At 39.4% G+C, this 144,179-nt stretch overlaps 1 protein-coding gene across 7 annotated transcripts; it reads left to right on the top strand.

Moving 5' to 3' along the window:
* The first annotated feature begins 64,298 nt into the window (after positions 1 to 64,298).
* CYRIA (CYFIP related Rac1 interactor A) lies at positions 64,299 to 126,271 on the top strand. 7 transcript variants are annotated; one of them, XM_054195439.1, is made up of 13 exons: positions 64,299 to 64,445; positions 82,438 to 82,488; positions 84,330 to 84,394; positions 104,246 to 104,325; positions 115,081 to 115,202; positions 116,130 to 116,235; positions 117,296 to 117,432; positions 117,518 to 117,595; positions 117,869 to 117,985; positions 118,081 to 118,160; positions 119,994 to 120,120; positions 122,753 to 122,823; positions 124,213 to 126,271. In XM_054195439.1, exons 4-13 carry the CDS (start codon positions 104,253 to 104,255, stop codon positions 124,274 to 124,276), a joined length of 975 nt encoding a protein of 324 aa, XP_054051414.1. In that variant the 5' UTR covers positions 64,299 to 64,445; positions 82,438 to 82,488; positions 84,330 to 84,394; positions 104,246 to 104,252; the 3' UTR covers positions 124,277 to 126,271. The 7 variants fall into 7 exon arrangements, with proteins under 7 accessions (XP_054051414.1, XP_054051417.1, XP_054051413.1 ...); XM_054195442.1 differs by lacking the exon at positions 104,246 to 104,325 and adding an exon at positions 103,980 to 104,059; XM_054195438.1 differs by having other exon boundaries at positions 84,326 to 84,394.
* Positions 126,272 to 144,179: the final 17,908 nt, after the last annotated feature.

Genomic DNA, 144,179 nt, shown 5'->3' with positions numbered 1-144,179 from the left:
CTTGGGTAAATAAATGCTTAGTCCAGGAAGCTGGATTATTGAAAGCAGGTCTTTGAAAACTAATATGCTGGGGTTTGAAATGCAAATAATTTTTCACATTTGAGATTTAAATTATTTGAGTCTGGTTTTGTACCTTTCTGATTGCTTCTATGAGAAACAGATGGCATTAGTCTAACAATAACATACAGGACATGGTCTCCCTTGGTAAGTCATTTCAAAAAATTCCACTTACAGAATCCAAAAATTAGCAAATGTTGCCTCAAAATGTTTCTTCATGCTGCTCCACAGTACAGGAAGCATTCTTCACCCAGATGTCTGATCTTAAGGCGTCTTTTAGCTAAGGACATAAGAATTGCCTTCCTGGCTCAGATCAGTAGCTCATGCTGTCTGCCAGGGAGCAGTGTTAGATCCATAACATTGCATATGACAAACCAATGCAAAAACCATGCAGATTTTGCCTAGATAGCAATATGTGTAAAACAGTGTTCTTCTTGGTGTTTAAAATCCTTGAGATATGAAGTTTCATATTGCTTTTATGCATAGTCTTATACATGTTTCAATTTTAATTGTCCACTTTATAAAATATAAGTCAAAATTCCCCGAGCAAAATAGCATCCTCCCCAGAATCAGCTTTCTGTCTGCAAGATGCTGTAATCACCTCTTCACTGCAAAAATGACTGCGTGAAACGCTGCGGCCATTGAAAACCTGGAGATCAGAATAGATCAGAACACCACAACTGTGGTGTTTTCTGTCTTAAAAACTATTGTATACAATACCATAAACATGCATTGTATAATCCTAAACTACCTGAAATCCATGCGGATTTAGCTAAATGAATACACAGGCTTTACACTGTGTGTTGCCTTCCGTTTTGCAAAGTTCAGCTGGCAAAATATAACAGGATGAGCGTAAGACTTTATTAGGCGTATCTGAATGGAGAGAACATTCCATTTTTGAAGTAGAATGTGGAGCTTTAGCCACCTGCCTCCAATTATACTCAGTGTGACTGCAAGATTAAAATGCCATCTAGCTCACTGGGAAAATATGTCCTGTAGCACCTCCTTTTAGCTCAGAAGCACTAATGCCAATAACAGCCCAACGGAGAATCAATTTTATTTTGATACTTCCGATCACTAAATATTTTATACAGAGCTCTGGCAACATTGTTAAAAACTCTCAAACACAAAATTGGGGTTGAAAACTTGTACTGGCACTGCGAAAAACTGCGTGTGAAACAGTATGTGCTAATTTAATAACCAGCACAAATGGCAACAAAAAGAACTACGTTTGCCTGACAAATTCATATGAAGCAGAATGTGAAATCAAAGAGGCTGTGAAATAACTATGCTGATAAATATTGAAACGAAGTTAAATTAGCAGACTGCAGTTTTATTTTATTTTTATTACTATTTTGAATGTATGGCATGTTTTAAACATCTTTTGATCTTTAAAAAAAATCTATGCAAAACCAGCCAGCAATTTGGTAAATACTGTACATAAACTTTTGTAAATGGTATGATGTCAGACATATTTTCTAGACTTTCTCCATTCTTTTTCCGAGTTACAAGGCTTCAAAGCTGTATCACACTAAATAAATCAAGTGCAAGTCATAACCAAAGTTATGCACAGTTTTTCCATTTGATAGTTAAGTGTTTTTTCTGCAAACTCACACCTTGAAAGTAGAAAGATCAGCAAAATTGGACCGTCTTGATGCAAACGTTAGCTAAGGAGATCTACTGAAGGTGTCATTATTATAAGTGTTTGAATATGTGTTTAAATATCATTAAGTGTGTTTAAATATAATTATTTAGTGTTTAAATATGAATTCCCATTTTAAGTTCCAGGTGTTTTATTCCAATGTAGAAACAGGTCCTTTTTCATTAAATGTAGCTGACTAAGATTTCCTGTGCTGTTTCACAAGTGCTCCTCTTTAAATTCCTTTCTAGAACAAAAGGCCTACATAGTCTCTGAAAGAGGAATAATTGGTCTGTAGAGAAGTGGCCATTGGGTCAGACTCAGGAATTTTTACGCTGCATTTTTCATGTAGGATTCTGATGCTAAATAGGGCAGAGTTAGGACTGTCTTTATTGTCTCATACAGTAATACACTTTAGAGAAGTTAATTCTGTGGAATGTTAACAAGACAGGAATTAGACTTTTTCATAGCAGGGATCTTTGAATTATCTTTACATCAATGCCCGTTTTTCTAAATAATAATAATTAACAATAAATGCAAGGAAGAAATCTACAGGTCTACATTTGGTATACCAAACATTAGAGGTATTAATTGTATAGAAGCATCTATATTAGAAAAATGTTGTTGTAATTTGTTGCTTGTCATTCTGTTCCTTAATGTTTAAGCATTTAATCGGTTATTGCCTTTGGAAAAGTCATATCTCCTATTTTCAAATGGGGAAAACGAGACAAGCACAGCTGAATTTCTGAATGTTTTTAAAGTACAAATTCATCTTCAGATCTTTTAGATACCCTGTTCCAGTTCTGGAAACAGCAAAGAAGACCATAAATTACATGATATTTTGTTGTTGATAATTTTAATATGTCACCTCCCTGGGTGGTGCAGAAAGATTGTGACTGAGATAGAAATAGACCTCACGTCTCTTCTATACCTTTACATCATGCTTCATCCTTCAGCACTATACTCCGAATAAAATAAATTTCACTAAGAAAGGAGATGAATGGTCTATTTGCATTACCATCATTTTGCAGAATGACACAACCCTGATGCCATCCCCTGTTAAAAAGAAAGGCTGTCATCTATGCCAGCACCTTATTCAAACAAATGGATCCAAAAGATCATGTGTATAAAATATAATTAAATGTAGCAGAGTTTAAGCCATTGAAAACATCAACATGTAGAGGACTCTGTACAGACATCTAGCTGAAGTAAGGGGCTTTGTCATATCTTCTAATTGCTAATGGGGCTGTAGAATTGCTCTGAGTGCATGCCTCAGCACTTCCTTTTAATCCGCCTTTGTGCTTTTTGGACTTGTACTGCTAATCCACTGCCATCACTCAGCCAGCTTTGCTCTTATCACTCCTCACCTGAATTTTGTGCAGAATCATCAGTGCTGGAGAGTTTCTGAGATTGCTGTTGAGACACAGCAAAGGCACTTTTTCTTCTTGTGCATCTGCTGCACGTTTCCTTGCCTTTCTTTACAGGAGTTTTATATTAACTTGGGGGGATACTGACACACTCCAGTTAAACTACATAACTTTTTTTTTTTCATAAAATATTCCACTGTTGTGATGGATTGCGGGTTTTTATCATTATTATCTTTTCAATACCAAGTGCTCAAGCAACAGAGGAAAAACTCTTACGGTCGTCTTCTCTCTTATGTTCTTTAACGTTGCACCATTATACGGTTTGTGAGAAAAAGATTGCCCTCACGTCTATACAACTTTTGTACTTGAATACTCAGATAATAATCCTGACTCTGGGCTAATGTAGTGTGGCCATGCCCAAGTCACTTCACTTCTGCTTCTCCTCCTGCAAAACTTGGAGGAGAACATATTTCTCTGTTAATTGTTTTGATATACAAGAGTACAGTAGAGTATCTCTGTGCCACAGATGCTGAACAACATTTACGCCACTACTCTCAAACTGGAATTAAAACAGCAAATGTTATTTAGTACATATTTCATTCTGACTGAGCAGTAGTGTAAAAAGAGCAATCTGACTATTTTTAACCTTAGATCAGGGGAAATCACAGAGCCACATTTTTTATTTTCTTCAATATTATACAGTGTCACAGCCCTCTTATTTTAATAAAAAAAAATAGCTCCCTATTGCTACCATCTATGACCTGTCATTCAGAGTATTTTCACTAGAAAACAGGTTAAAAAAAAAAGCAACCTCTTCAGTAACAGAGATGGCACTCTCACTCCGGTTATTTTTCGTAATACCATAACCCTAACGGATTTAAATCTCATTTAGACATAAATATGAAATCAAATAGAAGATAGTTCAGTGTCTGGAGAATGTCTCAGATGTCCAATGGATATTTATAAAATAGATAGGCAATGAATGTCGAAATCTCTGCCAATTTATGTTTTTCTAAATTTCTGGGCTTTTAGCCATTTGCTGCTTGCTGCTTTCCTTGCTTCCTGCTGTGAAGTTGTATGTGCCTCACAGTCAGGAAGGGCTGGAAGGCGTGCTTACAAGTACTGCGTCTGCTGGTTTTGAACCTGTAGTTAAAATAACATTATTTTTTTCTTCCTCAGTAAGTGAAACACTAGTAACGATAGAACTGTCTTGTCAAATCTAAAGGTAAGAAAGAAAAATGTCAAAGCCTACTGTTGTAAGTCTTAGTGAGGATAAAACCCCATCTAATAAAGAGGAAACCTCGCTGCTGCAGAGGTCAGCATTAATAACTGACAAGTAAATTCGCATAAAAAAGGAAACTGTCAGGTCAGGGCTGGCCGCTGTGTGTGTGCAGCATCACTGGATGTGCTGACAATAGAACAAAACCAGTTCTTTTTTTATCTTTAGTTCAACCTGACTTATATCAACATCTTCAGGTGTATTGATAAGACTTAGTGTCCCTATGCTTCAAAACAAAATAAATATTTTGCTTCATGAAACATTTCTGTATATTGTTATGTCTAGAGATTTACCTATTTTCTAGGCTGTCACCAGACCCAGGCCAGAATTACAAAATGGATTATATCATCTGTACGTCAAGGGGTCAGCAACATCAAAATGTGTGTCACTTACTCACTTTGTTTTTCTCTGAAGATGAAAGATACAAAATAATAAAAAATTCCTAGACAAAATGAGGTGAAAATAGCCACTATAAGCAAACATATTTCATAATAAAATACACAAAATGAACTGAGTTAAATACAGAGATAGAGGACTCGAACACCTTGTAGATGGACAGCCACTCCAGCCCCTGTTGGATGCTGTTCTTGGTCTGACGCTCACATGTGGAGAAAGAATCACCGCCTCCTTTACTTTTGCCTAGGCGTTTTCTGATTTGCGTATAGGCTCTTCTTCCGTGTTTAGCAGGTGATCTGCACTGCTACCTCGTCAAATAAAACCTTCTATTGTACTACTTTATATTCTTTACTCGAGATGATTTGTAAGATTATTTAGTTTTTTGAAAACACAATGTAATTCAGTAATTAAGTGAAAATAGTTTTAACATGTATACATGGGACTTAAACACTGATTCTGAAATACCAATAATTCTCACAGTGACTAAATTGCTATCTACACTGAAGATTTTGAAAAAGGAAGTTTAAATAGAAAAATAAGGGACAATTTTGTGAAAGCACAAACAGTAACAAATGCAAAAGTCTGCTGGGGCATGGTACCTTGTGTACTGGAGCTAGCTCTGTAGACACATTAGAGTCCACAGTCACAGAATATTCAGCCTCTTCCGAAAAATCAGTACGTTTTGCTACATCACATTTTCAAGTTCTCTAGTTTGCAAACATGAGGAAGACCTTTGGATATGGAACTGAAAATTAACGTTGTTGAATGAACTGGGTAACACAGCACCTCATCAAGGAGACACTTGTAATAATGGTTAATACTCCAATGGAAAAAGCTACAATAAAATCTAACATTTGAAAAATGAAGCTGAAGGAATTCAGATTAATATTGAAACATAAAAGTTTAATCAAGGATAATTAATTGCAAAAACTAGCCTTATGCCATTTGTTGTAGTTTTAAACCAAGACTGAACGTCTTTCAAAAGTCTATGATGTAGAACCTGTTGAAATTACATGTCTGAGATTGATATTCATCACAATTTTGCCTTAAGAAATCTAAGAACCAACCACTAGTACTTACATTGTTTTATAATTTAAGTAATAAAAACTGACGTCAATATTTTGATTTATGGGGCAGCGAAAACTCCATTAATAAAGTAACATAGTTACAAATGCAAGTACTCAAAGTTACAAAATGTCAAAACCCCGTTTGCCGATACAGAGATTTATAAATTGGGCAAATCCAGCTATACTTTTCTGTTATCAGTCACTGACACATACCTAATGTTAACCAAGATAGCAGAATATTACATGGCTTTTCCTAAAGAAGGCAAGGCAATGGACATTTATTAAAAAATATATTTATTTTAATATAGAGAATGCAATATGATTTTGTAAATTTCATTTTAGACATGTCAAAAATTTTTGTGTTGAAACTTCAAAAATATTAAAGGAAAGTTTCAGTTCACATCATTAAGGTGGGCAAAGGTAGAAACAGTTGAAAATGCTTTCTTACAGTAGATCTTGATCAGTCTTATCTTCAGATAACCTCAGCTGCAAGTTTTTCTTATTTTGCACCTATAGAAATTTTCCTTAATAAATACTAAAAAACGACTATGCGTATTTTAGCCCTCTGTGTTTCCCCATTTAGAGAGGGATTAATCTTACCCACCTTCAGCTCTCAAATAGTTAGGCATCTATTCTAAGGAAGTCATACAGGCTCCTTCAACAGTCAGTGATAAGATGTAGGTGTCTCCAGTGAGTGATTTTTCCCATCGAAGTCTAGTGCTCAGGATGGCATGTATATAGCTTCTAGAAGTGCTTCTTCCCGGCTGACTGTAAAAACAGCATTGGTGATGAGCTTAATTTAAACTTCTGGCTTTTAAATTGCTAAAGTGAGATGTGAAACTCCAACAGTTTATGATCTCTCTTAACAAACCATTCATAAGAAATATCTCGCAGATCATAACCCAGTCCTTCAACATGTGTTTGTGTGAATAAATCCTAATTCATGCAAATGCTTGTGTACATGGGCATTGGCAATGGATCTGGTTCCTTCAGTAGTGGAATGACACCCGTGGATGGCAGAGCTGAGATGACAGCACCAACCCACGCTAACCTGTCTTCTCAGTAAACAGACCCAACTGCAAGTCCTCTGACGAGATCAGTGTCTTCTTATATTAACGACTTGACATTTTATGTGCATGCTTCTCTGTGAAATAAAGTGGTAATACAGCACCGAGTCTGTTTTATAGCAAGTCCAATAATAATTACCAACATCAGTTATGCAGTTGGTTCGTTAGTTTTCTTGTAGCATATTGAGCCAGACACCCCTCTGAAGTCCAAGTAATTCATTCTACAGTGTTTTTAATCTACCTGTGCTGTTTTGAGTTATCCTGCAATTTTGTTGATAAAAGAAGTATTTGTGTTCCCTGATTATATTGGAAAATTAATTAACCGAGTCCTTGGTTTATTATACTAGCAGCTGCACATACAACTGTGCATTTGTGTAAGATGTCCTCCAAACTTGCTATAGCACTAAATATATCCTAAATGTCACCTAAATTCCCCCTTGACAGCTGCTTTATAGTGCCAGTTTACCTATTAGTATCCTCCATTATGCATAAACAGAATAACAGATGTAACACTGTAAATGTTAATTTAGGATGTTTCTAACATGTTTTGTAAAATGGCAAACACTGTTATGCTGGAATCTACTTGTTGATTAGATAATGAGGGAAAAGGTGAGAGGCATGTTAGCTTTGGTACTGCAAAAGTAATATTTCCCTTACTGAAGGTGAGTCCAAGATATATATAAAAACCTGTCCCCACTGAAAGCAATGGCAAAGCTGTCACATTCTAAAGGGAACATGAATTTACTTTATTTGTATGAAATGTCTGTCTGTAAATCAACTAAAAATGATAATTCAAATCAATCAGCAAAGTGCAGAAAAGTAAAGGAGTAAGGCACAAATTTTTCAATAAGATTAGAACAGGAATCACCACATTGAAATTTAGCCACCTACAAATTCAGGATTTAATTCAGTCATCCTGTATTTCTCTCTAATCAATGGAAGGAAATATACATTTGCAAAGAAAAAGTCACCTACCTGAGTAGGAGTGAAGAGATACTTCTCTCCCTACACTGACTATAAGAGCCTAACTCAAACTCAACACGTGTCTTTGAGACAGTTACTTCAATTCCTTGGCATCAGGACTTACTCCTGCTGATGGGACAGGATCTGTCAACCGTATATAACAGATGGTCTGAATTTCTTATCGCTCTCTTGAATTTAGGTCTCGTCATAACTACCAAAGTTTTAGGTGCCCCAAGGAGTATGGTCTAACTTCTGGTTGGGGTCAGTGCTCTGAAGGAAAATTCAGCCCAGCCTGACGTGCAGAGAAGGTGTTTGCCGTGATTAACCTGCTGGAGGATTGGCTCTGGTAGGCAGTCTCAAGGCTTGCCATACCACACCAAAACACAGAGGAAGACAGTCCCTGCTCTTACCCTCCAGATACTGCCTTTTCTCTGTGCCAAATGACAGATAAACTTGTGATGCCTCAAGAAGCAATGGGAATAACTGTGGGGTTTTGTTTGTGAATAAGTGCTGTGCTTTTTCTTGTATGTGTGTGAGAGCATTGCTCAGCTCTAAAATAAATAAAGTATCAACCGATATTCCTAGAAGCTCTAAAAATGAGATGTCACTACCTTTTCCTTCCTCTGCTGGTACATTTTGGAAGCTACTAAATGAAGCTTAATTTTTCACTTAGACATTAACTTTAAAGTTTACTCTGTAACTGTGTTTTGCTGTCATAAGTTTCAAAAGCCTGAGAATCCACCCACCTCAAAAACTCAAAGTATGTGCTGTCTTGACAGCATCAGCTGGAAATAAGATACATCATCTGTGGTCATTCCTGGGCCCTTGTCGTTAGGCTGTAGGTCCGGCAGGCTTCTGTGTAAGGTTCACTTTTCTGATATTCCCCCAAGGAAGACCAAAGAATATGCTATTTCCTTGTCATCTGTGTTAAACTTAGTGAAAAAGATTTATACTGCAAATGCATCTGCAGTTCATGTAGGTGTTTACAATATACCTGTACCAGATAGCTTTTTTTTTTCCCCTGAAGATAATTGTTGTCATTTATTGCCGCAAAAATTTATTTCTTCTGTATGAAATGAGGTGAGATGATGCATGAGTGATCACACAGAGGGAGATACTGAGATTTTAAGTAGCAAGTGCATCTTTGGCAACAAAATAATTCAGAATAAAAAAGATTTACTGCATCCTGTGTTGTTGTGAGTGAGGGACTTACAGAAGCGGATTCAGGGGATGAAAAAAGAAGGAAGTGATTGATTTGTATTTATTTATGTGGGATGATGAAAGGGATAATGTGCATTACCTTGATGGACTGGCAGTCGTCTTAGCAGGTCTGATGAGTCATCTATGTGGTACCACGTTGAGTCACCATGTATTTGTTAGCCACCACCGCAATCACAGAAAGACTTATTGAAAAGAAGTAGATTATGTAAGAAAAGCAACTAAATCCCCATCAGAATTCTGCCTGAGACAGAGTAAATTCAGCCTGCGTGCTCACCGTTTGGAGAAGTCATGAGTAATTGGCAGCCTAGGCATATAATGCAATGTTCGGGGTGCCTCTGGGCTCCCCTGTTGGGGATAAAACTCTTGTAAAAAGCTCAGCTGCTCTGTGTCACATAGTGTGAAACGCAAGTTGGCTCTCGCTGTCGGAGCAGTGAAAGCTGCCCCTTTGTAAATCCACTCTGCTCTATACTCAGCACAGCAGTGTCACAAGCAGGAGCGATGTTCACCTGTAACAGGGAGCGCACAAAATACAGCAAGCAGGACAATTTATGGCATGTGTTTAATGCAACTTAATGCACTACTAAATTGTCTACTGAAAAAAAGCAAGCACGATTTTTCTTTTGTTTATCATTAAAGGTGGTTTATTGGCTAACTGAGATGTTGGCATGGAGTCCGGTGGCTGAATTTAGACTAATTTTCAGTGGGAACAGAGTCAGAGAGGAAAACAAGTTGTATGAAAACTGTAAGCATACCTGCTGCCTTTTATTCCAGGAAATCAATTATTCCTGTTGAATTCAAATGTTTTTATTGTTATCCCTTGAGCAAAGACTTGGTACACGATTAAGTAGATTTGTAGGTGATGACTCATTGTCTATGAGGGCAAATTTGCGTTTTGACAGTGAATTCAATAGAGTCAAGATAATTTACCTGATCTCAGGACAACATCCCCAGTCAATACTAAATTCCAGACACCCAGACAATATTAAATTCAGGACCCTGCATAAAGCAATACATGACTTCAGTGGAAGAAGCACCTGATTCTTTAATGAAACTTCAGGCCAACAATATCAGGCTTTTCTGTTCTTTGTTTCCAAAATAACTTTACAAAGGCTCTCAGAATAAAATTTTTAAAATCCAGCATAACTCAGTGAGATTAGAAATCAGAAGGAGTTTTGTCTGAGTCAGAAATTAGGATACTGGCTTTAACATACATGTTTATGCCCTATATTATTTTAGTTTCATTCTTTTTTAGGTATTGACTCAATGTCACCTGACTGTTGAACAAAACTACCCTAAAGGTTTTGCACATTGGGAAAAATTAATTAGATTATTCTGGGTTCTCCACTCAGTGAGCTCGGTTGTTATGACAACCAAACTTTTACCACTTTCTTAACCTCAGTCCTTCTATTTTTCTGCAGTTGTAAAAAAAAAAAAAAAAAAAAATCATCTAAACTGAAAAAAAAATCTATAATTTGCAATATTTTGAGCCATACAGTTCACCTTCGACAATAATGACCCTGGTTAGTAACTTTCTTAAAGTCTTCTAAGAGCCCAAGTGTTCTTCCAAGGTCCATTGAAAACTCAGTGTAAAAAGTACCTGCAACTCTCCACTGGTCCCACGTGCTCATTGATGAGGGCATCCTTTAGAGATTACAGACAAAATAAATGTAATTACTGCAGTTCTGAGGTCTGATCGGAAGATGGCTTGCAGGAGAACCCAGTTTGGCAAACAGGGGTTTTTATTACTATTATTTTGATTGAACTCAGGAAATGAGGCAGTTTTGTGTCAGGGGGTGACGTGATGCTTGTGTTTACATGTATAGCTTTTCCTGACAGAAACTTTCAGTTTGCTTCCAGCTTTTTCATTTTCTTGACATTACTGAAAAAAGCAATTTCACTTGCTAAGTATTTGAAGCATCCGTCTTTTAGAAATAATATGCTGTATGATTTTTCATTGATAGAGGTTAAAAACATTTGTGTGACAAAGGCTACAAGACTGGCTAGAAGACAGAGGAGTGTATTGTTCAGTGAAGTTTTGTGTAAGTTTTTGTAGAGTCTTTAGGTCCAGATAAAGTAAAAAACTTAGACGGGGCATACTTCCACTCACCTCCGGCATCCCCATGGAGTGTAAACCAAAGTTTGATGATTCCATACCTGCATCCCCTGAACACGGTCTGGGGAGAATTAGATGCTTCAAAGAACAGCTGCATTGAAGCACGTGGAATGAGCTGACAAAAATGGTCAACACAAAGGTATTTCTGAGAATCCCATCCCTGTGAACTTTTGTAATAAAATGGATGGGAAACTAAGGAATATCTGCCTGGTTCACTTTCTGGAGGAGAAGGAAGCATTTCAGAAGGAACTTCATACAAGAAGCTCCTATAATTTTTTAGTTGTATTGCACTAGATTGGATTCCAGTCTGGATTTACACAAAATGAAGCAAGGGCACAGGCCCAAGCAGTGACATGTGATTGTCCACATTGCTTAATTTTCACCCAGTTCCTGTTGTGGTTTTGGCTCATGGCTGCTGCCGCTCATACTCAGTTGTACCCATTTGTGAAGCCATCAGAAGCTGATGGGTGTGAAATGACTGAATGTACATTGCTGTATTGTAATGAGTATGGGGTTTTAAAGGCTTAAAAATATATTGACCTTTATTGCTGATTAATCAATAATCAATCCAATTTTTAAGCTATTAACTGCCGGTATAACAGCACAGTATATATAGATATATGCAGGAACTCTGCGTTGACCATTGGTGAGAGGCAGGAATGAGCCGCTTTCATGTTTTTTAGTGAAGATGTCTTTATAATAATGTGAAAGTAATACATTTTAAAACTTGCCTTCATTTTTAAGCCTCACAAAACACACAAGTCAAGGTTGAACAAGACAATTTCAGTAACTTAAAGTCAGCCATGTGAACTTCTGTATTAGTTTGTTTCAATACAAACTCAGAGAAATTTATTGTTTGTATAGAGACAAGAAAAAGGTATAGCAAAAAAGATGTGATTCAACAAGTATAATGAAGACACATGGAAAGCCTGCTGAAAATGATAGACATCCAAATAACAATCGGTCCCTCTGTAGTTTCAGTGTTTCTGTTTCTTCTTGATTAGCTTATCATACAAGACTTTGAATAACAAAGAAGATCAGCAAAAAAATGGAACTTAAGTGAAAGAACTGTCAGAAGCCACAATTTCTCATAAGCACTTCTTTAGGGGTAGTGAGGGCCAGGTCGTGCATGAAAAGACCATGAGACCACACCTGGAAAGGGGATGACACATGTGAATTCTGCTGCACGTCACTCCCTGCCCAGAAAGTATGAGCATGCTAAGAACACACGCAAGACTTACATAGGTGGGGATAGACAAGGGGGATGGGGCCAGGAGAAAGCACAACAGAAAAATGTCCAGTCTGACTTCTGCTGTTCATGTTTACTGGGATTCCACCTGTCTATTCCCCAAACCCTTCCTGTCTAAAGTCGTAAATTCCTTTGCCTAATAAATAGGAAATCACTGTGGAAAAAGGATGCCATCCACAGGGAACTGCAGGATTCACCCATACTTTTACCATCGGATTTACATCATGGTTTGCGTCAATATGTTCTAGGTCATGATCAATAAATTGAAAGACAGTTACAGAGAGGGCACTGAGTAGATGCCTGTTAAAAACGTTTGCTGTTAACTGTTTGAGAACTGAAAACTGTACTTAGTGTCCAGCTCTTAGGAGAGAGTATCCTGTGTGCACTGGTTGACGGGGACTTTTCATTCTCATTGGAGACCTCTTGAGGGCTCACGACCCTGTACCTAGTACAGCCCATCTCTGTCTAGTAACAATGAAAAATCTCATGAGTAGAGGATGCATTGTTATTACAAGGAAATTGGACCCAAAATGTAGTTTTCTCACACAACAGCCGTTGTCTGTGAGCAGCACCACTGTATTTGCATGTTTACATGCTCAAGGAAAAACCTTCTTCAGCTTTCTTTTCCTCATCCTCTATCATGCATATTTAAGTCTATCACATACCATCAGTCTCATACTGCCTGCCACTCTCTGCCTCGGCTGTGTTCTTTCATCCTGAGAAAATGTGGATCTCAGACCTGGATGGATTGCTTCATTAGGTGCCGCAGGCAGAGCACGCAAGGAAGTCAGGAAGCAGGGAGCTACGCCAGTTGTCTGATCAACTGTAAGTGCCTGTTCAATGCCTTCCTCAGGGCTGGTAGCTGCGTCCAGTCCCTGGCACAGTTAATTGTCCGTGTATAAGAACGTGGATAACTCTGAAAAGGTTCTCAAGTCTCACTTTAGGTGCCTGTGAATTTATCCTTCCTGTTTGGGAGCCTGGTTCAGTTCCCAAATTATCCAGTGAATATGTTACAGTTTCTCATTAACTGTTTGTTTTCTGTATTCCTTCATGTTCCTGTGTATGGACAAGGAGTAACACCCTAAAGAGGCGTTTGAGGGACAAAATATTGCTTTGTACTCAATGACATCAGTCATTCCATTTTTAATTTGCTGTCAGATGCATCCCAGGGCACAAGAAGAGCAATGAAGGAATCCCATAGAACCATCCTCTGAGTTACAGATTTCCTGCTACAGTGTGGTCAGCACATTGCAACACTGGCCTATTACCTCTGGAAGTTTTCCAAGTCATGTACGAATGTTCAGCTGCGTGACTTATATAGGGGATCAAATCCATTTTTTCAGCACAAGCCCAGTGGGTGCTAAAGGATGAAGATATGACCAGATGATTTTGCAGTCATTATAGGCACTTGCATATCTTATCCTCTGTTTTTTTATATGGGAAAAGATAAAGATTTTTTAAAAAAACATTAACATATTAAAGATGGGATGAAGTAATTGAAAAAAAGAGTAAGATAGAATATGCAGAATATGTATATTTTGTATACAGGTTGGAAACAGTAAGGCTTTTTAACAGTTTCTAAACGTGCTAAGAAATTCCTCTTAGCAGGATTCTGCTGCCAGTTTGATGACTACAACCACTTGGCCAAACATACAGACAAATGGATAGGCTTTGTAATACCTTCAAGAAACATTTCATGATGGTTTCCACCAAGAATAGGAAAAAGAATCATATTTGAAATAGTTTACCACTTTATGTTTTCATTCTGCTTCTCACAGTCCTGACAGCATCAGGATGAAGGAAAAAACCTTCCTGACTGTGCCCTTGTCTATCAGTCTTGAGTCTCTTGTCTATCCATTGAACTTTGCATGGCTTCCTCTATAGTGTTTTAATCAGAGCATGCACAGATAACGTAGTTGCTTCTTTTCTTCACTCATCCTTCATGTTATCTTCTTTTTGCCTCCTGTATATGGTTTCTTAAGCTGAAGGCTGTGATATTTAGTGAACAAGCTCACTCTTTTGCTGACAGTCAGATGAGATTGGCTGCAATCTTTCCAAAAGCACTGCTTCTTCATTCGTATGCACCGCAGCCACCCCTTTCTCTGCAGGCTAGATCAATCTCAGTATTAGGGAGATTATATTGCTGTCAGAAAGCCTTCAGCTTTTTCCTCACATTGCTGTAGCACAAGGCTACATAGTGAAGCCTGGATGAGCCTGACGTTTCATTTCACCCATTCAATATACCAAAAAGGAATTTTGCTTGAAGAAAAAGTGATTCCAATAGAACATTATGTAGTTTATAGGGAACAGCCCCTCTTCTTTGTGATCAAGTTAGAGACAAAGGTTCTCCTTAAGTATACATGTCCTTTCCCAAGATGTTTAGCCAAAACCAGCCTGCAAATACCATAAAGTCCTGTGGGCACCATTTGGTAGAGTAATGAAAAAATGGGGAAATAGAGTCAAGTTTTCTGAGTTCTGGTCCTAGCTATGACTCACTCTATGAATGTGGCTTAATCTGTCACAAAATATTTCTTTCTCTTCACCTCTAAAACTGGTGAGAACCTTGTAAGCCTTTTATTGATTTTTAATGAAAGCTTGCCAAATATTTTGAGATCAATGATGTTTTAAAAAATAAGAAGCTATATAAACTTACCTAATGTGTGTTCCCAGCAAAGCTGCATAAGCACGTCCAGCCTTGAGTATTCTGCTGCATAAGATTTGGAATATACAAACTATAAATTTTAAAAGAAACTTTCAGATTTAAAAAACCTCACATTTATTCAAGAGCTTCATATTAGATAGTAGCGTAGCTCAGTTACTTAACAATGGCTTAGTGGTTGCTGTATTTTTGTTTTGTTTTGTTTTGTTTTCTCTAATGTAAAACTTCCACCCTTGGGGAAAAAAAAAATCTAAACATCAGTAGTCTCAGCTATGTATTTAGATTAAAAAAAAAAATAAAAATCAGGAAAATAGAGGAAGAGTAATAAGGAGATTTTCCCAAGGTAATATATGGGCTGGATGATTTCCATTAAGGTCAAAAAAGATGTGATCAGAAGTGAGAGCAGCACTTAATTTACAGATAGCCACTCTCTAAGGCAAGATTCTTCCATCTTTCACTTTCTCACAGAATGGATAAGGCCTTAATTTGCTCAATTGGCTTTATGTTCTTTTTTTTTCTTTGAAAAGTAGAAGTTAGACAGAAAAAGTGGTGCGTTTACAGTCTCTCAGAGCATTTCTGGCTGCATCTCTTGAAATTGTATGTAATCTCTGTTTATGCGAGTGGCACAATTGCTGCTTTCAATGTGCCCATTTGGCTGTGTGAGAATCGCCAAAGTGGATTGCAGATCCAGGATCGGGCACTAAATTCTGCTTGCTCACTTACTTTGGGTGACTGTGCATGGATATGAAAGAAATTCAGGAACGTGGGGCAAATCACGGTGGCCTGTGGACTAGCGAGAGTAAACACACAGTTAGAGTTGTCCTAAAAGTCAGAGGATGTCAACGTGACGTTAATGAAAGATTGTGATGGACGGAGTCCTAGCCATACGTTGCTGTTTGGCAGCTTGCTTCTTTGTATTGTGATTAGCGTTATTAAACATCCACGCATTTCTCACCAGGTGTGTTACTAGGCAGAAGGAGCATGTATCTCCATTCAGAGTCCTGTCAAGGAACATTATCTTTTGTTTTGCAGTGGATTGGGTTTGCGGTGGGTTTTTTTCCTTCTCTCTTTCTTTTTTATTCTCTGTTTCTCAACTTCTGTTAGTCCTGTCCCCACCCACCCACACCCCCCCACACACCCCCCCAGCACTTCCTTCTCTAAAACATATTCCAGTCCTTTGGATATTCCACCTATTTCTTGTTGATTTGTGTAAGGGCAACATCTTTGTAATGGTCAGTGGTGAAATTCATTGCCCAATGTTATAACTGAGGCCACAGAAATATGTGGGCCAGATGTCTGGCCTCTAGAACACCTGTCATGTGAAGCGTTTGGGGTTTTATTGCTTTGTTTTGCAGCAGTAGAACGATTCCAGTTTGTGAGGAAAGTGCTGAAAGAAATGGGAAAATTTAATCCTGTCTTCTCCGCTGGAACTGCTGGCACATATATATGAGAGTAGAGACCTATGATAACAAGAAAATTACTACCTTTCTGTAATTCTGTTCTCATCTGAGCAGGAAATATGCAATGAAGCAGAGCAGTAACCACTAAGGAGGTTCAGGGACAGCCCTGGGAAGGTTGTTTTAGCACATGAAGACAAAGTGGAGGCTGTTCCTTTTGGCACAGCTGCGGGCCAAAGTGGTCACAGTGGCAAACCCCAAACCATATGTACGGGAACAAAGCAAGAAGTGTGTTAGTGGAGACCGGGATGGGTCACCAGAAAGATGAGCTTTCTTCCCACGCACTTGGTCTTACCTGCTGGATCATCCTAGGTAAGGCACCGCACTGCCTTGAGCTCTCTTCCTGTTGGCTGCAGGTAATAAGATTATCTTTAGAAATATTTGCAGAATTATGTGATTTCTAATTATGGAAAGTTGCATATTTATTATTATTTGTGAAATTATCTTTAGTTTACAAATGCAAAAAACTTTCTACACTCTTCCATGATTTTTTCCTCAAGGTTTACAACGTACGAATAGATTAAATACTCCAGTCAGCTAATGAAAGAGGGAAAAAACATGCAAAACTGAAGCTGTAGACATTAGGAAATGCAGTTTGTGAGAAAATTTTGGAAAAGTTTGGTTTCTGTGCCAGTCTTTTTGCTTGTTTTTATAGATTAAAATTTCATCTAAGAACAGCTGACTGGGGACTAGGTATTTATTTTTTAATTACAAACACCTATTTCGTTTAAGACAGAACAGCTCATTCAAGAGCTTACACTTGCTATTTCTCATTTTTCCCAGCAAGAGATCCACAAAAGTATTCAACACAGTCATATTTCTTCCAAACCTGCAGCACTTTGCAAGAGCCCAGCTTGACTGTCAGGAATTTGAGACGAATTCTCCATTTTCAGCCCTGAGCTGGAATGTCAGAGATTCTAAACTGGATTTGCTCTTTAGGTTGATGATTATGACTGGCTGGAGGAAGCTGGGGAAATCTGACCAGCCATTGTCTGAATTTAATTACTTCCATGTGTGCTAAACTCTGACAGTTAAAGGAGAATTTTTTTATTGCAGTGTTTTGTTTGGTTGTTGGGTTTTTTTTATATTGACATTATGACCCATGATAATAAAGCTACTTTTAGCAGATAGAAAGAGATGTCAGAAAGAAAGCAAAAAAATTAATTTAAAGGAACAATAGCAAGTTAAGAAGACCTTTGAATTAATGTATTGCATAGGTCTGACAGCCTGAATAATGGGAAAACTTTAGCTATGTTCCACAGTGCACAGTTGCAACAATGATGTGAAAATAGAGGAAGATCAGTCTGTGGAACTGTCACTCACATTTGTGACTTCTTATTAGTGTGAGAGTTCCCATACAAATGAACAGGAAACATCCTGAGTTCCCTGTTGCCAGTATTTAATAACAGTGCTTGAAATTTGAGCTGAGCTTCATAGAACCATAGAACAACAGAATCATAGGATGGTTTGGGTTGGAAGGGACCTTAAAGATCATCTAGTTCCAACCCCCCTGCCATGGGCAGGGACACCTCCCACTGGACCAGGTTGCTCAAAGCCCCATCAAGCCTGGCCTCGAACACCTCCAGGGATGGGGCATCCACAACTTCCCTGGGCAACCTGTGCCAGTGCCTCACCACCCTCACTTTTCCTTCCTTCCACAAGCATTCAACTCTTACTTGGATTTTGCTCAGAGCATGATCCTTTGAAAATAGTGATGTTGAATGCCTTCTCCCGTTCCCCTTTTAAACCAGGGCTACTGGGTACACAAGTATTTGCCGAAGCTATTACACAAATAGAACTAGGACATTTTCAGTTTAAGTGTACATAATACATTTGGCTTATACGAGCCATTTCAAACAAACCGGAAGAATTGATGGAGCCCCAATTGTCAATAAAGCCATTAGCTTCAGGGGAATTACTCACTGAAGCGGGATGTGTTTTGGATTCCACTGAGGTTTTTAAAGGGAAAATGTGAGCAGCTTGTCTTTCACTGAAAGAGCCCTCCTGACTTCAGCCAGTCCCTAAACTGCACGTATTAATCTTGTGTTTTAAAGTACTTCAAAGCCTCAGGACTACTTTAAGAAAAGCACACACTGGGTATCAATAAGTTATGCTATAGTAATTAATGTGGTTTAAGTTTTGAACATATACCAGAGCTATGAAATCATAAAAAATCTTCTAAAAAATTACAGACTGTGCTCCCACAGCTATGCAGAGCAGTCCTTGCCTTTTGTCCAGATGTAGTTGATTTCTTTAATTTCTTCAACGTAAGTAAGCGTCATAGTCAGTGTAAGAAACATTTGCAGTTTGAGTCTGATGGTTTTGGAGGAGGACAAAATCATGAAGACTACTTTACTTGCAAATGAAAGAGGATTTATATCCACATGACCATCCAATTCCCTTCTTCACCTTTGGTTTTTTTATTTATATATTAACTTACAGGTCATCCCTAAGTGGGTTTGTAATCTGAGTAGCTATTGCAAATCCTGTTCCTCTATTGTATTTTACCCTGTGCTGAGGGAGCTGACTGCCACACGAGAAATTGTGGTCTGACCATGGACCATGTTATGTCTATTCATTAAATACTACATAGGTCAAGGCTGAGAACATTATTATTCTCATGTCATACCATCACAGTTCACATCTGTAGATGTGAAAGAATGGAAAATTGACTTACCTGCATAAAATAGAGCTTTCAAATACATGTAAGCTGAAGATATTTTTTACTTTTAGAATATGTATTCTCTCTTCACCCAAAAAGCATTTTAATTGAATGACACACGGGGCTCATTTGAGCTGGTTAAACGCAGGTAACTGAAGCACTAGAGTTCACAAGTCTCCTATACAGCCATTTCAAGGTGGATGTCCCACATGCCTGACGGCATTTCAAATGGAAGTCAATACCTATGCTTTGTGAATTTGAAACAAGCTGCAAATATCATCTGTTCCCTAGGAATTAAAAATTTGAAACGGATAAAGAATTACTAAAAGGGATGTGACATTTTTTACACAGATCAACTCAGAAGCTGGCTGCTGCACTTCAATTATACCTGGATAAGTCAGGGAGTCATAACATTTAAAGATTTATGATTGTCTTCCTACATTGGAAAACAAATTATTTCAGACTCCTAGTTTTTGCATCTTGTCTGTAAAATATGGAAAAAACTTTCTATAAGAAAACTGCAAAACGTGAACAAAGGCTAGCCAAAGAGGAGACATATAGAATCACAGAATCATAGAACAGTTTGGGTTGGAAGGGACCTTTAAAGGTCATTTAGTTCAACCCCCCTGCAAGGGACATCTTCAGCTAGACCAGCTTGCCCAGAGCCCTGTCCAGCCTGACCTTGAATGCTTCCAAGGATGGGGCATCTACCACCTCTCTGGGCAACCTGTGCCAGTGTTTCACCACCCTCGTCTAAGGAAAAATAAGGTAGATTATAAGGTCCCTTCCAACCCCTACCATGCTGTGATTCTGTGATCTGTGATAATTATCCAACCTGTTTCTTGGATATCCTGAGCATACTGGGAGATCACAGTGTGTTTAGTCCATTCATAGAAAGAGGAGTTCTTCCAGATCCAGTGCCGAGCAGAGCTCAGGAGGGGTGACATCCATTACCTTTCTCCATAGCAAGTGGACTTCTTTTCTGGGGAAAACGTTCTCCAGCTCTACCTCCCCCACCCTGGAGGAAGCAGGTTCAGCACAGCAGTGGCATGTTTCCCCACTTGCTGTGCTCCTTTCCTTTCACAGTTCACGAACCTTCTTTCCTTCACTTTTCAGAGGGATACACAAATTGGCAACTTCTCCTGCCCAAGGCCCCTCTGAGAAGAATTTATTCAATGACCAGCGGCACTTCAGTGTAACCCCCAGGAGAGGGTAAAACAGAGCTGCTTCATTAAGAATCAGATCAAGAAACAAAGTGTGCGTTCGATCACTGTTTGATTCCTGATTAATTTTTTGGGATTATTTTTTTTTTTTATGGAAGTCTGGACGTAGGATGTGGCTCACCTCAGACCTCCATGTGGAACAGGACTGATGCTGATGAGTACTGGCCATGCTCTGTAGAAGTCAGACTGAGCACAATGCTGCTGTTATTTGGGATTTATCAGATAGTATTTTGGGAATGGCTGTAAAGCTGTATAGTCTCATTAAACTTCTTCCTGTGATACAACATGAGGCAACAATGCTTCTTCCTTGATGAAGGGAGAAAAGGAAACTGGAACATTAGTTAGTGTCCAGGAGAAGTATGCTTGCACCGTAATAGTTTCAGAAGTAGTATCATTTTATTTTGTATGGTAAACTTCATGTCACAACACAAGACCATTATGATGCAACGACAAATTCTCAAGCATATGCCTATAAATGCTCAAACAATATTGGCTGCAACGCAGCTCCTCCTAGGCAGGAGCAGAGCAATTGTATGGTCAGGGGCAGATGGGTTACAATCCCCAGAAACTTCCAGTATTGTGAAGGGAAAAGGGAAGTTTGTAAAGATTAAAAAAAAAAACAAAAACAAACAAAACCACCAAGCTGTTATTATTGCTGCTATGGAAACTGAACAAAGGACAATAACCACTTGCCAATTTCTTTGGCTCCTACAGTGAATAAGCCTAAAATGCTGAGATTTCAAGGCCAAGAATTGCTGTCAATAACTAAATATTTTGCTATTCTGGGATTTACGAGCACATTAAGAAACGTCTAGATTTGGCACTTCAGGGCATGCTCTAGTGGCAGAGATTGTAGGTTGTTTGAACTCGATGATCTCAAAGGTCCCTTCCAACCCTGAAGATTCTATAATTATTCTATGATTACCTTGGAGTTGTTTAGTTTCTAAACCTTTGTGAATTGTTTTTTTTTTCTGAAGGGCAATGCATTATAAGTACAGGAAGCATGCTGTTATGAAAAGGCAATTAATTTTACATGGAGAAATCAATTAAAGAGTTGATCTGGTCCTGAAATTAGGGATGTATTCACCGCATTTTATTTATATCTATGAAGGACAATGCTTTTATAAAACGAAGAATCATGTTAAATTTAAAGGTGTGCCTAGTCCTGCACAGCACCTGGGAACTTGTAAGGGATGGAACATCATTGTTCAGATGTTTATTGTCACGCAGTTATAACATGCTCATTGCAGTTGTATCCGTGTAAGAGGCTACGGCTGAGACACCCTTGCTTCTTACTCACACGTATTTCATCTCTGAAAGGGAGAAGCAGCCCATAATAACTTAAGTCATGAAATATTTTTTTAATAACCAGCACTTTTGACTTCATCTGGAAGTGAAGATGCAGCTAATTTAGGACATGGAGTATGAATTTCAGTATGGTTTCATCATGTTTTCCCACTCTGAAAACAGTAACTGAATCCTGAAGTTACTGGTATGAAATGGCAGCGTTCGTCACTCAGTTGGGAACAATGTATTAGTTGTTTATTAATTTAGAACAGTGCAGGCAAAGTTAACCACGGGAAGATTGCATCTGTGGGGAAAAAAACTATCTAGAGTCTTCTGGCAACTAAAATGTAAGGGAAGTCCCTTCTGTTCTCTTTTGCCTGGATTTTCAGTGGTTGTTCTTGTTGAAAAATATCTCTCAGTAAGAGATGGACATCTTCCCTTATTCAAGTTCCTCAAAATGCTCTCTACTGTCAGTCAGCATCATCTTCATCTTACCCAGTCTGTGTTTAAGGCATATGGTATTCTTCCAAGTAATTCTCTTTGCCAGATGTTAACTTGACTATCCTTCTATGGGAAAGAAAAAGAGATATAGTTTAAATATCACTCAGCTGTAATTTATCTTACAACATCTCGGTGACATGAATATTCTCGCTGTGGGAGTGCAGAGGAAAAGAAAAATGGTGGGGTAGAATGGGTGCTGAAGGTCTTTTAAACATGAAGGACCCCTTAATTATGATCTCTAAGAAATATTAAATAGTTGTCCAACACCATTTTTTAAGGATATCTTCAAGCAGAATAGATAAAAATATTCAAGGTCTGAATTCTGAAAGACTTTGAATAAAAAATAGTCATGGAAATCACAGATGGTAGAGGAGGCAACTCACCACCAGCAATGTTCCCTAGAAAGAGTTGGTGATTTTCCTGCAGTATCATTTCTAACTTGCCTTGCAAGTGCACCTCAGCCATAGCGAGTGTGATAATGCGGAGGAGGAGATGCTATCATTCAAAATAGTAGCAGCTATAAATCCCAAACCCCTCAAAATTAACACCTAAATTCCCAAGGATTTCCAATCCTATTAGGGACTCTCCTACTAAAGAGTTCCATAAATTCATTTTCAGCCAGTCATTTGCAGGAGCCTCTGCACTTTCTAATACAACCTTTAATGCAAAGGTTTCCTGAATATAATATAAATGCAATATGGTAGCACCAGTTGTTACCTTGTGCTTTTATTACATACTTATTTTTAAGATAGACAACTCTAAGGTGTTTTCCTGTCAAGAGTGCACAATTCTGGAAATCCCTTGCTATTATGCATATAACGTCCAAAGGCTGTGCTTTGAATTAGAAGGAGTTTCCAAATGTAGATTTCCTCATCGTTTTCCCAGTATAGCAGTGAATGCAAATGACACATCTGGCTGGGTTTTTCCACCTTACAATCCAGTTATGACACAAATCTGCCCCTGGTTTGCCATTCTAAGTCCACAGACAGTAGTCATTCAGTCAAATGTCGACATTTAAATTATGTACAAAACCCTAAAATTGCACCATTGCAGAACTGCTGGAGTAGGTGGATACAACCATGAATTTGAAATTCAACAACAGGCTAATTACCGTATTATTTTACTGTACCCGCAAAGCCCATACAGTACTTCTCTGCCATATATAAAGCTATATTTTAAACAAAGTTACTTGGATATCTTGTCTTTTCTTTGCTTTCTATTTTGTAGTAAATTCAGTTCCTTCTATATTGATATAACAGCAAAAGAACAGAGTAATATCGTATCTATAATTGATGACAGATATAGGTAAATTGTGGGGTGAGGCCAAATAAACAGTATTTTTTACTGATGCACTAAATGAAGATTCTTTCTTGTCTGTACTTGAATAAGTAGGGCTACTCTTAAAATACCCAACCTTTTATTTGGAAGTAAGTAAGGAGAGTGACGGGGGGAACCTCTGTGTTCACAGAGATATTTGCAACCCAAATCAGCTTAGTTTTGCCATGCTGGGAAAGGGAGGGGAACTGGTAATCTCTGCAGTCCTAAACATAGCTCCACTAAATTTGTCTACGATTCTGTCAAGACTAATCATAATTTTGTCTACTACAGAACGTGTTCTTCGCATGGCAGCAGCTCATTCTGACACTTAGAAAATTGCAGGTGGATTTTTGGCTGTGTGAAGCTGAAGAGTAAAATTCTTGCTATTTTTAGAGAAGTCAAAATTACACCCTGCATTTTTAGATGTTTGCGGAATAAAGGCTTCAGGACTGTTGGTCCAAAGGAAGTTATTTCCCTTAGGCCATATTTTCAGGTAAGTGTTAAATAATTAGTTTAAATGTCACCTCCATTTGCTGGATGACCCATCCTTTCCTCTGTAACAGATATAGTGGAACCATGGAGGAAAACATTGATGAAGAGTTCTTAAAAGGGTTAATAAAATTTTAGCCAAATTATTTTCAATGCAAAATTGGAGCTTTTACGTAAATGTTTCTATTTTGGTTATATCTTCTACAGAGAACAGGCAGTACAAATCATTCTAGTTTTGTTCTGACATATTTGACCTTGTTGCTTTTTCTTGACTTTTCCATTTTGACATTTCAAACTTCTTTTGAATGAAATGTTTGATAAATGTGAATCACTTTTTTTCCATTTTTCTTGTCCTAACAAAGTTAGATGCTTTAAATTTTTCTTCCCTTGAAGGATAAAAACTTTAAAATTCTGGTGCTTCCTACAGAAAGAGGATTCCACTTAAAAAAAAAATTCTTTCAATCTGTGGACCCGATGTCCAACAGTACCAAAACCTGTGTGGAACTGTCTTTGCAAAATAGTATGCTGTTTTGTGTACTCCATGACGTCTGGTTCCCTGGCACTCCTAACTCTTCTCCATGTCTATGTCTATGCTGGTAAACTGAACAGGGAATGGGCCTGAGCTCTGCCATGGAATCATCCATACTCATAACTTGCTATGGTCTATGGCATGGTTTTGGCTCCAGCTTCCTACCGCTCCCTCAGCCATTGCCTGGGCAGGCTTCAGGGTTTGCACCTGCCAGGAGCATGAGCAACAGAAAGTTTGGGTTTGAACCCTCTGTTTTACGGGAATAAGGAAGACCAGCTGTAAGGACACGGACTGCGTCATGGTCAAGAATGTGCATGATCTGTATTATCTGTGCAGATACAGCAAAGGAGAAGAGGGAAGACCTACTCTTTGAAATGTCTTTGTGGAAGAAAAATGTTCACTGGATAAAAATCATACTTCTGTTACAAGACATTCATTAACAGCAGTCTAATTTTTTATAAGATGAAATTGAATAGCACTATAGCAGCTTCTGCTCTCATGCCACACTCCCTCCCTGGGGCCTGAAAGAACTGGAGAATATTTGAGCTACTTGTTAGTGGGATCAGAAGACAACATTTGTTCTTCGGAGTGTATGCGAAGCCAAAAACCCAGAATGGCACAAGGGGTATGTGTGCGGTTAGAGGATTGAGGATTGATTTGTCACATCAAACAGGTAAGAAAAAAAGGGGAACCAAGAGAACAAAAGGATATTGTTGTGGTTTAAGTATTTATTTCTTGTATTGTTTTTTTTCTTTCAGTTCTTCCTAGGTACTAATCCTTCAGCTATATTCCTAATTTTTTGTTTCTCCTACCTGTTGATTTGGTCTTTATCTTTTGGAGGGAAGTTATGCAATAGTTGGTCTCTTATTGGGAAGCACGAAAACTCAGTATTTTATCATCAGTATTCACTGCACTATTCAGATAAGAATTCATTCTGAATATAGCTCTGTGAGAGGAGATTTACTGCAAACTACTGGTCTCTGCACAAGGCTACAAATGCCAATAAGATACTGGGGGCTCAAAGATAATGCTCGGTGCTCTGCAGCCAACATGCAAGGGTCAGCTAGATAAGTGAAAGGCAGATTGTTTTACATCATACTGGTAATTTCCATTTCATTTGGCATTTTGTTCCTGCTGAATTATATACTTCATCTAAATCATGTAGAATCTGAGAAACTTTTTCATTACCTTTTTTGCATCTAAATAAAAAATAATTAAAATAATTTCTAGGCAAAGGAGTGGAAAAATTTTAATTTCTATTGAACAGATCATGCCAATGCAAATAGCAACAGTGAAAAGATTTCTTTAAATTGTCTGTTCTTTCCCTCAAAGTGCAAGCAGTCATGCTGTCAGCACATTTTACTTGCACTTTCTTCGCTCAGATCTTAGTGCTGTTCAATAGTATTCAGCTCCAAAATGGATCAAAGTAATGCATCACCATCCAGTTCATTTCACTAGATTACTCAAGATTGTCAGTGTATAAGACCTGCTTGCCCTGACTCCCCTTTGTCTCCGTAAGTCCAAACTACATATGTCATACATAAAATCAAATGACAGTGTGGAGGGTAAATAGATTTGCATACTAAAGAACTTCAATCACAGATATATGCAATTTTATTGATTACATGACTTCCCTCTGCTGCGGTAGAGATGGTGCTTGGAGGGAGAGGAGCCAGATGGGTTGACATAGAGGGACCTACATGACCTCATTCCACGCAAGACACAGTGCAGGCCTGCAGGAAGGCTTGGTGGTGAGCGTAGTGGTTCCTCCTGTGTTATGCATAGTCCTGGTGCAGGCTTGTGGGGCTTCCCTGGGCTCTACTCTGCTCCATGCGTTCCCCAAAGGATGAAGAAATGGTCCTGAATCCTGGTGCATGGCTGCAGGACTCCCATCTCTGGAGCAGGTTTTCAGCCATCTTTGGTTATTCCAGGACTCTTCAGTGTTCTTAGCTGTAGAATTGACTAAAGAACACCTTGCTGATGATCAAACCAACTCCTTTCTGATTTGCTGTTAGTTTCTGATTTGCTTCACTATTGTTTGTGCTTACAATCTGCTTGTTCTGGACACTTCTGGACACTTTGGGTAGGAATTCTTGGTGTTCTACAAGTTTTCCTAATTTGGCTATTTCCTTGATCACACCACACCAACTATTTTGTTGTCTGAAACAGAAGGTTGATCATGTTTTCATCTACTTCTGCTACAGCAAGAAGTTGATTAAAGTTCACATGGAACAATGGTATTACAAGTTGGACCCATTGGGAGCAGTCGTGACTCCTAGATGTCAAGGAAAGAACATCTGAAAACATGCAGATCATCCAAAAAGGCAGAAAACCTTGGCAGCTCCATTTCTATATTCTCTGACGTTAATCTTAATGAAAAGGCTTAGACCCCTGATTTGGGAAGAACGAGGATCTCACTGACTGGGTTTCAACACAGCAATATATTTTACACTGTTCTAGAAGGAAATTCAGAAATTTAGCCTGGACTATATTAAACTGTATGTTTTTACTCTGTGCTTGAATTTCAATTTCTAAAGCCTTAAGTAGAGAGATTTGTAACCAAGGAAACAAGAAGTGGTATTTCTCTTATTATTCAGTAAATTTGACACAAACTACAGAAAGCATCTATCCATTAGCACTCTAAAGCTAGAATGTTGTCCTACTTCCTTTCCTATAATTTCTCTCTGCCTCTGATAAATGACTTATAGCTTCAGTGTCAGATATCACAGATATACAAACCACGGTAGGAGAAATAAAAAAAAAAAAGCAATTATTCTCCTTGGCATATATAAAGAAAGATTTATGATTTCTGTTCCCTCCGTAGATGAAATGCTTCTTGCAGAGCTGTAGTATATTACCCAGCAGTTCCCTCGGCAAAGGGTCATAAGGGGGGGTCAAAGATTCCAGAATGTTATCATTATCTCTGTTTTCAATTATTAACAGTTTTGACAGCTTTCAGTCATAGTTAATTCTAAGAAAGTGCTTCTAAGAATAGTGATGATGTTCTGATTAATACACATAATCAGGACTGAGGAGACGAAAGTTAATCCTATAAGCTGGTTAGAGAATTCTCTATTTTGTTTAAAGCAGTGTTCAAGATTTCTTATGGTTATTTAGACCCCAGCCAGGCTAAGTATTGAAAAGAGTATGAACATGGTTTTTTAGTGAAGCAGAGAAGATGGTTTGGACTAACTAATTAATGCCAAATGAACTCTTTGGCTTCCACTGCAGAAGTGAAAATAACATCCTCCATGACTTACAAATGTACCACGGAATTTTCCATTGTTTGGGGTTATGTTTTGTTTTCTTCTTTCTCTGTCCACAGCAGTCGGAAGTGTACCAGGTAAACTATTCTGCCCAAACTAGAAGGGTTATCCATGTTGCTGTCAACGATGTGTATGCAGTTTGGGTTGCAGACACAAGTCATCCACCTGCCACTTGCGATGAAGGTTTTGAATTGTGAAGGTGCAAGCAGCAATCAAGTTATTCAGTGCCTTTTACTACGAGTATGTGATTTATTATATCTGTCATAGTACCAAAGCAATTGGTGATTAGTGGAAATAGGAGGAAGCTAGACTTGGTGCACATAGAAATTCAGATTAGATTAAAGTCTTCTGCAATAGCTATACCAGATTGGCAATATGATATGATTTATGAACTGTTAATTAAATCTACCTTCTCTGTGTCAGATTAAATATACGTCCATAAATATCTTTATCTAAATTGACAGCAGATAGCCAAGCTATAGCTTATATGATGACTGTGCATGGCATACTGATTAAAAACTAGACTCAAACAACTAAACAGTTTGTAAATATGACCATAAAAGACAATCACAAGCAGAATAAATTCCCACTTGTCAGCTACTCTTAAATAAAATTGAGCATAAGATCAATATATAGTTCTTGCATTTTCTGTAATCACGTAATGAAAATACTTTTATAAATACATTCAACATATTTTATTAAGGTAGAAACACCTATGGTAATTGCTAGAATAATATGAATTCCTTGATTCTAGTAGGCTGCTAAAGTTACCAAAGGGAATTTTGTTATTTGCTAATAATTTAAAAAAATATAAAATACCTGATTTTTATTATTGTATTATGATTAATTTTATGGCTATGATGTGTGAAATATGGGAAATAGCTTTGCCCGGCAAATAAAAGTCACACCTGTGACATTCAATTCTATATATTGTAATCTAAGCAATCTATTTTGTAAAATGAGTTGCACAAGGATGCATTTTTCATCACTTAATCCATTAAAGAAAACAACTTTCACCATGTGTTGTAATCTTTGTGCTTTGAGCTCTAGCAGCTTCAGATAGAAACTCAGTACTGTTACAGCAAATTCTATATTTTCTTCTACATAATCTCATCAACTGGTTCATAACTTCTAGTACACATATCATTAGACTCAATTACAAGAAGGAGGAAAATGGTGCAGTAGAATATTTTAACAGTTAATATGCAGAAGTTAGGGTTTTGTGCCTCTCGATGCACTTTAAATCTTGATTTTCTTATTCACTTGAGTAATTCCATTTTCATCTTTATGATGGTTCAGATAGCTAATGTGACTTCTTTTTGATGTAGTATTATGTATTTGCATAGCACCTCTCCTCTAAAAGGGTGACTACATGTGATAGTCTTGGTCTGTGTTTCTTGTTGCCTGCTATGTTACATCCTATTCAGAATTATTGAAGGCGTAATGCTGATGGCATTGCAATTGTGCTATTTACCAACAGACAATAATAGTGAAAAGGGAAATGATTATTAATGAATGTCAGAAAAGGGGACAGGTGAAATTTAGAAAGCATTCCATATTTCCAAGATTACTGATACCATATTTCTGGGAAGGAAACTCAAAATATTGTACTTCACAATATTGGCTGGTTGCAGTGCTATCACAATTTCTTTTGCAATAAAGGAAAAGTTATCACCTCAAAGTAATCAGATAATTAATTCTGGAAAAAGAATACAGGACAAAACGGAGGGTTCTTGTCCATGTTACAAAACTTTTACCACATCTGCACAACGTTGCTATCCATCACATCAATGTCATTTGATTCTGTGTGCTTTAGATTGGATTTATTTTGCCTGACTTGAATCTCTCAGTCTCTATCCAAAACAGAGAGACAACAGACTTAATTCAGTTGTCTGAACATAAGCATTCATGTCTATTTGAGATAGCCCAGAGAAGCCTTCAGCTGCTGCTACAGAAGGATGCAAGCCTCTGCCAAGTCGTGTGTTGCATTTATCAACCCCATGCAGATGTTTGGACAGAGCAGGACACCCCAAATGATGCTAGACAGCCTGTGTTTAGGTATCTGAATTGAGACCACACGTGGACATATTTTCAGAATATAAATCATCCCATTTGTTTGAGCCATGTAACTCACAACGATGAAACACAATGCGAGAAGGTACCCTTTCTCTGCATTTAGTAGAGGCAGTCTAGGGACTTCATTCAGTTCACTTCTGTGGTTATGTTTCCACTAAATATGTGTTCATCATAACAGATAAAAATGGAAAAAAATAATTCAGACAGTAATATTTCATAATATGGACTTTGAAAACTGAACGTTCTGCTTTATAAGAGCTGAAGTACAGCATAGGCTCCACTGACTGTATTTGTCTTGATCTCCATCGGGTATAATAGGAAGTCAGACATCTCTAGCTCAATCCAACAGCACATGCATAGATGTCTAGGGCATGCGAGGTGTCTTAGGAAGACCACAAGACATCTACAAGGGGCTAATAGATATGACACAGGACCTGTAGAAGACACATGCCTTTCCTTCTAGAATTGCAGCTACAGACCTTAAAGGATGGCCCTAGCCATCTGAAATGGTACTAGATAACTGTACAGGTAACTGAATTCCACTTACAGTGTTCACCCAACAAATGCAGTGATACTTTCCCTTCCCTTCTCTTACTATAGCAACTCAAGAGTTAGAAAATTAACTAGAGTTTAATTTCTACCTCTGGTTTAGGACCTTTTTTAAAAATTTGCAATAACGTATTGGCCACTAGGATACTACATCCTCTTACTCTTTCCAGACTGATCTGTTCATGTTTGTATAAATATGATTTAATAGGCTTTGGAGCATGGATTAGAAAGCCGGTGTTTGACTTCTCAGGGGACTGTCATAACCTCCAGCCTCCAGAGTCAGTTCAATGCCGCATCTCAGACCATGGCTGGCTTCCACGGCAGCCCCAGAATAAGGCAAGGCTCCAGTACAGTCACTGCAGGTAAATGCTATAATAACTCATCTTTTAGGCAGTATGAGAGGAACCCAAATACTTTTTGCTGGGGTTGGCAGGAAGATTCTGTCTATTAACATTAAATCCTATGAATCCTGGTTTACGTTACTAAAGAAAGCTTGTTTCAGTACAAAACACATTTTTTTAAAAGCGCACACGCTCACAGAAGTGCTGCATCTTTTCAAGATATTTTCCCCCTTAACTTTCCTTGCACAGGCATTTGCTATGGTCTTTGTATGGAAAATCAAACACAAAGCAATAGGTCCTGAATTGGATGTGTGATTTCTGTAGAAATACCTGTTATTTCTTCCTTATATCTAGATTCTCCAATGTTGGTATTGGACAATAAATTTAAAATGCATTACCTTAAATTTTATAATGTGCTGTTACGTATTTATAATAAGGAGTATTCATGAAAAAATGCAAAAGATTTTTGAAAACTCATCATATCAGAGAGGATAATTTTTCTAAATCCAAAGCAATTACTCAAACAGCTAATAATCCGTTGCTTATTAGTACAACATGTTTTTTTCAAGCATCTGGATGTGGGTGTTAATCCCTAACAGCTGTTAGTGATTCCCTGCTGTATTCCTGTATTTTTATTATTGTAATCCATGTATCTCTTGAATATTAGAAGCATTTTAATATGTAGAGTTACCAGGCAACTGCTCAAGACAGCTTTATTTTACGTTTCTTGCATGCTTCATGATACTGCTCTATGAACAGAATTATCAAAGCGAGAGAATAGAAAAGTAAACTGGAGAAGGAGATCAGCTAAAGGAGACAGCAACTTTAGAGGACTAATTCTACAAAATTCACTCTAATAAACCTCAAAGACTCAAAGGGTGTAGATGCTGGTAGCTTTCTACAGCTCCAGCCTTCACACTTGGCCGTGTGAGGTTGGCTGCAAGCTTCTTACCACAAATAAGTTTTTCAAGGACTTAAGTCCTTCCGTCTTGGCCCTGAAACTGTACCTGTGTGGAGCATGTTCTCAAACATACAACCTTAAACACAAATCTAATGACCTCAGCATGAAAAAACAGCTTAAAATGACAGAATTTGTATGTGGTGGTTGTACTCATAAAACAAGGTGTGTGTATCCCTCATTTTATTTACAATCTAGTTTTTGCACCTTTTAGGTGCATCTCAGCATATTTTTAGGCCCTTTCCCAATAACAAGGGAGCTCAAAGCTTACATCTTTTAGATAAATCTGATATTTCCTATAATCACGTGATTTCTTAAAGCTGCCATGTTTGGAAGGAAGCAACTACATATATTTGACATACACTAGTCAGTGTACTTTGGTTACGGTTAGACTGCCTATGGTTAGATACTAAGGAACTAGCATACCATGATGTTTTTGGAAAACTGCTATTTATCTACATGCTAAAGCTGGAACTTTAACAAAAATACAATTTAATAAGAGATACGAGGAGAAAGTGGCAAATAATATCCCCTTCTGGAAGACAAAGTATTTCTGAGAATGATGATACAAAACAGGACTACAGCACAAACAAATGAATATATGAAATATTGTTCATTGAAAGGGTTTTTGTTTTAAGGCTACGTACTTGTTAAGGCAACATGATTTGGTTCAGTCTAGAAAATAGAAACCGTGTTTCTTTGCTTCTGTACTTCTAACTCCACGTGTGGTATAGCATTGTAGCATGAATTTTCTGTAATATTTTTTTTTCTAGAAATAACACCCACAAGAGGCACTGCAGAGCTTGTGTTCGGGCAAAATTAATAAATCTTTCTGGATAAGAGCTGACATGCAATAAAGCCACGTGTCTTTTCCCTGCAAGCTCTAGAACTCCAGCTCCAGGTACTCAGCTTACTGCCACGATAACAGGGCTGTTACCCACAGGCAGTCGCCTTGGGCTTTGCAAAGTGGTTATGCTGCCGGCATCAGAAGCAATATAAATGCATTTACATGCTACTATGCTTGGACTCATAATTAATAGTCCAAGCAGAATAAGCTCCAGCATCTAATTTGCAAGCTGCATAAACCGTTTCTGCATAAATGAGAGTTTGTCATTGATAAATGCAACGGTATGCTTTCATGTAGTTAATCATATAGGATCTAAACATGCTGAAATGCAGTAACATCCATATTTCCCATTAAAAGGATGCTCACCTTACAGTTACAGTGAAAAGCCCTATATGATAGCTCGAAAAAAATAGCTGTGTGGTATTAGCAGGAGAAATCTGATAGTTTTTCCAAACTACAATTCAGGGTCAAATTGATTTCAGATTATCTGGATTGTGAATTCACATCAAAAACTGCAGCAATCCTTTCTTGAGCAACTCAGATCTGAGAGCTGCGCTAGTGGTTGCCATAAATTGCCACTGGGGAGAAAGAGGACTGAAGAAAAGACAGGATGACTTTCTCCGCCCCATCTAAAACCATTGCGGGAATCGGAGCAACAGCTGCACATGAGAATACAGCATGTCTCATACGGCATAAAGAACAAAATGGACCAGGTGGACTCACACTGGGAGCTTTTAATTTCTAAGTGTTTTATCACAACATGCAAAGCTTAGTTTTATGTTGCAAGGACACAAAGAAGATTTGCTTATAGGGGTGGCTTATTTGATCCGTTAGTAACTGGCCACACAATTTCAGACTTTAACATCCTGCTTTTCTACTGACAAGCAGCTGTGGAGTTCTACCTGCACCTGTGGGTCATAAACCATTAACCCTTCAGGCATTACCTGAAAGACTCGTCCACTGATTTTTGAAGATAGGCCAGCAAAACTTAGCACTAGAAGGGCACAAAGCATTATGATGATCATGCTGTTGCAGACGTCGTCTTCTCTGGAATTACACTCACCGGCCTTCCCCCAGTCCCCTGAGGAATTCTACAGGATAATAAAGATGATCTGGGCTTCATTTCTTAAGGCTACTCCATTTTAGCTGGAGACGGAACACGGCACTGTAGATAGAATATGCTTCTACTAAACTGTTTTTTGTGCAACATCTAGAAAAAGAAACCAGCTTTGTGTTTTCTTTTGCATAATACATTAACACCCTGTCACCTATAAATACTCAGACTCAACCTCCTGTCAGATTCCATTTGTATTTCTATTTAACGTTTTCTCCCCCTCCTTTCAGCACACTGGTACTCTGTTTTTTACTGGCTTCTTGAGAGCTTGTTTGCACATGAAATTAATTCAGCAACTCCTTCTGAATATTCCTGTTTTGAAATAAAAGTATCTTATTCTCATTTAGGTTGATCTGATTTCTGGACTAATCTGAATAAGTGATAAAATACTCTAGTCAAGGTTTCTAAATATATTGGTATTAAGGAATGACTACTGCAGATTAGTTTCATTCTCTACCTTAATCCAAAGTAACTTTTAACATTACTCTTAAAATAAAGTCTATTGCTATTAAGACTCATCCTGGTGAAATGAGACTATCCTTGATGATGAAATTATAATTAAATGAATAATATAATATAATATTATATTATATTATATTATATTATATTATATTATGTTATATTATGTTATGTTATGTTATGTTATATTATGTTATATATATAATATAATGTAATTAATATAATGTAATATATAAGTGCTAACATAGTCCTACCATAGTGAACTTTTTTAATTATACTTTAATCATATTTGATATAATTCTCAGAAGCTATGAATGATCCTGGGAACAGAAGACTTCTCATCTGATAGAGTTCCTACTTTTTGCATGGATGGAATGAACATTGCAATATGGAAGTGTCCAAAGAACTTCTACAATGAATACTTCTAATTTGATTAATATGATCTATTTAATTAATTTTGTTTCATCTATTCATTGCACCTCTGGTCACTTTGAGCCACTTTCAGCATGAGGGTCATAGAATCATAGAATCATAGAATCGCTGAGGTTGGAAGGGACCTTTAAGATCATCAAGTCCAACCTTTAACCTACCCTGACAAAAGCCACTTCTAAACCATGTCCCTAAGTGCCCCATCTACCCTTTTTTTAAACACCTCCAGGGATGGTGAATCCACCACCTCCCTGGGCAGCCTATTCCAATGTTTAATAACCCTTTCAGTGAAAAAACGTTTCCTAATATCCAATCTAAACCTCCCCTGACATAACTTGAACCCGTTTCCTCTCATCCTACCACTTGTCACCAGGGAGAAGAGGTCAGCCCCCATCTCTCTACATCTCCTTTCAGGTAGTTGTAGAGGGTGATAAGGTCTCCCCTCAGCCTCCTCTTCTCCAGGCTAAACAACCCCAGCTCCCTCAGTCGTTCTTCATAAGGTTTGTCCTCCAGACCCCTCACCAGCTTTGTAGCCCTTCTCTGGACACGCTCCAACACCTCAATGTCCCTCTTGTAGCGAGGGGCCCAAAACTGAACGCAGTACCCGAGGTGGGGCCTCACCAGTGCCAAGTACAGGGGGATCATCACTTCCCTAGTCCGGCTCACCACACTATTCCTGATACAGGCGAGGATGCTGTTGGCCTTCTTGGCCACCTGGCCACACTGCTGGCTCATATTCAGCCGGCTGTCAACCAACACCCCCAGGTCCTTTTCTGCCGGGCTGCTTTCGAGCCACTCTGCCCCAATCCTGTAGCGCTGCATGGGGTTGTTGTGACCCAAGTGCAGGACCCGGCACTTGGCCTTGTGGAACCTCATACCATTGGTCTCAGCCCATCGGTCCAGCCTGTCCAGATCCCTCTGCAGAGCCAACCTACCCTCAAGCAGATCAACACGCCCGCCCAGTTTAGTGTCATCTGAGAACTTACTGAGGGTGCATTCGATCCCTTCATCCAGATCATTGATAAAGATATTAAAGAGAACCGGCCCCAGCACCGAGCCCTGGGGGACACCACTTGTGACCAGACACCAAATGGATTTAACTCCATTTACCACCACTCTCTGGGCACAGCCATCCAGACAGTTTTTTACCCAGCGAAGAGTACACCTGTCCAGGCCATGAGCAGCCAGTTTCTCCAGGAGAATGCTGTGGGAAACAGTGTCAAAAGCCTTGCAAAAATCCAAGTAGATAACATCCACAGCTTTTCCCTCATCCACTAAGTGGGTCGCCTTATCATAGAAGGATATTAGGTTTGATAGGCATGACCTGCCCTTCACAAACCCATGCTGACTGGGCCTGATCACCCTGTTCTCCTGCATGTGCCATGTAACGTAATGTAATGGGTCCCCACACCATTGCATTGACTACGGATGAAGTCTGGAGGGTTTGACTCAGGAGAACTTGTTTCTCAATCTCTGCCCTTTTTTATGATGCAGACTGCTGTACCCATACACCTTCTCAGCTCTGGTGGATTGCCCTCATTTTTGGGATATTCAATCCACAGCTTCCTCCTCCTCCTCCACAGTGTCTTTCTGTGTCTGCACTGCAGAATGAGGCATGTCCTGGGAAGAACGCTGAGCACTGGGACCCTTTTTCCACGCTGCAGCACTGACCAATTCCCTTCCTTTTCCTGGAAAACTCCAACAACATCTCTTCAAGACGAATCCTAGGATGAGCTTGGGGGCAGTTTGCCCCCTAGAAGGCAATATCATTAAGTCTACCCCAAGTTTGGTTCCCTCTGCCCCACCCATTTCCCCATACCCAAGCACCCCTTGCTCATTCTGGGGCAGTGGGCAGGCTGCTCCGTACCTGCTTTTCCTCCTGGCCATGCTGCAGGCAGCCTGAACCAGGAGAAAAACTCTCTAAAAATGTTGTCTCTGGGCCACAGAGCCATCAAATGAGAACACATGGCCTACTGAGATGCTTTATGCTCTTGTGCAGTCTGTCGTGGAGGGAGCTAGGTCAGGACTGTGGGGTTTTGCTAAATAAATGAGTTTAATTTACTCTTTATTCTTACTCCTTCACCATCACCTCCCTAAAAAAAAAAAGAAAAAGGCTGTTATTATTATTATCTACTCCTACCAGTGAAACATTGCTTAGAACTGGCCTTAAAGAGACAGGAAATTACCTCAGTGCAATATTATATCAATTGTTGATGGCACTCCTGAAAATCTTAACATATCTTTTTGTTTGAAAAGTACATCTGTGTACGTATACGTGTATTACACCTGAGAAAAGCTACTGCTTAGTGAATAAAAGCATATCGTCAATGACAAATTTGTCAAAATCCCAATTTTCTACAGGCTTTTATGATGGTACATTTTTCTACCAGGTTTTATATGCCACCAGTGCAATTGCTGAGAGTAAACAGATTTTGGGGGTTCACACAGGTTAATTTACCTCATGACATTGTATGATTGCTTTGGAACACAGCAATATATCTGCTATACCCACTGCTTAGGTCCTAGGCGCTAGCAACATTATTTAAGGCAAGGACGTGTCATAGGGATTCTGCCCTCACTCTTAGTCCTGTATCAGGCAGGAAGAGCAAGGTCTCTGACTTCAGAAGATTTTTATTTAGCAAAAAAAAAGAAAGAGAAATCACTTTTTTATTCTACACTTTTTTTTTTCTCTTTCTGTTATTTCCACATCAATCTTTGAGCTAGGATACAGACCAGAATTAAGATTTCTTACATTTTAAATGTAGCGAGATCCGAGATTAACCTGATTTCTGAAGGGAGAGGATTCAGTATCTGTTGTTTTATTACCAGTAACTTCAAGCATCTGCCTCTGATCTCGCCCTGGGCCTGGGATTATAACAGTTATTTTCTGCGTTGATGGAGGGAGAAAAGAAAATAGGAGCAAATGTCAACACAGCAATGTCTTTGAAAGGTCAAAATGAAACACGACGTTAGATCCTCCACAGGAGAGGAGAGCAGTGCACAAGAAAGGGAATGGCCATCCCTGAGGAAGTGTCCTGGTATTCCTTGCCAACAGCAAGGAATTTTTACTGTGTTGCCAGCAAGGACACAGCTTCCAACATGGTGTCTTCAGAGACAAGGAAAAGCCAGTCTGTGACCTCTACATGGACTCCACAGCACTGCCCGACTGCTGGTGCCTCTGCACTGTTCCTTAGGCATGGAGATGTGACAGGTTCAGCCTCCTAAAAACCTTCTAGGCAGTTTCCAAGTCATTGTCAGCTCCCATTGACAACAGACCTCAAGGCTCTTTTTTCTTGTACAAAGGCAAAACAAATATCTGAGATTCATCTGGCTTTGCTTTACAATATCTAATTTGACTGGGAAGCAAGTCACTTGTAAATATAAACAATATTTGACTTATTTTTACTATTTTTTTCTAGTCAATATCCCAAGGAATATTCTAAGGATTTTTTTTTAATACTGACTTCAAGCATTTAAAAGATGTGAGTCTTACGACAAATATTATTTAATGTAGTGTAGTGAGCAGTTTGTACCAGCGCTAGATCTCTAAAGGATGTGCAGAATTTCTCTTTTAAAATCTGGTGCTTTTCCACAGCAATTAACTGTCATTTCTACTCACATTGTGATGGAGTCTGGTTTACAGGAATCTCAAAGCAGCCCGAATCCCGCAGGCTGCCATTAAGGAGCTTGCAGAAGATCTGTCAACAGCTAATCAACACCACTTCACCTATCCACCACCTAAAGCTCATTATGATCACTTGTGAACGACATTGTAATATTAGCCGCAGGGTGAAAAAGCACAAAAAAAAATGGCACCAAAATAGCTGTTAAGTCACAGGAAAATAGAAACAAAATTAAAAAAAAGCTTTCCCTGATTCTTCTTTTTTTTTTTTAATTTCTTTTTGTTAGTACTGAGCACCATCTGCTGGATGGTGCCAGCTTGCACTAATACCCATCCCGAGGGTGAAGAACAGATTATTCACGCACACACAAGCTGAGTGAGGCAGGTCTTGCCACCACATACAAAAGCAACACGTGTTTTATACAAATATCCTCCCAATCCTCATAAAACGTAGGCGACTGATGTATGTTTTATCATTTATTTCTAAACGCATGAGAGCCTGAGTATGTCAACAGATTGCATACTGTGGTTGAAGTGCTAAAATAAATCAGTGGTCAGTGGCACGGCTGTGGAAGGACAAGCTGTAATCCTAATTATTAGCCTCGTGTTTACTTGGCGCTAGAAGATACAGATGTAAACCAAGGGTTTTAACCTTCCACACTCATTTTAGGCTTATTACCCTGCCTTGTAACGTAGCAGCCATACTCTGGCATATTTGCTTCTTAGGAAATCCCAACCGAATTTCTCCAAAACATCTGGTTTCACTGACTCCGGTATTTCCCCATTAGAGACTGTTAGACTGGTATGAGTAAAACACAATCCCAACGATGCCTTACCAACTACATACATGTAAACTGCAACATTAAAGAAGTGTTACCGCTGGCTTTTATTAGTTGCTTCTTAAACATATATTTTTACATGCATTTTGTAAAGGTTAGTTTTATGTCAGGCATTTCATGCAAATCATTAGGGAAAAATGGCAATATATTTTTATTACCTGTTCTGAGTCACTAATGTACAATTATTGCCTGTGTGGAGCTGAGTACAGTTATGCAGAGAACTGTACCAAATATTTTTGAGCACAAAAGTAGCCTTGACCGAGTTATACCTTGAAGAGAAAATAAGATAAAGAAGGAAGGCTCTCTTCCAGAACTGCCCTTTTTTTTTGTCACAAACCCCCTAATTTCTCCCTGAAAATTGAGGCAACGTGGAGGTGTTGCTGAGGGCAAAGGCAATACTAAGTTATGCAGAGGGATGGAGCAAAATAGAGCCTGTCTAGAACCCCACTCGAGAGTGGTTCTATCCACATGCCCCAAAATTCAAGCTATTTACTCCATGAAAGACACGTGTCAAACAGAAATTGCCTTAGGAAAATTTCTATTTTTTTTATTTTTTCCCTTAGTAGCATAGGATATGTAGGCCAAATGCAATATACAATCTACAATGCTTACAGTAAATAAATTCCTTCTACTTTGGATTTTATTGCGACTATATCAAGAACATAAGACTCTAGATAATAGTATATACCTGCAAAGGGTAGAGCAAAAGCAATCATTAGGAATGCCAAAAATATTTTCATCCTAAAACATCCTCTTAATTTCCTTAGAGGCTTTGCTTTCTGGAATGAAAAATTGTTTGCCTTTTTTTTTTTTCTCTTTGTCCCAGTGTGACTGTTCCAGCAATCTGTATGATAATACTAAGAGTTTTATAAAGAAAGAAACACACTGCTGGGGGACAGAATAAAAAAGTGGGACATTATCTTATGCCATTGATATTCAAAAAAACAAAATCAGCAGCACTAGAGTTATTAGTGTGTTCCAGATGGCACAGTGCAATTGTCATTGTGCTCCAATAGAAGTGGAAACAAAAATACTAAGATTTACGGAAAGACGAAGGAGCCAATGCTCTTACTGCCTGAGAAGAATGTTCTTAACATTAAGACATGTTTACTGAGACCAAATCAGAATGTCATGGGATAATTTAGGTTGAAATGGAACTTTGGAAGTCGTGTGATGCAACTCCCCACTGAAAGTAGAGTCAATCTCATTGTTGAATCCAACTTTGAAACCATGAGGCTGCTCAGGGCCTTGCCAGGCCAAATTCTGTGTCTCTTTAAAGGTGGAGATTCCAGAGGTTTTCTGAGACACCCATTCCAGTATTTCATCACCTTCATTATGGCAATTGGTTTTGTCCTACTACTCAATTAGAATTTTAACTGTCTGCAATTTGTGTCCATTGCCCCTAGTGATGTAGGCTGTGCACCTCCAAGAGGAATCTGGCTCCATTTTCTCTATAAACACTCACTAAACAGTTGAAAAAAAGCAATTACATCCTCCTTGCCTACTCTTCTTCGGGCTAGATGAACACCTTTCTCTACAACTGTCTTCATGTCATGTCGGCCCCCTTATTGTCTTGCCGGCCCTCTGCTGCACTCATTTCATTTGATCTTTCTCTTATTTGTACTGAGGAGCACAAAATTGGACATAGTACTATAGATGCAGTCTGACAAGTGATACACTGAATAGAAAGCAGCAATCATGTCCCTCTTCCTGCTGGCTGTGGTCTTACTAATGCAGTCTGGTATTTTCTTAGGCTTCACTGCAATACATACACATTGGTTGCATATAAACTGAACACAGGTGGGTACTTTGTTGCTGTAATATAATTGTAATGTTGTTGTGGTGCATTGTAAGTGATTTTCCAGAGAAAAACCATAGTTAACTGCAGTTATTATTTAATTAATGATTATTTCATGTAAGCCATGGTATTTATTCTTGAGATAACGTCTTAGTGAAACTCTCAAAGCTGGAGAATCCCTCCTGTGGGCTGTACAGCAAAATATCATGCAGGCAGAAGCGCAGCAAATGTAACTGCAGTAGAAGCGCACACCGCTTTGCACTTCTGTAGTTAGTTTTATCCAACGCTAATGAAGCTTTGTAGAACTCCTACAGAGCAGGTAATTATTACATCCATTATGCCGAGGGGAGGAATTGAAGCATAAATAAGCAAGAGAACTAATTTTAAAGTCTGCAGTGATGGTCTAAATGACCTCTTACTGAGTGGGAGTTTCAGGAATGATTTAATTAGAGGAGAACTAGGTCAAAGCCAAGTGTTTTTGAAAATCTCACACTACCTTTTCCAACTCAAGGTCAAGCAAAGAACAGAAGTCAAGAGAAGGCCCTCCTAATCCTTTAACTTATTTTGAGTGCATATCATACTCATAAACAGTGAATCACATTCCTCCTCCTCAGGTGCTAACGTTCCCATCAGGAGCAACACAGAATAAAAAAAGGGAAAATTGGTTAGTTCCACAGTTGTGGGAGGGAAAAATAGACATCTAGCCAGACAGAAGTTAGAGTAGATAGCTTCTTGAAACCATTTGTGTAATTCAGATATTCAGTGCTTTCTCTGCAGTACGTTGGTGTCCAGAACACTCTTCACTCATTTCAAAGGGACTATTTTCCATGAACCCCATTTTTATAAGGGCAACCTGTCAAGCTACCCTTTTAACAACGTGTTTTCATAGCATGATTAGGCAGTTTGCTTACTTTCAAATCTTGAAATGTCTTTTAGAAAAGGTAGGGGTTTTTTTCTTTTTATTTAACAATATGAAAAATTTTGTCAAAAGCGAAATAAAAGATCTCAAAAATGTTCCTGGGTGAACAGGGAAATTTTTTTTTAATTGTTTCCTTGGAAAAAATTTCAGGAATAATCTTGAAGGTCTTAAAATTAGGGGTACTTGTTATATCACGACAAACATTAGCACTCTCGAAAATGTTGAAGTAATAACTGAAAAATCAGGAAATGGCTACACAACTGGTGATTGCCACTAGATGGCACTGGTTTATGGCACCTGATTTATTCTAAGTGTCCTAAAGCAATAAAAAGATTAACAAAGATTATAAAAACAGCAAAGGATGCATATACAGGCTTATAAAAATAAAATGAATAGTAATAAATGAGCAGGAAATATAAAAAAAAGTTAACTAAATAGCAGATACAGTAGAAATAGGGTAGAGTTCCTTCAGCAGTGACACCTCTGCCCCTTTGTTGTCAGGAGGTGGACAGGAGCTGGAAGTAAAGACAGCTGGTCTGGTTCAGATTAAGCAAGAACACATCAATATGATTACCTAGAATTTAAATTTTCATTGTAAGCCTTCAGGTTCAGGAAATAATACTCAACTGTCACCCCAGCGTTTCTCAACCTTTTCCTTTCTTTGAAAGTTAAAATTTATCCACGCTGATTATTATGGTCAGAAAAAAAGATATTTGACAAGAAAGGAGCGTGGCCACTTGCGCAGAATGTGTATTATTCGCAGCCCTAAAAACGATTTTACCCAGGCTTCCCAGAACAACAGCATGACACAAAGTACCGTGTTTTGATCCTGAGGAACAAGAATTTGTTTCACGTTGGGAGAAAGGAGGATCAAAAGAGCTTCTCGGGCACACCCAATGCACTCAGTTTGGTATTTCTGGTTGAAACAATGCTTATTCAGACCTAAAAAGTTGTGGCTCTTCTATTAGTGGATTGCTCCATAAACTTCAGGTAGCTTTCTTCTCCACATTCCTGCATGAATGTCAAGATCAATTCTACCTGGGAGGGCATGTCCTACACCACCTCTGCATTCCTCAGGGAACAGCTTGTTCCCAAAAGCATATGAAAGAAGGCATTCATTCCCACTGACCTGAGTGGGAAAATGTAAGTCATTAAATCTTTGATCAGCAATCTTAAATTCAACATACAAGTGCTGCTGGGGATCATGTCACACAATTAATATACAGCCTGTCTTTATATCAATGCAGGTGAGGGGAAACTTTTTTACTTTTTGGAAAATGTCTAACGGCAGTATTTTTTTAGGCATATCTTTGAAAGACAGGCCCAGGATATTTGTGTCTGAGTTTTCTGTTGCCACTCATCAGAAGTAGATCTGTGTCTTCACATGAAGCCAAAGATAATAGCAAAGTCCCTAAGGAATTTCAAGAAATCACTGCAATTTGTTCCTTTTTGGATTATGTAAATAGAACCATTATTTTTTCTATTTCTGTATTTGGAACATGCAAGAAAAGAAAATGCCTAAATACAACATAACATTGCATGTACAGCAATATTACCTCAACAAAGAAACATCAACCTTACAAGCACTGCAAGAGGCCTTTCTAAAAAGTATTCATTTGTTCATTTAAAACATTTTTCATCCTCTTCTTAATGGATTCATAGAATCGTAGAATCATTTAGGCTGGAAAAGACCTTTAAAGGTCTTTAAGATCTAAAGATCATCAAGTCCAACTGTTAACCTAACACTGACAAGTCCACCACTAAACCATGTCCCTCCGCACCACATCTACACATCTTTTAAATACCTCCAGGGATGGTGACTCCACCACTTCCCTGGACGGCCTATTCCAATGTTTGATAACGCTTTCAGTGAAGAAATTTTTCCTAATATCTAGTCTAAACTTCCCCTGGCACAACTTGAGGCTGTTTTGTCTCATCCAATCACCTGTCACTTGGGAAAACAAATTAACGCTCCCACCACCAACAACCATAGCGAAGTGCACTGCGATAGTCAGTCCTAAAAACTATGACTCCATTAATCCAAGGTCCACTCACCCCTAATATAGGAAACAAGCTTTGCAGCCATTATTTTAGCAGCCTTCATGGAAGAGGAAAGCAGAAAAAAAGGCGAGTAGGACGAGGGATTTGGGGTATATTTCAATCTATTCAAGTCAGGAAATGAATAATAAAGGAGAATCTTGGCAAAGGGTTTATCAGCTCGGATCTTTATGTGTTTGCTGGGAAGGGAGGAGAGACAGGAGGGGGTAACAAATGGACATAGTATTTGGAAGATTGTCTCAGAACCCTTGAATATTCTGCAGATAGTTCAGTCTTGTCATGTCTCTAAGCAACAAGATCTATAATATGCACTTGCACTAGCATAGAGTAAATTGCCTCAAATGCAAATAAATTTTAAGCCAGAACTGAATCTTTAGTGATTGCTTTATTATCGCAGTAAGTAGGGGAATAAATATTGTCATGGGTTTAAGACCCTCATAAAGCTTATTATTTTTCAGTATTCATAAGAGAATAATATCTAGAAATTATTTCTATTCAGAGTTCTGACTAATGCTCAAAATTACTCTGTGGGCAAGAGTCTTCACCCATAATATTCACCTCTCAATATTTTTCAGAGGTCAGTGATGGCAGAATGTAGAAATCTATGGACTACGTGTTATTCGGTTATGTTATACTTTTTTGTAAAAAAATGTATTTTTTCCAAAGCTTGTGATGTATATGACACTGAAGGTTATAAAAAAAATAAACTATATCTAGAAATAACTTGGGTCGAATTATGCAAAAAGTTATTTTGTCATTCTGTTAGAAGCAGGCTTCTAAATATCCACATGAAACATGAAGTATGTACATGGAACATGAAGTATGTTCATGGAAAGATGATGGAACAGCTTGTTCTGGGTGTCATCTCAAGGCATGTGGAGGGAAAGAAAGCTATCAGAAGTACTCAACATGGATTCACCAAGGGGAAATCATGTCTGACTAATATGATAGCCTCCTGTGATGGTATGACTGGATGGATAGATGAGGGGAGGGCGGTAGATGTGGTCTACCTTGACTTCATCAAGGCATTCGACACGGTCTCCCACAGCATCCTCATAGGGAAGCTTAGGAAGAGTGGGCTTGATGAATGGACAGTAAGGTGGATAGATAACTGGTTGAAAGACAGAGCTCAGAGGGTCGTGATTAGGGGCACAGAGTCTAGTTGGAGGTCAGTGAAGAGTGATGTTCCCCAGGGGTCAGTACTGGGTCCAGTCCTCTTCCATATAGTCATCAATGACCTGGATGAGGGGATAGAGTGCACCCTCAGCAAGTTCGCTGATGACACAAAGCTGGGGGGGTGGCTGACACACTGGAAGGCTGTGCCGCCATACAGAGAGACCTGGACAGGCTGGAGATATGGGCAAAGAGGAACCTTGTGAAATTCAATAAGGGCAAGTGTAGGGTGCTGCACCTGGGGAGGGATAACCCCATGCACCAGTACAGGTTGGGGGCTGACCTGCTGGAGAGCAGCTCAGTGGAAAGAGACCTGGGAGTCCTGGTGGACACCAGGATGACCATGAGCCAGCAATGTGCCCTTGTGGCCAAGAAGGCCAATGGCATCCTGGGGTGCATCAAGAAGAGTGTGGCCAGCAGGTCGAGGGAGGTCATCCTCCCCCTCTACTCTGCCTCGGTGAGGCTGCACCTGGAGTACTGTGTCCAGTTCTGGGCTCCCTGGTTCAAGAGGAACAGGGAACTGCTGGAGAGGGTGCAGCAAAGGGCTACCAAGATGATGAGGGGACTGGAACACCTCTCTTAAGAAGAAAGGCTGAGGGATTTGGGTCTCTTCAGTCTGGAAAACAGACGGCTGAGGGGGGACCTTATCAACACTTATAAATACTGAAAGGGTGGGTGTCAGGAGGATGGGGCCAGGCTCTTTTCAGTGGTGCCCGGGGACAGGACAAGAGGTAATGGGCACAAACTTGAGCATAGGAAGTTCCACCTAAACATGAGGAGGAACTTCTTTCCTTTGAGGGTGGCAGAGCACTGGCACAGGCTGCCCAGAGAGGTGGTGGAGTCTCCGTCTCTGGAGACATTCCAAACCCACCTGGACGCATTCCTGTGCAACCTGCTGTAGGTGACCCTGCTCTGGCAGGGGGATTGGACTAGATGATCTCCAGAGGTCCCTTCCAACCCTATAATTCTATGATTCTATGTTACCTGTATTCCAAGTGTTATAAAACATAGAATCATAGAATGGTTTGGGTTGGAAGGGACCTTAAAGGTCATCTTGTTCCAACCCTGCCATGGGCAGGGACATCTCCCACTAGATCAGGTTGCTCAGAGCCCCATCCAGCCTGGCCTTGAACACTTCCAGGGATGTGGCATAAATTAGATTTAAATCTTCCTGGTAATTCATGACATTCATCATAAAGTGTACAGGCAACAGGAGACAATATCTTAAAATGAGAAAATAATGTTTTGGAGATTAGAAACAAAAGAGTACATTTATCAGAATTGAAAATTGGACTTTTTTTGCATTTTTATACTCTGCTTTAAGGTCACTAAAAGCATTTCAAAATGACTGAGTAAGTCTACTATAAATGATCAAATTTTACACAACAGAAACAACATGCTATAGCACAAAGAATAAAGAGAGGATAGTAATGAGCCAAATGCTGCATTAAAAAGTTGTGAATTTGGCCATCAAAATAAAGTTGATGCTATTGAAGAAAGAATATTGGTCATGGGAGATTCATTTATTCATTAAACATGACAAAGTAGATGTATAGCAACAACATGTTGACCCGTTAACATCTGAGGCCAATATGTAATTGATAGGAATTGATATATGGTCTTATATACAGAGCAATACAAAATAGTTATGTTGGACATGAATCTGGAGAAGGCTTAGTACATTTACCTTACTTGATAAAGTCTCTTTTATTGACAGTTTTGTCTGAAGTGGATAGTCTTGTTAAATAATTCTAAAAATAATTTTTGCTTTAGATCATTACTTAGACTTCATAAAATATTCTCTCTCCTACACAGTTACTGAGTGACAGAATATACAAACAGGATTCAAATCCTGATTTGGACATCCTCAGCTCAATTAGATCATTGCAAAAATTGCCATCTGCTGCTGTTTAAGAAATGACGCAGGACTTGTGGAAGACTTGTGTTTTTGTAGTGGTGATTGGGGACAAGGCCTGATGCTCTGAGGCATCTCATACACCATTACCTACCTACGTGCAGGGGCCAAATCAAGCTGTAAGTTTTGTAAACTATAACCAGATCTTTAGACACCAAGCACACATGCACATTCCTACATGTAGAAACCTAAGCATAGGTGTCTCCATCTGGAGCTGAATCCCACCCTGGTTATCTTTTTATAAGGACAGTAGAGAGCTGATGTGGTTGCCCACACATTGGCATCTAGGATTGCTTGGCATGTCTTAGAGTGTTTGACCTGGTCCCTCCTGCAACTCCAAAATGGCCTGGATCACCTATGTCGTACTTGACAAATCTCTTTCAATTCTTTCAAACACCCGAGGCATCTCAAAAAGTAGTGGATGCTTATGTGTGAGCAAGTAAATGGGGGATATTTGGTGTTTATGAATCCCTTTACAACGCAAAAATGGCTCATCAAGCACCTGACACCTGTAATTTTTCCTGGCACAAAGTAGGTTTAAGATCCAATCCGTTGGGTTTTTTTTCCCCTTCCTTTGTACAATGTCTTACATAGTCTGGTCTCTGCTTTCAGATAGTTTAAATGGTATTAATCTGACCTATTTTAGACATTTTCATCTGATGAGGTCTCCATAGACTACTTTTATAGTCAAGGAGACTACGACACATTTCTAGACTGCAATTAAACTCATCCTAAAGTATGTGGCTAAAATAGGTCAGATGAATCATATGCCCATTTCTCTTCATTGTCTATGAAGTATGGCTAGCTTAGATGTAGACAACTGAAGTTAGGTCAGATGAATCATGTAATATGGTATCCCTCAAGGACAGAGTTGGAGGGAGGAGTTACATTCCTTCTGAAGTGACTTGCTACCATGTTGTCTGCGGTTGTCAGAAGTCAGAAAGATTAATTCTACTTACATATTTTTATAAAGTATGATTGTCATTTCACATGTTCTTATTATTTGTAAGTCTCAACACATGAAGAATTTCACACTGAGACAATAGGTATATGATTATCAATACTTGACTGAGCATTTTTTTGATAACACAAGAATTTTAAACTGGTTTGGATTAAAAACAGGAAGATAATCATGTTTCCATGGAGTTAGTCTTCAACACATGATACGAAATTTATGTTGGCTTTATGTCTTTCTGCCATCTTTATGCTGAACATGGGAGAACAGCAAGCATTTGATAGAGTATAAAGTGGATCAGATAGACAATGAGTTACTGTGCATAAAACCAACCCCTGCAAGGTCCATGCCTCACATAAATTAATCATTAAAAGAGACTTGAACTTACACAGATGGTTTATACTAGAATAATTATTGTTATCACGTGTTCCTGACATTTTGATCTCCTGCTAGGAATCCTAAACCTAAATTTACTATATCCTCTAAACAAAGACTGAGAGTTGAATAAGGCCTTGCTGGGATTAATATTTTACTAAATGCTTGGTTCAGCATAGAAGAATCCCCTTTATTGTTGCCCCAATTCATCAAATCTTCTGTTGTGCAAATACAGCTTGTGAAGCTGGATTGTAAGCAGATCAGTCAAATTATGGGAGTGTTGTGGTTTAACCCCAGCCGGCAACTAAAGACCACGCAGCCGCTCGCTCGCTCCCCCACAGCAGGATAGGGGAGAGAATCAGAAGGGTAAAAGTGAGAAAATTCATGCATTGAGATAAAGACAGTTCAATAGGTAGAGCAAAAGCCACACATGCAAGCAAAGCAACACAAGGAATTCATTCACTACTCCCCATCGGCAGGCAGGGGTTCAGCCATCTCCAGGAAAGCAGGGCTCCATCACGTCTAATGGTTACTTGGCAAGACAAATGCCGTAACTCCGAATGTCCCCCCTTCCTCCTTCTTTCCCCAGCTTTATATGCTGAGCATGACATCATATGGTATGAAATATCCCTTTGGTCAGTTGGGTCAGCTGTCCCAGCAACACTGTTTTCAGCACAAATCCAAAACATAGCCCCATACTAATCGCTATGAAGAAAATTAACTCTACCCCAGCCAAAGCCAGCACAGGAAGTTAAAAATAACTGGCATAATCTGAAAGTCCAGCAAACATGAGAAGAAGTACAAAGCAGGTATGAGGAGGAGGAGTAGGATTTACTGTCACGTTGGCTTCAGTGTCAAGAAAATGCCACGTTTACTACTAGGCAGCTAATACCCACATGTGGCCATGACAAAAGCAGATCATGTTTCTAAAACTCAAGGTGCTGAACAACCATGTAAAGACAGGAAAGTTGAAACATCTTTGTGATGGAATTGGGGACCAAGAATTCCATAAAGAAGGAAAAGACATGGAGGATGGAATCTGAATATTTTTCAAAGGGGATTCTGAAGAACTGCACCAGGATTCAGATAAGTCCCAGCTCTTGAGCAGTCTGGAGATTTAATATTGAAGGAGGGACATACATATCCTTAGCCAGAGGGCTGTGAAGCATCTATAAGTTAGTCAGATGAAAGATGAGAGAAATCTTTAGAATCTAAATATTACATAAATACATGTGTTCCTATATTTACATTAAAACTGTGGTTTATAAGCCTTTATGGCAGTATTGTTTACCTTTGCTCATACGCCTTCATAATGAGAAGACTGCTCGCTCTGGCAGCTCCCAGTTGGGTGACCTGGTTCTCTTCCCCATCCCCTAAGCCTGGAGCTTGTAACAGTTGGACACTATAGTAATGGATCAAAGTTCAGTTATGTTTAACAACTTGTGTTTTCACATTAATTGAAAACAGAGAGACCCAGAAAATGAAGTTTCAAAGACAGGAAAGAAAGTGAGACGGAGAAAATAACCTGAGTTTTGCAATATCACTTCATTAAAAATGATTTTATGTGGCTTAGGACTCTTTTTTGTCTCTACTTTTGAAGTACATTAGTGATTATTGTAATAATGTAATATTGCTTTTGTTGTTGCGCCTCCATGCATTCTGTATCTTCTATAACTACTGTATCTCTGGGAAACTTATGAATATTGCAATTTTTCTGCTGCCTTGAATTTTTCACCCTTGGTTTTCCATGAAAAACCAAGGGAACAATGGAAAGAGAAAACCCCCAAAACATTAAACAAGTATTCAAATGAAAGATGGTCTCTATAAAAAAGATCATCTTGAAATAAGCCAGTAGACCTCCCAGGAATGTTCTTTTACAAATACTGTGGCCGTTGGAATGAGTACCTCAGCAGCCTAAGCCTGCTACCATAACTGGCCTGACTTTGTTAGAAGGCATCCCAACGGGGGGGGGGGGGGGGGGGAAGAAAAAGAAAAGGAAAAAAAAAAAGTAGCGACATTTTAAAGACGTGCAACGATTCTTAAGGATTGTACTCATTGGCTATGACGCAAATATCTAATGTTCCTAGTGTCACTTCCTACAATCAGCACTTTAGTATGTGCAATAATTTGTTGGGTTTTTTTTAAAGAAGATCCTATTTCACTAGATCTTTTGTAAGGGCTTTTTAGAACTTAGGTTACATAGAAGCTGCCAAGACCTATATTTGCCAGTTCTTTGAACAGTTAAGCCTTCTCTCAAGTGACCTCTCTGGCCACAGTTGGGACACCAGCCCTCCACTTTGTTACTTTGCTTTTAGAATGTTTATGAACAAAAGCTAACGGAAAGTGTATACCTGTAAAGAAGAAAAGCCATACAAGGCTCGATCGAGAACCAACCTGTATGTTTACAAATGTCTACAAATATTTGACTTGTGACAGATCCCATGTTACATCTGAATGTCCGTAGTGCCACATATGGATCTCTGAGGCAAAAAGCGATGAAATGCCCCAACAGACATTGCAGGGCTGCCAGAAACGCCAGCCTCTGATGAAGATTCAGAACAGACTTGTACTAAAAAAGGATGACTGGATTTTTAAATCATTATTAAGAAAAATTATTATGATTTTCTGACATAACCAGTGAGAAGACAGAATTTAGGCGCTTTGCTTTCCTTAGGAAACTTTTTGCTCAAGCCCAGGGTATCCTAGTTTCCACTAAAATTCATATGTCTTATAGAGGTAGAGTTGTAAAACAATTGTAACAGGACAGAATTTTGCAGGCCTTGGCCTGGCTGCATCATGGAAGGGGCCGTGACTGACCCTGGTCCCCCATCCTGGGCTGTGGCCCTGGGGAGCTGTGCTGCGGTGTGAGGGCACCCTCGGCTCTCCACACTCCTGCCCCTGCCCTGCTGCTCCCTGACACATCCTTGGAAACACAGCCATTCCCAGCCTTTCCCAAGGCGTCTTCTGCAGAAAATGAATGGGAGAAGCTCAGCACCCCATACCCTTTGCAAGGGACCTCCAAGGGCAGCCTCGATGACAGGGAGCATCCAGGCTGGCAGGTAGAGCTCTGCTCTTGCGCCTTTGCCCTTGGTGCACATCAGGAATGTGTCGGCAGCTTGTGCTCCTCACACAGTTGAAGCAGAGTACCCATTTCTCCTTCCTAGAACGAGCTTAGTTTGTGCAATATGGGTCTTAATGCTTGCTCTAAAATGTCAGCAATTTTAAGCAAAGGCTCAAATCAAAACCGTAGGAAACACTACTGATGAAATGCTGAGGTATGTGTGACATAAAGTGGAGATTTTGAGAACTGCTTTCCAGATTAAGCCATCAAATTTCAGCCTTAGCCCCAGCTACGACAACTTGCATTCATCACTCCAGCCATCACCTGTATGTTTTGAGATGACAGCTGCTACAGGAAGGTAAATTTCTATTATCATGTTAAATTTGTGTCAAATACACTCTAAGATCTCTTCTTTCTCTTTCCTTCATAACAGGTACCATTCCTATAGCTGTGTCAATATTCCCGGCCCATTACTGCTGCTCTTGGCAACTTACCCAGGCCACCACAGCTGTCATGCCCTACTGAAATACACATGGCACAGCACAGTCCTAACGCGTCCAGCTGTGAATGGGAAAACAGGGATGAAGAGTCACCTTTTTCCTTACTGCACGTAGGCAGTCTCTCTGTAATTAAAGCGATCAGAGATTTTCTTCATCAGTTTTTCCCGTGGCTCCCTGAAGTTCCACTCCCAAACTTCATTAAAACTCAACCTGTGCAATGTTTTTCTGTGCAAGGTATATAAAGTCTCCCCTGAGAACAATTGTTTGCGAAGTGATGGGGTTTTGCTGCTCTGTAAAATAATCCTAATATTTCTGTATATACACAAACACAGGTTACTTTACACATGCACGTACTTCATAAGCAGTTCCTTTAATTTTGTTTGAGCTACATCAGTTTATGCTAGCATAAATTGGCCCTTGACCGCTATAGGACTATGTAGATACAGTGTTATAAACCTTGTAAGACTTCAAAGATGAATCCTCATTACTAGAGGTTTTTTATGTTCTATTATATGCACAAGAAAAGGCTTCAGCCTGAAGGGAAGGAAATCAGAATTCTCAGGTTTATTTAAGAAAATCCAATATCACTGTTCATTTTCAGCTCTTACTTTACAACTTCATGCTTCATGTTTTCTATATAAATCTCCTCTTGGTATGTCTGTGACTTTTCACAAACATTGCACTCTGGAAGTTCAGTGCCAGCTAACTTTGCCTTCTATCATTTTTTCAATGACAAGAACGTGCGCACATGTGTTTCCTGCTCGAGGTGAGGTTCATATTTACAGGATATGGAAAGTTAGCATGACAAAAGTAATGACTGTGTAGAAGGAAATTCACTTTCGTTAACAGGCATCCTATTTACTCTACTGTCGCCCCGCATGATACGTCGCTTACCATTTCAGACACCAAAGTTCTTCTGGTGAAAACTTCCTGCACAGAAAATGGAAACTTTGACAAAAAACAACAATAACAAAGAAGATATGGCTGAGTTTACCCTGGAAAAAAATATATCAGTTAGATCCTTTTCTCAGATACACCCATCTAGCTCCCATTGATTCCACTGGTCACATGTGAAATCCACCCCAGAAGACGATATTGAATTATTTGGTTTAATAAAAAATTGTTGAAAAAAACCCTTTTCTTTCTTTACCCACAGCATCCCACGCACTGAGATGCCTGGCTGTCTTCTAAATCTTCTAAAGTTTAATTCTTCTGGCGGTAGCTGAGGAAGGATTCCCAATCAGCAGAAAAACAACCAGGGAGGTCAGACAATGATCCTCAGCAGCTATCTATAGCATTACTGTGGGATGAAGAAGGAAAGGAGTAAGTTTGCCTTTATAAATCCTCAAAAAATGGACCCAGAGACCCAGTCATTGAGTAAGAAATATGACATTCAAACCTGTGGCTGGATTCACAGTATCGGGGGAACTGCAGCACTGACTGACGCTCTGCCTGAAGGCGGGCACCGCAGGAGCAAGTCATTCCAAGGAAATAACTTCCCATACACTTAACACTACCACAAGTCCTCCGCACTTAAAAACTATGCTCCACGTGATTGCAAGTCAAAGCATTGAAATTGGTATAAAAATGGGAGAAATTCCCATGAATTGGTACAAAGATTTTTTTTAAGTGTTTTTTTTTTAGGGTTTCTATAACAATAATGGGAAAAAAACTGTTTATTTGAGTGTTGCCAGAAATGGCATCCTTTGCATTTTTGTTTTAAAAATTAAATATTTGGATGCTAATTTCACTCACTATTATAATCACCTGCAACAGTCGCTTTGTGAAGGCTGTAACACAAAAAATTTAAAAGGCTGGAATTTGCCCTCATGAGAAATTATATTCTGTGAAGCAAGATGTGACCATAAGTAAACTCATATGAATGACTGGATTGAGAGTCATGGAATAATATTCTTCTCTGCTCTGTGATGCATGAATTTAATTTTACACAGTGATATGGATCACTGAAAATGATCATTTCCAGGGTTATGGAAGAGCTTGACACTGATTAGAAAGCATAGAGTGCAACTGAATTTAGGTACAAAAAGGCTGAGAATCAGCTTAAAGATCTGAAGCTTTAGCGTTTGAGAAAAAAAAAAAAAAGTGTGAATGGTTCACCGGTTACAAAAATAGACCGAGTGTTACAACAGCAAGAGCATATAGACGTTACTTGTGCAATAAAAATATGCGTGGTAACAAATTATATTGCTGTGAAGAGCAGATGAGGAGAGACGCCTACAGAAACCTGATGCTGCCTTTGAACTTTAAAATTTTAACTTAATAAGCACTCCGCTGGTGCCGCTTAGCAAAGAGCTGTCACGAAGGGCAGATTTGTTTCACAGCAGAGTTGCTTTATTAAAAATCCCCAGCATTTCCATAAAGTCCTGATTCAGAAGCAGAAGGAGGAGTTACGCTGAACTCGACTGCTGACCTGACAGTGAGAATGGAGCTATTGTACCCAGCACTGAATATGCATTGCTGGGCCGCTTCTTGCTGAGCTTCACACGGCAGTTCCCCTCCGAGGGAGAGGAACCCCTTACAGATCTGAAAGTTGCTGACTGCCAGACAGCTGAAACCCTGAAACGGACCCTGAAGTCAGTAGGTTTCACAGCCGTTAAGAGGTTAAAATACAACTTCTAACTTCTCCCTTTTTTTCTCCGTTGGCTGTAGGGCAATGGGTGGACTGCAAGCCCCGTGCAGCAGCATGGCCCAAGCCATCAACTTCATGCTATTCACACAACTGCAAGCTAGATGTGCTCAATTAATAGTAAAGATTGTCAGGGAAGCAGAGCTGGAAATGCTTATGTGGTAACGCGTGAATCGAACCTGCTTGTTTGAATAAAGCACTAATTGCCTCGCTGACTCTGTTGCGTTAAAGCCTCCTCTTGATACTGTGCTTTACTTGGTGGGAAGGAGTCAGTACAGTTCAGTACAAAATGTGATACAAACTAATGCTTAGGAAGGAAAAACTCTAATGGCACATTATGTGTCGTTCATTGCATGGCTTTCCCTATTACTGCTGAATATTCAGGATAAAGAAAACATCATCTGTAATCGCTCGTCACACAAATAAAACACAAGGAAAGGAAACTCATTCCCTCATCTTGATCCTCAGCAAAAGGCAGAGCTCCTTTCTGCCCTGCATGCACTACCAGGAAGACCAGCATCCAACCAAGTCATGCATTTTTTTCAGATTTTAACTGAATTTCAAACTGTGTGCTGAAGATAGATCTGCTCATGATTTGATCTAGTAATGATGGCAAGAAAAGATAACTCATTTGTTTTTTCCCTTGCTGTCTTTGAGACATAGAGGCTGTCTTACCCAGGAAATTTTTTCATGCTTTTTCAATCTTCATCCATGGTTTTCTTCTGTCTTCATCCTGATGGGAGCTGTGGCGCAGTTAGACATTTTCTTGTTGAAACTGCACTGAGATACAGCTCTCAGTTCAGTCCTACAGCTCCTTTTAAAAGTGGTACCTGCAGCAGTAAGCCATCTCTCGTAAGCAAAGAAATGTAGAAAATGCACTGAAAGACTTACAGCAGAGAATATGCTTCACTCCTGTAATGGAATCTATTAGGAGCCGACAACAAGATTTTTATGAGTTTCATTTGTCTTATGCAAAATTAATTGTTCCACAATTCAATGCTCAGTTGCTCCTTCTAAGAACTGAATGAACACAACTTTTGTCACAGGAGAAACAGCTTTCCGTTGCCACCTAATTTAATGAGCTAGAAAAGACTGTTTGCATATCATGTTGTCAGAGAAATATTTTGTTTTGCACCACAGTGACAAAGCTGAAATAACTGTACAAGGTTGAACTGCAGAATGTCAGACTAGGACTGTTGCAAGAAGCAATGCCAATGCGATGAGAGACGCTTTCTGACTCCTAGAATCTTCTTGTTGCTACTGGTAAGTGAGGAGGGAGCTCCTCTCCCTAGAATTAAAACTGAAGGCAACACCGTGATGTAAGATGGCTTTGGGGTGAATGAATCCCAAAAGACATGGGAGGGAGGGTGACAGGGGACTAAGTGAGGTGGCATTATTGGGTAAGCAGCAGAAAGCGAGATGAAATAAGATACTTATTTCCTATTTGTTGATGGGAAAAATGAGGCAAAGACTTACTCTCTGTTGTATAATGCTTTTAGGGGGGAACTAACAGCAGCTCTCTAATGCCCGTGAGAAGGTTATCAAGAAGACAGGGCCAGGCTCTTCAGAGTGATGTATGAAAGGAGGAAGAGATACGATGCATGTACATTGAAAAAAACCCAGGAGGTTCAGGTTGTAAGGACGAGCCTTTTCAACACAAGGAAGTCAGAGGCAGACGTCTTGCCCAGGGAGGTTGTGCAGTTTCCATTCTTGGGGGTTTTCAAGACCCGCCAGGATAAACACTGGAGTAACTCAGTCTCATGTCAGAGCTCACCACGCTTTGAGCAGGAGTTTGGATTAGAAACCGCCTGAGGCCCCTTCCAACATAAATTATGCTATGATCCTGCGATCCTATGATTGTTCAGTTTATTGTGGAAACAGGTCTTTTTCCATCCGTACAAACGAACTTTCCATTTATCCTTATAATTGACTCGGCATTAATTACTATTCATTATAAACATCTGCTTGACTGATGACTCTTGACTTTTCATAATTACTGCTGTATTTTTCAGATTATTAATATTTTATTTCATTTACATATAGACTCAATGTTTGCAAGAAGAGGTGTAATGGTTATTTAGAGAACTCAGGAAAATGTGTTTAGCTCTCCTAGACTAGATGCCAGAAAAGGATCAGCTAGTTTACTACCAATAAGGACATTTACCTTTTTTTAAGTAGTTTTAAGATCATCTAGCAGGAGGATGGTATATGGGCTACAATTATTCCGACTCTAATAAGACAGAAAAAGAATAATGCACTTTTGGAAATTGAAGAAAGCGTTATCTCAATGTTCCAAACACTTCTATTGCTGTGCTGTTTGTATTACAAACCAGACAAATGATAGTCTAAGCTTGGAATGCCTAGATTGTAGAGGACTTAAATTGTTTTCATGTTGGCACCATCTCAAATGGAGCCTTTCACAGTGCTGTTACACTTAAATTTTCTTTGAACTTTTTGACTAGAAGAGAGAAGCTCTCCTTTTGAAAGAGGCACCATTCTTGATTTTTCAGATTTTAGGTGAAAAAAAAAATTGTTAATGGAATGTGGGGTTTTTTGTCATATGACTAAAAAATGTAAGACAATTCTAAACTTATTTGTCCTCCTTGCTCTCGAATAAAAATGGAAAAGGAAACAAAGAAAACTGCCTTGCATGTAGTATAGTTCCTCTACGATTTGTGAAACATGGGTGAAAAGAGAACCCTGCAGGAAAAATCATTAGATTTACCTAGTGATTTATACCTACGCTGAGATTTGTTTTGACAGAGCAAACAACAGATAAATCCAAGTACCTTTAATAAAACTCATAGCATGTGCTTTAAGGTTTTTGCTGTATCAGAAGAGACAAATAATTGTAGAAGAGAGAACCCAGATTTGAATTCCTTAAGGCTGCTGAGCGCTAAGCAGATGCAGACCCCAGGATCAACCTGCCCGTTTCTCTCCATGTTGTGCTGCAAGTTGTCACATTTACTCATGTCTTCTCGCAGAGCTGGCAGGTTGAGCATATCTAATAGGGTTCAGTGAAAATGAAGTGACCCAGGAAAGACACACTATTTAAACTGTTTAACCTAACCTGCCTCATTTTGACTATATTAGCAAATCACCCCAGCAAATCTTTGGGGACAATAAAGGCAAGAATTTGACAAACAGCTGGGAGTGGTGATGTCCTTTACCGACACAGTGGAACTGAGAAGATAACGTCCATTCACAACTTAATGCTCCTACAAAGGAGAGCTTGGATCCTGCAAATCGTTTCTAAACAGTCTATGCAAGACAAGGTATCAGATCTTATTTGGTTTGATGTATTCCTTAAACAACTGTGCTGCATACATAAAGTATGTGTTAAATACAGTATTTAAAGTTGCAAAGTTAAGAATTCAAGAATTAGGAAATATCAGAATCAGGATTTTAATATAGCTTTCCTGCAGTCCAGTTGGGCACCTATCCTGCTTTCTGGCTGTGTGTGTTAGTTTATAAACATCAGACATTCATGTATACAGTTTGCAAAAATATCGTAATGTATATGTATGGGGATCCATACTGAGATTGTACAGGCAATTCAAACCCTGGCTTTTCCTCTTACAAAAGCTAAGAATCTAATTTAGCAACACAACCATTGCTTTAGCACACTTGTGTAATTTCCTGTAACAACCGCTCATCACTTCATATATTATCAAATTGGAGTCCTGACCTTTTAACTCTCTAACAAAGATTTCAGCCAAACTTAAGTTCACTGACTGTTGTGTAGCAATTGGGCAAAATGAGACGACGGACATTTCCATTTCCATCAGCTGTGTCCTCCTCTCCTTCGATTGAGCCTGCTGTACCCAGGGAAGGCTCTACTGGTTAGCTCACGACGCAGGTTCTGAAAAGTGTGTTGGTCAGGATGATGCATGAAGGTAAATTGAAAAAAGGCTCCTCTACCAGCTGAAATCTTCAGCGGCTCAGGAGTTGCTTCAGAAACAGGTCAACCACTCTTGCTATATGTACACTTAACTCTGATGTAAGGACAGGAAAAGTGACGGAGGCCCATTTCAGTTGTCCAGTTTGAATTTATTCTGGGTATAATTGAGTCCTACTGATCAGCAGTGGAAGATTATTGTCCTAGAGTGGAAAAACAATAGCTATCATGTTCACTGAGGACTAGCTGGTAGAGTCCAGGTTCGGTCAACCAGCTACGCTGCTACAGAAACTTTCATTTATTGTTGTTGCCTTAGAAAGAACTGTATAGGCCTGGCTGTAAGAGTATTCACGTTCAGTGATTTTGATCCAGGCTGAAAGTTCTTGAAGAACAGAAGTTTAAAAAAAAGGAATTAATTACTTTTATAGATGTTCTGCACTTATGAGGGTATTATATGCAGTACTTTCCTATAAACAGAGCTTTGTCCCAGCTGAACTCCTTAGATCTCAAAACAAACAAAAAAGGCTTTGATAATAATAGAATATACTGAAGATACACAGGTTTCTGTAAACCTTCTTCTGTAGCAAATGCAAACAAATCATTCACACACACCCACCAAAACCAGAAGACAGCTTTCTGAAAAATGTCCTTTCAATGCCGTTCACATGAAATATGGTAGAAACTCCATATGTATATCACTTAAACTTAGTGTTTGCCGTAGATACTGCATTAGCTTATCAAGTTATCAAATCAGCGTGCATAGATGTGGTCAATGTCTGGAGCCTTTAATCTTCCTCTTCCCTCCACAAGTTCTATGTGAGTTTGGGGAAAAATGTGGCATTTTCAACTCAGAAAATAACAAAGCAGAAGCAGGGCTGTGGTGTGGGATAATCATTACTTCACAGGACACAGCTGGGGTTGCTACTGCTTTCCATTTTGGAGTAAAAGTATGTAAATCATACCAGATAAGCGTTTTAGCCGGGTAGATACATTGAAGGAAATCTTCAATAGATTATTAAAAAAAAAAAAAAAATGAGTCACATACATAGATTCCTAGCCATCTATCTATAGCTCTGAATGATGGAAATTATCCATCTTGAATTCTCATGATTCTTGCAGTATTGGTTACTTCATTTGCATAAAATGAATAGAATAAATTGTTACGAATCCAAAAATATACGGTTGCCAGGATACATCTTGCTAGATGCAAATGAAAATGGGTTTGTGCCGACCAGCTTAAAATAGTTTGGTACTTAGACATTTTCTTATTAACATTAATAGTGATAAATGAAATATTACATATCCAGTAAGCTGTTGAAATTATTACTATATTTTTTTTGCAATGGGAATATTATTACAAGCAAATCTGAAATATTTTTTGTACAATGTAATTCCACTAAAATACTCTGCAGTTGCATTGTAGAAGCAGCATACAGAATGAATAAATATTCCATGTTTGCTTCTTGATAAACTTTTGAATCCAAAATGTAAGCTTCCTGTTAATTGTTTTTATGATTTTCAGTGCTACAGCATTAACAACAAGCATCAATCCGTGTACAGGCACACTATTATTGGCACACTGTTATTATGCTTTGTCCATGTATGTGTGGATAATGTAGTCACAGTTGAGACCCATACCCAAAAATGTCCCTGGGTCTAACCACATTCCTATACAATTACACAGCCAAAGTCCCATTATTTAATGTATATTATTCTGACTTGCTAAAAAAAGGACAAAAATATAATTTATTTTTATTTTAAGCAATATACTTTATAAATCTCGACCATTTTTAAGCTGTGTGCATGCATCATCACTATCTTTAAAAGTCTATACCAGAAGCTTAATCATATCACTTTCCTGAGTAAAGTGGTTTAATTTGAGTAAGGCTGACAAAGAAAATGAGTCTGCATCGAATGCCTAATGAAGATAATTAACGTATAAAACAAATACTTTTTTATTGTGTGCCATTCGAGGTGTGTTCATGTATTTTAAAGGGGATTATATTTCCTATACATTTACTCCCAAACAGGTAGACAAACACAGGTCAGATTTCCAGCTGTATTTAGCCGAGACTGCTGTATTTTTGGTGAGCGGTGTAGCTGCTCTAATCTGCCATGGTTGGTCCCTTGCCAGCAAAGGGCTGGCTGCCCAAGCTTCTCCCAACGTCATGCATCAGTTGGTACAAGAAATAAACTGGGGGTTTACTGCAATAAAGGCGTAATGTATGCTGAGAAAGCAAGCCCTTCAAACTGAAGTTATCTACAAGAATCAAGATGCAGAAGTTTCCTCTACTCCTTTATTAATGGTGTGTTCTTTGAGAGGAGAGAAAAATACTGACAAAATCACAGCAGCACCAATTCTCTCATAGGAAACAATTTCAGACACAATGCAGAGTTGTAAAATGATAGATTAACTCTCTCCTCTCCTCTTTTGGTTTATTATGTCTCAAAAGTTACTGGCTTTATTCCTAATTTTCAGTGGTATAACTGAGAAGAAAATTATGTCCCTAAATTCAAAAATAGCACTGAGGTTCATCTTCACAAGTGATGAGCAGCTACAATTCCAAACAATATCAGTGGCACCGTGAATTATGCAAGTGATGACAGGATCGTACTGAATATTCATATAATTTACTTCATAGACTACATTAGCATTACCCTTTTTTTCTGTGTTAACCACAAAAATAAAGTACTTCCAGACTGAGATGATTAAGGGGCGGATTCAATGGCCACTGAAATTGAAGACGTTTTCCTTCGAATTTGGTAATCTCTGAACTAGGCTCTAAACCTTTCTTTTCTGAGAATGCTCTTTGTACCAACCTTCTTCATGTCAGTCTGCACAGAGCTAAAATGAGCATTAAGAAAGATGTCATTTTATTCCACAAATCAACTCCTACATGTAATACTTGAGAAAACTGCTAGATAAATACATTAGTTCTGCTTAGCAAGTTAAACATCAAAGGCTGAAAACTCATGTTTCCATCTGTTCTGAAGCCGCTGGTGGCATCCAGATGATTGTTAGAGCACTTCTGCATAAAACCATGAGTTTCAAGACTTGCATACTTTCACAGAAGTCTAGACAACACTGTTCCAGGTAGATAAAAACTCAAATATTTGCCAACGTTATAAATGACTTTACGAATCATTCCTATTTAAAAAAAAAAAAAAAAGATTCTCTATGTCACCGTTCAAGTCACAGCAGATGGTATAAGGCCAGCATCTTAAAAAATTGGGAGATTGCTGCTATGCTGCTATGTCCCAGTTGAGCCATGGCAACCGGCTGTGTATATATTGACATAACTGTGAAACAAAATGTGTTAAATTCCTCTGAGATTGGAGATTGCAGATCAGTTTGGATGGGATTCAGTGTGAGATTCAGACTCCTACATTTTACACATCTGTATGCAGGTGTCTTCAGACAGGTGTCTGAGTTTCCACTGTTGTGAAGACAGATTCGCTCTGAGCTATCTGAGCTACTGTATTGGTCACAGGACCTACAGGAGAGCTGATGCTTCTGGAAGAGCAGTAGAAAACATGCCAAGATACCCAGGGGCATCCTAAAAAGCCCTGAATGTTTCTGTTTACCCCACCTGTGGATTGGGACCTGGGTCAATAGAGCCTGGGTAGCTTTGAGTTGTGACAACACAGTCTCTTAGCAGCTGGTCCATTGCGTTGTCCAGCGAATAATTGTAGACACCTACCTGCTTCTTGTGATGTGTGAGACGCTCATACGAATGCACCAGATCTGGACCCTACTACTGAGTGCAATGGGAGATTAGACATCTAATTAATGCCTAAGAACATGCCGGTGTCTGTATACCTAAATTTAGAGGCACAATTCACCTGCGTATATGCAAGCACATCCTTCCACCTGGGAAAGTTTAGGGCATGTGAGGTACTGGGATGGGGGTGGTAGAGATGAGACAGAACTTTACGGGAATCCTGCACTTCTCCAAAGCAAAAACTGGGTGCTGTGTGAGATCCCTCACAGAGTCCAAGTGATTAGAGACGACTTCATTGAGGAACACGACCCCACGTGCCTCAAACCGACTATGTCTCACACCAGCACTGGGATGACAGTTTTGCACTGACAGTTACTGTAGCGTGGCTGATACACAAATAGCTGGTTAAACAATTACTTCCTGGTCTCTAACGTCATTGTCCAAAGCTGAGAATCTGAAATCTATCACTCGCCTGCCATTCTCCCTACAGGCTGGTCAACTTCACTCTTATGGCAGTACATGACGCTAAAGCTATGTAGATTTTTACGGTTCATTTCATCAATATATAGCGGTCCCTTTGTTTGGTCAGGATTTAAAAGTTGGACTTTTTTGACTCCTAAATACTATCCATATCCAGAATCGAAATACTCTTCTGGATAAGTTCCTGATGCATTCAGTGCAGACGATCTGAGAGCATTCATAACATGCACTAATAGAGTCAGAATATTTCCAAATGATGAGCGACATCTGCTTCTTCTTTTGTAAAAGCATCCAGTTAAAGACATGCCCATTATACAGCGGTCAGAAGGCATGCCCCAGAAAAATAAGTAAAAGGGAACATTAAGCTGCTAGCTGGGAATCTGGGGTTCAGTTCTCTCTCCTGGTTCAAGTTTTCCACGTGACTGTTCTTCACGCTTGAAAGTGGAGCAATGCTATTTACTTCTTTTAAAAGGTACTTTGAGACTTGCGGATCAAAACTGCAAGCCAGCAGCTTAGTGTTCTGCTAAGCTGGGTGCTGCAAGGGTAGCTATATTAAATATGTGCTACAGTAACAGACACCCAGCCTTTTAATAGACTAAGTATGTCACTCGAATTACTTTCTAACTAGAAAATTTGGAATTTTTGGAGCAAAGAAGAACGCTTCAAGGACATCTGGAGACAGCCTGGGTAAAGGCAAGAAGTTAAAGTAAGTGATGCTGCTCTGGGGAGTGACGGGCCAGAAGGTCAAGTCCGCGGCGGACCCGATGTTCCCGTAGGTCTACCAAACCGCTGGGCTTCAAGGGTGCTTCAAAACTTGCCTTACTCATGAGAATCACACCTCTCCGCGCGCGCAGGCCCTTTCTTCCACGCGTCGGAGCGCAGCTGTGAACTCTGGGGTTCGGTGTCACGGAGCTGTAATGGCTCTGTGGTCAGCATCATGGCTTCGCACGGTAAACGAGCTCGGCAAGCAAAATCCTGCTAGGAACAAATAACCAGATATTTCTATGCTGCACTTCCAATATTGGTATGTGTAGTCTCGTTTTCTCTCTTTTCTTTTTTCTTTTTTTCTTTTCTTTTCTTTTTTTTTTTCTTTTCTTTTCTTTTTTTCTTTTCCTTTTTCTTTTTCTTTTTCTTTTCTTTCTTCCTGTAAATGACTGACAGACTGGCCTTTGGGGAAGGGGGAAACCAAGCGCCGCACAGCCACTATGGCAAATTTTAACCTTATTTAACCCGCAGAAACAGCGAGAGGAAGTACAAAGCGTTTTCACGAGCTGTGAATGGGCTCAGATCTGGGTTTGACGTCTGGAGGAAGTGCTGCCTTCTGCAAAGCCAGAAATGCAAAAATATGTACTTGCAGTCCCGCTGCACTCAAGTATTTACACACGGTCCCGTCCCCCACCCAAAAATAGAGCCCCCCAGCTGGGAGGAGAAGGGATGGGATCTCTGCGAAACGGGAGGGATTTGGGTCAGGGCCGATGTCCCCGGGCGGGGGTGACAGCGGCACCTCTCCCTGCCCTTATTTCTAAAGCGGACACCCCGCACCCCCCACATGCCGGGCTGGGGCAGCCTGAGGGCCACCCCCCTCCCCGTCCCCCCTGCTCGCATCCGCGCCTCCCCTTCCCCCTCCGCCACCGTCCCCTCAACCCCCTCCCGCCCCCGGGAGCGGCCCTGGCCCCCCCCCGCCCCGCTCCTCAGCCCGCGGCGGAGGGGAGGCGGGTCCGAGGGAGCCGCGCCCGCCCGGGGACGGCCGCCGGCGGGAGCCGCACGCAGCCACCGCGGGGCGGGCCTGCGAGCGTCGCGCTGGGCCGGGTTGGGCCGCGCCGCGCTGCGCCGCCGGCTGTCGCTGAGGCGCGGGGGATGGACGAGGGTCCCTGCAGCGGCGAGCGGCGACGGGCGGCTCAGGTAACCGGGGCGAGGGATGCACAGCGGGGCCGGGGGCTGCGCAGGGGGCGGGCGCGCTGAGACGCTTCTTCCCGCACCAACCCCGCCGGCAGCCGGGCGGGGACGGGGCTTTCCCCTCCCGGAGGGCTCCCCTGCTATGTCTGCCGAGCCCCTCGCTGCCGCCTTTGTGGCCGCTCCTCGGCGCAGGGTGAGCCCTGTCCCCCAGCTGCCCCTGCCGCTCGCATCCGCCGCCGCGGCGGTGGGCTGGCGGTGGCGGGGGGACACACGCCGGGGGACACCGCCAACTGTTGCCGACCCCAGGCCGTTTCCAGCTGCGGGGCGGCGGGCGCCGGGAGGGCTCGCTTCGCCTATGCTACCGGCTGCGCTTGGAAAAGCGTGGGCTGCGGTGCGAGCCCCCGCGGAGCCGTGGGGGAGCCGCCGCCCCCGGGCGCAGGCCCTGCAGGCTGGAAGTCTCCGGGGTTTGGTTGCCGGCCGGTGGGTACCGGAGCCGCCGAGGGGGAGGGCAGCTGGGGTTCGGCGGGTGTCTGCGCCTGCCCGCCCCCCCCCTCCGGGAGAGCCTGGCTTCGCTCTGGCAGTCAGTCAGACAACAGGTCGTAGCGCCTTAGTGGAGTCAGTACGGGGGTGGAGGCGGGGGTGAGCGGGGGATTAAAGCTCACAACTTTGGTTATAGCCAAAACTTTGTGTTCCAGCCGCTGCGGGATGCAGGCTGCTCCAAGCGGGGTGTTTCCAGAGGGATGCACCTCGGCGTGAGGTGAAAAACGCGATCTGTGATACCACATCCATCTCGTTGTTTGAATCTCTCTGCCTGCGCCGCGTTGAGATGCGTTACAGTGAACAGATACCACCATTCCCCCCCCCCGCCCCCGCATCTATTCTTCCTAGTATTACTTTTTTCTCCAATTTAATTTCAAGACCGGTTCGCTTTAATTGTATTTATCTGGGTTTTGTTATGCTATGGTCTTGCTAATACATTGACGCCACCGTGTAAAATCGAATGCTGCATAATTCACTGGCAACACAGCAAGACTCTTAACCTGGCGTGCTTTCGGTGGTGGTGCTAATAACTTGCCGAGGGTGGTGATGCGGGTTGGTTTCCAGCCTGTTCCTGGTAGTCTCTGGTTGCCATTCAGACAATTTTTGCGCTCTGGTTTTATTTACCAGCTCCTAAAGGCAGTTTGTGTGTATGGGGAAAGGGTAAGTTAAAGGGGACAGGGATGTTTTTGCTTTGCTTCTGCTGTTCTTACCGTCTGCAAGGTCAGAAAAACCATAATACGGCTTTGGCTGTGAACTCTTAGGTGGGGAGATTGGGAATGAAATGCAGTCGTGACATGAGGTTTCTTTGTGGGCAAAGAATTTCACATGCTCAGCACTGCTCTGCAAAAATACCCCAACTCATATTACATGGGGAAGAACCGAGCTGATACTTCCCTTTTCTCTGTTATGCTAACTTTTATGTTTTTACAATATGTAAGGAAGACTTAGACATCAACAATGTACTACTTTATTTTTTTTTTAAGGAATAAACTTTGTAATTTCTCGCATTTGATTCTCCTTTCTACTCTCCTGTAATAGCCCTACCCCCCATCTCACCAGGCCCGAATTAAAAACTCGTGATAAAGCCCCATTACACGTGAATTTAGCTTTCCTAGGGCAGGCTTTTAAAAAGTGTTTAAATGAAATGAAATGACAGATTATAGGAATAGTGTGAAGAGTTTGACTTAAATTAATGAAAAACATTAAGTAGCAACCAAGAATAAAATTCTTCAGCTTCAATTTGAACCACTGTAGCATAGTCTATCTGATCTTTAAGGCTTCACTTGAAACTATGGTACGTATAGGAGAGGTTCTCTGGTTATTTATATGGTTTCTTAATGCCTGACCAATATTTTATTATATCCTGTGCTATAGTTTTTCCACTACCCTCCTGTGCTGTTTTTGCAGTGATGCTTCCTTTTTTTTATCCGTGAACCTCTGTTCTTTATTAAAAACAGAAAATAAACCACAAGTGATTGAAAAGACAATGTACGCCAGTAATTAGAATAAAAAATGCTTGGTTAATTTACAAGGGAAAAATGGTGATCATCTTGGGTACTACTGCATAGTTACTGTCAGCAGATGTCATTTCACCATAATAGTGAGTCTATTAGTGAATTTTACAGTGCTGGGAAGATAATTCATTGTTAGTGTGCTTAGCTTGTCTTCATGACATCATTTTTTGACACTGTTTTGTCAGGCTGAAATATCTTGTCCTCAGCAGTATGGTAGTCTCACAAAGACATTGAGGATTTGCATGTGCAGTATTGTTGCAGATGTCCACATCTTCGGTGTTGTACAAAATGAGAGCTTAAAATGTGTGTCAAAAATACTAGATGTTTTTTTAGATGAATAACAATTCCCATACTTTAACAGAAATAGTATTTTATAGGTGTATAGATACTATAAATAAGACCTCTTTAATTGATCATATTTATATGTATTTCCAAATACCCTTTTAATTAGAGTTTTTGGAGAAACTGTAAAAGAGTTTTGTAGAATCACTGGCAGCCTTTACCACTAGGTGCATAACGCATGCAGTAGCACACGAACTTGTTCATTCAGTTCACATATGATACAAACCAGAAAAATATTATTCTATATTCAAAACCTGTATGCAATCCAGACATCATTAGGTCTCCTGTTAAATCCCTGGAGACAAACTGAGCATGTCAATGTGACCTATAACATCAGTGGACAGGGGAATATGCATACTAATAATATATGTTGATTTGAAGGAGCCAAAACCTCTTAGTGTTTCCTCCGTACTGAATTCAGTATGTATTTGGATCTGTTTCAGTATTATCAATCATTCTTTTAGCAGTGCTTTCTACTCACGTTATCTAGGAATGCAAAACAGTAACATTAAATCAGAGAAAACAGTTTGAGAGGCATGAATTAAAATACGTAATATATGGGGCAGCTTGAGAGTTGCAAAAAACGCAGCCATAAATTTGAATTTTGTTGTTTAAATTAAAATTGTAATAGAAGCTGCTATGCACTCATGTGTGAATGATGATGAGAGGGATGTGAATGATGCAAGATGCACAGGTCCTAATTCTTGTGAAGTACTGAGTTTACCATTCTCCTGCTTTCACAGAATTCCAATTCACACTACCAAATAAAATGAAAAACTTCTGTTATTTTCTGTCTTTATGTACTGCTTGATACAAGTTCTTGATTTAAACTGGTAGCAGTAGTTGCTTCTACAGGAAAAATAACAGTAATAGATACAGGACAAATACCTTTTAGGACAGATATGACCTGGTGCAGCACTGACACACAGGAGCATGAAAGAATTTTATTTATTATTGTGGATTTGAAATGTTTAGAAATAATCTCATGATTGGCATCTTCATGTTTACATTAAGTTAACTATCAGTCAGTTTTACCTTAGTTCAGGAATGGCTAATTTCACATGCTAATGGCTGAAATACAGTTGTCTAATTTATGAACTTATCAGTAGACTACGTAACCAGTGCTCTATGGCGCTTTTTTGGGCATTTTATCCTTTTTTTTCTCCTGTCTCTGATAATACTTGGGTAGGGCTGTTCGTAGCAGCAATGTACAGGTTGAGTTTTAACATCATGGTTTGGATGAATGGCAGTGCAGAAGGTGAAGATACTGCGTAAGTCTGAAGGCTTATTTTTGAGTAAACCTGTGTAAGGAATTTGTGAGGTTTGTAAAATATGAAGAGTTCATCGTGAAGGTTCCAGCGGCAGTGCAACTTGTGCCTTATCACAAGCGATGGTCTGGTCTGGTTGAACTCTGAAGTTAATAAATGTCATTCATGAAGGTATCATGCTCAGACCTGTTGAAGAGCATCCATATGGCGTGGGACTGGTCATGTCTAGAATATACTGGAGCATACTGGGAGCTTGAGTTTGGTCCCCTGGTTATGTTGAGCTCTGGGTGACAGTCATGTCTGGGCATTGGAGTTTGCACAATTTAATAACACTGTGGAGGTGCTTTGGTGTTTTTAAGGGCATGTGTAGACTTACAGTGATGTTTTAGATAACAGCCATTCTGTACTCTCCTATAGCCCCTTATAGGTTTAATTTAAGTAGTTGTTAGAAGCTTTTTTAATATATAATTTATGGGATTTGGGGGGGAGAAATCCTCTTCCTTGTTGTAGTACAGCCTGAATTCATGAATTATTTCAGTGGCCTATTTTAGAATTAGATGCCTCAAAGCCAAGGTTGATGGTCTTAAAACTCACGTCTGAAAGCACACCGTTGTCTGTATCTTTTTACTGTGAAGAAAATGAGATGCACAGAGCTTCATTTTTGCAGCCATCTAGAGCTGTTACCACCGTGACTGTTCTGGAGAGTGGCATCTCTCTCCTGCCTAACTGCCTTTGGCATCCTGTGATGGGAATGTTCCCCCAGGATTTGAAAAGCTTGTTTTGCTAAGAAATAAGCAAGTGTAAGCTATTTTCTCAAACTCGAGGAAGAAGTGTTTGCAATGATGTTTATCTCTCCCTCTTCTCCTTACATTCAGTGGCGCATTAGTTCTGTCCCTTACCCATGAAGTGTGAAGCTTGATTCTCTGGGCCCTTTTCAGTTTAAAGCTGCCCTTCGTTTCACCTGCAACTGTGTTACTTCAGAGGAAAAAAAAAAAAAAAAAAGAATTAATTAGACCAGAGGGAGAGTGACTTCTGCCCTGTGATCAAGGCATTCAGCTGAGGTGAGGGAAATCTTGTTTGTATGGGTGTTGCCTTCCTTCATCCAGTAAATATTTTTCCATTTCGTAGTTTCAGCAGGAATACTCTAGGGTAGTCAGTGGGTTAGGGCACTACCCTGGCATGCGGAGATGTGGTTGTGAACCTGCCTCTTCGCTTGGGAAGAGCCTCCTGCCCACTTTTACATCCTCTGTGGTTGCTTTCCTGATGCTCTTAAATTGCTGCATGGTGCTTGGGGGCATGCTCCTGCCGTCTCATCCGAAACTGCAAAATTGCATGACTCCTTTCCTCATCAGCTTGTGAAAGGGATGACTTTGTATCTTGCTCCCAGGGAGGCCTGAAGGTTTTACAGCCCTTCTTAATAACGTAGGTACCTCTTGAGCTTCCAGCATAGGTGATTTTAAGGTACAGCCTTCACAACTTTGTTTCCTATTAGGTTAGATGGCTTCCTGCTTACTATCCAAGTTATATTTAATTTCCATTATATACCCAAATTTATCATTGCCACATTCAAAATTCTCTTGTGAGTCCATTTTGTGCTTCTAGTCTCGTATGGACTAATAAATCTAAGAAAAGTGTAGGTCTCTGGGGGATGAAGGTCAGAATTTGGCAAGACTGAGGTTTCCTTCAGAGAGGAAAGTTTTTATTTTGGGGTTAGAACACAATTTGAGCCTGGTCTGATTCAGTTGTCCAGCATAGGTATCTCATCCTTGCTGAGATGGTTTACAACATCCACTGCGTCTGCGCTTGGGTAGCGGATGCAGGACGGCCGGGAGACCCATGTCCTGCTTGGAGTAGCACCTACTGGGAAGACGGGATATTTTAAGACATTTTAAGTACTATTTGCCTCTCTGCAACTGAACTGAGCCCAGTGGTGTCCCAAGACTATTGTTGCCTAGGCTGAATGTGGTTAGACTGAGAAGCATGAGGAAGGGGTTGTTTTCTTGCTTTTCAAAGGCATTTCAAAGAAAACCTACTTTCTCTTCTGTTTTCATTATTGCCAGTGTATTTGGTGCCTAGCCTGACCATTATGATTTTCATTTTGCAGCCGCCCCAGATTAAGTCTGGGAGGTTAGCTTGAGTTAATGGCTTTCTGGGAAAGGAGGGGAGGAAGTTCGTCTTCTGGTTTCTCTCATGCATATTAATAGCAGCGTGGAGCTGTGGGGCAAAAATTCATTACTATCGGTTGTTAGCTGGTAGGGAAATGCTGAGTGATGGTGCCGCTTAAGGAGCTGAATTGGTTTTGGAGAAGAAGGAAAATTCTCTCTGGTAACTGATCCATATGATCCCGTCTCCAGTAAATTGATTCCAGAATTGTGTTTAATGAGAGATGCCTCCATGAGAGATGCGCAGTGGTATTTATCTGGTACAGATGATTTGCTGGCCCTAATATTTTGGAGGAGGTTCATTTAATGCTGTGGAAAATGGAGGAGGAAAGGAATGGTGAGGGGAAAATGTTATAATATTATTCCTCAGATTTGTTCAAACTTGCTTAGAATTTTAGAAGGCTAGATTGTTAAATTTGTTATGTTTTATTTCCAGGAACAGTCTAATTTTGTCTCAGTTATGCTTTCTTCCGCCCCCATATACATGGTCTGACTCCGTGTCCTGTTGCTTTGTAATTGCACAGTGTTTTGCTTCAAGGACTGTTGGTGACTCTTTCAGATAAAGATAAAGATTTCATGACGGACATGGGCATCTTTAGAAGCTTCTGGAGATAAGTCTGTAATCATCTCCCTAATAATTGATGGCAGCAGAGGAGATGGGAGCTGATGTTTCTGTAACCGTTTTCCCTATGTTTTTGTTATTAAAGCATAAATGCGCTGTAGGACTGGAACACTTCCCTCGCCCTCTCACAAGGCTGTGCTGCGGCAGAGCTCTGTAATTCCAATTACCGCGGGGACGGTTTGCCATTCCAAATGAGATCATGATGGGGATGCTGGAAAATGAGCCTCTCTCAAAATGTGTTTCATGCTCTGAATACTTGAGAGATTTTGTTAGAGTGCGATACTTAGGCCTACAGGGTTTTAATTAGAGAAGGTGTTAAAAAAAATAATCTACTTACTGTTTTGTATCAGTATCTCTTGTATTCAAGAGGAAAATAGAAAATATTTCCTGATCTTGAAGTATTTGGGAATATGTTGCCTGTAGAACTGCAGGCAGATTTCTGCAACTAGATAATCTTACTACTTTATTTTTTTCCCAAAAGACAAGGAGAGAGCACACATATTAGAGGCCAAAGAAGTACACATAAACTGCTTGTCCATTTTCATACTGTGAGACAAAAAAATGATTGGGGTCTGACCACTTACGCCTTTGTTTTACTGAGGTTTGGATTCATTATAGCACAGACAGTATCATGTTGTCCTTTACTGAACTAAAAGTAAATCAGACAAAAAAAAAAATCCCCTTTTGTTCTTGCTGCTGAGGAACACTGTGGGGCTGCCAAATCCTGGCAGTCTGAGTCACCACAATCGTAATAAAGTGTTTGTACTTTGCGGTTGCTGTTATTCAGTGTCTTCTAATTTATTCATAAGGCGAAGGGACACCTACAGGTTAAAATACTACTTTTTAAAGAAATATTCCATGTTTATACTGAAATAATATTTTGTCAAAAGAGAATTAAATACACACTGGTTACACTTTACCATTTGTTCCTTGGAAGCTTTAATCTTTAACAATAACAAATGCATATATTTGACAAATTCCATTTTCTGTGTAAGAGCATGATGGGATTATTTTAAGCTCCTTACTGAACTCTGCTGTTTTGGCCATCTGATCTGACCTGATAATGATCTGATAACCAGGGAGACTGTTTCCTTCCTTAAAAAAAAAAAAAAAAAAAAAAAAAAAGTTTTTAAGGACAGAGACTCTGACCCTGGAAATGCTTCTCTGTGTTTTATCTTTGATCCGTGGGCTGTGACCCAGCCAGCATAACTTGTGGAACTGAATTTGGTTGTTTTTCAGGATCGCTCCCAAACAAAGCAGGCAAATACCAAGCTGCGATATCCGAATAAAACTCCGAATGGCTGCACGTAAAGCTGAGGGAAGGCAAGGTGGTTCTGAATCAACGATGGGTACCTGTAAGGCTGAGACATAGGCTCCCCAACTCCAGAGAAGATGGGTGCAGGTGCCCATCTCTACGCTGGGGGGGTCTGGCTGACAGGCCCTGTCGCCCGTGCTTGGGCAGGAGATGGGAGTTCTTACAGATTCTTGATCCCATCACCTGTATGTGGAGAGGAAATGGGTTTCCATAGAATTTCTCAATTCTTTAGCTGTTTATGGGTAGGAGTCCTCGTGATTTAGGTATTTAACTCTAATATCGATTATTGAGGCAGAAACAATGATTTCTTTCTTTCTATTGATAAAAGAACAACGAGGCTTTTATTATTTTATTATTTTTTTTTTGCCTGATACATAGGGAATTCTGGATGTCATTTACATTTCCCCAGCATTGAGCTAATGAAATTTCCACAGTTCTCTTAAAAAAAAAAAAAAAAAAAAAAAAGCCAAATTTGCTAAGTCAGATCATTAGTAACTTTCTCTGACTCCGTCTTGTACAGCTGCTGAGCGAAGGAAGGTGGACCAAGCCGGGTGTGGGGGTGGTGGGCACCAGGGCGGTGTGGGACATGTATGGAAATAACATGTGGCAGAAAGTACTGTAATTTTAATCGCTGCTGTGAGTCATACCATCGCTACAGCTGTTTCCCAAAGAAGAGGTTTGCATGCTACTGGCAGGACATTCACACAAAGAAAGGAGATGGTAGATAAGCAAATGCAAATATGTTACATGCCCTCTGTCCTTTAGTTTTGAATACATTCTCTAGTGACGAGTTCAGCGTGAAACACTCGGTGACATGTAATTATATATGCATTAAGTAAATGGCAGTTGATTCATGGTATGCCTCTCTCGGGGTATGTATTCTTAATGTGCTGAGGTAGGGCCGGGTGAGTGGCAGTAGAGCTCTGAGCTTCTCGATTCATGTGGCAATGCAGTCTTGCTCGGCCTGCTGACTTCCTTTCTCCTTTTTTTACCCATAAAAGGAGAAAAGCGCTGCCATATGACTCGCTTTAGAGAGAATCACAAAGCGAGGGTTGGGGGGAGGTTATTCAGGTAGCTGTGTGTCTCTTACATGGTACGAGACATTCTGCTTTCTGTGTTTAATGGGATTTTACTAGCAGAGTATGGGGTAGTAGTTCCTTCAACTGACATTGAAGTAAAACATTTCATTCTTCTAATAACTTCTTTCTTTTTTTTCTGTATGGATGAGAGATTCTGAAGGGAAGTTGGCTCTAAACGATTTCGTAAAGAAGATAAAAATCCCAGTTGTCGGGGATTAGGCTGTCCGCCAAACCTGCAGACACTTTCCTGTTGGTGGTTAAAGAATGACTGTGTGTGGTATTCTCCCACCTTGTGCCAGTGACTGTAGGTAGGCATACCTAAGTTTATTGCTTAATTTTGCACTGTTAAAAAGTTTCATCTCCAGTTTTCCAGAAGACAGGCTGTTCAGGCGATCCTCTGATGGCTTACGCAGAAATCAAATCTGGACATCTTGGTGCTGTTCCATGTCTGGAGAAGTCCTTGAGCCCACTTGCTCTGCAGTCTTACAGTGACTTTCAGTGTACAGTAAAGGAAGAGTTGCCTGACTTCCTTTGGCATATTCTGACAAAAAGCATAGCCTTCCCACTGATGAGGGTCACACTTTCTCCACAGAGTGAAGGCAATTAACAGCTCTAAATAAGTTCCACCCAGCTTCTGCCGTGAATTACTAGGAGGTGTTTGATGGGCTCGTGATTAAGCATCGGAATGTGCAGGATGATCTTGAACTGTCAGCTTCAGCCATGCTGCCTGCTGATGTCCTCCATATGTGTTCAAAGCCATCTCTGAGTCAATAATTCATAGTATTGATCAGCTTGGCTTTAGTCAGCCTTGTATGCTCCCTTTGCTTACTGATGCTGTGGAACAGTTTGACTTGGGGGCATGTAGTCAGCTGTCTCTCTTCTTGCTCAGTCCAGCACAAGTCGTTGTAGAAATCACAGCAGACTGGATCTACCTGTAGAAACCAGACTTTTTTCTTTGACAACTGTGAAAAGCGTAGATCTTTGACCCAAACAATCACTCTCTTGTGAAAAGAAGCATTTTGTCAAGTAGTCCAGAGGGAGCTGGAGAAAATTAAGATCTTCATAACGAGCAGTCATTTCCCAGCATCATCCTTCTCTAGTGTCACCGTGGTTATCCAGGGAACAGAGCAAAAGGACCATACTAATTCTGGACCTAAAATCACATTTTCTTTTTCTTTCGAGCTGCTTTATTATTTTTTTTTCCACATCAGGAATAGGATGCCGGCCAAGATCTGTGAGAAGCAGATGTCTGTCTCATGCCAGCAGAGTTATCATCACTGGGATTTAATACATTTGTTACTTCACTTGTGTGGGAGGGTTTTTGTTGTGTTGTAGGTTTTTGGTTGTTTTTCTTGGAAGAGCTGATAGTGAGTTTTCTGTCTAATTGGAGTGATGGTCTTTAGTCGAGTGTTGATGTCACTGCTGGGGTAGATGTGTCATCTTATCATCTTTTTGAAAGACAGAAATTGTACCTGTAGTTCAAGGCACGATGATTAAAGTATTCCCTAGTAAATCAGGGTGTGGGAGTTCGTCATCTGTAACTATTATGTTGGAGCAGATGGCTATTAGGTGGACTATTAGGTGGACTCACTGGACCAGATTGGCAGCCAATACTCAACAGTTATAAATGGTTCATCAGGGTTTTACAGAATAATATGCAGTTTTGTCAGTACTGTGGTGGATTGACGCTGGGTGGATGCCAGGTGGCCACCAAGACGCTCTGTCACTCCTGTCCTCAGCTGGGCAGGGGAGAGAAAACATAATGAAAGGCTCGTGGGTCGAGATAAGGACGGAGAGATCGTTCAGCAATTATTGTCATGGGCAAAGCAGGCTTGACTTGGGGAAATGAATTTATTGCCAATCAAATAAAAGTAGGATAATGAGAAATAGGAAAAAACCTTAAACCACCTTCCCCTACCACTCCCTTCTTCCCAGGTTCAACTTCACTCCTGATTTTCTCTCCCTCCTCCCCCAGAGCAGTGCAGGGGGACGGGGAATGGGGGTTGTGGTCAGTTCATCACACATTGTCTCTGCTGCTCCTTCCTCCTCAGGGGGAGGACTCCTCACACTCCTCCCCTGTTCCATCATGGGGTCCCTCCCATGGGAGACAGTCCTCCACCAACTTCTCCAACATGGGTCCTTCCCACAGGCTGCAGTTCTTCATGAGCTGCTCCAGCGTGGACCCTTTCCACGGGGTGCAGTCCTTCAGGAACAGACTGCTCCAGCGTGGATCCCCCACGGGGTCACAAGTCCTGCCAGCAAACCTGCTCCAGCATGGGCTCCTCTCTCTGTGGGTCCACAGGTCCTGTCAGGAGCCTGCTCCAGTGTGGGCTCTCCACGGGGTCACAGCCTCCTTCAGGCATCCACCTGTTCCAGCATGGGGTCCTCCATGGGCTGCAGGGGGACAGCCTGCCTCACGGTGTTCTTCACCATGGGCTGCCAGGGAATCTCTGCTCCGGCGCCTCGAGCACCTCCTCCCCCTCCTTCTTCACTGACCTTGGTGTCTGCAGAGTTGTTGCTCTCACGTATTCTCACTCCTCTTTCCCAGCTGCTGTTCTGCACGGTTATTTTTCCCTTCTTAACTATGTTATCCCAGAGGCACTACCACCGTCGCTGATGGGCTCAGCCTTGGCCAGCGGTGGGTCCGTCTTGGAGCTGGCTGCATTGGCTCTATCGGACATGGGGGAAGCTTCTGGCAGCTTCTCACAGAATCCACCCCAGTAGCCCCCCTGCTACAAAAACCTTGCCACACAAACTCAATACTCAATACCATTACATTTTTAAGACTACTTCAAGGTAAGCAGAGTTGGGAATGGAGAAGCACGTTAGTGAGATGATCCGTAGGTAAGCAGGTGTGAAAGGGGTGGATGTTTTTGTAGTGTCAGCGTAATTTTTCAGTACCCTGTGACACCACATAATCAATTATATCTATACGAAGTTTTAAACACAGTGATTCTTGCTAAGTGTAATATTTACATTCAAATTTGCACCAGGGTAGTTGTGTTTTCCTTTGGAAAAAATTTATATCCCTTTGTTGTGTTTACAAAGATTTGTTGCTTGTGCTTCTTTTTGTGCAAAATAAGGGTAAATGTTTTTGATTTGGATTTGCATGAAATTTTTTGAAGTAAGTAATTTGGGATTTCTGACTTAGAAGAAAGAAACAAATTTGTGAAGACATATGTAAGTTTCTGAATTAACTAAAACCCCACAGATTTCTTCCCAAAATGCTAATCTTGTAAAGTGAATTTCTCCCTTGCTCGCCACCCCGATGTGGGTAAAGTTTGGAGGAGCAGCGTCTCGGCTGCTGTGCATTGGGATGCTGTCAGTAGAGCTATGCCCGCTTTATACCAGCGGACAGCCATGACCAATGTTCTACTGGCAGCAGTCCAGCCTTGCTGGAATTAAGAAGTCAGATGCTCACCTTCAGTCTGTCTGAACACATTAAAAAAACCTCCTAAACCTATAGAGTGCAGATTTTCACGTGTGCTGTATGTAATACATGTAGAAACAGAAAGGCTTAACTCTTACATGGTTATTTGGTTCGTGATTTTAAAGCAACAACCACCTAGGTGAGGATGTGATATTAAAGCCAGAAGCTATAACGCCTGGAAAAGGTGACCTGTTAATTCTGAAATGCATTGGCTACTTGTGGAATTAACTTCTAAAAATGACGTTCTCCAGAAGCAACTGGGTACTATAATCGTGATGCGTGTTCATAGTAGGAACTAAATAAGGAATGGATATGGCATGCGACTGTACTGTTACATTTTTAGTGCTGTTCGTGACACAGTTTTGTCCTGTGCCAACTAACGCTCTCCCAGATAATGCCCAAGCATAGTTCTGGTGTTAGGAGAGGCGGTGGACCATTTCCAAAAGGCTGTTTGGATCTGGCCAGGCTTTTTTGGAGGGTTTTAGTTGTACAGCCACGAGCTGTACCATGCTCGCTGGTTCCAAGCCCAGAGCATGGCTATGTGCCCTGGTCTGTTTTATTTTCTGACATATATATGGCCAGGGATCCTGCTTTCCAGGAAGCTGAGAATCCCAGAAGCTGGGATTCAGCAAGTTCTTTAGGAAAGCAATGGTAGGACAGTCTTTGCGTGCTTAGAAGGATAGGGGAAAAAAAAATAATCTACCAAACCTGAAAATGAGAAGCTGTGTCTGGAAGAATAATCCAGAGTAATTTAAAATCATAGAATAATTGAGTTTCATATTGGTTTTATAAGAAAAGCCCCAGGAAATACACAGGTGTAATTAGCCATTTTGAAAGTGCTATTTTATTTTTTTTTTTAATCTATTTATGAAGAATTATGGCCTGGCATTTTAAATCAAAATGAATAAATTAAATATAAGCAGATGGCATCTGCAGTGTCCTCAACCAGAGAATATATATCCTGGCAGTATTGTAAAATTTATCCCTGTCCTAAGCTTTGCCTTCTGTTAACTACAGGAGCAGTAGCAACCTGCTAGCCCAAACCTGAGTTGGCATGATATTTGTTTTCCCTGGGAATCCCTGTCTCAAGCAGTTGTTTCAGCCTGTTTCTAATTGCCCGATTGCCTTCTGTCAAGGAGCTGCAAGTCTAACTTTATATTTCGCAAAAACTGTAGGGCCTGGGGATTTTTTTTGTGGTTTGTTTTTTGTTGTTTGTTTTTGGGGTTTTTTAGGTTTTTGGGGTTTTTTGGTGTTTTTTTGTTTTTGTGTTTTTTTTTTTTTTAAGTAGTGTTAAAGCTATTAGCATCCTAATCACTTAACAGAGTCTGGTTCAGCAGACAATTTAACGGGTTGACACTGGTCCGTGGAGCGCTTCCATCTGTCTGGCAGCCTCTCCTCTATGGGAGATGAGGGATCGCTGTGGGGACAATGTAGGCTGCCTGCTGACCTGGCCCCCGGATCCCTCCACCTGACAGCGCTCCAGCGGTCAGGAAACCGAGCTCCTGGTCCCCACACGGACGGTGATGGGCCAAGTGCCATTCCTGGGCTGGGAATTCCTGGCGCGATTTGTGGTTTGAGGGTTGCGTGGGGAGAGGATCGAAGCTCAGGTCAGGATGCTCTAAGGATGAACTGCCCTGAATTACCTGTGTTACCATCGACATCTCTTACATCTTTCTGCATAGTATTTAAATAGTACCAGCTTGGTAGTAGAAGCTTTAATGAGCCTGTGCTTTTTCAGGATATACATTGATAGGGGTGTTCTGCTGCATCTCCGTTTGTTTGTTTTTTTTCCTGTATCTTAAATCAAAATACAGATCTGTAACTTCATTTTGGGACATATGCTTTGTACTTTTTGATTAAAGGACTTCTAAAACATGAAATAATATTACAGTTGCATAGTTAAGATTCAGTCTGGCCTCTGACACACGCTTCACTTTATTTAGCTCCTGTTTCACCTGTGAACTGCAACATCATGTAGCCCATTCTGTAATGCAACTTCACTTAACTCTTTATTTGCAAGCAGAATTAATTTAGCATCTTTGCTCTCAATGCTTTGTTGAATACTGATCATACAGCCTTAATTATTTCTTACACAGCAGGAAACTTTCAAAGTAGCAGCTGTGTTTTGCCTTAAGTCAAATTGGTTGTGGACTAAGTCTGCTGAAATCCCTGAGTGGATAATAAGCTTTACTCCCAGCAGGTCCCCCAGACTGCTACGCTGAGGGTACTGAGCTGACTTCTGCGTTTCCTTGTATAAATGCATTTTAACTAGGGATAAATCGACTTACTGGGTGTTGTCAAAACAATAAAAGAGAATTTTCTCGTCTGCATTAATACGTGACGGTTTGCCTCCTTGTTGACATCCTTCCCTTAAAGCAGCGTTAAGGTTTTTGCTAAGGTTTCCACAGTGTCTTATTTGTTTCTGTCCAGTTTTATCATGCTGGTCTTTAAGAAGCGATCACTTTCCTTTCTTCCTGACTCATGAATTCTCCGGAGAAGAAGAGCAGTTGCTTATAAACATGTTTCTTCACCCCGTGTTTAGGTCAGAGTGTTGAAAGGGGTATCTTGGTATTTAGTTATTTTATAAACGTGTTAAAGTGTTGTCCCTCTTGATTCCCCCCAGCTTTCCTATGGAAGACTCTGATACCAATCTTGGACTGTTTTTCTCCACTTTTAAAGAAATACCCTGTTTTAACGACCCAAACCTGGAAATTTGAAGCTCTTCAAGTCAGAGTAGTTCGTCCTCTTTTCTCTCCCATGGCACTTGCTTTCCTACTTAGCGTTTCTCTCAGTCCAAATGCCTTCCCTCAACGAACTTGCTTTACAGCCCGTTCCACGCAGTTATTGCTTACTGAGTAAGAATTGCTTCCTGGCATCTATTTGTAGTCCTTTTTTAATGCCTGTTTCATACTCCTGTGTCATATTAGCTTTACAAATTGGACCGACAGGATTTTTACGTCCCATCTGAGATTGTTTTTGGTTTGATTCTGGTTTAGACTGAAAGAAATTTGGGTATCTGGGATAAATTTTAAAAAAGGTTAAAAAGCAGACTTCCAGAATGTAATGTGTATTTTGTTAAAAATCTAATTCAGTGATGGCTACTACTTAAGTTGTGCTTAGGACAGCTATTCCATATAAGTTGCAAACTTTTTGTAATTTCATGAGTCAGGTGGCCAGGGGATACTCCTTTATAGTTGCTGGTTTTTTGTTTCCAAAATTCAGTTTTTCTATGTAAAAATGTGTTTGGACTTCCAAAGGTAACTGTTATAGTCTACTTCCCAGCCACAGTCTGTAAGCTTTTTGTGAGTATATTTTGCACCTGTTATGTGAGATCTTACTGTTGCCAGCAGTGTTAATTTTCTCCCCATAATGCAATTTATGTAACAGAACAAAGTGGTCTAACATAAAGATATGGAAATTATGAATGTAACTCAAGAAAATTCTCATTGACCTTTCTTTTGGTCTATGTTAGATCTCAAGATTTTTAATTAGTCTCACTAGGCTTATGTGCTCTGAACATACTTTTGTTTTTTTTAAAAAAAACAATCCGATTGTCTGGTTTTGCAATATACAAATTCTAAAGTTTCTATAAAATATATTTTATCTTCTGTTCTTGCATGTATTTCACAACTTTTATGCTAGTTTGTTTCTTATAGCAATCTTTTATTTTTATTATGTAGAGTTTTAGCCTGGATTTTTTTTCTGTCCCACTTGCAATTGGTTTAAAGGTTTCCGGCAATTTTTTACCATAATTAAATTTGTAAGTCTTGTTCTATAATTAATTAATTTTCTTGAAAAAGACATTTCAGTTCAAATACTTCTGTAGAATTTGTGGGATATGTCCTGTGCATTTGAAGGGGAAGCAGTAGTTGTTGTTCACTCTCAAATTATGATCTTTGTAGTCATATTTCCATTTAATACTTCTAGAAAGAAGCAGAAATTTAGTACCTTTTTCCCTTAGTAAGGTCCTTTTACTTCTGTTTTCATTCTTACGATAATGGGTCGTGAATTCAATTAAACTGTGTTGCCTGTGGCTTCCGTGACTAAAAATTTCTGATCTTTCCACATTGATGAACTCCTTCTGGAGTGGATCAAATAAATGGATCAAGTTGTGGCTCATATAAATACAGTTCTGCAGGTACCTACATTGGTTTGAGATTTTTAATTGATTAATTAATTTAATTTAGGTGTTTAGCAGCAAATACTTTCCTCCTCTTTCTCAAACTGACTTAGGGCCTCTTTTCGTTTTGTGACATTCCTCCAGAGCCAGTTGATGTTGTGTCAGCATAGTCTGTGCTAGACTTGCCCTTTCAAAGCTAAATTCCAACTTTTTTATTTCTGACGATCATCTGAATTTCACCATTCTCTTCCTTTACCTGCATTGTTTCTGTTTCTGTTCTTCCCAGTCTCCTTTTCCCACCTGTAATCCTTTCTCATCGTTTTCATCCACTCTGTTCTGGCACCTTTGCATTATCTCATTCCTGGTACTAAATCTGCTTTCATTTGTGTTCAGCATGAATCGTGCTGCGTTCTTGCTTAACCACCCTTTCCAGTTAACCTTAATTACATGAAGTTTGGAAAATACCTAAATGCTTACTAGCTTGAGAGTTAATGTGGTCCAATAAGTGGGATACCCTTTTTGAAAATTTCTCACGGGTGCTCACTTAATTAGTCCTGGAGTTCCTGTGTCCTTTAGACTTGTCATTTTTATTGTTGTTGGGTCAAGAGGGAAGGGGTCATAGAATCATAGGATGGTTTGGGTTGGAAGGGACCTTAAAGATCACCTTGTTACAACCCCCCTGCCATGGGCAGGGACACCTCCCACTAGACCAGGCTGCTCAAAGCCCATCCAGCCTGGCCTTGAACACCTCCAGGGATGGGGCATCCACAACCTCTCTGGGCAACGTGTCCCAGTGCCTTACCACCCTAACAGTAAGGAATTTCTTCCTGATAGCTAAATCTCCCCTCCTTCAGTTTAAAACCATCACCCCTAGTCCTATCACTACCCTCCCTGATAAAGAGTCCCTCCCCATCTTTCCTGTAGCCCCCTTCGGGTATTGGAAGGCCACTATAATGCCTCCCCAGAGCCTTCTCTTCACCAGGCTGAACAACCCCAACTGTCTCAGCCTGTCCTCGTAGCAGCGGTGCTCCGGCCCTCTGATCATCTTCGTGGCCCTCCTCTGGACCCATTCCAAGAGGTCCATGTCGTGTTTTCATGTATCTTCGACTAGTAAACGCTATAGAAAACAATGGTATCTAGAGCTGGGTTTTTCAACCCAGTGGGGCTGGAGGGTCAGAAGTTGTCTCTTCTTCTACATCGCCACTCTGTAGGAAATGGGGGTTTTCTGGGTTCTGTGAGGTGCTTCCAGTCCTTTCCCTGTCCCAAGGTGTTCCTGCTCGGAATGTTCTTCAGTGCCTGCTTCACAGCTTCTTTCCCATGTAACCCGTATCACTCTCTGGAGTTAGTAAAGTGTCCTGAACATGGTAACAGTAGTTTGCTATCTTGATGCGCTTTACTATGGGATTAGTTGACCTTTTGCTCTGGGGTATAATGCATAGTGGAAGATACGTTGCAGCAGTAGTCATTGCTTTAAAAAAAAAAAAAAAAAAATTGGGGGGGAATGACTATGTTTTGAAGGCATTTAAGTAAGTTTTCTGATTTTTACTTAGTCATTAAAGCAGTTTTGTTAATAACAATTCTTTTAAACAAATTTTTAAATCCACAGGTTGCAGCCTCTGTATAAGTATCGGGAAGGCTCTGGATCATCTTCGTCAAGGTAGGAGTTGACTCTAGTACTTTCTGTCTGCACAGAGCAGCTGTCTAGCAGATTTGAACGTCATAAATGATAAACGAATACTCAGCCTCCCTTGAATGGCTTCCTGTTATGTAGTTTTATTGTTGCACCTAACTGACGCTTTCAAAATGCTATCTGGGTGTAATCTTCTCGCCTTGAGGCTTTTATTTGTTTGCTTTTCTTATTATAGAACAACAACTGAGAATTCTTTTTCCCATGTACTTTTTTCATTTACTCCACTGTTTATTTTGAATCATTTCACTGGTATTGTTCTGGTTTTTGTAAACCCTTGGGATAGAATTGGCCTAGGCAGAGAACGGGATTTGTTCTCATCCCTTTTGACGTCCTAATTCTGTAATTTTTTTTTTTTTAGGCATTCTACTGCCTCTTTTTTTTTTTTTTTTTTCCCCCCCCAAATCTTGACCAGGTTCCCATCAAAGTCTCTGAAATGTAAGTTCTAAATACCCTCCGTTGCTACAGAACTGGAGAGAATTTGCAGCCAGCAGCAAAATAAAGCAATGCTGAAAATAGACTTTTTTCCCCTGGAGAAAGGGAGTTCCCTGACTTGACCAGCTACTAATTGGTACAAAGGTTTGTTTACACAGAGGAGCTATTCCTAATTAGTTCCCTATGTGGGTGCTCTACTTGAAAAATTAGTGTTACATTCTGTTTTAATTTAATCTGCTTTTATAATGAATAGTTACAATTTGCAGTAAAGAACATATTTTTAGATGGAAAAAAAAAAAATCTGCACCGCACCACCCCCGAGTTTCAAAAGATAATTCCTCTTTAGGCAGCGATCAAGTACTCTAATTATTTTGAAATTAAACGAATAAAAATCCATCATTAGTTTAGAACCAGTTTTTAGTCATATCTTTATAAATATAGCTGCAGAAATACAATCATGTTTTTCAAAGCCAAAACTTAATTCAGCTAATTTATGACCTGATGACTTGACCTCTGTTTTTCCATAGTCATAAGGATAGTGAACGAGAATATTTGGGAAGAAGAGTGTTTGTGGAGTTATATTAGCATTGTTGAGGTTATGGTTGGAAAGGAAGTTCATTTCCAAGCTTTTCTGTGGCGGATTTCTTTTTCTGAAGTTGACTTCACCTTTGTTCTGGGAGCAAGCTTATGTTGCTACGAGTTCTTTTATTTAGAGAGTTGAAAATGTGACACAAGAGACAGACCTTAAGAATAACTGTCCCTAAAAATCCTTATGAAGGGCCTGGTCCCCTTGTTTCTCTCTCAGCTTTCCCCCCCAACACTTGCAGAATGAAATGATCACTTTTAAACATGTAAATTACATTCTTTATTTTGGTACTTTCAAAATATTGGAAAATTCATTTCTGAATTTTGATCTGCTTTAACCAGACCTCTTTCAATGTAAATATTGTTTTAAATAAATGTAGTCATTACAATAAATTGCTAAATGTTTTGGATGTGGGTTTGCGTTTTCATTATTTCAGTACTGTTTCGTTTAATTTTTAATATAATGAATACCAGTACCAGTGAGCGTTATTTTCCTTTGGCTGTACCAGTCTTGGCAACAGCTCATTATGAAATCCAAATTAAATTTAATCTGTTCTGCAGAACTATATGGGATAAAAAAATCAGTTTAAGTACCTGATCATTTCAACCCGGCAGCATTTTTGCATGGCATTACTTTAAAAGGTTTTGGAAGTTCCAAATTTTACTCTTAAAAGAATAATTTCAGTTTTCCATGGATATAATCTGGATATTTCCTTTCAAAGTCAGAAAGTATCATCTGAAAATTGAGAGAGACCCCAAGTGTAATCTTGAATGTTTTTCGTGACAGACAGACGTTGAATGTTTAGCATCACCTCTTTGGATTTTTGAATGTGAATTGGAACCACCCTATTTCGAGGTAAGACATAACCAAGTGCTTGTGTTAAGTACCCTCTTTCTTTTATACGTGATTTGTGAGAAAGCTGAAGAATGCAATGTGCTGGACTTCACTTTGTACAGGGTGTTTATGTCTTTGTTGAATGCTATTTGAGATTTTAAGTAATAACAGTTCGGTTATTTTAAATTTTTTATTCCTTGAGAGAAGCCACACCAGCAACTCTGCATCGTCTGTCTATGGGATTTAGTTTTATGATGGAGTATGTAGTTGTTTGATTAGCTTGTTGCCATTCAAAGTGGTGGTACAGCTCTGTCTGCCCCTTCTCTTGCATCAACACCTATTCATCTGGGATGTGCTGGCTTGGGGAATTTGCTGCTGAAAATCTACAGGATTGCAAAGACTTCTTGGAGGATTAATTTTCTGTCAGCTTTGACCTCTGCATCAGTTCACTGTGGACTCAAACAAGTACTGGTGTCAACACAGGGAAACTGGTGCCAGTACTTGCAGCAACAAATTGTTGTATTGGATTTAAACATCTTGCTTCTCTCTGCTCCAAGGAAGCATTTGATACATGAGGAAGACTATCAGGGGGTTGTGAACAGCTGCAAACTTCAATACCTGAGGAGGAAGCAGAGGGTGATAGAGAAAAGCTAGAAGGTTTTGATCTGTAGATGTAATTACAAGAGTATTTATTATTGAAGATTACCTTCTTCCTCGTAGTGAAATACCGGAGGTCGTGCCAATTTGGCTACTCGTGTTTACCGCATAGATTATAGGGAACAGATGGGAGATCTCAGTATCACACTTCACATGCGGCCAAGTTGTGATCGGCATTGCACCAGAGCTCCAAGGCTACAAGTCACAGACAGCGGTTCTGGTGGTTCTGACCCAAACACGCTCCTGCTTGTCAGCCCTTTCTGGGCTGCTGGGAAACATGAAGCAGACGTGACATTTGAACTGGGCGATTGTAGCATGTAACACTCAAAATCTGAAAGGGAATAGTATCTTACTATATTTATAAATAAATACTTGTTTATGGGAAGAAGGGCCATGCAAGATGGTAGCTTTCATCTGGCGGTTTCTCAGAGAGATGGAAGCCATTGAGTATGGAGAGGACTCTTTAAGCTAACCCTACGTTAGTAACAGTGAATGCTATCATTAATTTAGCTGGCACGAGAGTCATCCAACAAGTTGTGCTGTGGGCAAATGACCACAAAAAACTTCAATTTTTTTTTCAGGTAGAAACAAGCCCAAGGTGGCAGCAGCCTGGCTGGCTTTCTATCAGAGCAGGCTTGCAGTACCCAGGTGAACCCAGGGGTCTCGGTGGCAGTCTACAGAGTATAGGTGTTTGCTAATCGTGTGGATGCTTGTTCAAAAGAAATAAAGCCACCTGCAGAGGAATTTGGAAGGTGTAGAAATTCATTAATTTAAAGCCACAAAGGATTCTGGGGAATGTGGAGCTGGCGTAGTTGAAAGCCAGCAATATTCCTGTTTTATGTCATTGGCCGGGTGAACGAACTCAGGTCCAAGGGAGGAGGTGGGTGTGAGAGGTGGAAGGAAAGACTTATTAAGATTAGAGACTAATCATAGCTTTGACAGTTTCTGCAGTGTAGGAAATTATTCTTCTCTGCCTTATAAACTAATGACGTGATACTTGTAAGGACCATATACTTAACCAGTGAAGCTGCTATGTCTATTTTATTTTTACACTTTATTTTCTCCCTAAAAAGGCCTCCTAACCTTCTATTTTGTTGCAGTTGTAGGGAATTTAAAATAGGAATTATCTATATGCCATTTAATTTATTATTTTTTCTAAAAGTAGCATTTCAATTAAAATTTAGGGCCCATTCTACTTTTTAAGTGAAGAAAGATCTTTATGAGCTGGAGAGATCTCAAATGTAGTGCTCTGGATGGGCTTATCCACCATGGTGGGGGGACTGAGATGAGCTGAAGGGAGATCTTATGGATAGGATAAGTTGAGTGAAAAGAAAGAATTGAAGGAAAAAATGATGGGAATGGAGATGAACACTCTAACATCTCGGAAGAAACAGGCAGTGATGAGAAACAAGGAGTGTGAAATGAGGATCTGCTAAATTATGGACTCTTTTAAACTTAGTCTGTAGAAAGTCAGTATTACTACAGTGTAGTTCACTGCTTTTATCAGTTCCATTGGTAGGAGTTACAACTGGTAGGAAAATATTTTAGTAATTTTTTTTACCTGATACATTTTTGAAGTCCTACCTGTTTGCTATTGCAGACCTTTTAGAGGTGTTGAGACAAATTATTTTTTCAAAATGAAGCCCTTAAATATGCCTTTAATGACCTTAAAGATTCATTCTTTAAGAAGACTATGACAAAATATGGAGCATAGAAGCATCTAAACATTTTTTTTCTAAAATAAAAGGTTCTGAAAATCAAATCTTAATATGACAATGACAAGCCAATAATAATTTCTAAATACTAATGCAGCAGAAGCAGTTCTCTGTGCTCATACCTGTGAGCTGTTTGAGCTGTGCTGAATGTCTTGATAAGGTTTTAAATTTCTCCTAGTGCAAGGAGAAAGATGGAATCTCTTAGATGTTTTTCAAATGACCAGTATCCCTTACAACTGTTCTGAAAAGTATGACATGAATTATTGTTTCAGTTCTCCAGAATCTGAATTTTCTTACCAGTTTAAATATTTGTATAAACGTTTGCAGAAATGGCTTTGTGTGTACGTATGCATGTGTCGGGTGATCTATTAATGTTGTCTTTTAAAAGACCTTAGGGAGCAGGAGAACGTGGGGTGGGAAGAGAGTAAACTAGTCGTCATTTTCAATTTCCTGTTTTCTAAGAATACATAGGAGAGTTTCTTAATTGACTAATAATATAATAATAAACATAAGTTGAAAGATGAACTATGATGATATTACTCAAGTCTCTGGATGGTAAGTATATTTTAAAAATAGTAACTAGTTGACAAAAATTAGGCGTCATTTTGTACCAAAACTAGTGTGAGCTGTTAAGATGAAGGTAGCAGTGCAGAGAGAGCAACACCAAACGTTTAACCTAATTCTGACAATGAAATTGGATGCCTAGAGTGCATTTGGGAAGCTTCACTAACTGCATAAGGAGTCTGGATTCATGCTTAGGTGCCAGAATTAATAGCTAAAGCTGGATCTTTGGACTGAATCTGGAGTTCACACACGAATGTGCCCTTAGGTGTCACCTCAAGTACGGCATCTTTTACTAATTTTTCAGCTAACATGATAAAACAAAGAGCAATGTGGCTGTAGAACTTCAGAATGCATTTTTTGATGTTTTTTAGAAAATAATTCAAAGTTCAGAAACAAGATGATAATGTTTCACGTCTGTTACTTGGCAGTCTTTGAGAGATTGTTCTTTTTTATGCTTGCGGAACATCTTCTACAGGCGCGTTCTGTACCATCATGAGGAGTACCATGTAATGAAGTTTTCAACACAGATTACTACTTAATTCATTACCAGGTGTTTTACAGATAAAATGCAGAAACTTGTTTCAGGGAGAAATGTGAAGAAAAGTACAGCAGTAACTATAGTTTGTTGCCGTATGTTTTTGGCCAGATGTGTTTTCCAAAGAAGTGGGCACACTCTCAATCTGGAATTCAGCTTTAGACCTGGTTTTGGTGTGTAATGACAGACTGTGACTCAGTCAGAGCCTAAAATTAAAATGCTTTTCCTCCATTTTTGCGTCCTCAAAGGAAGATGGACTCCCAGCAGGTGTTAGTGATGAGGTGTTTGCTAATTTACAGCAGCGAAACTTCATGAAGTTCTTGAAATAAAGGGTAGAATATTTTTCAGAAGTAATAAAACCTGGAGTCTATTGACTTCTCCCAAAACAAAGAGTCTAATTTTTCACCAATAGCGAAAAGTAAGGCTCTGTAATACCTACTTATTAAATAAAAACCTCTTTCAAAGAGATTTTTCTTCGATGAAAAAAGATTGTGGACATCTTTTTTTGCCACGTTCACCTTCATTAACACAACTTGCTGACATCCTTCCTCAGCTGCAGTTCTTCCTACACTCAGAGGTCAGAAAAGAGCAAGATCAACAAGCCACACATCTGGCTGTCTCTCTTTCCAACTGGAACAAAGAAACGATTTTTTTTTTTTAATGGCTTTTTGAGTTAATTGTAAACAATTTGGTTTTGGAGTCGCTGACTTGCACCAAATGTTTGTCGTAGGCGGATGTAGGGAAAAAGGACTATGTCCTAATGCAATTCCTCTGTGGCCAGCAAGGAGGGGAAAAAAAAAAAAATCACACACACAGAAAAAAAAAGAAGGAATGTCTTGATCCTTCTAGCATTGAAGTATGCTCAGAATTTTGAGTGCGTGTGTAGGACATTTCGCAAGCTTAAAATATATACTTTGAAGAGGCAGAGCGACAGAAGGAGTTGCTCATTTCATTTTCCTTTACTCTTTGTATACAGTGATACTGATTCCTCCCCCCGCCTTGATTTTCAGTAGCTGTTTATATATGTACAAATTGACAGTGATAAAAGACCAGGCACAAACAACAGGAACAGGGGGAGAAAAAGCTATTTTACAATGAGAGTTTTGTTCTAGTATTTTTTTCTTATCTTTATACTGTTCCTAAATGCCTTGTTCCATTAAACATTTATCGAAACACTATATTTACAGTCATTAATCCTTAATTAACATTTTGAAAACTAATCCTTTACCAATTAGTGAAACGTAATACTTTTCTTACTTTCACAATTATTGTAATTTTTTAAATACCTTCCAGCATCAGGTAGCATCCATCTAATCTATTACATTTACTTTTTTTCTGAAGTGTTTTATCTAAAGTATATATCTGGTGTGGCATTTGGTACTTTCACACTTCACAACAGGAAATACTAGAATTGTTGATGTACAGCACTTCTGAAACTCCATCTACTTTTAAAATACTTTATTATACCTTTATGTGTCTGATTTGGGCTCATATTACTCTGATATTTTGGTTGCTTTGTTCAAGATGTCTGGCCTGATAGTTTTATTTCTAACCTGATCGTTCTCCTAAATATTTACAAATGTCTTGATGTGAAAGGTAAATCGGTAATGCCGGTTTACTAGTACATTTGACTGTCTGGAACGATGCCTAAATTTCTGACAATAAAGTGAATCATCCAGAGAAAATGTTTTCTATTAATTTGTCTGTAGGAGGAAAAAAGGCACTGCCCTACGATTATTTTTTGTCAAAATTAGGTGTTTGAGGTGATAATGCCACTTAGTGGATAGCAGCCTTAACTGCAGCCTTTTTTCCAAACCGAACCAGGTAGCAAATGGGAATCTTGATTTATATTGGAGTTTTCCTCCTGACTAAAATATGCTGATTGTAGCATGTTTTCAAATAACCTTTTATTATCAACTTCATTTCGGGAAGTTCATGATAACCAATTCAGTTTGTGGATGATATTAAAATGTGGGAGTCATTTATTACAGAATTTTGAACTTTTTATAGGAAAATAAGGATCATCTTATTTGTGTATTTAGTTTGATTGGAAAGATTAAACAACATTCTAGGTCTTCTTGCACTGGTTCTTTAAGTTAATGACATGTAATTAGCAGTATGGTGATAATTTTGGTGTTTTAGGTGATGCTTGGTTTTGGCACTCTAGGGCTGGAAGACTGGTGGCTGGGACAAGCCAGTTCTTCAGGAACTGAATTGAAGAGGACCTGGTGGGAAGGGGTTAGTGCCTTTTCTTGTGTGACATTGTGGAGGGCACATATAAAAGGGGAGTATAGGACTGGGCTGGGCCCTTTTTCAGTTGGGCTTTTGCAGAATTCAAATAATTCTACTTTGGAATATCAAAAAAGTGAGATAGACACCAAATGGCAATTCCACCACTGACGTGCAATTATTACTTCTTGACTATATTATTTTCATAAAGGCTCTTCTTTGCTAAGTAGTTTGGATGGTAGTATTAATAACTTGGTGTATTTGATATAAAATTTAAATATATAAAAATTCAAACTTCTTATCTGAGACCGTTGTATATATGCATATATATAGTTTATATCCTGTATATATTTTTTCTAATATCAGTGTATCAAAAAAATCCATTCTTTCTATAAAAAAAAAATATAATAAAAGAATACTACCCTGTGCAATTTAAAGGCTTTTTTATGGAAAAGATTTTTTGCACTGTTGAAACATATATTGATTTTAGGTCTTTCCATTCCTTTCCAGTCTTTAAACTGTGTTCTTTGAACTTTTTTTCCCTAAGTATATTTCCATTACTTCCCATCAACCCCCATCATCTTCAGTCACTGAGCATTTTTTTACTTAATCTCTCAGGCTTTTCTGAAGTTTTCAGTTACGCTGGTTTTGTTAGTAAGTCGGTTGAATAAACAGCAACTAAAAGAATGATTGGTTCAAAGGAGAAGGAAGAAAACGTAATTCAATTTCCAGGCATGTTTCTGTGCTGTATTACAAAACGGTTTTATTAATGGTAAATATTAACACATTTATTTCAGAAAATTACTATCTGCCATTTGTTCATTGTGGAATTGGGAATATTTGAGGGCTTTTTCTGCCCCATCCCATCCTCCAGAGAACTCACATCATCTAAGTCATAAGCTAAGAGGAACCCAAGTTTTAAGACCCCATTAGAGCTGAAATCACACGGGTTGTCTTCCTCCCCGTAAATCTGTACACTGTGCCACTGTACAACTGCTTGTGTCCCTGGACACCTGGAGCAGATGGCTTTGAGCCAGCAAACAGAAAGTTTAGTTAAGTCGATGATTTTAATCTTGATTTCTATTAGTGTTATGGTTTTAATCTTGAGTTATCAATTATTTTTTTTCCTGTAACAAGCAACTATTTCTCAGTTCTTGGTTAAACACACTGCTTTGCAGCTCTCTGTACATGTGTATATGCACGTACATTACGTACATTTCTGTGTGTGCCTGTGTAATTTTTACACAATTTAAGTTTTTTAACAAGTTACATGGCTGTTTCTAAAAATATTTTTAAATTATTTAAATATTTGTTTATAATTTGAATTTTTGTTAGAAAATGATGAATGATGCTTTTATGAGGGTCTATTTCTTTCACATTTGGCTTATGTCACCTCTGTTGAAGTGTGAACGGGGAGTTAGTTACGACTAAAAGTCAAACCAACAAGGCTGTTAGACCCTTTTTATGTAAAAATTAAACTTAAATTTTGCTCTAAACCTAAATACAGTGTTTTTTCCATAGTTTCTAGTTCTAAAAGGCTTGATTTGCCTTTTCAAACAGTGGTATTCAACAGAGCAAATAAGGAAATTTTGGATGTAACTACCTCGCTCCATTTTTGATTGCAGATAATTGACATTTTAAAGCCAGTGTATCTCATCCCGTGTATCTGGGTTTTAGCCAGAGACTACAAAAGGAAAACCAGATTTATTCCTTCTTTCAACTTTTAGTCTGCTTCTTAACTTCAAAAGAAATAATGCTAATCGAAACTTCTTGGATAAGGGCAAATAAAAATGGTATTTCTGTTCACATGGGGGAAAGAGGACAGCTGCCAAGGAGTGTCTTTGCAGGGCTGGGGTGCCCTACGAAGAACGCTCACCACCTTGGCTCACTATCTGCTAAGCCTGATCACCCCTACGCTGGTTAACATTCCAGTAGAAATCATGCTTTTCTCAATTTTGGATGCAAATTTACAGTCACAGTTACTTTTAAACTTAAATTCTGAGTTTTAAGTGGGAGGCAAAGGAAAGCGGTATAAATATTTTCTTTTTTTTTTAATGTTGTTGCTCGTTCTGAAATGTGATTATTTAAAACATGAACTAGCTTAGTTTGGCTTGATTTAGAAAAGTAGGAGTGGAACAGAAATTCATCCATGGGTAGTGGAGTTCTCGTCCCTGCAAAGGTTCAGGTTGGTGCGTGCATCTCCTGCAGCAGTGAGGTGGCACCGGTGATTGAGTGCAAATACAGACCCGTGGTTAGGTCCAGTTGTGGCCTTAATAGCTTTGCTCTCTACAGCTACCTGAAAGGAGGTTGTAACAAGGGTCGGTCTCTTCTCCCAAGTAAGAGGCCATAGCACAAGAGGAAATGGCCTCAAGTTGTGCCAGGGGACGTTTAGATTAGATATTAGTGGTGTTCCCCAGGGCTCAGTATTGGGGCCAGTTCTGTTTAATGTCTTTATCAATGATCTGGACGAGGGGATTGAGTGCACCCTCAGGACGTTTGCAGACAACACCAAGTTGGGTGGGACTGTTGATCTGCTTGAAGACAGGAAGGCTCTACAGAGGGATCTGGACAGGCTGGATCAATGGGCCAAGGACAATGGTATGAGGTTCAACGAGGCCAAGGGCCGGGTCCTGCACTTGGGTCACAACAACCCCATGCAGCGCTCCAGGCCTGGGGAGGTGTGTCTGGAGAGCTGCCTGGTGGAAAAGGACCTGTGGGTGTTGGTCAACACCTGGCTGAATATGAGCCAGCAGTGTGCCCAGGTGGCCAAGAAGGCCAACAGCATCCTGGTGTGTATCAGGAACAGTGTGGTGAGCAGGACTAGGGAGGTGATTGTCCTCCTGTACTCAGCACTGGTGAGGCCCCACCTCAAGTGCTGTGTCCAGTTTTGCCTTTCACTATAAGAAAGACACTGAGGTGCTGGAGTGGGTCCAGAGAAGGGCAGTGAAGCTGGTGAGGGGTCTGGAGAACAAGTCTTATGGGGAACAGCTGAGGGAGCTGGGGTTGTTCAGCCTGGAGAAGAGGAGGCTGAGGGGAGACCTTATTGCTCTCTACAACTACCTGAAAGGAGGCTGTAGCCAGGTGGGGGTCGGTCTCTTCTCCCAGGTAACAGGCATTAGGACAAGAGGAAACAGCCTCAAGTTGCACCAGGGGAGGTTTAGATTGGATATTAGGAAAAATGTTTACACTGAATTGTCAAGCATTGGAACGGGCTGCCCAGGAAAGCGGTGGAATCACCACCCTGTGGGTATTTAAGGCACGGGTAGAGGTGGTGCTGAGGGACACGTTTTAGTGATGGTTGATGGTCGGACTCGAGGATCCGAAAGGTCCCTTCCAGCCCACACGATGGGGTGCCGAGGCGTGCAGGCTGTAAGCATTTCGGAGGAATTAACCCAGTTTTTATTTAGAGCGTGAATTTCCCTCGGCTTTGTGTGAAAAGCGGCGGCGGCCGAGCGGCGGCAGGGGGCGCCCTTGCCTCGCTCCGCCCAGCGCGGGCCCCCCCCGGCCCTGCCCCCGCCGAAGGGGCGCCGCTCCGCGGGTTTTGCGCGTCCCCTGCGCGGTCACTGCGCCCGGCGGCGTTGCGGAGCTGTACGGCGCCCACCTTTGTGCCGGCCTTTAGCTTCTCTCACCGCAAAGTGGAACCAGTTCTCTGTGTTTTTTCCTTTTAATTCATCGTAAATTAAGTGGTGTAAAATGGGCTCGTGATTCATCGCCGCCCAAGTTTGTCAATTAGCTAAAAACAGATTTTATAGCAAAGCAGGAGTAGGGTGTAAAGTCGCTACTGCGCATCAATTTTATTGTCTTAATAAAAAGTTACTGTGCAAATTTCACTGCTAAATTAGGACTAGCTTCCAGTAGTCATTTGGATTAATCGCTGTGGAGCCTGACAGGGTCATTGCGTTATTTTAATTTTCATTTACACATACAAGAAATCTAATTGTTAATTAATTAAGGATGGTTTTAATTCAGCACCATCCACAGTATTCCTTCCTTACTTGTCATCTTAGGCAAATATCGGACTTCTTAACATACCGGAAAAAGTTGTAATGGCTTTTAGCAGCTCATGTTGGGTCACAAAAGCTTCTTTGGTATTCTGTGTAAATAAAACACAGTACTTGAAAATAGATTTACTAGGAGCTGCGCTTCTTAAAGTATTAGGCACAATGCAGAATTAAGAAACTCTTTATGTTTTCATCACTGAGAGGGCTAATGTGCTTGCCTATTAACTGCATGCCATTTTCAAGGCAGGCTAGTTTGCAGAAAAATGGCATGGTCCCAGTCTGCCCCTGTACTTTTTAATGAATTGAGTGTCCAGTGTGAAAGAATAGGAGTTAATAAAATAATATTAGAAATGATTAAAATATTACATAAAGCTAATTAAGAAAAAAGGAGGTGTTTTATTGGAATTTATACTTTTCTGTAACTCCTGCATAATTACAGATTAGCCTAGTGTTTCGGAGAAAACTTGTTCTTGTTCAGTATTCAGTCCCCTTGTCCCTTAACTTGACACTGAGAGCAATTTTTTGAAAAATTCTGGAGTTTAGCGACTTTCTTACCTGCTTTATGTTTAATTTATAGTCCAATGTAAAAATTAATATTTTTTTTTCTTAGTCTTTCTGCTTACCAGTCCATCTGCATTTGTGGGATTGATTTGGTTTTTTTTTCCTTGAGTGGAGTATTTTACATTCTTATTTACAGAATTTCTTCTACTTAGTACCTCCAGTTTATCAAAGTGATTTTTGAATTATGATCCTATTTTCCAGAATATTTTAATTCCCTTCTAGCTTAGTCCATATTTTAAAAAGGTATTTTCTTCTTCTCTGTCTGTCACTAATTAAAAGTATTGAACAAAAACCAGATCTATACAGCAGATACGAGATACTGTTTAAAAATACCATCCTCTTTTCCCAGTAAACCACTGACAACTCCTTTGTCAGATTTTTGGTGTTATGGCACTTTCTCTTTTCTCATCTTCAGTCATTTGTCAAATCTCCCTCCTTTACATATTTCTTTACTTCCTGCAATTCTTCCGGGTGCTTTTACAGACATATTGATTTCTAAGTCTTCATTTTATCTACTTTGTCCATTGGAATAACCTATTCTGTATTTTCATAACTGTTGAGTTTCCTGCACTCCCTTTATCCCTTAAATCAACTTTCCAAGAGACCAATTCTTCCAGATATATGACATTACTGAACCCGCTTTTCTTGAAATCATGATCTTGTTTGACGTTTTCTTCTTGTTTAGTGACCTCTGCTGTTTTTAATTAATTTCTCCTGTATTTCCATCCTTATATTCAGTTAATTCTCCCCATAAGTATTGAACAAGTCTAAAATAGCCATTCCTCTGGCAAACTCCTCTGTGTTCTAGAAAGAACATTTGTCACTCCAGGAGCTTGTACAGATACGTGGTTGTTAACGCTCCTCAAGCTTCTTCCCCAGTTCTGTTACTCAGATGCCTCCATAGTTCAGCAAAACCTTCTTTACCACTTTCTTAGGATTTGGTGGTCTCTCAAATTGCTGTCTGGGGATGATACCCATTCTTTCCTCCTTTACCCTCACCCAGAGACACATACGAAGTTTTTCTTTTACCCTTTCCTGAAATTTTAAATTAAAAAAAAAAAAAAAGTGTTATCCCTCAGTTTATGTACAGTGGGGTTTTGAATAATTTCTTTTTTCCTAGTGGAACTCTTGCTATTTCCATCAACTGCATTGTAATGTAAACTGGTCAGCAAATTTTCTCATTTTGTGTAATGAGATATGAAATAAGACCACTATTACACAAGTGGAAGTATTTTAAACCAATAGCAACTAATCCCTACAAAGATCCACATTTCATCTTTAATTCCTCAAATCTTGAGCTATTGATACATATAGTCAGCCACAGCTATCGCAATTCCAGTAATGTCGATACGTTTCTTTGATCAGAGTTAATTGTCTGCTTAGTATTTTAAGATATTGTTTGACTTCTCTCCCCTTTTCTGGAAAAGAATACTTGTAAAGATTGCTTCGGCTCTGCATCTTATATATTATTACCAAACCAGAAATATAAATTTAGCTGGCAAAATGCATTATGTCCTACATACTGCTGCATTCAGAGCAGATCACTAGCAAACATGCAGTAAGAAATCCAGTCACTGTAGGATTTATGCCTGGCTTGACTGAGATTAAATGTACTGTTTTGGCACTTATGTATTAAAAACAAAAGTAAAATAGATAAAGAAAAATTAACATGCAAAGACTTATTCCCGTTATCAGCTGGCACAAATAAAATCACTCTGAGGAAGGTCTTTACCAGAGTTGCGCGAAGAACTGGAATATGATGGTTTTCATCTTGTTTTTTCAGACACTTGCATTGGATTTTCTGTGAGCATAGTACAAAATACTCTGTGGCATAGTCAGAAGGCTGAATAATTGGCAGTCATTAACACGCAGAAAGGACCAGCAACATTTTTTTCTGTTCCTGATTTTTTACCTGAGAGTCCTGTTTCTGATTCTGTGTCAAATAATATATATGCTCTAGAATAGATTTTTTTCACTCATTATATTCACAAATGTTGAAACTAGATACCTTTTCAAATTCCCAAGTCCTTAGATTTCCAAAATTTGAGTGTATTCTAGGATGGTTTATTTCCTTTTTCACTATGATTTTGGGTGAGAGAAGGCAAGGACGAGGAAATTTTAAGCAGAAAAGGATGGTGTGGCTGCTCTTCTCTTACAAGAGTTCAGAAGAACTAAGTCAAACTCCACCTGGAAAAAAAATGAAGTGGTTTTGTTCAAAGGAAGAAACACTTAAACTAGTCAAACCTGTTCTGCTTCTGTTAAAGATATCTCTCTCCCATCTATCAGTTTGGTAAACACCAGCATCCTGCTTTGCTTACCGAACAGGATCCGCTGATAGAGGCTCCATTTATCCTGTGCAGGGAAATTGCGTCCCTGTTTTCTGTATAAGCATCTGTGCATGCGATGCCCTATGCAAACTGGGTTACTGTAGTTACTGTACACTCAGGTCGAAGGATCAAAGTACAGAAGTGTTTTTTTAATTTCAAATATAATTTCATTCTAATTACTTAATTTACTTCCATTCTACTTTTTTTGTTGGGGTTTGGGTTTTTTTTTTTGTTTATTATGACTCATGAATCAGAATGCAGATATTTTGGTTGCTTGGTTTTCATCCTTTCATGATGGTTCTTCTGACATTATGCACTTTGAAAATAGGAGTTCTGTTCAAAGTATGTTCAGGTGTGAGGGTTGGCATGTAGAAAAATCTCCCCCTTGGATAAGTTATAAGTTCATCGGAGGTAATCTTTTTTTTCTTTTTTTTTCTTTTATTTCACCTTTTGATTTTAGGGAAACCATGAGCCAAGATCTTTAATCCTTGGGGCTATGGATACTAATATTGTTGGCCAGCTCTTTTAATGTTTTATAATTAGTGAAAAATGTATTTGTCATTACAAACCATTTATTAACTCCCTTTGACTTGCCTCACCTTTTTTGTAGGTTTTAATTGTGTCCTGCAATCTGCGCATCAGTTAACAGCAAAAGCTCTTGGCTTGAAGCGTTGCTTATCTAGGAATTGTAATAAAATAATTGTTCAAAGCAGAAAGGATTCTTTTATCTTGGGTTACTTTCACCTTAAGCAACTTTCTTCTCCTACTCCACTTTTCACTGCTTTACGTCTGTTTTTTGCGTTTGAGTTTTATTGGAGTGTTTTAGTCTGCTTATACTTCACCTGTGTAAGGAGTGCGTGGCACTGGTTTTTCATCGCTTCTGTGTGTAGGTCACTTCTTGGTGTATCTTGTTCTGCGAGTATATTGCTTATATTATGAAAATCTTATAAATGCAGTATTTAGAGCCTAACATTGGGGATAATTTGATTATTTATTTTTTTCTGGAAAATTAATATAGCTTGCCCTCTGAAAAGAATTTGGATGTGTTTTTCCCTTATCCATGCCTTGTAGAGAATACTGTGGGTAGTTCACTGGGAAATATCTTTGGTGTTTTTTTGCAGTTAGCATCTCAAACACAAATGTATGACTATTTTCACTCTTTTGTTTTCTTAATATAATGATACAGTCTTATGCTTCTTTCTAGAATAAAGTCCACAGAGGAATAACACCACTTTTCAAAACTAACATCTAGTTGCAAAACTGAGGCTATTAAACATCAGTTGATATGTTTTTCTTAATCAATGCAACTACAGTTTATAAAATTTAAAGATTTACCAGTAAAACAACTGAAGATAATAATTCTACCATATCCATGAAAATATTCTTAACTACAAGAAAAAGGGAGAGAAGATTAAAAAAAAAAAACACCTCTACTGTGGAGTTTGATGAAGATATATAAAAGGTACTGTATAGAAGCAGGACTAATGAATTGACAAAACGCATAAAGGAAGGCAATTGGTAAAATAAGACTGTGCAAGTAATATTTGAGGGACATGTAAAGCACTGTTTTCTGCAATTCCTTCATTAGATTTGACACCATACTCAGGTGCGTTTGGAGCACTGTATCGAGAGTTGAGTGACCCATTGGAATTTGCACGGCTTGGAGAGGTTGCAGAGAAGGGCAGTGAGACTGGTCAGGTATAATAAAACATGAACTGTCATGATTGAGCTTAAAGGCCTTTTTGAAGAGCTTTAAGAATAGTTTAGACAAACATCTGGGCAGAATGACAGAGCTGCTGTTCCTGTTTTGGGGTCTATATAACCCCACCCCTAACTCCAATGACGGCATTGCTGTGAACAGGAATCAAAATGCTTGACTGTTCCTGACTCCAGCACTACACTTTTCACAGCAACAGTATTCCCGGTTTCTTACCTGTGGTAATGTCCATTCTTTTGCTTGACCCTTGCAGAGCTCAATTCCCATACTGATGGTGAGAGGGATAAGTAGGGGATGTGTGGGGGGGGGAACCCTTGTGAAAGCAGTCTCTGCCTGTACCTTCCCTCTGTGGATGGCTCCAAGCACTGCAGCATTCCAGTTTTCTTGGAGCTAGTCTTACACAAATACTTTAAGAGATCAGGGGGTTTTAATGTGTATTGCATAGGAAAAAAAAAAAGCAAAAACTTTAGTAATAGAGTGGGCAAATGCAATTAAAGATGATGTTTTATATTTTCCTTCCTCTCCCAAACAAAAAGAGTGAGTGATATAGGGCTTCCTTCAGAAAACAAAGTAAATTATCATTGTTAAGAAATTTCTGCATTTTTTTATTCTTCATTCATTTCTGAGTCTTCCATTCCTGCTATTTCCTTACAAGCTCTTCAGCAAACTTTATAGGTGAATATCGCAACAATTTGTAATTGTGCTTTTGATCTGAGAGTTCATCTTGGGTTCAGATGCTGGTGGTTTTTTGAAACCACAGTTAATAATTTATGCAGTAAGGTTAGTTCTACTGCTTTAATGGTGGTAATGTGCTTAGTACAGTACAGTTCCCTCAGACTGCAGACTGGATGCCTGTCTCCACCTGTGCCATTAGAAGTTACCGTTCCTCATCATTCATCATCACTCCTGAATTTGGGAGTCTCTGTTTCTCCTGAAAATCCTAATGGATCAGCTCACAGGAACACTCCCAGCCCAACTGCATTAGGATCATAGAATCATAGAATGGTTTGGATTGGAAGGGACCTTAAAGATCATCTTGTTCCTGCTATGGGCAGGGACACCTTCCACTAGACCAGGCTGCTCAAAGCCCCATCCAGCCTGGCCTTGAACACTTCCAGGGGTGGGGCATCCACAGCTTCTCTGGGCAACCTGTTCCAGTGTCTCACCACCCTCACAGGAAAGGATTTCTTCCTCATATCTAATCTAAGTCTCCCCTCTTCCAGTTTAACACTGTTACCCCTCATCCTATCGCTACACTCCCTGATAAAGAGTCCCTCCTTTAGGATGATCTAAATGAATTTAAGTAGTAGTTACTTGCTAATCCAGCTCATTTTGACAAAAGCCTTTTAAACTATGTTTATGTAAGCGGCCAGATTTAGGAAATAGTATCTGGCAAAGGAGCACCAATGAGCAGCAAAGGGTTGAGCTGGTGAACGTCTCCTTTTTCACTGGCACGAGGTTCAGATGCTTTGTCTGTGTGTTAAACTTTCAGTGTAGCTACAGTGATGCTGATGGTTTTGAGTTTGTACTGATTAAATTAGTCCTGTAAGGAAGGGGAAATAAAGTAGTATTTCTCTAGCAATTTATACAGTACTATAGCTAAAACTATAGTACAAAACTCCACACTTCAAATTTATGTAATTGCTTAAAAAAGTGTGTAAACAAAGATTTTAAAGAAGAGTTAAATAACAGGATACTTAGCTTTGGACGTGCAGTATTTAGTTGATAATGCTCAGTTTGTGAACATTTACTAAAGTTTCAAAATTGGATTTCAATATATAATAAATATATTCTTCAGTATATGTATATAAAATCCATGGCAGGTTTGAAGGGTTGCATTTTGATTTGGTTTGGGTGGGTAGTATTTTATTTCTCACAATTCAAAAATTAAATTGATTGGTTTAGTGGGGGAGAAGGAATTTATTTTCCCATTCTAGATAATGCCTCTAGAATGTCAAAACTAAATTAATTAAATTTTAGGAACAGAGTGGTATGTTAGAAAGCCACCCTGTGTTATTATTTTTAAAGGCTCAACATTTTTAAATGGGCTGCTGGATAATAATCTTGTTCATTACTGTTTTTACAGTTTATTTATGTCAGTGTGCCAGTAATTAAATGTTGAGCATGAAAAATCGAGTAATGAGTTTTAAACTGTCAACAGTAGCCTAGAAAGTATTTTCTATATGCTTATGCAATAAGCTTTAATGGTTTGGAAAAGAGTAGAAAACATGAAAACGCAAACATCGTTGTCATGTCAACATGTCATCATTTTTAAAGCGTACTGTTAAAAGTTGGAATTTTCAGGGATTTGGAGATCCCGTAAGAGAAGCTGCTATCATTTAGGAGTGCTGCAACAGCAATATTTTTATACATGCGTTGCGGCTCATTTCAACATTTAAACTGATTTAACAGTAAGTAAAATAAAATGCTTTTCAATTTAATGAAATGTAATTTTATGCTCTTAAGTTAAACCTTTCTGATTTGCTTCTGTGCATCAGCCGTTTATTTGCATTCGTGTTGCAACCACAGTATATATGCTGACCTGCTCAGAATTTAAATCATTAGTTAGTTTGAAATCTCATTAAAAATTACCCTGGAAGTGACTTGCAGTTCCTGAGGTTTGGAATACTTTATTAGAGTTTTCAGGGAAAGACAGTTTGGAAGATCCAAGTACTGGGAAGCAGCAAGCTATACAGAATAAAACAATTCAATCTGGGGCAAGGAATTATGTTTATTAGCACTTCCATTAAGGTGAAGGCTGGCCTTTTAATGTGGAGTTAAAAACTTAGTGTTAAATGATGAGTTACAGTTTGAAGTGAAAGTTTCTTGGAATAGATCTAGCTTTTAGTTTTGGTTTTTAGGAAACGGTAAAGAAATGATTTCAAATCGTGAAGCGTGTTTAGCAGCTACCTGAACCATATTTCTAGATGTTGATGTTGAATATTGCTATTTTTTGGTTTGATGTACATTGGAAATACATAGTGTCAAACCAATGCTTTCGAGATCGCTGGAAAACTAGAGGCTGAAATACTGTGAAGATGGGTATAAAGTTTGTGGCAGGGTTCTTGTTTCATACTTGTGACCTAAATAGCTGAATCAGTTTCTACACCGGGATTGAAGGGGGGGGGATAAAATGGGGAAAAAAAAAAAAAAGCTAAGAAATATAGTAAACTTCAGGGAAAATACTCAGAAATCTCCAGAGCCATGATGTGCTGTACTTCTGTAAGAAGGCTCAGAAACCAGAGCTTGGGCACATGGCCTCAAGCTACTCGATGCAGATGCGGGCGCGTATCCTCGGGTTTTTGGCAAAGGGAGCAGCTTTCCCGCTGTTGGAAGGATGCTGTCGACCAAACCGGTCTGGGGCTGCAGTCCTGACTTTGGCAGTAGAAGAAATGCTTGGATACTCTCTGAAGATCGAAGGCAATGAGGTAAGATACGGCTTAAAATGAGTTGAAAGCGAAGAATCCGAACTGAGTCAGTAATTTAGGTTGTGATAGTATTTTATAATAATATACATTATTTCTTTCAAGGTGATGAAAAGGAAAATAAGTGTATGCACATTATCTTGTTCCTCTTACACGATGCTGATAAAATGTATTATACCAGTGTGATGAAAATGTTAAATTATTGAAGATACAAGTTTTAATGCTGTATAAAATGTATTTTGCTTTGTTTGCATGTTTTTCCCCTTTGTAGGCTAATCAGAAAGTCAGACTCGGTTCATACAGTGCAGATCTTGTTCTGAAAGTAAAATTGTAAATTTTTTTCCTGCATATAAGTGTATGTAACTTTATGAATAATGGAGAATGTTTCTTCATGTTTCAATGTTGTATATGCAAGATGTTACTAATTGTAAAGGGCTTGACAGTCTGCTCACTGGATTTGTTCTGGAGAGAAAATGTTGAAGTATTTAATGCAAAACAAAACCATTTCTTTAACAAAAACCTGGTTCACGTGAAGCTGCATGCTCTGAATGGATTTTTGAGTAAATTTCTATCATTTTATGGAATCACTGTGACTGCTTTGAAATCTTCAATCCTTCCATTACCTTCCTAGGTTTTCCTGCTATAGAATATATCCCTTATATGCATATAGAAATTAGGGTTGGTGATACTTTTTCTTCTCTAGTGCTTGGGGGAAAATTTGAAAAAGCCTTTGTCTCCTCATCAGGAGTATCAGCCATGTACATGCTTAGAATAATTTTTTTGTGGTCTGTTTTCTTAAGTGGGAAAAAAGTTAAACTGAAAAATAGATGAGCATCAGATGTGAGCCCCAAGAGCCCCCCAAGGTTTAGAGTACTGAGAATACTTATCTTTGAGGCAAAAATCAGTTTTCAATCTGAGTTTTAAATCTAAAATTACATTTTTCTACATCCCTCCAGGCAGACCTCTTTATCCTTCTATGTGCTTTTCATGGTTTAATTTTTACGTTTTCTGAGAAATAGTTTAAGTTTACCCAAGAAAGCTGTACTTCTACGTAGTTTTAGAGTAATGTATCTTCCTAAGGACTGTACAGGTAAAAAAACTTTTCTTCAAATCTCCTTCCTTTTTGCCTTTTTTTGCCTTCCATAGAGACTTGCTTTTTTGAGCATTGGATATTTTTACTTTTGGGCGTTTTTCATGACTTGAAATGCAAAGATTTCCAAGATGATAAAATCTAGGAATAATAGATAAAAAGATAGAGTTTGTCCCTCTTCTTTTTTTTTTTCTTTTCTTTTTTCTTTTCCTTTTTTCTATTTCCAAAAATGCATACATGTATTTTTAAAAATTAAAAGGAGCAAGCTCTTTAGCTTTTTTCTGATAGATTTTTATAGTAATATTTTATAAAGCTTTACTGATTAGAAGCAATTAGATTTTTTTTTTTCTTAAATTGCGTTATTTTTGTGAAATAAGATGGATTTATGCTAAAGAATCCAAGTCAAGGATTAAGACCTCTTTTTTTACACTGGAATGGTATTCAGTAATCTTGAGTCCAGCAAAACAGAGGATTTACAAATACAGATATTGTTCTGAGTTTGTTTCTCTTGCGAAGTAATAAACTCATAAATATCTGTCTGTATTTCGTGATGTTATAATGATGTTTAATTTCCAGTTTGCTGAATAGAATTATTTCTGTATTCATCCAAGGTCTTACTCTCTCTGTCCCCATGCATAAATATCACAGAATTGACGACCAAAATGTTTCTCATGGTCCAGAACTTGCCATAATGTTTAATATTCGATGCAGACTGTGTCAAGCCCTTAGTTGTAGTATTCTAAGTTTACGTATGTAACTGTTTACGATTTTGTTGCATTTACTAGGTTTGCTGGGATGGGTAATCTTCTTAAGGTCCTTACCAGGGAAATTGAAAACTATCCACATTTTTTCCTGGATTTTGAAAGTAAGTTCAAACAATTACAAGACAATGAGAGAATCTTTTTCCTGACTTAACAGCAAACTGAGGAAAATCTTAAAATCTGATTGCTTGCAGTGTGTATTTTCCAGCACAACCAGTCTGTCCAAGTCCTTGTCGCGAAAATCATTTGCTTACTCAGGACTCCTTTTCTCTTCCTTTTCTATTTTTCAGGAACCAAATGGGAAATCTTTTAAAAGTTCTCACTTGCACAGAGCTTGATCAGGGGCCAAATTTTTTCCTTGACTTTGAAAGTGAGCAAAGCTTCTTGCCTGGCTTGCCTTCTTTGCTTATTATTTCCTAATAAACTGCATGCGCTTACGCATCATAAAGCAATTCAGAAGGGATTTGCAAACAAATCAAATTACACTTCAGTTCAATATGGCTTTTTTGATATTTATAAAACCACACAAAATTATTTAAATTGATTCTGAGCAGAGAAGGGGGCAGAATGATAGATACGGAAGTCAAACCTTACCTTGAATTAGTTTCAAAACATTTATGAGCCATTGTTAAATTTACATATGGATGAACTCAACCTCAGCTTTCTTTAACAAATCAGGGTTAAAAAAAACCCGTCTATGTTACTTCCTTGAATGGAAATATATATTGGAAATAAAAAGCTGAAAAAAGATAAGCAGTGGAGGTGGCACTGTTTTTGCCTGGTTCAGTGATGATGTAACTGTGATTATTATAGTTTCAAAAAAATAATGAAGTGGTCAAAGTGTATATGCTTGATTGCATCTCTCTTAATTGCATGGTTATCAGTTTGCAAAACAGTGTTTCGCATTCTGCAAAACAGTGTTTCGCATTCTAATTTCCTTGTCACATCTATATCTGATTCAAAGCTATTTCACTTTTGGTGGTTACAGTTTCCCTGCATGTACTTCTAGACATTGTCTTGAAAACTGGTCATCAAATCCTTAAATATAGGTTTAATCCTACTCCACCACTTAAGTGAAATGCTTTTTATTTAAAATGCTAACAGTGTGTGATATTTTAATACCTTTATTCTAAGAAATAATAAATAAATAACAAAATGTTTTGAGAGAAGCCAGTGCTTTTAAAATAACTTTGTTTTGAACCATGGTTTAAGAGAGAATTTCAGTGATTAGACACACGTTTTATCACCTTGAAATAGTTCTCTTGAATCATTAATTCCTGAATTATTTTTCTGAAAAAAAGTTACAGGCATGATATGAGGCACTATGTGTGTACGCACTCTGAAGCACTGGTTCAAAAAGTCAATTAAACACATACTTAAATCTCATGAAATTGTTCAAACATGCTTTCTTGGATAAGAGCTAGAGTGTATGACTGTAACTTTGCACATATCTTAATCTTCTTATCTAGATCTTATTTACCTCATTATGAAGAATCAGTTTTAAATCATGAAAAAAGTTAATTGGTTAGTTTGGGTTCAGGAGAAGGTGCTGCGAGCCGTGTATCCCTTTTTCTCTTCTGTCTATATCATTTGAGAATTTCATTGTAAACCTGGGATGTCAAACCTTTATCCAAACCACCACGTAGTATTTTTTTTTCCTATCAACTTTGTGAGTGCTTCAGTAGTGCTCTGTAGCTTTGCCAAGCTATTGTGAAGGTTTTCAGCTGCTCTGAGCTCCCAGGTTTGATCAGCCCCATCATGTCCTGGATGGTAAGAAAGTTCTCCTGACCCAGGCTTGTCAGAAACAGGTGGTCTGGCAGTGGGAAACCTCGGTGGAGTGGAAGGGGTGGTAAGAGGGGAAAATACCTGTTTTATTTGAGTCTTGGCAGCAAAGGTTGTTGTGTTGTTTTTTTTTTTCCATAAGTGCATTGCCAAGAAGTGAACGGGATGAAGCTCCCTCTCCCATGGGAGGTGACGGGTGGTTAGTGCAAACACGTGCGCACACTAGTCAGGCACATCCACCTAGAGAGGCACAGAACTATCAGCTCCAAATTGCAGTGAGTTTGATACTCCTGAGCGACAGGTTAAAATCTTTTACTTGTGAAATAAAGTCTTGGAGGGTTTTATGGCACTAAATCTGTATTGTGTCAAAGGGATGTGACTGAAAATGCCTGTAATTGCATGCTTTGGTCTCCTTTAATTAGCCATTGTATGGTGTAAAAGGACACTCTTAGTTAGTGGACATGAGTAAGAGCCTGCTTGTGTGCTCGCTGGACTTGAGACGTTCTGTGGTCTCAGTTTTAGGTTGGAGTTCATGCATGAATGGCCACTAGAGTTGGCCATTCAGAGGATGAGGGGTATGCCAAGTTGATGTGTTTACTGTATTTCATTGTTCGCATCAGGATATTGCTCTTTCTAGGTTTTTGTGCACTTTTCATTGGCGGAAAGCCGAAATCTCAAAGTAATCAGCACTGCTTATGAAATGTTTACAGATTTTTTGGATACTCCTGCCCTGGTAATTTTTGTATTGTACCTGAAAGGAAAGTGTGTGACATACTACTTCCTGCTGTGCGTACATTGTACTGCACAAATACTGCTTAAAAAAACAGAAGCTGCCCTTTTTCTCGTATGCAGGAGTAGAACAAATACAATCTGTCTCCATGCCTCAAAAATCAGAAGCTTTATGGGCTGATATTGGTCAAAAGTAATATAATTGTTTATACAAAGAAAGCGGGAAAAGGACATTCAGGCGTTAAATTCATTTGACAGTCGATTTGATCTGTGCTGCTTCAAAGGGGTCATCCCATGGGTGGTGCTTCGCGGTATAGTCTCATAGCCTTATGCTGGAATTGCAATGTACAGACACATGGTTGCACCCATCGTGAATGATAACTGTGGTGGGTTGACCCTGGCTGGACATCAGGTGCCCACCAAAGCCGCTCCTCAGCTCTGCAGGGCAGAGAACATAAAACAGAAGGCTCGTGGGTTGAGATAAGGGCAGGGAGAGATCATTCAGCAATTACTGTCATGGGCAAAACAGACTTGACTTAGGGAAAATGAGTTTATTTTATTACCAATCGAATCAGAGTAAGGTAATGAGAAATAGGACCAAAAGTTAAAGCACCTTCCCCCCCACCCCTCCCTTCTTCCTGGGCTCAACTTCACTGCCGATTTTTCTCTCCCTTCTCGCCCCGCGTGGATCAGGGGGACGGGGAATGGGGGTTGTGGTCAGTTCATCACACATTGTCTCTGCCGCTCCTTCCTCGTCGGGGGGAGGACTCCTCACACTCTTCCCCTGCTCCAGCCTGGGGTCCCTCCCACAGGAGAGACAGTCCTCCACCAACTTCTCCAATGTGATTCCCTCCCATGGGCTGCAGTTCTTCATGAACTGCTCCAGCGTGGGTCCCTTCCGTGGGCTACAGTTCTTCAGGAACAAACTGCTCGAGTGTGGGTCCCCCATGGGGTCACAAGTCCTGCCAGCAAACCTGCTCCAATATGGGCTCCTCTCTCCACAGTTCCTGCCAGGAGCCTGCTCCAGTGTGGGCTTGCCACAGGGTCACAGTCTCCTTTGGGCATCCACCTGCTCTGGTGTGGGGTCCTCCACGGGGTACAGGTGGAAATCTGCTCCATTGTTAACCCCCATGGGCTGCGGGGAGACAGCCTGCCTCACCGTGGTCTTAACCTTGGGCTGCAGGGGAATCTCTGGTGGAGTTCCTGGAGCACCTCCTCCCCCTCCTTCTTCACTGACCTTGGTGTCTGCAGAGTTGTTGCTCTCACACATTTTCACTTCTCTCTCCCAGCTGCTGCTGGGCAGCAGTTTTTCCCCCCTTCTTAACTATGTTATCCCACAGGTGCTACCACTGTTGCTGATGGGCTCAGCCTTGGCCAGCGGCGGGTCCGTCTTGGAGCCAGTTGCATTGGCTCCATCAGACATGGAGGAAGCTTCTGGCAGCTTCTCACAGAAAACACTCCTGTAACCCCCCAGCTACCAAAACCTTGGGTGCAAACCCAATACAGATAGCAATGTGGAAAAATGAAGTTGCTAAGAACTAGCTGTTCAAAAAAAGCCCCACCAAACTATCACTTTATCCGTCTCCCCCCACCTACTAAATACTCCTCCACTTAGATCAGGGTGATGCGGATGACGCCATGGTTGGAAGAGCCCCAGCAGTGACATGTGAATGGAACAGAAATGCAGGAGAGGATGGCAAGCAGTGGTACAGACTTACATATCTTAGGTCAGTCTTGAAGCTACACAGTAAGGTCAGCGTAGTAGATTTTTATTTTATTTTTTCCCTTTAGTATCCTTAATTAATGCACATTTTACAGGCACTGTGTTATAAGGTTGAGTTGTTCTGTGCAACAGGAATTAATTTATTTTCTTGTGAATTATTGTTCTCCCGGTCAGAATTCTATGTTTTGATGAAAATTTTGAGGAGGACATTTTGTATTGCATCTTTTGAAAAATGCCATTATGAGGGGGTTTTTGTTTATTTTAAAATATATTTAATTATTAAGTCGCTTTTCATCAGTTCCATTCTCACTTTTCTGTGTTTTTTACCAACTTGTTCTTTTCATAATTGGCCTTAGTCCCTCCAATACACCTCTTCTATGCAATACTTGAGGTCTCGAAAAATGGAGAGATAAAAACAGAAACACTTCAAAAAAAAATGTTTTCTCACCTAATTCAAATGCTGCCTTGTGCTGCACTTGAAAATTGGAAAGAATCATGAAAGAAAAAGAAATTAGTATGTTTCAAGATTTCACCTTCCATTTTTTTCTTTAAATAACTATTTTAATCTTTGCCCAGAAGATTTTAGGCTGGGGCAAAAAAAAAAGTTTAAAACTCCCCTTTTCTGCAGCTGTCTATATCATCAGTTGCAGTTCTTATGACACCTTTCTACTGGCGTTATTCTTGATTCAAAACTGGGAGCCAGGTTTCATAACTCCATGGTCATACTTGAAAAAGCTTGAATCCAGCATTAATTTCAGTTAATGTTGTATAGCAAAAGCGGTTCCGTCTGCTCTCCGGTAATCATTTTGGAGTTAGGCAGTTACTCTGCATCTGTACAAAGAGAAGCAGTTTGAAGATCCATTCAGTCCAGCCTTGAAAGCAAACAGGGAGAAATGGGAACTGTGGTAACTTCAGCAAGTGCTATGGAGAATAGTGTTCTCCTGTGCAAGTGAAAAAAAGCCTTTTTTAATTTGAGGTGAAATGAGAACTATATGCATTCAGCCAAATTACTCTTTTTTTTAAGGTTGACTGAAAGCTTTAAATAAAGAAAAGGATCTCTTAATTCCTAGAAAGTGAACTGTATTGCTATTTTGCACTTGAATCTTGGTGTGGTTATTCTTATTCAAACTGCTATATACTGGATTTGATTATATACCACTTATTTTGCCTTAATTCCTTCTTAGCTCTCAACTCAAAAATAATGTTGGGAAGAGTGAGTGCCTGGCCAGTCTCGAGTCAAATGGATTTTCTCAGCTCAAGAACTGTTTTGTTCTTTAGATATTGACCTTATTTAAATTAGTCACAGGTAAATGAATTCTGGGTACATGAGGCTCTTTCCATAGCAGCGTACAAGTGTTCTTTTTTTGCAGAAAATCTACTGTCAAATTACTGCTGCCCATAGAGGGCCTTTTTCAGGCAAAGTAAACAAATAATTCCACATGAATTCTTGGAAGTAATTTGAAGGTTGAGGTAACAACTGTTTGCTTTGAACCTAAAAGGCTAAAGCTCATAGGTTATCAGGAGGTCCCATCCTCTCCTCAGACACAAATAGTTTTTATAAGACAAAACTCTATAAACCTTAACCTGAGCAGGTGCCCCTTTTTACTAAATGTTAGCTGGGTGGGATCATTACTTGATCCTAATTTAATCCCACACCCCCAAGAATCAAGGACACACATTTTCTAGGATGTCCTCCCCCCATCTCCTGAAAGATTAATGAAATTTTCAGTTATCATTGTTCATGTATGATTAAAAGTGTCTATGATTAGAACATGTCTAGCAGCAGAACAACTTCCCACTTTTTCTGTAATAGGATATTAATTAATACCCTTGCTCCAAAGGCAGGAAGGCTGTAGATAGGCCTGTATCCAGCCTGTGGGAGAATAAACTCTTGTCTCCCGCGCTGCAGAGAGTGCCCTACGCGAGAAGCTGTGGCTCAGTCGGAGAAGGTCTGTCTACTCCGTGTCTGTAGTGGAGCTGATATCCCTGGCGCAGCACCATGCCCGTAGCAAGTATTAACAATTTAGGGAGCTTCACTTTGTTCTAGCTAGTTTAGAAAGGATGAAATTCAAAAACCCAGCATAGGCTGGGCAGGGTAGTGCTTCTACCTAATACTGTTCTTAATATATGGAGTGTAGCAGGTTGTGGTGCCCTCTGAAATATGTTATTCACTGCAGTTGTACTGCCTTTTGTCTTTTCTAAGGACATAAACTAGCTTTTCATCTAATTTTGTCCCAGATTGGAATGGGAAAAATCATTGTCATGATGAGAAAACTGAAATAGGATTTTAGCACGATACAGTAAAACACCTATACTGGTCTCTAACTTGCTGTCAGTGGCTGGTGGAGTTATTGCCCGTGTTCAGCAGTGGAACAGGGCAAGAAAAGCTGAAAACGGCTTGTAGTACCTCTCGTTTTACTCACTATTCTTTTTCAGGGCTGTCAAGGCCGGATGGCTATGATGTTTTTTACAAATAAGACTCCACATTCACTGAAATGCAACCACTGACTAGCTTCAGTGGGCATCCTGTTAACCTGCAGCCTGTTTGAGCAAGGGTGGAATAAAGTGCTGTGTTTTTGGTCTGCGTTTCAGACACAGGAAGGCTGTGTGGGTTGGAAGTACTTCTTTTAGTACTGTCTGGTATCTCTTCATTCAAATTAATTATTAAGATATTGTTATAACTCATAAAATTAATTACTGAGATATTGTTATACTTGATTTTGTATTGGTCAAGGCTTCATATCCATTCTTTTTACATTTAATCTTGTCCTATGAGTACTAATGTCTTACCTACATAGCAGTTTCTATGCTTTTTCTAACGTGCACTTGGTGAAGAATAAGGCAGATACATTGTGCTGTTACGGTTTTTGTGAAACAAACGATGGGTATTTTTCTAAGGAAAAAAAAAAAAAAGATGATTCTACCCTCCCACCCCACCATGCATCTGAAATATTTAATGCATCCACAAATGTATTGTAGTTGGTCCAGCTTCCCCCCCCCCCCTTTTTTTTTTTTTTTTAATGAAATCTGAAGCCCCATCCAAAACATGGAATAGACCATTGAAAGAGGGCATTTGTTCATGGAATGGATGAATTGTCATATCCTGGATATGTCTCGTAGAGCCAATAGAATTGCATTTCTCTCTAGAGCTAAAATTTTTGCTTTCTAAATGAAAATTTGCTGGTAGAATCCATATATGGAAGAGTAAAGCCTGCTTTGACTCTTGAATTAATATAACAGAGGATTCATTTAGTTGTCAGGTTTAAGGTTCATATTGGAAACACTTGGGCAAAGGAAGGTGAAAGAGTTTCCAATTTTGTCTTATTAAAGACAGCGTACTCTGAAGGTGTGGGTGCTGTAAAAACTCAGACTTGAAATGCAGTAAGTCCAGTGATTATGGTAACTTACTATTCAGAGGGCTTGCATTCAATGTGGCTTAGTCAGTGGCTACGGATTTATTTATAGATGGGCTCCAATGACTTAAGCGCGTGCTGGTTCTCTGGTGATGTGGGGTGAGAGGTGAGCACTGCCAAGCAGTGATTCCACGCTGTGATTCAGAAATGGCATTTTTTTTCTCAGAACAGAGACACAAGCTTTGGTATTATTGCATAGAAAAACAATTTGAGAAGCCAAAATCTGTCACGAAGAAGTCTATATTCCTTTTAATTGTTGCTGCTGCTGTTGTTGTTGACAGCAAGATGAAATCTTTTTCAAAGTGATTGATTACATGTTTTTTAGATGACCATTTTTGGCAGGCTCTTCATGTAAAATCCCTTTTGAAACATGGACATGGTCTTATCAGAACATCTGTTCGCATAACATATATTTCATAAGTAAGATGCATGTTTTGTTTTTTTTTTTTAAAAAAAGCCTGAATCATCCTCCCTACCTTTATTTTTAAGCTAAACGCTTCCACCATAAATATGAACCGCTTCTGCAAACGCAAGCTAAGCCTGTTGCTCTGTGGCCTTTGCAGCCCTTTCCCTCTCCCTTCCCTTTCTTTCCCTCTTCCACCCACCTACCTTCCTCCTACTCCTACTTCCCCACGTGCTGGGATACTACGGAAAGCTCGGTTGGTTTCAAACATTCAGCCTTCCCCCAATTTCCACAAGTTGAATTGGGAAAAATGGAGAAAGACCAACAATAAAGGGTGTTAGTCACGGTCATTTTTAAGTCCCAAAGTGCTGAGTGGTCTATAGTGTTTACATTTCTATCAGGAGCTAATGTTTTTTAAAGCAAATAAATTGGAAAAAGTAACATAGAAATACCTTGTTAACCAGCCCCTGCTTCAGGTGACCTGAACGTGCACATTTTACACTCATGAACTGTACTAATAAATTACTTATTCTCTTTTGTGTCTTAATAGTCACTGAAAATGTTATTTAATTTTTTATTTAGCCATTAAAATACATATATTGATTTATAGCTGACTCCTACCTTCTTTCTCTGTTGTTTTATGGTATGTAAGTGTTCAACAAGATTACTAGTTTCTTCGTTAAACTCCGAAGCATTTACTGTTTTGTTCCCCCCTTTATCAGAAGGTGACACACCTGTTACGGCGTGTACCTGAGATTTCTTGCAGCTTGGGGAAAGAACCAGTCAGCAACACTGTAAACTTAACGGGACTAATAGTTCATTTCAACAGCCGTGTCCCAGCTGGAGTTTTCCTGTTTGGGGTAGTTTTTCCCTTTGGTGCTACTCCCCTTCGCTTTTTGGAGGATGGTGGAATTTTTTAGTTATGCGAAGTATTTTGGATATAAAACCCAGCTGAGTAAGCACAGTTTATTTTGACTTTTACTTGTTCCATCTTTTAAACAAGATTAGGGAAAACTTACAGAAAAAAAGGAAACGTCAGATCAGTATTGTTTCCTATGCCCAGTCTCATGGGACTCACGGTGACCTGTGAATATAGAAAACATTTTAAGTATTAGTTGCCTCAGAGCTATGGATACATAAGTCTCAGCCATTCGTGTCTGGTTGGTGTAAGGTCCGTAGGTGACACATTTAAGCAAATGATCCTAACCCGAAACATCATGGGGAAGCTTTGAGGACGCCTGCTCTTTCCAGACTCTCCAAGTTAAACCAGTTCATTTGTTTCTAATGCGGGGTGGGTAAATGAATCCTGTACTGATATATGGGTGGGAAACTGTGTCTCATTTCTTAAAGAGAGTGAGAAAACTAAATAGGAAAGGTTATTTTAGTATTTCTTGTCTATTAATGTAGAGATGTATAAAGTATCTCTTCCTAATCGGCGAGTTTTTGAACTGTAGGTATCTCATTGCTTTTAATGAAAACAAGTAGTCCTTAAGTCCTAAGATTCACTTTCAGATATTTTTTTTTTCTTCCAAAAACATTAAAATTCTGTTAAAAGCTAATACAAGTTTAAGAAAAAGAAAAATTAAAAGTTGTGTCTCTAGAAGTCTGCTGGGACAATGTGTTATGGTTCAACCTCAGCTGGCAACTAAGCACCACACAGCTGCTCACTCACTCCCCCCACAGCGGGACGGGGGAGAGAATCAGAAGGGTAAAAGTGAGAAAACTCATGGGTTGAGGTAGAGGCAGTTTAATAGGTAGAGCAAAAGCCGCGCATGCAAGCAAAGCGAAATAAGGAATTCAATCACGACTCCCCATGAGCAGGCAGGGGTTCAGCCATCTCCAGGGAAGCAGGGCTCCATCACACATAACTGTTAGTTAGGAAGACAAACGCCATCTCTCCAAATGTGCCCCCTTCCTCCTCCTTCCCCCAGCTTTAATGCTGAGCATGACACCATATGGTGTGGGATATCCCTTTGGTCAGTGGGGTCAGCTCTCCCAGCTGTGTCCCCTCCCAGCTCCCTGTGCATCCCCAGCCCGCTTGGTGGTGGGGCGGCGTGAGGAGCAGAAAAGACCTTGACTCTGTGTAAGCACTGCTCAGCAGTAGCTAAAACATTCCTGTATTATCAACACTGTTTCCAGCACAAACCCAAAACACAGCCCCATACCAGCTACTATGAAGAAAATTGACTCCGCCCCAGACAAAATCGGCACAAAATGTGATTGCTTCTACAGATACTGACTACAATTCTATATATAGGTCATCCAGTCTTTAGTCAGTGCCAGTTGGCTTTATGTTTTAAAGCAAAAGAAGGGAGAAGATCTCTACCTTGTCTAACGTGTTGATCTTCTAGGGATAACATCACTCCCTGGGGTCACACTGCTGTGCAAATCCCATCGGGGGGGATCTGAATGGGAAAATTGATCTACTTCAAATGTCATTTCTCTGAACAAGAAAGATCTACAGGTCACTCCCACCTTGAAAACTCATCATTGACAGAGCTGGATTTATTTTAGTAGCAGGAATGATCTCTGACATACATAAGAAAAATGTTTTTAACAGTACTGTATCTGTGTTTTACAAAAGGAGAAATAAATTACCCTGGTTAGGGAAGCCTGGAGGAAAGTCAAAGTGGTGTAATATCCCACTGCTCCATCCACTGAAAGGCCTGATTTTATCCCCAAGCTGCAAGAAGAGTGAACAATTCTTTGTAATCGGGGCTGTGGAGCTCATGAAACAGAGGGACATTTTTACTAAAGGACTGGTGCATTATCCTATTCTAATAATATTGCTTTATGATACTGCTTCACTTTAAAATCCAATGTTTTTAGAAGAGGTATTATGAGCCAGAGCATACAAAAACTGCACTGCTTTTTTTTTTTTTTTGCTGTAGAAAGTAAAAACTTGAATGTTAGCAGAATGGCAGTGTAGGATAATTGTGTATTTTAAAAAAACACATGAGAATGGAGTTATGCATAGTCGATATGAATATAATGTATTAAGTAGAACTGAGTAATCTTGCCATTTGTATTGCAGCTACCTTTTGACTTCGTGCATTTTGCTTTTCTGTTTCTTAGATGCACAGCCCACAGATGGAGAAAGGGAGGTATGGAATCAGATCAGTGCAGTTTTACAGGACTCGGAAAGTATGCTTGCAGACCTTCAGGCTTACAAAGGAGCTGGACAAGAAATTAGAGATGTACGTTTGTTAAAGTTAATGACAGTTTTTTGGAAGCAGAATCAAGCAAAACTCAATGCGTTCCTCGCTTCTGTTCTGTATCCAAGCACATTCTATGAAACGATATGAAAATCTTCATTAAAATTGTGTTTACAAAATCTGTTACAGCCTAGGTGTAATGTTGAATATAAAGCCCTAATGTCAAATTGTTAAATGGTGGCTGCTGGAACTTCTCTTAAGTTTACTATTAGTAATTATTTTTCACTTTGAGAAACAGCATTTCATACGCCTCATTTCATATATCTTATGGTAGAAGTCAAAGTTGAGGACATGGAAGAAGTAATACTCAGATGTTAGAAATGCACTATTAAAAAGGTTGAAAACAGTTGTTCTTCTGTGTAAGTGAAATAATGAAACAAAGTAAATTATAACCTTACATCGACTTTGCAGGCATCTTACTTTATGAAATTGGTCCTGAAGTACAGTTCTGAACTGTAACGTAGAATTTGGCTCAACTGACCAAATCTTTGCCTGCATCAGCTTTGCAGTTACTGTGAGCTGTTGGTTACTTAAGAACCTGAAGATTTCAAGAGCATCGGAATCTTAAAAAAAGGCTATTTCTGTAACCTGTAATCATATAAAAGGTCTTCCTTGGTGTTTCTGACATATTTTTTCCCCAAATAACGTGTTAAAACATATTTCCTGTGTGTCAGTGGTGCATTTGAATGAATAATTTTAAATAACTATGTTACAAGGGGAAAGGGAAGGTGGAAAAAAATGGTATTTTTTTGACTCACTAATTTCCTATTCCTGCGCAATGTAATTTCTCGTAATTGTTCTGTGTTTCACAATACTTACTTTCTAAAATGGTGAACTAGAAAACTTCCGAACCATCTTTTGCTTGTTATTCACAGACCACAGTTCTTTACAGTAATATTTTCATTTCAGGCAATACAAAACCCCAATGATATCCAGTTGCAAGAAAAAGCATGGAATTCAGTATGTCCTCTGGTTGTAAGGCTGAAGCGCTTTTATGAGTTTTCACTCAGATTAGGTGAGCCCTGTTCTAGTCTGTCTGCTCATTCGGCTACTTTATATATAAAGAGGTAGGAAGTTTCTTTTTCCACAGACTTTTAAACGGTTATTATTCTTTCTGTTTGATATCAGCAGACATTTAACTGTAGTTACGTTTATCAAGGCCTGTTTTTAATCTTAATTTAATTTCAAATTTATCTTAGTTTGTTAGTCTATCACTTAAAATAAATCTGCATTATCTAAATAGAGTACAAGCAAAGAATGGATGAAGTTTTTCTCTGGTGCCTGACACTCTTCTGCACTCCACTGGTCCATATGGTACTAATGCAATTTATTTTTTGTGATTTGGATCCTTCCGAGTTTTAAAAGGAATGTAAACCAATAATATTTTGAGACTTTTTAAAAACAGGGATAACAGAGGGAGAAGGGTGTCAATAAACTCTCTCACAGGCTGAAAATCCGAAGTTGGGCATGTTTTACACTGGATTTGTCATCCCTACAAACCCCCAAAAATATGTAATTACTCCTTGAATTAGGACTCTGGAAGAGAACCAGTATGCAAAAATTTATGTATAAAGTGGGAGAGCTCCCAATGCAAGGGAATTCGTCTACACCATCCTGCTTACTGAGTCTTTCTCTTGTTGAGTTATGTTAGTAATTATAGCCGCGGGAGATGAATTACATTGCTATCGGTGCCTAAGAGGGCGCTTTTAGTAACAGAGATGCCAGAATAATCTCTGTACTGAGCTGGTGGCTAATTGGGAAAGATGAAAGAGTTGAATATCTGAATGCAATGAAAATGCTTTCTCGAGAATTTTCTGTAGGGAACCCGGATAAAGGGTGATATAAAGGGAAAAGAGGTCAGCGATACAAAACGGAGAGAAAATGGCAGAGAGCCCGAAGAGGCAGGTCTCTTTGACTAATGTTTCTTACCTTAGAATCGTATGAAAAAGCATTTCTGTTAAGGCTCTGCATGTTCAGAGGGTTTCTTCCCTTCAAGCAAAGTATATTTAGATACTTGCTTAAAGGTTTGTCATAGTGTGGACTGAATAGAATTTGTGCTTCTGATTTTTATTCAGAGAAGGCCCTGCAGAGCTTATTGGAGTCCTTGACGTGCCCGCCTTATACTCCAACTCAGCACCTGGAACGGGAACAGGCTCTAGCGAAAGAGTTTGCAGAAATCTTACATTTTACTCTTCGTTTTGATGAACTTAAGGTTAATAAAATCTTTTAATACCTCCTGAATTTTTTCCATGTATTTTGAACGGAAAGTGATTCTTTCCTATTTGTCTTCCTCTCAGATGAGAAACCCAGCAATTCAGAATGACTTCAGTTATTATAGGCGGACAATAAGTCGCAACAGAATAAACAACATGCACGTAAGTAAATAAAATCTGATCTGCTGTTCACACTGAGGTATTTATTACTATGCTTTTATACCATTAGTGGTAGTGGTTTTTCCTTTTGATTTGCTCGCTGTCATGTTCTCTCCTTCACGCCAAGAGTTAATCAGCAGTCCGGATGAAGTGATTAGAGTGGAACTATTTGTGCAACAATCTGCTTGCTGACATGAGCATGTACTGTGTCTTTATCTTGCTGCTGGCAACATTTTAAAGAGTTTTGTTGACTATTTTTTCTCATGTTCTCATCAGCTAGACATTGAGAATGAAGTAAACAATGAAATGGCCAATAGGATGTCCCTGTTTTATGCAGAAGCCACACCAATGCTGAAAACGCTCAGTAACGCAACTACGCATTTTGTGTCAGAAGTAGGTAATGGGGGAGAAAAGGTCTAACACAGACATTCGTGATTTTAATTTTGCAAGATGGTTTACTGAACGTTGTCTGTTTTTAACCCTTCTAGAACAAAACGTTACCAATTGAAAATACAACGGACTGTCTAAGTACTATGGCTAGTGTATGTAAAGTCATGTTGGAAACACCGTAAGTTCTACCTTAAATCTTGTTTTTCTTGCATGATAGAATTTGCATTGTATTTTAAGTAGCCACCTGGGATAAACACAGGTTTTTTCCAAATGAAATCCTGTATGTTTGCCTGAAGTTGTTATCACATTTGTATACGCAGTGTGACGTGGTATTAGAAAGCCTTGCCTCCTGTTTTAACCACCTTATGATACTCTTCATGAATCAGCATTGAGTTTTGTCAGGGAGAGCTTACAAGGTCAGCCTGTATTTCCACAAAAGGTTAAAATACAAGTGTAATGTTATGCACTCATGGGCTTCGGTGTCTGTGTCTTGTCTCACCAGGGCCATAGGCCAACTACTGTCTCTTGATTGCCCATGCCGCTGTTATTAGCACACTAAAGGGGCAAGATTTTGGCTTTTCCGAGTAGCGTTCTCACAAATGATACTATTTTGAGGATCCTTTGAGTTGATCTTTTTGGATGCAGCCATCTTATTCTGGATGCGAGAAACTTCAGCTGTATGAAAACTGTACAGTTGGTATAGCCAGTGGGGTTACTATTTAGCTATGCATTTAGTAAAGTCTTTTTTAGGTTAGATATCTCTTTGAGTGGAAAACACAAGATAGAGCCGAGGTAGTCTTCCTGTCTTTGAATTGTTTGTTCGTGGTGCCATGGAAAGGGTAAATTCCTGAGGTTATTGTGTTTGTTTGTGAAAATTCTGGAGAAGTGTATGTAGGTGGTGGAACTCATCTCACAATCCAGGGACATCTTAGAAGTAGTCATTGAAAACTAGCCTTAGGTATCAGTTCATTTTTTGGCAAAAGTAGAGAAACAGAAAGTTGTGAGTGATCTGCCAGAAGATTATCTGATATTTAGTTCTAATTGTGCGATAATCAAGCATTTTCACATCAAAATGTATGTAGCCTTTAAGTCTGTTCGTGTTACGGTGCTGTGTTATTTAAACAGAAGAATAAAAGTTGAAGTTATTGTAAACTGACAGGTAGTATAGTATAGATTTTAGTATTTTTAATGATATGTTTAAGTGAAAAAATCAAGTTTTATATTAAACCAGTGAATAACAGTAGACAAATCTATGTATTTTCTACTCAAAATAATATTTGCTAGAAAAATGGTGATAATTTCTGTTTTTCAGGATTTCTCTACTATAGTTCATTTTTCATTTTCTGATGATGGTTTCAGGGATTAGAGCTGATAGAGGCTGTCTTAACTGTTGTCATCCATATTCTTGGTTTGCAATTGAAAAGTCAAAGAAAAACTCCTTGGAATGAGCTCGGTCCAGTCCTCTCTAGTGGGCCTCCATGTTTTAGATGGTTAGTGAAGCTGGGCTGTTGAAGTTGCCTAGGAAATTGGTGGGGGGGAGAGAGAGAGAGATAGCAGTGACTGTGACCCACCTGAGTGAAGCCCTGGACTTACTAACTGCTGAAATTAGTCCCCACCTAAATGTTAATTGTTTCAAAGTAGGAATTTAAGCAAAAAAGAGTAGCTTTCCTTTGAGGTCCCAGTGTTCTGAGGTTCCGGTTTCTAAGATTAAACAGAAGTACAATCAGTCTCCATGATACTATGGAAGTCTTCTGTGCGGCCATCATCTTAGACATTTTGCTGAAGTGAGGATCCGAACTCTGGAGGGGTGTTAGAAGGGGTTTATGTATCTATTATGTATTCCTTCCTGCTAAATTAACAAAGACTTAAACAATTCAAAGATCTTTAAAATCTTACTAAGATTCATCTTCAACCTTAAAATACAATGTTCAGATTTCATGCGTTCATAGTCTAGCTTGCAAAATTTTCCAGTAAAAAGTCGACTGTTTGTTTCTTTTGTTCTGTTTTCCAGCGAGTACAGGAGTCGATTCACCAGTGAAGAGACCCTTATGTTCTGCATGCGAGTAATGGTGGGAGTTATTATTCTGTACGATCACGTTCATCCTGTGGGAGCTTTCTCAAAGACATCAAAGATTGATGTAAGAGTGACTTTTCTTTAACGATCTGTAGGTTTGAGAATACTAGTCTGCAGGTTTTTTTTCAGCCCAAGCTTATGCCTTTGTATAAATTACTGTAATTACTTTTGAATGGCAAAATTCAGAAATTATCTTCAACTGCATATTTTAATAGATCAGCTTGTTAGAAATCAAAATAAGGATCAGTCTTCTTTTCTTTGTATTTTCTCCCAGACACAGATACTCATTTGTCTTTGTTAGCTCTGCTTTCCTGACAACTTCATGGTTAACACTAAAATAATTTTGTATTACACTTACCCTCGAATAAGTTCATAAGGTCATAATTTTTTATTACTCATGTAATTTATTTATGCTGAAATGCTCATCTTTGGTAGTAGTTCTGTTGTAAATAAGCAGATATTCCACATTGTCTCTGCTTTGTCTGAGATCTGAAGTAGCAGAACTGAAATGTTATTGTTGTAATGTTGATAATGAGCCTTCAGTTTTAGCTTTGGCATCGCCAGTCACAGGGAAATCAACGTTCTTTTTACCTCTGAGATACTGCAAACAAAAAAAAAGTACTATTATTTGGGCTACATGGTTTTACAAACCTAAATCTCATGCACCACGTCTTTCAGCAGAAATAAACTGTAAGTCATGGAAAAAAGAAGCTAAGTCTTTCCCCTTGCAAGAGGAACCTACTTCAAAAGGGAAAAAATAATATATATATTATTGTGCTCCATGACACTAAGTCTTCGTTAGCGTTTTTCATCTACAGATATCAGTATTTTACCACGGCTCCTCTTTGGCTCTCTTTTACAGAGGGAAAGATACGGCACAAAGAGGTGAATTGATTTGCTCAAGGTCATGCAGCAGATAGAGCCTGGGAATTGAATGCAGACTTCCTGAATTCTAATTCACTCTCTTGCCTACAGAGACTGCACAAGTAAAATTTTGATAGGACCGACTCTACAGTGCTTGTACTTTGTTTCGCACGTTTATTGTAAAGCCCTGTAATCTTACAGGATAGTTAGTGGGATGTAAATGAGAGACAGGAGATGTATGACTCAGTTTTTAAAAATGAGTACGTGGTCCCAAATTTTAATTTGGTTAATTAGTTTAGTGATTCTTCTCTAATGAAAAAAAAGCCTTATAATATTTCAGATGATGAGTTTGTTTTACTGTGAAAAATGACTATTTTCTCCAAGCTAGTCAGTTCTTGGGAGCCATTTCAAAAGAATTTCAGGGACAATGGAACAAATTACCCTTTCCTTAACTCTTTCAAGACTGGAGACTTTATTTCAAGCTGTTATTTGCAGTCTCCTAGCTTAGACATCCTAACAGCTTTTCCTCTTCGACTGTTTTGGGGATTCTGATTCTAACAAAAAAAGAATGGTTTGAATTTTTATCTCCTTTGAGTTTGATCTGATGAGGCATGTAAACCTGTACTGAGTGATGTGAATAGAGTCTTGAGTTTCTCTAATTCAGGAGAAGTAACTGCATCACTTAAAAATGTGTGCTGCTGCCCTGAGAATTTCATCTGATCAACAATTTGCATAGCTAGTTTTGTCTTCCAGGTAGCAGTGAGCCATCTGAGCAGGGAGCAGTGATTGTTAGGCTGGTCATTGCACAGGAAGGTGTCACATTTTCCAAATAATTTTTAATGGCAAATACATGGACCCTGACTTCAGTTAAGTGTTTAATCTTCCACTTTCATAATAAGGCACAGTTGCTCCTTAGCTATGAAGAAAATACTGACATGTAGATTTAGCACTGAAATGTGACTTGAGAAAGTTCAAATCTTGACTCTGCCATTTTCTTTATCTGTTATTTTAAATAAAGTGGAATTCATCTAGACTAATTTCTGGATAGCTATTAGATGTCTTCATAGCAATTGGAAGAAGTAGGTACTTCTGGAGCACAATTCACTACATCTGAAAGTATATTCTAAATAGGCTAGAGAATATCTCTCTGTTAGGTTAGAGAATATTTCTCTCTGTTGACCAGATACGGAATCTGTGTAGGAGGTCAAATGAGTCCTACCTTTGCTTTCTCTGCTTCATTTCCTCTTTTGTAAATTTGGACAGAGTTTCAGCCTGTTTTTCACAGTATCCTCTCGTTCAGTACGGTGTTTAAAATCATGGTGGACTTCTTATCTCAGATTAAGTTTGTAACCACTAGTCAGGAAACTAATCATAAGTTATCGCCAGTTACGTTTACAACTAAAAACTGAATACTGAAAATTACTTCCTTGTGCGCAAGCATAAAAATAAAAGTCAAAGTTGAAACATCTCTTCTGATAGTTGCCAACAGCAATGACCTGGAACTCTCTTCCAGAATGTTTTTTTAGCTTATACCAGCTGTCCTTGGTATTTAAGTCGGAATTGGAGAAATCATATGCAAGTTAAAATATATACACTTGATATATAATTTACTATCTAAAAATGCTTATTAAAGTAGATGTCGTTTTCTCAAAAGTTAGGTTTTTAACTTAAGATAATTTTTAATAAGTTATAATGCTTTTATTCTGTCATATAAAGCAGCATTAATACTCAGTAGGAAAAATACCCTGCCTGTCTTTGGTGAAATTTTTCCTTGTTTTCAGCTAGTGCAATTCATATATTATTGTTCAATAGTGGCATGCTTCTGTTCCCAGATGAAGGGATGCATAAAAGTTTTAAAGGAACAACCACCTGACACTGTGGAAGGACTTCTGAATGCTCTCAGGTATGTGTGGAATAATTGCTTCATTCAGCCTTAACAAATTCCTCCTTTTTTTCTCTCAATTTAAGCCTTTTCACCTTAGAAGCTTGATCTATTAAGAAAATTGTCCTTTCAGGTTTGCCTTCATCACCTGGGGTTTTCTTAAGTAATACTCATTTCTTGCAGTTCTATTTCACTTTCATAAGCAATGACTATTAATATTGGAAGTTGTAACGTCCTTCTTCAAACGTACTTAAGATTTGTTTTATTCACTGAAATTTAGCCATCTAAAAGGTAGACAATACATCAAAGGTAAACAATATATCTGAGCTATGATTTGTTATATAAAATACCCCAGCAACTAGAACATTTCAGAAGCAAAGAGTAGAATTTATGTTTCTCAGAGGCTTGGTACTTCCTTTCTCTATTTCCCTGCTATTTTGTAACACTTTTTTTTTTTTTTTTAATTTTGCTAAATGATGCAACTTCAGGAAAACGGCAACCTAAATCGCAATCCCGTAGCTACGTGTTTAAGGTGCTGTCTTGGGAAGCAAGATGGAACAGTCTGACACTTCTCTGAAGCTGAGAAAGGAGTCTTAGTACCAAGTTTTTCAGAGGTGTATCGAATTCTCTAGCTGCTGAATGCTTGGATAGAGTCAGAACAGCAGCCATAACCATGCTTAGCATGTCTTTTGAATTAAAATTGATGTAGAGTTAAATCCTACAGATACATACAGATACATACATAAGCTCAAGCTTATGATTGGTCTCCCTACGAACATAAGCAGTGGAGAATGTGGTCTTAAATGGAAAAAAACACACTAAAGCTTTTAGGTCCTCCCAAGATATTCCCCAAAGTGTAACTCAGCACCAAACAAACTCTGCTGGTTACGAAATCCCCCCAAAATAGAAAATCCTCTGTGTGATGGTGCTTCGTAAGATGTAAAGCTACGGGACGTTTAAGAAAGCTGCTTAAAATTAGACTTATAGATTATGCCAAAATTCAGTCTAGATTCCTAAGTTCTTTTAGCATTTACCCTATTTTTATGTCTTTCCATATTTTTTACTTCTTTTGAGGCTTTTACCTGGAAAAAAAGAGGTAATTTCGACCCAAAATTATGACAGTGTCGTAGACTGATGGCAAACAGTATTTAGCCAGGATTTAGCCACAATTCTCCACCTATTAACAGGGAATAATTTATTGCAAGAGGTATTTAGAAGATAAGGAGTACCAGCCTATGAGCCGTTAAATTCCAGTGACTAGAGGAACATTTGAGTTCCTCCTTTGTGTAATTGAAGGAACCTCCTTTGTGTAATTCTGAAATCACAATTTCAAAAACAGGCACTGAAGTTTTCAAATTTTTCTAATCCCTATTCCTTTTGTAAAATACTGTTTTAACTTGCAATTTCTAGGTTCACTACAAAACACCTGAATGATGAATCTACTTCAAAACAAATTCGAGCTATGCTGCAGTAGTATCCTGAGACGAGTAGATGTTTGTATTGATCACAGAAGATGTGTATGTTTACATAATTTAATACAGTTTGATGTTAATACTTGTGTGTATTTACATAACCATTTTCTTCACATTGCTAAAATATACGAATCTGTTCATAACCTGACTGACTTTATATAGTGCAGCCTAAGTTTTTATGCTAGCCTTTATCTTTTGACTTTTAAAATACTTTTTTACTTAGATACTTCAGCTACAACAGTTTATCTGTGCATTTGAATTCTTAAACACCTTCTCTATCAGAGAAGTAAGTAGTAGTGAAGACAAAATGGAAATCAAATAAACTGAAATGTCAAAGGTGCCCCAGAAAAGGAACCTTAAAGAAGGAGAATGTTAATAGAATTAATTGGGTATGTTTTAAGAACGTGTGCACAGTTTTTTAGTTAGTCTTAGGATCTCCTCGAACTTGTATGAATAGGAGAATACCTGAATGTTCATCACTCTCATAAAATGCAATGTCTTTCCTGTAATAAGTGGAGATCCACCTGATTTTAAGTATTATGTGCTGGCTGACATCCAAAAATGTATTGCAAAGAGGTCATTTTACCTCTTTTATTAAGTATAAACTGTACCTTTCAACCATGAGGAAATTAATATCCTTTTTCAGATTCAATATAAATAAACATAAAATATGTTTTAAGACCATTGCTAGATTTTGAAAATTCTATATAATTTTATCAGATTTAGAAAGGAAGGGGGAAATGCTAATGCCTTGACTTAACTAGAAAGCGTTTGTCAGTGTAAATGTACCATGATGAACGTTATCTCTCAGACAGCTCTACCCAGCATGTAATTATTTTGCTGATATAAACCAGTATAAAACAGAACACTCTTGCGTAGCAGCAAACTTCCCTAGTGTCAAATTGGCCTCATCAGACTAGGGATGATAAAAATAAGTTTTAAGAGCTGAGCTGTTCTTAGGTACTTCGTCAAGTTCCTTGATAGTATGATGCATTAGATGAATCAGAGTCAACACAGAAGTACCTGTCAGCTGACTGCTCTTCATTGGGTTTCGAGATGTGATTGATGCTTCAAGGAGTTGAGTTCCTTGCCGAGTTGTTTGTTCTTATTTTCTAGTAATTTTTCCAGTAAATGGAATAGAAATGCTTTGCCAAAAGCAGCAAAGCTCATGCTCTGTTAACCGTGTCTTCTGGGTGGTCTGCAGTTGCTGTACATATTCTTGCAGAGGTCACGTTCGGAAAATGTGTTCGATTTTGTGTACTTTGCTTGCATGTATGTGTGAAAACGCCAGTGCTTGTGCACAGATTCAGATTTGTATTTGCTTATTCCTGTGTACGTAAATCAGGGTTTGTGTGCTCTCACTGGAATTTTCATGCATATCACTTCTAAAACCATTACCTTAAGACTTTGAAGATGCATTTGGTCTGCTGAAACTGGGCTGTGCTGTGACGAATTCAGTCATCGAACTCAGTCCTTAAACGGTATTAATATCGTAAGTTCTTTGGAGTAGGAATTGCCTAAAGAGTTTATTTCTGAGCAGAACCGCCACTATGAGGTTTCTCAAGGCTGGTCAGGACCCACAGGCGCCAGATACCGGGCAGCACCGCAGCTCCAGCGTTCGTGTCACACGGCAGCAGTTGCAGCCGCAGATCGCTATGTTGTTGTCAGGAACACAATTAGAAATCACACTAGGTTTTTTTTTTCTTTTCCTAGAAGCAGTGATCACACTGCTTTTTCACAGTAGTAAATCCACTGTTTACAAACTCCATTTCTAATGGGGGGACATTTACAAATGTGTATTAGGGGAAATCCTGCCTTGTTCATATTCACTTCCAGTTAGGTAAATCTAGGTGGATGGCACGTCACTCTGTTGAGCTTTGGTAACTGAAATTAATACACGCTTACCTGCAATTATTTGTCAAACAATGAAGTCTTATCTTTAAATAGCCCTGAGGAAAGCTATTTGTCACTTGTATAATAAAAATGTAAACCTTAAAGCATTCTGTGAGTTGTCATGTGCTGTGTGCCGAAGTCACTGAATTTCTTTGCCTGCCACGATGTTTTTGTACAGAAGTTTGTTTGAAATAATAAAAAGTTTGGTACAGTAAGCACTGGGGCTGTCTGTATTTAGAGACAACGTAAAGAGGCTGAGAAGTATCTCATGTAAAGTTTTGTATCTGAGGTATAGTGCGCTCACCTTTATGCTTCCAGTTTATAGTTTATTTTAAAAGCACTTAAAATATTTCACTCGTATGCCACAGCAATCTAACCTCACGTCACTTAAACAATTCCTGGGCTTTTCTGATGATTCTTGGCACTTATCTGTCATCTTGACATGGGGAAGTGGTTGATACTGCTTTACAGAGTGACTTTTGACAGTGTCGGTGACTTTTATATCTTCACATTAGTCATCCTAGGCTATGGTGGCCATCTCAGGTTGCATTTATAATCAATAAGGTCACCAGAGGATGATTCATTTAATCTTAAGTGCAAATGAATTTCTCTCTGAAGAAGAGTTATATAGACTAATGGTCAAAGTTACTGATCTCCATTTTGTCTGTGGTTCTCGTTATTTTGGTTCATCATTAGGTAAGGATACCTGTTTGTAGTATGGTAAATATTTAAACTTCATAATGACAGCATTTCTGCTGCTACTAAGTTGCTGTCACAAAGGATAGTTGCTGAGATTATATTTACTGGTATGTGACAGACCACATCACTCAGATAAATTATCTGGTGTTTTCCATGTCTACTAAAATTTACAGAGCAACAAAAAGTCTTCTTTGCTACTTTCTTTGTTGTATTTCAGCTAAATTTAAATGGGAAATGTGACGAAAGTAGCGTATAAGATGACTTGTGTTCTTACATTTACTCTGAACCAAACAAAGACAGACATAAATTCTTCATATCAAATGATCACTCTTCCCTCTCCCCATTTCCTTCTTGAGAAGTTTAATGGAATCAATATATTCCTACAAAAACATAATGTCAGTAGGTGGATGCAAACATTTGGGAAATGCTGCATCTTTTTTTATCCCACATCTGGTTTGGGCTATAGAGGGCTTTGTGTTCATGTTTAGATATCTCTGCAACCCATTTGAATGTAGGCAAGTATCCTCAGTGGCAGCTTCCATGTTTGCAGAACAGGGCTTAAAAGAACAATGAGAAATATAAAAGAACAATCTGCTTGTTACAACAGAACAGTCGTCTTCATGGCTCCTTGCTGGACATTCTCCGGTAAGTCCGTCCATGGACTTCTTGTACCAGGGAGCCCAGACCTGGTACCAGCATTCCAGATATTCTTACCAGTGGTGAGTAGAGGGGAAGGATCACCTCCCTGAGCCGGGTCCTGGCACTGTTCCGTCCTCAGTGGGGTGGCGAAGAGAATCGGAAGGGTAAAAGTGAGAAAACGCATGGGTTGAGAAAAAGGCAGTTTAATGGGTAAAGCAAGCGCTGTGCACGCAAGCAAAGCAAAATAAGGAATTATTCCAGTGCTTCCCATCAGCAGGCGATGTTTGGCCGTTTCCAGGAAAGCAGGGCTCCATCGCGGGTAACGGTTACGTGGGAAGACAAATGCCATGACTCCAAATGACTTATTGCTGATCATGACGTCACATGGTATGGAACGTCCCTTTGGTCAGTGGGGTCAGCTCCCCCAGCTGTGTCCCCTCCCAGCTCCCTGTGCACCCCCAGCCCGCTCGCTGGTGCGGTGGTGTCAGAAGCAGAAAAGTTCTTGTCTCTGTGTAAGCACTGCTCACCAATAGCTAAAACATCGGTGTGTTGTCAACACTGGTTTGGTCGCAAGCCCAAAACACGGCACCACGCGAGTTACTGTCTCTCCCAGACAAAACCAGTACAGATTCTTGCCTGTCCAATTCCATGAGTCTATGAACATCAGAAGTCAGGAAATACAAAGTTTTGCATATCCAAAAGTTTGTTAATAGTTGCAGATAGTTGGAAGAGGTGGTTTTTTGTGTTTGTTTTTTTTTTTCTTTAAAATGTAGGACACAAATTACCGTTCTCTTGCCCCAGGTGAATTCTCTAATGCAAAATCACAGAATGTATGAATTCACACGGTGAAGCAGATGAGGTAAAGCAATGGAAGCCAGTGAGCTGAAACAGGGACATGAATTCGATTCACCAGGAGGAGAGCAAAGCCCATTTTGGTTAAAAAGCCGATGTAGCAGATGTAGTATTTTAACTTGGTAGTCTGTAATGTTTCTTGCTACGGGCTAATAAAGGTGAATTCCAGACTGCCACGTAATGCAAATTCTGCAAACACAGAATTCTCTTTCACACCGATTTGACATAAATATAACTCAATTGATTTCAATAGAGCTGTTTCTGATTGACGTGGGTGTAAACGATACCCTTTGTCGTTTCTCAGTCGTGGCCTTTGACCTATGTTGCTTATTACTGAGCAAATTGAGTCTTCTGCTAGTGCAGATCAATGACGTGACACGATAATCTTGCAGAGATCTCTTGCGCTTGACTGCTTTGAAATTAAAACTAAAATGAACAGTGCTGTAGGTGTCCTAGAAAATCAATAAGTATGTAGTTAAAAAGTAGACCAAACAAGTGCTAATCCCGAGTTTAAGAGGAAGATCTATCATGATTTTTCAACAGATCTTAATTTGGGGTCCAGGTGGAATTAATATAACTCTCTTGGATATTTGGGCTGTGACAATTAAATATGTAGACTTGGGTATTAAGGACTTGACATACCTCTTGACATTTTAAAATTGCTACCAGAACTTAAAGGTTAGAATATTTCTATGTGGCTTGGATCAAAATTGCTGTTGCAGCTTGTGATTGTTCTCATTCTGATTCTGCATTCACTTCAGTGAAATCCTAGGGTTTAAAGAAATTTTCCATGGATTTTAATGAAGTGGCAAACAGCTACTCTCTTACTGCCTTGAAACTGTGGAAGAGTTTCTCTGTCTTCTCTAGACACACGAAAGAAGTTGGAAGAGGACGGTGGAAGGTGATCAGCCTCAACTGGTTTAGATCTTCCGTAATGAAAAGAGGACAAAGTATGAGGCTTGACACGGATGCATTCAGAAATTACCCTGTCCCGTGGGTCGTGTGACATGGCAATGTCTGCAGGTCAGATCATGCGTGTGGACAGAGAACTTCTGAGGGGCTTTGAGCAGGAAAGGATCCTACCCAAAATGAAGAAACTTGTCTCTGTACAGACATGATTTTAAGATGCCATGGTAGGAGGAAGCTTAAGGGTTCTTACTAATCTTACCTCCCATTCCGTGGCAGCAGCACAACACTGTGCAGAGCCTCAGCTTCCACTCCAGTTGCTGCCTGAGGGCCCACCTCAGGATGTAACCTCTGCTCTTGGATGCTTGGCTTTATCCTGTTAGGAGCCTGTGAGGGAATGCAAGGTGGCCCACCTTAGCTCACCGCTGCGCAGCCTCCGTCTGCCTTCTGCTCCTGTGAATGGAGTCTTCCCAGTGAATTCAGAGAGATGGGAACTGAATCTCATTTTGGTAACATTTCTGAGAAGGTTATTGAAAAAAAAGTGATCTTACACTGATTTTGCAGCAGACGTAATGTTTGACAATTTCTGATACACTTCTAAATTCAATGCTATGCATTTATATGATTCTTTTTTTTTTCTGCAGTTCCTGCTTGTGTCTTTATAAACTCAAAGAAATGTCTGACAGTGAAATACAGCAGTTCCATGTTCTTCTGTATTTGATTTGGTTTTTAAGGTGGTTGGGGAAAAAAAAAAAAAAAACAAAATCCATTTAATGTCTTTTTTTGTCTTTTTTTTTTTCTTTCTATTGCACATAACGCTTTGATTAATTATAGGCACTTTAACTAGTAGACTCAGGCTTAAATATCATGCAGCGTCATAGCTCAAAGGCTCTTTAATAGAAACCTTCCTTACAGTGGGCTTGAAGTAAGATTCTTACACGAACTTCACGGAACAGGTATACGTGGTCCTATTTACTGAGATGCTGAATATATCAATATAAGACTGAACCAGGTATTACATCTCTGCGGCAGTTCTTAATTTGGAGAAAGAAAAGTTTTGTTATCTAGCCAAACTAATTAAAGGATTCTGTGGTGATTTCTGTTATGTGTATGATATGAAATGTACATATTTGTTCTTTTGATTAATTTTGGATTACACATACTCAGATGTACATTCATAGTAATAGCTATGATATTTATACAACAAAAGATTATTTGTAACCAATGACTTAGTTCTTTGCAGCTGTGTTTTAAAACTACAGGGTGAGTGCCGCATTTGGGGCTCTCATAGTGACCTTAGCTTTATTAAATTTGGAAGCCTGAAAAGTTAATGAAGATTCCTTTTGTTGTGTGGTTTCACATTCACATTGAGTCCCACTACTCTGATTATATGTTGTACAACGGTAATTACTTTAATTGAGATATGCAAATAAGACCAATTTTTTTTTTTCTTTATTTTTGTCATTCATGATATAATTGCCTGGATCTTCAAATAACACAATCCAGTGTAGGTTAAGCGAAGTCAGCAAAAGTCTCAAATTCATTCTGTCTGAAAATTAGTTTAAATTATTTTGTTGAAAAATACTGCTTCTGAGACAAGATTATTTTTCAAACAAGTATCAGTAGTCCTCCTTATTATATGTATTTTCCAAATAGAAACTGGAGTTTTATTGATGCAGGTATCACCTGAGTAACCAAATAGTTTGAATCAAGAGGCACAGTGTAACAGAGCTGAGAAAAAAACTGAACAATTTTGGTAAGAGTTTGACACAGGTGTCCAAGCCACTGATCATCGTTCATGTTGGAAAGTTCGAGATCCCTCAGGTCTTTCATACTTTCAAACTAAAATTTAAAAAAATATCTGTCCTCTCTTCCTTTAACTCTGACCCCAAGAACAATTTGAAATGCGGCATTTCATAAAAATCAGCCGATAAAGACTAACAAGCAAACACTCATGGGTTTTAGCTCTGCGAGGTGCAGGCTTCAATTTAATTCAGATTATTTTCACGCCAGGTAGTAGTGGGGCCGTTTCTGTGTAAAACAAAGGCCCATGAAATAGCAGGAATTCCCACTTTCCTCATGCGGAAAGCTGGTCTGGGATTTTGTGTGTATTTGGAAAGTCCATTTCTCCTGGGGCGTTCATTCAATTGTATCACAATTGTATTAGAAACTTCTGCTGAAAGAATTCCTCTGAGACGTCTTTTATTGACTTCATGGGTCAAGAAGCATAAAAATGAAAGATAGTGTTCTAGACTTTGCAGTGGCAGGTCATTTACCTCCCTGATCTTGAAAGGAGAATGAAAATAAAAATAATTCATGGTGAGAGTACTGGCATCAGAGCTGCTAAAAGGACATCCTCTCGCCTTCTTTTTAATGGCATTCATTTTTAATTTCTTTTTTTTTATCATCTCTTCTCAAAATTAGAAAATATGTTTTTGCCTCCATTTGAAGCAGATGAATTCTTTCACAGCTTTGTTCATCTTGACCTGATATGCTGTTTGAAGCACAGACTTTTTTGAGTCCTGCCTGCCACAGACGTCTTGAAAATACAGGTGGTGGGTGTTAACAACCTTAATTTTCATGTGGCATTTCAAGGGACACCACTCGCAACATCCATGGGCTTTGCCTGAGGTAGCAAATTATGTCCTCCTATGTGCAGTGCTCCAAAGACCATGGAGAGACAGACCTCTAAAGACCTTCGTTCTTTCTTGAACTCCGACATTAGGGTGGACTGAGTCACCCCCAGAAATGACTCTTTCTTCACTGTGGACACTCAATTATTAGCTTGGATGAAATGCCAGCTCTTACAGTGATACTCAGGAGGGTCAATGAAGCATCGAAGTGTTCCCAGTATCTGCAAGTTTTTGCTTTGAGCAATGTCTAGTGCTGTCCTCTGCTGGGGTTTCTGCAACTGCGAGAGAGAGACAACACAAACAGCAATATAAAATAGATGACTTGTGTTTCATTCTCATTTAGTTGTTTTTTGAGGATCTGATCCAGCAGAAGGAGGGAGGTGATTGTCCCCCTGTACTCAGCACTGGTGAGGCCACACCTTGAGAATTGTGTCCAGTTCTGGGCACCTCAATACGAGAGAGATATCGAGGTGCTGGAGCGAGTACAGAGGAGGGCAACGAAGCTGGTGAAGGGCCTGGAGAATAAATCTCATGAGGAGTGATTGAAGGAGCTGGGACTGTTTAGTTTGAGGAAGAGGAGGCTGAGGGGAGACCTCATCGCTCTCTACAACTACTTGAAAGGACACTGTAGAGAGGTTGGTGCTGGTCTCTTCTCACAGGTAATTAGCGATAGAACAAGAGGGAATGGGTTCAAGCTGCAGCAGGGTAGGTTTAGGCTGGACATTAGGAAAAAATTCTTCACAGAAAGAGTGGTCAGACACTGGAATAGGCTGCCCAGGGAGGTGGAGGAGTCACCATCCCTGGATGTGTTTAAGACTCGTTTAGATGTGGTGTTAGGGGATATGGTGTAAGGGAGAACTTTGTAGAGTGGGGTTGATGGTTGGACTCGATGGTCTTTTCCAACCTAAATGATTCTATGATTCAAAATTGATTCAAGTCATTAGCCTTCAAGTTGCCAAGCTGAAAACAAACCAAAAAAACCCAAAACAAAACCTCTTAATTCTTAGAAGTTGTAACTTTTTCTTCACGTGCACTAATAAATCATGTTTTCTGTCTGGTAGCACTCAGCTCCTGACAGCATCACCAGTGATGCTAATTTCCACAGCAGGGTTCAGCAGTTCAACCTTACTGGGTTACTCGAAACTGCATTTGACGTACTCTCTCTGGTCTCTTCCATCTGTGTCCACTTTGAATAAGCATCCTCTAAATAGCACGTTTTAAGACATGTTACCTTACATTTGCCAAAATGTGAATTTCGTGCTCTGCCACAGTAGTGGAATAACCCAAGATTTCCTTAGTAACGTCTGGTTGTGAGTCTGCAAACTCATTGTGCGTTGTAATCGCAAGAATCTTCACAGTTTTCTTTTATTGCCATAAATAACTCTTCAATTGGAAATATTCAGTAGACACTCAAAGCATTTACATCAGCAGCAATATGCAACAACTAATAAAATCACAGAGCTGTTTTATCACATACATTCTAAAAAAAGAAGTCTCTACTTTCAAAACTGCAGTGCTTACTAAAATAAAAACCTAAGAATAAATAAACCCTGAATAATACATATTTATATTATCATTTTCTGGGGTTTTGCTTGCATTTTAAAATAAATGTCTCCACCGTTTTATGCCCGTTGTTGTTTTTGCTTTCTTTGAGACGTGAGGAGGGTCTGCTGCTGGGGTGTGCGTATTCCAGAGCACACAGAGGAAAGATCTGCTCCTGAAACCGCTCCAAAAGTTTTGCTCGTCGAAGCAAAGAATAATAAACATTCACCTCAGCTGGGGAGCTCAGCATCGGAACAAACCGTTGTTCAGTGACAGCTTTCAAAGACGTGTTCATATTTTGCAGTTGAATCCATTGAAGGAAGTTGCAAACTACCGACGGGCAGACAAGTAACATAAAAGGATTCAGATTGAAGTTGAGCTCCAACTTGAGCTGCATTCAGTAGCAAGTCTGCATGAATCTTGGCTGACTTGGGATCAGGTTTAAACTGACTTTTCATGATTACCTTTATTTCGAAGACAGACCAGAAGCAAGTAAAGTGACAGCTCGTTCTCATCGAAAGTTTATTGCGATGATGTGAGTGAGAATTTGTCCGAGTAAAGTTGAGGGACTGAATCATTTACCAAGACTGAATTTGCTTTCATTGTTTGTATTTTTCCCTGAGTTAGACTTGGCTACTATAAATCGTTTTGACCTGAAAACATTCGGAAAACTGTGGGCAAAAAAGTCTCTTCTGGTATAACCCTATTAATATACGTGTCCCGGACATAAAAAAGCTTTTTACCACTGATATGGTATGTTGCCTGAGACAGACATCTGTAATGTGCTATTTATACATCATCAAACGCAAGACAGCGTAGGGAAGGACAGAATTTGCCCCTTAGTTTAATCTTGTTAGGCATTTTAATTTTTCTTGGTTTTCATTGCGAGGCAGATTTCTGCTTTATTGCCAGTGCTACTCTGGCAACTTTTTTTCCCCTGTACTTATATTTCATAGAATTTTATTTTTTTTTTACTTCTAGTCAGATCTGCTTTTGTCTTACAGGGAAAGAAAATAAAAAGGCCAGCCTGTTATCTCACGTTTCAGTTAAGTCTAACATATATTTGCTTTGGGGTAAAAAAGGTTGAAGAAAAAAGGGAAATGTCAAAAATGAATAATAAATGGCATATAAACAGAAGCAGATTTTCTGTGATACGTTACCCCTGATAAACTTGATAATGTTTCCCAAATGTGTTGCTTTGGTTCAGATCCAAATCTACTGGTCAGGTTTTATGTGCTATTTTTAATTTTACTGCTTAAAAAACTTTACATCATCTTGTAGGAATTCCCTCCTACTGCATAGCTGTATCTAGTTATTTGTAGGTTAAAATTCATCTTAATATAGATTCATATAAAACATGTGTTACCACAGAAGCAGCAAAAAGACAGATCTGGGTGGGTAAAACAAGCTGGATTTGCAAGGAAACTCTTTTTTTCTTTTTAATGAAATATGCTTTCCTTTGAGGTCACTCCCCTGTTTGATATTGTAGACTCCAAGGTCTTTCCATTCAGTAAACTTTCCTTGCCCTTTAAACAGTGAAATCGGAACGTGAGAGGCGAATACGAACAACCAGGGGCAGGGGGACCTGGAAACATTTGGGATCCGCAAAATACCTCTAGAACCAGGCAATGAAATCAAGAGGTATCGCAAAACAATTCAGCTCTCCGCAATACTTAAAACTAGAAATTGTTTCCTTCAGGTGCCGCCGCACTGACTTCGTGGGGTTACTCCTCTCTAGACTGATCGTAGTGGGCACATTTTTAGAGAAAGGATATTCCTCAACATAAAATATTAAAGATGTGGAAGCATTAAAATGGACAGGGGAAAGAAAGGAATGATGCTTCCCGTGGCACATAGCACTGGCAATACTGAGATGAGAAAACACAACCCTCGGAACGGAAAAGCTTTGCGGCGTTACTTGCTGATCAGTCCTTTAGCTGGTGTTTTCTCACCATTACCCCCCAGCAAGTAGTAGATACGCTGCAAGTAATATCCTTAAATACTGAGTTGATGCTTCGGTGCCCCAGCCTTGGCTAAATTCACTATTCTGGAGTAGGTTAGGCCTGACGAACTTCATCATTAAGTATTTGATGAACTGACTTAGCACAGACTGTAGTTATATGCCATTCCTTCTAAAGGGGAGGGGAGGCAAGTGCCGGCCCTTAAAAATCAGGAAAGGGTGTGAAAATGTTAGACCATGTCAAAGCAGTGTAGGGTCCTTAACAGAGAGGAAAAAGTAGCAGAAGGAGAAGCAGCAATATCAAGTCATTTGCCTCTGTGAGGTTTTGGTACTGCCCCTCACTGATTGCCTGTAAGTAGCTAAAGAAATGGAGTCTGGGAAACTCTGTTACAGGGTGAATAAAAGCCCTTTCTTGAGCGCAGACACTCCAGCCGGGCCAGGGCACGGGGGTGAGCACCGAGACCTCTCGGTGCCTGGCATGCTTTGGTCCCACCCCATATCCCAGTATCCAAGAAGGTCTCCTACAGCTCAAGCGTTTGCTCTGTCAGCTGGGACAAGGCTGGTTTGGAGGCAGGGAAGGAATAAGGGTGAATCGTGAAGCTTACCCCAGACAGCTGTGGTTCAGGAAGATGGAGATGCTGGGCAGGGAAAAATACAGTTCATTAGACGTTAGTTTGGTATTCCGTTTTACCTTTTGTGTAGTTATTCCTTTAAACAAACACCAAAATGTGTTCATTTGTATCAAGGAAAATGTTTAATTTTATTAAGTGGTATTATATAAAACCCTGGCTAGCTGATGAAATGCAAACTCTGCCATGCAGTCTAAAATACGAGGGACTTACATGTCACCTCTCATCCCCTGCTGAAACACCATAATTCATTTCAAATGTAAGAATGTATCCTGATTGAAGTTTGCAAACATTAAGGCAAAACGCTAACATTCTAACATTAACGTTTTTAAAGCTCCAGTGGAAATCAATGGATAATTTATCCCTATGCTGGCTCTCAGTAGGAAAGCCACCTTTTTGCCTTTGTTTACCAGTTCATATAGCAGGGATAATTATGCAAGGCTAGACCATTTAATAAGTGGGTTAACAGGGCTTGCATGAGTACATTGGAGTCAGAGATTATGTTTGTTTTTCTTCCTTATTTGAGTGCCCTTTAACTCTAAGAGTGGTTTGCTAAAGCCATGAATTATAATTAATATAATCTGAGAAAGGTGAAGTGTAGCATAATTGAATATGGGTAAAATGTTACTCTCTCTCTCATGCCTGCTATAGAATTATTATCAGCAGATAGTCAAAGTAAGTAAGAAAAGAACAAAAGAAAATCTAGTAGTTATAATGATGGATTTAAAAACTACAGGTGATGGACAAACACCGAATTTTGGGAACCCTTCTTTATCTCAGTTCCATCACTCCTTAGTCTTACCTGGGGAAGAAAAGACCCTTCTCTCTTTTCACGTAAGCTGTTGAGCACAATATTTTGGAAGCAAATTTAATTCCAGTATTACGTGGTTTGTGTTTTCTTTGGTTTTGTTTTGGGGTTTTTTTTTTATATGCCTGTGGGAGAGGTGGGAGTCCAAGCTCTGCCACATCCCGCAAAGAGGCCGAAGAAGGAAGGACAAGGACACAGCAGCAGCAAGAATAAAAAGAGAAAAATGGTCCGTATATAGGATTGGGGGGGAGGGGTAGAAGCAGCAAAAACACAAAAAGCCCTCTGAGTGAGTTGGAAGAGGGAACAATGCAGCTTTATACAATCCACGCTCCGTGGAGAATGATGTGTGCGCGGCTCAGAAAACGGGTTTCCTCACTCAGACGCCTGTGTAAACATGGCTTAGGAGCCCAAGTCGTCTTTTACGTACTGTTTATATTCTCGTGTAATTCCATTAGTTTAAATGACATCAGAAGGTAATTTAAAAAAAAAAAAAAAGTTTTCCTTTAATCTAAATGCTAGGAAAAGAAATTATTATCCCTCTGGTCAAAGCCTAAGAAAAGAAATCTCACGTGTTAGATATGGATAGCGTTGCTCCATTCATAGTGGGAAGGTCACGAGGGCAATATAGGAAACTACATAGGCCTTGTACCCTGTTGAAGTTTAGAAGGGCACAGGTACGTCCTTGGGGGGCCTCTCTATAAAAGCAAATTAATATAAAGCCTAGATATGAGAGAGAATGATATCTAGAGAAGGCAGCTGAGGTCTCTGGTGAGCTGAACCCTTCCACCTGAGTCAGGACTACTTGAAGACTGAGGAAAGACCTCGGTGTTGGATTTAGCTGTGGGTATACAACACCAGAGACATGAAGCCTTCTAACCATATTATTTAGGTTGTGATTTTCGCTTGTGAGAGCAGGTTTTTTGTTTGTTTTGTCTCCTGCCTTGTTTGGAAAGGCAGAAACTGGAGGCTGTAGGTGAAACAATTGTAGGACATAAGGATTACTTCAGATGTTATCTGCAGTAAGCATTGGCAGCAGGTTGAGTATCTGCTCCCTGACTTGTAGAACAGCCTTCTCTCTGCTTTGCCCTGATACTTAATCATAACCAAACTGGAAAGGCAACCCAAAATTCTTACAGGTGCCACAGAGGCACAAGATCAAGGTGTTGCACTCAGAAGTCAGCGTGGAAATAAAATAAACTTCAAAGGGGGAACTGCAATCTTGTAATCTCCCTACAAAGGCCATTTATATTACTTAAGTGCAATACTTTGCTCCTATCCTATTTAATCCTGTTTTCAGTGAATTTCCTATTTGTCGAGATTATTTTGAACTCGTATTTCTGTCCTTCAGTGTACTATTGGGGTTCAATTGCAGGGTCCCTTTACAGTGGCTGTGGCTGAAATGGGCATCTCCCCCACCCGCCCCCAGCTCTGTTCACGCATTCCCACCCTATCCCACCTTGTCACCTTGCAGCCTGCAATATGCAGTTGAAAACTAATCCTTTTGGGGTTTTTTAGTCAGGTTAGTTCCAACCGCTACATAAATGATTGTGTCTGAGGAAAAGAGTGGCCTGGGGAAAATGGGACCATTTTTCAGTAGCAAGCTGTGCCTGAGTCTTTTTGTTACACTCTCAGTCCTTCCCACATTGGTATTGTCTACAAATGTAATGAAAGTATTATCTAGCCAATTGTCCGTGACTTCTATAAATATATTGAAGAACACTGGGCATTAGGACAGGCCTTTTCAAGTCTCCTTTTGATACATACCTTCCTTCTGGCAATGAGTGACTGATGACTCTAAGTGTGTTTTTCTTATATGAGGTTCATTTAAGTGAATTATTTTGGATTAACCTGGATTTTTTTTTCCATTTTTGTAGGCAGGTTTGTCTATACAACCGTCTTCATGCTAATTTGGTAGTCTGTCAGGTCTCTACTAGATGAATGGATTTAAAATAAATAATTCCCCTTGGACAAACAGATGTTAGACTAAAGAGGTAATTCTTAAGCCTTCGCCCCTATCTGGAATTAATGCTCCTGGTATGGACAAGTGTAAATAAAGAAATTCTCTGCACCAAAAACAAGGAATATATTCCTTCATCAGTCTTCAAGAATGCTGTGTCTAATTTTTAGGAACTTTTTCTTCACATCATATCAAACAATCTCCCAAATTGGCACAAATCAGAATAGCTCTATTTAATGAGCAATTTTAATTTATCCAAGTGGAGGATGTGGCCTTACCAAGCACTGCATTCTGAGGCAAAATACTGGCAGTTTAGATTGACCCTGTTTAACTGCATGGTCTGTGTAGAAATGGAGGCTCCTATTTTAGTTATAAAACCAAAAAAAAAAAAAAAAAGAAGCAAAAATAGTAGAAGACAGGGAAGATTTCAGTGTGAGCTGAGGCTAAAAGGCAATTTTTACCTAATAGCAAGGTCACACCACCTACAGAATTGCTAAAACTCGAAGTGACGATCATTGGGACCCCTGGGCATCAGCAGCATCTTCATTGGTGCCAGGAAAGCAGAGCAATTTGCAAATTATACAGAATCCGCAGGATGGGTTTTAGTTGCACTAGTTTCATGCAAAGCATGGACTCTTTTAGATGTGTTGGTCTCTGAGGTCAAGCGTTAGGTGCTGCAGACGTAAGGTGTGCTCACACGCTCTGTGGTATGGTCCTCAGAGTAAGAATGGTAAAATAAGGGATGGGTATACTGCACCGAGCTCCCAGACAGGAATATAATTTCACCATGGTGCCCTATTCCACCAGTCTTTGCCAGGGTGTAAAACAAATTCAGGAAGTTTTCGTCATTCCCATGAAAAAGAGCTGTAGTAGCACCATAGTGCAACTCTTCAGAAGAGAGAGGGTTTATCTGGCTCTGATAGAATTTTTGATTCGATTCTCAAATTAAAAATGTTAGAGTAAACACAAAAACCCAGCAGGAAGTGGATGAGAGATATGTGCAACTTCACTGCAAGAGAGCAAGGGTTTTACCTGAGGAGACCCTGGTATTGGAAGGAAGAGAGCTTACGTGTATGGGTGTGAGACAAGCTGTGATCTTTGTCATGTTTTATTTTCAAGTGGAGACATAGCCTGAGGTCATCGGACACACATTTCCCACTTCCTTAATATCCAATCTGCAGATTAAGTCGAAGAAATGTGAGTTGCATTTACCACCTCTTCTCTTGCAAATGAGACCTGCGTGCGGTGGAGGCAGGACAGTTCTGGCTTTTTTTGCAAACACAATAGCCCACGGCTGGATCTAAGATGAGGGCGAGTGACATGGCAGAGTTTGCATCCGTATACAGCAGGCCCCATAATTAAACAATAATTAAGCAATATATTTGGGGGTGTCTGCATTAATTTTTTAATTTGGATCAGGGGAATGGGGTTTTTGAAGCAACTTGCTCGCCCATGTGGTAGAACTGTCTTGGAGCACGCGAAGCAACTCCTTTCCCCTGATATTAAACCAGGAGGTGTGCTCCAGAAGTTCACTTCACAGCTCTAGGTGCTAATAGAGGTGCTTAGGAAGAAGTTCTTTACAATGAGGGTGGTGAGACACTGGAACAGGTTGCCCAGAGAGGTGGTGGAGGCCCCATCCCTGGAGACATTCAAGGCCAGGCTTGATGAGGCTCTGAGCAACCTGATCTAGTTGAAGATGTCCCTGCTTACTGCAGGGGGGTTGGATTAGATGACCTTTAAAGGTCCCTTCCAACCCAACACATTCTATGATTCTATGATTTTAATGAACATTCAGTCTGTGACACCAGAATAGATTTAGACTTAGGTAAAAACTCCAAAATACATATACAGGGGACATCATGTCCTCAGCACCAAGAGTTTTGCTCTACAGGTCCAGTCCTCTTGGGCCACACAACTTCTTAAATTTGACCTAACCCAAGGATGAGAAGTCAGCATTGTCTGACTTCACACTTTGGGTCTGTTTAGTACAGACATGACTAAGAAAGGCACAAATTCATTGTTATTTAATGCTAGCCAGAACATTAGTATACACTTCTCTATTGTAATGCTGTTTACCACAATCGGCAGGACAATTTGGTAGAAGGCTCAGCATCTTCCTTGATTTCCCAGCAGTCACAGGAAGATGTAACTTGCATCAATATTCACATTAAGGAAATATTTGTATCAAGCAGACCAAAGCTGCAGCATCTCAAACAGGAACGAAAAAAAAAAAATAATAAAGCCTCTCAGAAAACTAAACCAAAAACTTGCAAAGCCCACCTTCCTCCCAACCAACTGAACTCCTGCCTGTGAACATCAGTTAGTAAAACTCACTGGTGTGCAGCATCTTACATCAAAAATAATTTGAGAAAAATAATCTTCCCTTTTAAAACCCTACTGTTGCAGTGTTGACTAATAAAACATAATGGAGAAGTGCTGTAAAAATTAGAATTCATAGAAAACCGGACCAAATTTTTATTTGTGTGTTGAGAGGTGCTCCATTGGAGGCAATTTCACCCAGGTGACTGAGCTGGGATCCAGTTTAGGATGACCATCCCAAGGTGCCAAGAGTAATTCAAGGAAAGAAAATTCTCTCTCCCCTTTTTCCCATATTCATTTTCTTGTTCCTAACAGTTGCTTGTAATAATCTCCAAGTGTGGGAGCCCGATAGGGTGAAAAAATTGAGAATTATTTGCTGTCAGCGGCAACCTGAACTAATTCTGCTTTATTAGCATTACGCAGGATAATTTCTTGCAGAAGGCTTTCTTGGGAATATTTCTGACGAAAACAAATTCGGTTTCATCATGAGATAAAGATGTTTTCCAAATTCTGTTCTGGATCTCTTCTGTCAGAAATATTTAACAGAGAATTATAATCTCATTAGGCAATCTCAGTGATCCAAAATTAATATATGTGTATAGAAAATTGCTCATAGCGATGTTTTTCGATGGTAAGAACACTAGGGAACAAGTGAGTTAAAGTTTCGACACATGGACAGGGACTGTATATAGAAAGATCAGATACTGAATGGAAACGTATTATCAGGGCAATTAAAAGTAAATATTGTGACACAGCTAACTTTTATCAGTGCAAGACAGCTGAGCATTAATGGCACAATGTTATATTATACAGTAGTGTTCCTCAGAAAATGGGATAAATGTTGCACAATTCCCCTCTGTGAATAGTTTCATTAAAAACATCAGAAACACATGTATGACAAAGCGAGCAGGTTTTTAATTTTAATTGAAGATTTTGACTATGCCCAGCAGTACCTCTCTGAGTCATAGTGAAGAGAAGTTTTCCCAGGGTTGCTGCTCAGCTGTATTCACTCATCCAGGCCAAATTCTCTGGACTGAATCCAGCAGCTTTACACAAGTGGAAGTTCCGCCTGCTGGAAATATCAAGATCACCTGTGATTTCAAAGCAAAATTTATGTGCTTGCAAACAATTGTGCTCCACCAACCCTACAGCCTCATTAAAGCTGGCCTCAGGAATGCAGAAATCACAGCACCTGAAAGTGAGCAAGTTAAAGGAGGGTGCGGGAGGGAACCTCTAAGGTAACAGTTACAGAACTTCTCCTGGGTCTCAAAACGATCTTGATTCGCTAATCATGGTAAAATACAAAATGTTTTTTTAATTAGATTAGAACTATTCCCGCTTTCTGCAAAGTATCACAGAAAAATTTTCATAAATGCCACCAGTTCATGCCTTAAACTGAGCAGAAGAGAGTATTCGCATCAACCAAACTCATCTAACAGCGTGGTGGAAATGCCAGCAATCGTTTGAGAATGGGCACAAACCTTACTGTCCATACAAAGTTATCTATTCCAAGTTACAGAAATAAAAGAATTAGGGTTTTTTGTTTTGTTTTTTAGACAAATCCATATGGCTTGCAGATGGCTTATTCAACGAGAAGGGCAACATTTGGTACACAATGGCAAACAGAGCTTGAATTTTTTGAAGGTCTCTCTAACATTGTATCAAATTCCAATTTTTGTCATTTAGAATAGTAGCATCACTGCCGAAAATGGCTTTACTGCACTGCTTTTTAAATGGACTGTTTATGTGCTGGCAATATCTAAATATAATCTGTTCATCAGTAATATGAAGTACTTCACAAAATTAGTAAGAACAGGTCCGTGTGTTTTGTGAGGTCAGGAAATTGCCAGTCTTAAGAAGCAAAACAATCCGAAAGCTGATGATCAGGTTTACCTTTTTACCTTTAAAAGCCACAGCAGTTGACCTCAACTTTCTATCTTGTTGCTTTTCCAGTCCATCTAGCTATCATTTACATTAATGCTTTCTTGTTCAACCTCATAGTGTTATTATTCACCTTAATGGCATGCATTCTTCATTGCTCACCCGAAGTCTGAATTTTTAAATCTGTCAGCTGTATAACACTGTGGACTCAAAGGCCCCTATATTAATCAGTTTCGCTGTGTTTTGCTGAAGTATTAGTTTTTGTGTATTGACTGATAACATAGGGAACAGTGGGCACATCAATCAAGGTCTATTTGGAACAAGCTCAGATGGTTTCTTGTTGCTTCCCCAAGCTTCTTTTTATGTCTCTGAATCACCATCTACAGGTGAAATGACTCCACTGTATGTGCACATCAAAGACAAAACATTTAGTCCTCTCTGTGATTTATCCCCGAAGAACAAAAAAACCGCCCAAAATTAGCTGTGCTCAATAACTGTGCTTGCAGGGAAGGCACACGCTTATGCTGATGCATAAATATTGTACACATAACCCTCCATTAAGTAAGATCACTCATTTTTCATTCAGTCCTTATCCCCTCCCAAGCCCAATTAATTACACTACTATCCCGTTTATAATATTTGTACTTAATCCTTCATGATCCTTCTTGTCTCATTATCTGAAATATAATAGAAAGTAAGCGAAAATATCCAGGTTGAACTGCAGGGAATTTTCTGCTTTCTAATCAGAGATCTTTTTTCAGCTTACAAAGTGGCACTACTGCTGTGCTACCAGAAGTTTTAAATCTTAATTTTTTTCTGAGTTAGTAAGTGTGTGTTTGAAGCACATATCCAAGAGGACTTTAGATACTTTAGAACATCTTAGACTTCAGACAATTTTGAGGGTAGTGATTGAATCACAGAGATAAATGTTTATATCACTGGAGAGCTAAACAAGCTGCTGTAAAGGTGCCTAATGGAAAATTCCTCATGTAGAAGCAACTAGACTGAAAAGTCTTGACCTGCCAAGAAGGTCAGATGATAGTTTTTGTCTTTTTGGACAAGCACGGTGTGCACAGGCTAAAATCCTCCTGGGCTGAGACTTGTGAAGGGCTGAATTCAGCTGTCCGGTGAAGGATGGAGCTGGAGGAATCCACCTCTTCAGCTCCTGTTCCTCTCTAAATGTCTCC

Source organism: Rissa tridactyla, chromosome 3 (assembly GCF_028500815.1).
Source record: "Rissa tridactyla isolate bRisTri1 chromosome 3, bRisTri1.patW.cur.20221130, whole genome shotgun sequence".
In the NCBI taxonomy this organism is placed as follows: domain Eukaryota; kingdom Metazoa; phylum Chordata; class Aves; order Charadriiformes; family Laridae; genus Rissa; species Rissa tridactyla.
This window is presented reverse-complemented; position numbering and strand designations above follow the sequence as displayed.

Bases quoted from the DNA above. Each gene is read 5' to 3' on its own strand.
- CYRIA (XM_054195439.1), top strand. From the start codon at position 104,253: ATGGGAAATCTTTTAAAAGTTCTCACTTGCACAGAGCTTGATCAGGGG. The intron at 117,596-117,868 runs GTAAGTAAATAA...TGTTCTCATCAG, and splicing joins ACAGAATAAACAACATGCAC to CTAGACATTGAGAATGAAGT. The intron at 118,161-119,993 runs GTAAGTTCTACC...TCTGTTTTCCAG, and splicing joins AAAGTCATGTTGGAAACACC to CGAGTACAGGAGTCGATTCA.